Below are 144,179 nucleotides of genomic sequence, written 5' to 3' on the forward strand. Positions count from 1 at the left end.
CTCACATGCACTTTGTGCTGTGAGGAGGAGTAATTTATTACATGGATGACACACTACCCCTCCCCCACCTGTACCTAGCGCTATTGTTCGTAGCGCTATTGTAACTTATCGGAGTAGTGGAATCCCACTATGGTCGGGGATTCCGCTCCTGCACGCTTTGCTTGGACATAGACCTAGGCAGAGACATGAAGCAATCCGTTGTGGACCGGAATCATAGTGGCGCTGTCTACCTAAGGGCAGATTTACACGAACGCCATATACGTCCGTGCAACCCGCGTGTTTTCCACACGTATGGCACGGACCTACGCAAGTCTATGGGGCAGTGCAGACTGTCATTGATTTTTGCGCAGCGTGATTCCGCTGCGTAAAACTCACGACATGTTCTATATTCCGGCGTTTTTCGCGCATCACGCACCCATTGATGTCAATGGGTGCGTGAAAACAACGCATTGCCGCACGGAAGCACCTCCGTGCGAACTGGCTGTTTTGCACAACAGCTGTCAAACGGATGAATGTAAACAGAAAAGCACCACGTGCTTTTCTGTTTACAAACATCCAAATGGCGTGTCATAATGATGGCGGCTGCGCAAAAACCACGCATATGATGCTGCCTCACGGAGCAGGTAAGTGGCTTTTGCGCAGGCAAAATGCCGCGTGTTTTGCCTGCGCAAAAATGCCACGTTCGTCTGAATCAGCCCTTCTACACATTTTTAGGCAAGTTATTTCAGACATTGATAAACTCCGCTGCGGACGATAGGCAGCGGTGCAGAAATTTCAGGCCGCAGCTTGCACTGTCTGTTGCGGAGAAGTGCAATGGCACAAAGTATTTCAGCCTTTGCAATGCAAAAACCGAAATCAGTGGCAGGTCCGCAGTGTTTTCTGCAACGTCTGAATTACCTGTCAAAACTGCAAATATTGGTGCAGATTCGTTGCGTACTTTCCCCTAAATCTGCACCAACATTTGAAGCATAAAAACTCTGCCAGGTCTGAACGTGCCCTAATAATAACAGCCAGCGCTGTGGCCACCACAGTATTAGCGATGGTCAGCTACTGGATGTTACCCAGGTATGCTATTCCCAGTTTCCCTGGTGGCGGAGGGTAACAGGGTCATAGTGATGGTTAGTGTTCGTCCAGCCCTGTCTTATGCCTCATGCACACTTGCGTGTAAGATTGACGCCCGTGAGAAACGCGTATGAATCGGGTCAGTTTGTGTGCGTTCTGCATCAGTGTGCTTAGCAAGTGGCATGCGTTATTCACGCACTCAGAAAGGCCATTTTTTTGTTACAACAAATTGCAGCATAAATCACGCACCAAACACGCTTGTTTTGTGCGTGGTTTTCACGCATGCATCTATTTAATGTGAGTGTAGGTGCATGATAACGCAACAATAGAGGACATGCAGTATGTTTCACGCAGCGGACTCTCGCTGCGTGAAAACGGCCCCATTGAAATAAATGGGTCGCGTGTGCTGTGCGTGGTTTCGACGATCAGCACACGGACGAGATTCACCCTGGTATGAGTGGGGCCTTAGGCACGATTTACACAAGTGTGAATCAAGTCTGTGTGCTGTGCTTTGAAAAAACGCACAACACACGCGACCCATTTATTTCAATGGGGCCGTTGACACATGCGTGACTTTTCACGCAGCGAGAGTCCGCTGCGTGAAACATACTGCATGTCCTCTATTGGTGCGTTATCATGCACCTACACTTACGTTTGGTGCGTGATTTACACAGCAATTTGTTGGAAAAAAGAAGAAAAAAATGGGCTGGCTTTGTGAGTGCGTGAATAACACATGACAATCGAAAAGCACACTGATGCATAAGGGCAGATTTACACGAGCGTGTGCGTTTTGCGCACACAAATACGGTGGCGTTTTGCGGGCGCAAAATGCACTTGACAGCTCCGTGCCATGTTCATACCGATGCGCAGCTGCGGTTTTCGAGCAGCCCCCATCATTATGACACGCCATTTGGATGTTTGTAAACAGAAAAGCACGTGGTGCTTTTCTGTTTACATTCATTACTTTACTGCTGTTGCGCGAATCACGCTCGTCCCACGGAAGTGCTTCCGTGTGCTGCGCCTGATTTTCACGCACCTATTGACTTCAATGGGTGCGTGATGCTCGAAAAACGCAGAAATATAGAACATGTCGCGAGTTTTACGCAGCAGACTCACGCTGCGTAAAATTCACGGACTGTCTGCACTGCCCCATAGACTTGCATAGGTCCGTACGACCCGCGTGAATATCACGCGGGTTGCACGGACGTATAGCACAATCGTGTTAATCCGCCCTAATGCAAACACACGGATGGGATTGACGCAAGTTTTTCACGCGCGGAAAATACATACGCTAGTGTGGATGAAGTCTTACTAATCGACGCTGTTAGACAGTGCCCATTAATAATGAACTAATAATAAATTTTGAAATAAATGAGAAGGACATAGAAAAAATATTGTAATGAAATAACACACACAACACTGGTTAACGATTTTATTAAAAATAAAAAAGGTGTCATTGAAGTAGTCCTTGAACTTGATGTAGTACCAAGGACCCAACCTGTAAAAAACACCTAATAACTAAGAAAAAAAAAAAAGAGGGATGCTTAGATACACTGCTCATGTGTGATACTGTTAGACCATGTATCTAAGCCTACCACAAGATAGCCTTAGATACATTACCCAAGCAGACAGTGTCACACATGGGCCATGTATCTAAGAATACCACATGTTAGGCTTAGATACAGGACCCCAAGACACTAATCTTAGGGTATGTTCACACGGCAGCGTCCGTAACGGCCGAAATTACGGGGCTGTTTTCAGGAGAAAACAGCCCCGTCGTTTCAGCCGTAACGGCATGTGCAGGCGCTTGAACGCCGCGTCCATTACGGACGTAACTGGAGCTGGTTTTCCATGGAGTCCATGGAAAACGGCTCCATTTACGTCTGAAGAAGTGACAGGACACTTCTTTGGCGCGGGCGTCTATTTATGCGCCGTCTTTTGACAGCGACGCGTAAATATACGCCTCGTGTGAACAGACAAACGTCTGCCCATTGCTTTCAATGGGCAGATGTTTGCCAACACTTTCAAGCCATAATTTCGGACGTAATTCGGGGGTTAATACGCCCGAATTACGTCCGTAAATAGGCCGTGTGAACATACCCTTAGGGTATGTTTACACGCACTAATTACGGACGTAATTCGGGCCATTTTGCCCCCGAATTACGTCCCAAAATAGCGCCTCAATAGCGTTGACAAACATCTGCCCATTGAAAGCAATGGGCAGACGTTTGTCTGTTCACACGAGGCGTATATTTACGCGCCGCTGTCAAATGACGGCGTGTAAATAGACGCCCGCATCAAAGTAGTGACCTGTCACTTCTTTGGCCGTAATTGGAGCCGTTATTCATTGACTCCAATGAATAGCAGCGCTAATAACGGCCGTAATGGACGCGGCGTTCAAGTGCCTGCACATGCCGTTACGGCTGAAATTACGGGGATGTTTTCAGGCGGAAACATCCCCGTAATTTCAGCCGTTACGGACGCCCTCGTGTGAACATACCCTAACAATGTAGGCTTAGATACAGGACCCCAGAAGATCTTATCTAGTTCAGGACCGCGCTATTTTGCGCCTTCAGGACCAGACACTGTTTAGCCATTTTTAGCACGTTAGTTAAATGGCTCTAACTTTTTTATTTGTTGGGCTAACGACGTGATTTTTGCGACGTTTTTTCCGTAGACAATGCAGGTTTCATTTTTTATCGTTTTTATACACACCTTTTTGCCATTTTAGAATTTTCGTTCATAAAGTTTGAAAATAATAGTAAAAAAATAAGCTTTTTTACGTTTCAGCTATTTTTTTTATGGTAATAACATAGTTTTACCCTAAAATAGACCTTTTATTTGTGATTGCCATTGTCTACCGTAAATTTTTATATATTACATATCTATATTAGGGTAATTGGGTCAGCGCTAGCGTTACAACAATGATTGGCAGGGGGGGGGAACGTTTTTTTTTGGGGTGGGTATTTTATGTGTATTTATTATTAATTTTTTTTTGTACTTTACTATTTTTTTATTACTATGGTCTGTACCCCAAAGGTCAGAAAAGACCTTTGGGGAACTTTATATATTTTTTTTCTTTATTTTACACCATCTTTTCCACTGTAACTGGAGCTGCACAGTAGCCCCAGTTACAGGGGAAATCAGCCCTCTCATAGTGACGATTGTCACTAGCTGGGCTGTGCTGGGTCTAGTAAGACCCAGCACCAGCCTGCCACTAACAGCACCCGGCGATCATGTGACCTGTCACATGATCACCGGGAGGAATAGGCGCGGGGCCGCTGTCTCTATTCATATACACAGCGTTCATTGAACGCGGTGTAAAAAAACATCGGAGAAGACAGAAGCAGCGAAAGCTGCTTCTATCTTCTCCTCCGGGTCCCCGGCAGTCACTGACAGCCGGAGACCCGACATTCAGCTGCCCGAACGCGCGGGCAGCAAGTTAAAACCCGAGCCGTAGGAAGTCTATGGCTCGGGTTTTAAGGACCCGTACCTGACCGCTGGCCGTAAAAATACAGCCAGCGGTCGGGAACCAGTTGTTAAACAGTGTACTATTATAGGCTCTGCTCCGAGACTCGCCTGACATCAGAGCAGAGCCTATACTAGCGTAGTGCGGGTCCTACGGCGCAACGGTGTCCCGCGGGCCGTAGATAGCAGCCTCAAGGGCTGCATGCGACCCGTGTGCTGCATCGTATTGTATAATTCCCTATCAAATCCTACTATGTGTAGGCTTTGATAGGGGAAGAACTAAAAGTACAGATGCCACTGTACCTCTCTAGTCCGCAGGTGCCGTCCCTCTTCACTTTTTTCACTGTGAACACGCATAGGCGCGCTCACAGTGAAAAGATGCATAGGCTGGGCGGGCGGGCACCCGCAGACCAGTGACGTGTCGTGTCCCATCCGAGGTCTCGCTGGGGCGAGACCATGTGATCGGGATACGACACGACAGTGGAGGAGTAAGAAAACGTGACGTCAGAAGACATGTGATCGGCAGAAAAGAGCTGCCAGAACGGAGAACAGAAGCAAGATCGCACAGGTAAGTATATTATGGAATATTTAATGTGTGCATTGTGTGTTTAAATGTAAAATAAAAATATATCTCGGACAACCCCTTTAATGACCAAGCTATTTTTTACGTTTTTCAATCGTCGCATTCCAAGAGCTATAACTCTTTTATTTTTGTGTCGACATAGCAGTATAAGGTCTTGTTTTTTGCGGGACAAGTTGTATTTTATAATAGCACCATTTTGGGGGACATATTATTTATTGATTAACTTTTATTAACTTTTTTTGGGGGGGAAATAAAAAAAAATCTGAAATTTCGCCACACTTTTTTGCGTCCTAAATCTACGACGTTTATCGTGTGGTATAAATAACACAATAACTTTATTCAGCGGGTTGTTACGATTGCAACGATACCAAATTTGTATAGTTTTTGCATGTTTTACTACTTTTACACAGTAAAAACGCTTCTTTTAAAAAGTATTTGTTTTTGTGTCTCCTTATTTGAAGAGGCGTAACGTTTTTATTTTTTCGCCGATGCAGCTGTATGAGGGCTTTTTTTTTGCGGGACGACCTGTAGTTCTTATTGGTACCATTTTTGAGTAGATGTGACTTTTTGATCACTTTTTAATCACATTTTTTTAGTCAGAATTCACAGAAAACAGCAATTTTTCCATCTTTTTTTATTTAATTTTTTACGGCGTTCACCGTGCGGGTTAAATAATGTTATAGATTTATAGTCGGGGTCGTTAAGGACGCGGCAATACCAAATATGTGTAACTTTTTAACTTAATTTTGTTTTTTTAATACTAAAGCAGTTTGTAAGGGGAAAAGCTGGGTTTTTCATTTTTTTTTCACATTTTTTTTTATTAACTTTATTAAACTTTTTTTTAAACTTTTTTACTGGTCCCACTATAGGGACTATAATATGTGATTCTGCGATCGCTATTATAATACACTGCAATACTTTTGTATTGCAGTGTATTATGCCTGTCCGTTTAAAACGGACAGGCATCTGCTAGGTCATGCTAGAGGCATGACCTAGCAGGCATACACTACAGGCAGACCTGGGGGCCTTTATTAGGCCCCCGGCTGCCATAGAAGACACAGACACTCGGCGATCGTATCGCCGGGTGTCGGTGGGAGAGAGCGGGAGCTCCCTCCCTCTCTCCAAAACCACTCAGATGCGGTGCTCGCTATTGAGCACTGCATATGAGGGGTTAAACGGGTGAGATCGATACTAATATCAATCTCACCCAGCAGAGCAGGGACGCTCCCAGCCCTCAGCTGCCTCTAGCAGCTGAGAGCAGGGAGATTTGACAGCTCCCTGCTCTGTTTACTTATTCCGATGCCGCGACGTAAAAAGTCTATGGCATCGGAATAAGGCCCGTTAGTGACCGACGTAGAAACACGATGGACCGATCACTAACGGGTTAAGCACAATGATAATGTGAACCAAGCGTGCTCTCCTAGATATATAGAGTATCGGGGTGAGAGGGGTAATAACCATTTCACTGAATGGGGCCCAGAAAATTGTAATAGCGGCCCTGGCCGTAACACCTACACACAACCATCCATACTACCATCTGTATAGGATTCCTCCCCCTACATCTTCAATAGTCTCCTATGACAACAAAACAAATCAAACAACCACACTGCAACTGCGCTCTGTATTTATCATCAAAAAGTGGAAATGATAACATCACTTAGAGGGATATTCCCATCTTAAACATATATGGCATATCCACAGTGTGTAGCATAAATGCCTGATAGGTGTCAGTCCCAGCTCTGGGATCCTCAGCCATTCAGTAAGGGGGAAGCAAGTAGTTCTTTCCATAACTTCCATAGACTTTAATGGATAGCGACTCTATATTGAACTCTATGTAGTCTGTAGCGTCCATGAATAAGCAGACAGGGGTCACTGGATTCCTGTTTATCCAATAGGTGAGGTTCCTAGAAGTGATATCTGCACTTGTAAGGCATTGGTGGCACACCCTGTGATTATGTTATAAATGTTTAAGACGGGAATACACCTTAAGGCCCTGTTCACGCTGAGTATTTTGCAGGTTGAAAAATCTGCTTTAAAATTGCTTCAGGAATTTTTTCGCGAAAAACGCTTTCTCTGCCTCCCTTTGATGTCAATGGGAGGTCAGAGATGGAAACTCCCGGGGATAGGGCATGTCGCTTATTTTTCCCTCGGGCGGGTGTTTTTCGGTGCTATTTCCGATGAGGTTTCCGCGTCAAAATCAGTACCAAAATACTCAGTGTGAACTACCCCTTAATGATCAGTTAAGTGTAAGGAGACATCCCTGGCGGGAGGACCGCAGTTCTGAGGATATAAGGAGTCAGGTAAATGTCATCTTTTAATAGGAGCTTCTATTACAGGCAGATTGCCGGAAGCATTGGAAAGAAGGTAGTCTTGCTGCTGTCCTCACCTGCGCTCTTTATCTTGTCAACATAAGTTCTGTGTGTTCCCGGTTATATACCTGCTGTGCACTGATATTCCCATGTGCCTTGACCCATAGGGCAAAACTAGACCAGTGTCTCCTGACTATTGACCACAGGGGGATCTAGAAGACAAAATGTAATGTCTAGACTCCACTAAAACCCACCGCTGCATGTAGAGAATGGTGAAGGTATTGATCAGGGGCAGCGGGAACAGGGGGCTCCCTCATAGCCCTCATCTGGTGTTGGGACAATGACTTTACATTCCGCTGAGAGAAACATCCCATCTTAAGTGTAAAAATTGTCAGATAAATGCAATTCCAACATTAACAACAGAAAGTGGGGATTTTTGAGACATAAGGGAAGGAAAGAGTTTGATAAGGTAAAGCAATGGGAACTACAGGCCCGTACAATGTGATAGGTAAGTTATATGTGTTGTATAAGGGTCTGCTGTTTTGTTCAGGCAGTAAGCATTGAACCACATTTACACAGATAGTGCATATAAAACTGTTGTCCCAAGAAATAATTTGGAGCAGCGTCGGACTGGGGTTCCTTGGGTCAAGCAGAGAAGATGATTCTGAGGGCCCACCCTCCATCTATAAAGAACATGCACATGTCCTCTGGTTCTCTGGTGGGCTTTGTTTTGTCACTGTATGAGAGAGATATAGTTTCTGAAACCAAGTAGGGTCTCTAAACTCTGTGTAAGTCTGACAAGTCTGCTGAATATGGTGGAGTTGAAGGAAGTTATGTTTTTGAGGCTCTACCAAAGACTGGACTTGGTCATGTTCCGATGCTGGATTGTGGTCTATCAAATTGGCTAATGTTTTGTGAGATCATATGGTTCATAGACCATTTGGAGGACGTTTTATAGAAAGATTAATCACCATATTTAACAGTAGGCACTGGAGGTCCAGTGTCTATGGAGAAGCCTTGGATTGGGGCAACTGCTGCGCCTAATAAGCTATAATATATTTCTTAACATTTCTTTTCTGTCTTTCCCACGCCTCCCTATGAGTTTCCTATTAGATCCAGCAGAAGGTTACTTGTCTAATCTGAGCAGTCAAAGTGTTATCTATTATAAAAACTGTGGGCACCTCTAATAAAAGTCGAGGTGCCACATATGTGTCAATATTATATCATCATGAGACGAAGGAAAGATGACACATAAATGTAACTGTTCACGACCAAAAATGTATAAAAACATCTTTATTTCTTTATCAAGCTATGCAAAGACATTTAAATATAAATAGTTGCCATGAGTCCCCTCTAAATAAAGATGTACAATACTGGGAAAAATTTTAGGCAGTTGTAGAAAGATGCTGCAAAGTAAGAATGCTGTTAAAAATATAAGTGTTGGGGGGCGGAGCTTGACAGCGAGCAGAGAAGGTGGCTTGATCCGGAGCTCCCGCTGCAACCCGACTTACCCGAGCTCATAGCGTGATAAGACACAGAAAAATGGTGAGGACCGTGAAAGATAAGGGCAAAGATCCCTCAGGCACCCTGAAACCGGGGAAAAACCAAGCCGATTTGGACAAGTTTTTAAAGAAAACTTTAGAGCGCTCCCCGGAGCAAAAATCCAAGATGGCGCTGGAAGCAGCGTGCAGCCATGAGGCTGCAGAAGACTCTGATGTCGGCAGCACAGGAGATCAATCGGAGGCTGGGGGTGAGTCAACTTATGTCCCTGTGTCAAGGGGATTCATCAAGAGACAACTTTTTAAAGCACTGGGCCCCTTAGCCAAAGATCTGGCAGAAATAAAAGCAGACTTGCGACATATGGGGGACAGGGTGGACATGCTTGAGTCCACACATGCTGAGGTGGTCAAGTTTGGAGAAGCTGTACAAGAGACTTTACATATACAACATGATCACATTAACATGGCTTTATTGCATGCTGAAGATCAGGAAAACAGAAGTCGCAGAAAGAATATTAGGATTCGCGGCCTTCCAGAATCCATATCACATGAGGCCTTGCCTAAAGTTGCTCGGGAGATTTTTGTTTCTATATTGGGAGAGGAGAGCGCTGCGCCAATTCATATTGAACGTATACATAGGGCCTTGAGAGCTAAGCCACGATCACAAGATCCCCCTCGAGATGTAATCTCTGGTCTACTCAGCTATGTGGACACAGCTGCGCTTCTGAAGCAAGCAAGGTCTTCAGATGGAGTTCGTTATGAGGGAACTTCTATTCTTCTTTTCCAAGATCCATATTGAAGCTGCTGTTGGATATGCTGCGGGCTAACAACATCCCGTTTCGTTGGCTGTTTCCTTTTGGAGTGGCGATAATTAAACAGGACAAGCAAATTGTGATTAGGAAACCGGAGGATCTTCGTGCTGCTTGGGATTTACTCGGATTACAACCTATAGACATTCCCTCGTCGCTTCCTTTGGCTCAACCTCCGAGGATACCTGCTCTACGTGAGGCCGATCCCTGGACAAGGGTGACTGGACATCACTCGCCGAGAGGAAAGAAAAGCACTCCCATGACCCAGGGAAGGGATTCGACTTGAGGACTCTTGGCTGCTCCATAGTAAATATGTATCTGCATAATTCCTTGCACTAATTGATGGCTTACCTTTCAGTTTCCTTGTTCATGTATGGGATTTAGGGGATTTATAATCCTCTTTGCTTTGTTATAAGTTTACTACTGATGGTTTCATGGTCCTCACATTTGTTGCTATAATGTACTATAAGTGCAATTGAAGTGTCTTATCGGTATTACACTAGATATATAAAAAGCTACTTGGGTGGGGTTTGGGTTGTCGTGCCTCGAGGTCAATCTCATGTATTTCTTGTAAGGATATTTCTCCTTTTTGTAGGGTGATGCTGCTTGTTTCTCTAGCTGCTGGAATTGCACCCTTTCCAATAGTTCTTGTTTTATTCCTTTATGGAATACAGTTATTTAACATTCTATTATTTTTATGTTACCTTTGTAATGTCATGTGGTCTGAAAAAATATTGAAGTGGATTTTTGGGGGATATGGCGGAACTTAAGATTGTGTCGCATAATGTGAGGGGTCTGAATGTGCCACAGGAGCGTAGTCAAGTTATTAGAATGTTGAAAAAGCAGGCTGCACACGTGGTCCTTTTACAAGAACCGCATTTCAAACGTACAAAACTCCTTACTATTCCTACTAGAGATTTTAATTTATGGCTCCATTGCCCTTATCAGTCTGCAGCTCGAGGGGTTAGCATAGCTATACATAAATTTATTTAATTTTTTCGTTAACGCAAATGGAAGACTCAGAGGGTAGAAACTTGTTTATAAAAGGGAAGATTGGTAATACTGTATATACCTTCGCTAATCTGTTTGCTCCTAATGTTGGTCAGTCTTCTTGGCTTATTCGTACCCTGAACATCTTAAGGGATTTTTCTGAAGGGATTTTGGTGTTGGGAGGAGACTTGAATTTACCCCTTAACCCGATTTTTGACACCACGGGATCTCAGCACACCTCGTATAAGACACTAGCACAATTGAATAAGGTTTTGCATTCCCTGCACTTGACAGATGTCTGGAGATTGCTAAATCCGCTAGATAAGGATTATTCTTATTTTTCACCCACTCACAATACATATCACAGATTGGATTATATTTTTCTTTCGCAGAAATATACTTCATTAGTCCGCTCTGCGGATATAGGCCATATTTTACTATCAGACCATGCCCCGATTTCAGTGTCTATAAGTTTGATAGGTATTCCTAAGGCTGGGTTCACACGTGGCGGAATTTCACTTAAATTCCGCTGCGGACACTCCGCAGCGTTAATCCGCAGCGGAGCCGTTTGTCCATTGACTTCCACTTCTATTTAGAAGTGTTCGTTTAGACGATGCGTAACATTCCGCTGCGGAGCATAGGCTGCGGAGCGGAATTTGGTGTCCGCAGCATGCTCTGTCTGTTGCGGAGCAGTGGCGGACTCATGGCGGAATTTCTCCATTGACTTCAATGGAGATTCTAATTTCCGCAATGAAGTCCGCAGCTGTCATGCACATGTTATGTGTGCTGCGGATGCGTCTTGCTTTTTTAACTTGACATTTCTTCATTCTGGCTGGACCTATGTATTTCTAGGTCTACAGCCAGACTGAGGAAGTCAATGGGGCTCCCGTAATGACGGGAGCGTTGCTAGGAGACGTCAGTAAATAGTCACTGTCCAGGGTGCTGAAAGAGTTAAGCGATCGGCAGTAACTGTTTCTGCACCCGGGACAGTGACTACCGTTCCCAATATACAGCTATCTGTAAAAAAAAATGAAGTTCATACTTACCGAGAACTCCCTGCTTCTGTCTCCAGTCCGGCCTCCCAGGATGACGTTTCAGTCTAAGTGACGGCTGCAGCCAATCACAGGCCAATAACAGGCTGCAGCGGTCACATGGACTGCCGCGTCATCCAGGGAGGTCGGGCTGGATGCCGAAGGAGGGATGCGTCACCAAGACAACGGCCGGTAAGTATGAATTTCTTTGACTTTCACAAGGGAAAGTGCTGTCCCTTCTCTCTATCCTGCACTGATAGGGAGAAGGGAAGTACTTTTACCGCAGTCCGCAGCAGCTAGTCCGCATCAATTTACTGCACATTTTGTGCAGATCCGCAGCAGAATCTGCAACGCAGATTCTGTGCGGCATTGATGCGGACAGTTGCGGAGGAAATCCGCCACGTGTGGTCATGCCCTAAGGGAGATTGGTGTTGGTGACTTAATGACACTCTTATAGCGGACAAGACTAATGCTCAGATTGTTGAGAAGCATTTATCTCAATATTTCGCTCATAACGCCTCAGACTCTATTTCAAATCCGATTGTGTGGGAGGCTCATAAATCGGTGATCAGAGGTGAGCTTATTTCCCTGGGAATGTATGTAAAGAAAAAGACCAATGCTGTATTGAATTCCTTATTTTTTCAGCTTGCCCTTTTAGAGGGAGTACACAAGAAGACAGTCGCCATCTCCTCATTAGCGGAATTGACCAGTCTTAGAGATAAGGTGAAAGACATTCTTAATGTTAAATCCGCCCACCTCATTCAAATTTCAAAATATAAGCAATATGCTCATGGTGACAAGGGGAATAAAATGATGACGGCCTTAATTCGCAAACACCAAGCAAAGACTTTTATCCCGGAGATTAAACAGGGGGAGTGGTTTCAGACACTGCTCATATTGCAGAGGCTTTTCAAGCGTTTTACCATAATTTGTATAATTTACAGACCTCTTCTGGGACTGCACCATCGGTTACAAATGAGGCCTCCTTGATCTTTAGTTTTCTGGCGGCCATTGACCTTCCAAAAATAGAGGGGGTGGATCTAGATACTCTTACTTGTCCATTTACTGAAACAGAATTAGGAAAAATTTTGATGACCATTCCTTCGGGGAAAAGCCCGGGACCAGATAGCTTTACAGTGGGATATTGTAAAAAGTTTAAAGACACATTACTCCCTCACTTCACTGCACTCTGTAACTCCCTGCTCAGAGGCGATAATCTTCCAAAACAGGCCTTAGAGGCTCATATTACAATATTATCTAAAGAAGGGAAAGATCCCACATGTTGTAGTAGTTACAGACCCATTTCCCTTTTAAATGCAGACATAAAGTGGTGGGCTAAGGCCTTAGCAGCTTGACTGGCCTAAGTAGAGTCATGTGTTATTTAAACCATTTAAAGGGAATGTGTTGCCAGCAAAACATGTTTTTTTTTTTTTTAGTTAAACAATTAGTGTGTAGGTGATTAAACATTGTTCTAATTTTTTTTATTTTTTTCACGAGTCAGGAAATATTATAAATTGGATTCAATTTATAATATTTCCCAGCACTAGACACTAGATGGAGCAAAAAATCCCTCGCTCTAGTGAGCTCTAAGAAACCCCCCCTCCTTTATCCTGGTTAGTGCCGGGAGAAACGAGGGGTTTGAACGGTCTAACCTCCTACACTGTGTGTCGCCATTTTTTGAGCTAACACACAGTGTAGAAGGTTTACATACACTAGTAAAACACACTGAAACACGAACATACCTAGAAATCACTTACCTGCTCCAGCCGCCGCTCCCTCCGATCCGTCCGCTCCGTCTGCTGCCGCTGCTCCATGTGCACAAGTCCGGAAGCCGCGACCGGAAGTAGTAATCTTACTACCCGGCCGCGACTTCCGGACTACAGGAAAATGGCGCCGGACGGCGCGCATTTCAAATCGGACTGTGTGGGAGCGGCGCATGCGCCGTTCCCACACACACGGTGTACACCATAGTGGATGGAACGGGCCCTGTTCGCAGTCCCTATGGGACTGGAGCTGCCGTATTCCATGTCTGTATGTGTCGTTAATCGACACATACAGAAATGGAAAAAAAAATGGTAGCCCCCATAGGGAAGAAAAAGTGTAAAAATAGAAAAAAGTAACACACAAACACACAAATAAATATAAACGTTTTTAATAAAACCCTAACATAAAACTGATATAAAAAAAAATAATTTGGTGACACTGTTCCTTTAACTTTCATTCACCCTTTCTTGCCCACCACCAAACCAAATAACGACACATGACAACCGAGGTTGGATGTGAAATGGCCACAGCAGCCGTTTATTTATTTACATTATTTTAAATGCAACTTAATCCGAAACATGGTAACGCAAACCCCAACATATAAACATACAAATAAATGACAACCACAACTTTATAATTGGAAATATAGGCCGCGATGTTTATTAAGGGTTACCCAAGAATAAATAATTCAATCCAACATAACCATAAAATTATTGAAAATTCATTAATCAACCATCATCAAGTTATTGAACCAAGTCCCCCCAGCATTAGCTGGGAGACTAAACCCCACTAGTAAACATCGCGACAGGGAAGCCCTTTTAAAAAAGGGGAGGGCTGGGCGGGGCTTGTCTTGAATCTTTTTCAAACGGCCCGGAACACTGCCGGACACCAGAATTTAAACAGGAAATCTTCCCGCCGTTGCTGCTCGTTATCCAATCAGTAAAAAGCGCGGGCTTCACGAGCGCAAGGTGGAAAATTCCAGAACCTGCTCGTACATTCCTGTACAGCTGACCTGAACCTGACCCATGCAGGTAAATACCAACTGTAATAATAAAAGAGGGGTGGGGAGGAAGAAACCAAACCAGAAACCACCAACCTTTAAATCATAAAAATTATGTGGGGCTGTGATACCATGTGTCCCCCAAGCGATTGCTATGGGGGGCCCTGGAATTCGGATAACTCCTTTTAGGAATTCGACCAGAGAATTCCTCCTATAAGTCACATGACCCAACATGGGTCAGAATCAGAAATAACAATCAACATTATTAACACTTAACAGAGCAGGGGAAGTCCTTGAAGCCATTTAAACCGGATTTCCTTTTAGTTAGCCATCTGCAAACCACCACCAACTCTTTACCTCCAGCCGTAAACCAGCTTGGAGGCACCGCTCACCTCTGCAGATGGCTCCAACCACCAGAAGACCACTTCAAAGGGATAACACCCTATGAAGTCTTCAAATGATATACCTTTTTGGGGGACGCATACCCCCGATGCGACCCCCCCACCACTTTGTACTGACCAACCTCAAGGACTCCCCCCGCCACAGCGAAACAGGCCTTGACTACCTTAAGCCTGTGAGTCCCTCCAAACCACCACCGCCCTCTCAATTCCTTCTGCTAAGGCCAGACTCCACAGATCAATTCCAACCTCGGTCAAATGTACCCCATCACTCCGCCAATAATTTCCAACTCCAGACTCCAAATCCCTGTGTCGAACACAAATGCCTTCGTTCTTGGCAACGAAACGTGACACTGCCCGGTTCACCTTAATGCGGGCTTTATTAACCCTTTCCACTGATCTTGCCAAGCGCCAAAACTTCCTTGGAACTATGTTCGACCAAACAATCACTAAGGATGGATAAGACGCCCACAGACACAACAAATCGTGCTTTATATCCCGCACTAGCTCACGAAAAGGGCGTACTCCCAGATCGTTCCCCCCAACATGCAACACCAAAACCTCCGGGACTCTATCTAGCTGAGAGTATGTTTGAAACTCGGTCAATACCCGGCTCCATAACATACCTCGAAATCCCAGCCAATGTAAAACCGCATCATGCCGCGGGATGCGAAGCTGGCGGCCATCCGGGCGAACGTCCGCCCGCAGTACCCCCCAATGCACATAAGAATGTCCTAACAGCCAAACTAAACATGGGCGATGATCTGAAATGAAAGGACAAACAAACGCAAATAAAAGGCCATCAGAAACAATTTACAAACTCACAACAAATGAGGGCGCACGTAAGTCCTAAACCTATTAGACTCCCAGCGGCCAATGCGACGCACACCCTCGTCATCCAACCCCCAACGCCCAGCTTCTGTAGCCGCGCCGATCCTGAACGAGTGAAACGAGTAACCCCCGTACCCAACTCCAACCTCAGCCAAGCATTTTTTGAATACAGCATCAAATTGATACCTGGACAAAAACGAGCCATTCTCATGGCGGAGCAATGGCGATTCAGGCACCTCGCCACGTGGCTTAATCGCAACCCTACAAGCAACCGGACACATCGCCGACCCGGGGAGAGCAAACAACACTATCCGCTTACCCCATCCCAATTGATCAGTCTTGGAAAAATAACTAGAGTCTATCCCCGTATAGACCCACATCCGCCTGACGCAATCTCCCAGCCCTCGCCGTACTAGGAGGAACCAACTCCCCAATTCTGAGTGCTCCAAAAAACGTGAGGGAAAAAGCCAACCGAAACAACTCCCCCAGCGATGCACCCAGCGAACGAAGGAGGGTAAAAGACACGGGTCGCCTCTGATCTGCTTCAGCCCTGCCTCGCCGCAAACCTTTCAAAGCTTGCCTTGCTAGAAAATGCTTGGACACATCCTGTAAACCCCGTAATTTAAATCCAAACGCCAAACCAGCCACGAAACGATTCACCTTAGCCAGAGAAAACCCCACCTCCCAAGCATCCCCCAACCAGTACAGCAATGCCACCAACCTGTCTTGCTCCGTGCTGACATTACCCAACACTCTTACCCACTCCTCCCACTGCTGCCAACAAGCCGAATAAGCGTTCCAAGTCGCACTAGCCAACGACCGTTCAATCAACCTGTCCACGGCACCGAAACCAGATCCCAGAGATGCTCCGGGCAAGCCAAGCCGAACAGATCCGCTCCCGGTGCCAATTGACGAAAGCGATCCCACTGCGAGCGAGAAAGAGCATCAGCAATACAATTGGAAACCCCTGGTACATGCACCGCAACTACCCACACGTTTAACGACAAGCACACCAACACTAGGTGACGCAACAACAAGATGCTGATAAGTTGTTAATTGCTAACACCACCCCCATGTTATCGCAGTGGAAACGAACCTTTTTATCCCTGAGCCTGTCCCACCAAATGGTCGCCGCAACCACGATGGGAAACAGCTCGAACAGGGCCAGATTCCACGTAAGCCCACTGATCACCCAGCTGTCCGGCCAGTTCCCCGTACACCATTGACCCCCATCATACGCGCCAAAACCACCGGACCCCGCCGCGTCAGTAAACAACTCCAACTCGCTTGAGATGGAGGCAAATCGGTGATAAAATCCATGGAGATATGGGTCCAAGGTCTCTGGGGAATGGGCAAAGAACGTAGTAAGCCCACTGGTCGGGACCTGGGAGTCTTGGACCTAGCACAAACCTCACAAGCGGCGACGTAGGCCTTAACGTCTTTAGGCAACCCAGGCCACCAATAGTTTCTGGCAATGAGGTGCTTGGTATCCAGGATGCCTGGATGACCAGATAGTGCGGAGTCATGATTTTCCCTAAGTACCCTTAGCCGGAATTGCAGGGGAACAAACAGCTTGTTCTCAGGAAGGTTCCCGGGAGCTGAACATTGATCAGCAGCAATTTCAGAGACTAAATCAGAATCAATAGAGGAAATGATTATACCTGGAGGCAAAATACAAGCAGGATCTTCCTCCGAAGGAGGGCTGGCCATGAAGCTACGCGACAGTGCATCAGCCTTAATATTTTTAGACCCAGCCCTATAGGTAACCCAAAAATTTAATCTGGTAAAAAATAACGCCCATCGAGCTTGTCTCGGGTTTAGCCTCCAGGCCGATTCTAGGAAAACCAGATTCTTGTGGTCGGTAAGGACTGTTACCTGGTGCCTAGCCCCCTCCAGGAAGTGGCGCCACTCTTCAAATGCCCATTTAATGGCTAAGAGTTCGCGGTTGCCAATATCATAGTTACTCTCAGTGGGCGAAAACTTCCTGGAGAAGTAGGCACAGGGACGGAGATGGGTGAGGGACCTGGTACCCTGGGACAAGACAGCCCCCACTCCCACCTCGGATGCGTCAACCTCCACGATAAATGGCTCCATTTGGTTGGGCTGAACCAACACCGGGGCCGAGATAAAGCACTTCTTAAGGGCCTCAAAAGCCTGGACAGCCTCAGGAGGCCAGTGGAGGAGATCAGCACCCTTGCGAGTGAAGTCCGTAAGAGGCTTAGCGATGACCGAGAAGTTAGCAATAAATCTCCTGTAATAATTAGCGAACCCCAAGAAGCACTGTAACGCCTTCAGGGAGGCAGGTTGGACCCATTCCGCCACAGCCTGGACCTTGGCGGGGTCCATGCGGAATTCATGAGGAGTGAGGATTTGACCCAAAAATGGTATCTCCTGCACCCCAAACACACATTTTTCGGTCTTCGCAAACAGTTTGTTTTCCCGAAGGACCTGGAGCACCTTCCTGACATGCTCAATGTGGGAGGACCAGTCCTTGGAAAACACAAGTATGTCATCAAGGTACACAACAAGAAATACCCCCAGGTAATCTCTTAAAATCTCATTTATGAAATTCTGGAAGACCGCGGGAGCATTACACAACCCAAAGGGCATGACGAGGTATTCGAAATGACCTTCAGGCGAGTTAAACGCAGTCTTCCACTCATCCCCCTCTTTGATGCGGATAAGGTTATACGCCCCCCGTAGATCAAACTTAGAGAACCATTGGGCCCCCTGAACCTGATTAAAGAGATCAGGAATCAAAGGAAGGGGATACTGGTTCCTTATAGTGACCTTATTCAAGTTACGGTAGTCAATGCATGGCCTAAGACCACCATCCTTCTTCCCTACGAAGAAGAAGCCAGCACCTACCGGAGAAGTAGAGGGGCGAATGTAACCCTTGGCCAGGCATTCCTGGATATACTCTCTCATGGCTTCACGTTCGGGACAAGAATGATTAAATATCCTACCCTTAGGGAGCTTAGCTCCTGGTACCAAATCGATAGCGCAATCGTATTCTCTATGAGGAGGTAACACTTCGGAGGCCTCCTTAGAGAAAACATCAGCGAAGTCCTGAACAAACTCAGGAGAAATAGAATTAACAGAAAAACATGACGTCAAGCATTCATTACCCCATTTGGTAAGATCCCCAGTATTCCAGTCAAACGTGGGATTATGCAACTGCAACCAGGGAAGGCCTAAAACCAAATCGGACGATAATCCCTGCATCAACAGTACAGAGCACTGCTCCAAATGCATGGAGCCAACAAGGAGTTCAAAAACAGGGGTATGCTGTGTAAAATAACCATTAGCAAGAGGAGTGGAGTCGATACCCACTACCGGGACAGGTTTAGGCAAATCAATCAAAGACATAGCTAGAGACATAGCAAATTCCACAGACATGATATTAGCAGACGACCCTGAATCCACGAAGGCACTGCCGGTAGCAGACCTACCACCAAAAGAGACCTGAAAGGGAAGCAAGATTTTATTACGTTTTATATTTACGGGAAATACCTGTGCGCCCAAGTGACCTCCCCGATGATCACTTAGGCGCGGAAGTTTTCCGGCTGCTTATTCTTACGCCTAGGACAGGTGTTCACTTGATGCTTGTCATCCCCACAATAGAAGCAGAGACCATTCTTCCTGCGGAACTCTCTACGTTGTTGGGGGGACACGGAGGCCCCGAGTTGCATAGGTACCTCCGAGTCTTCCGTGGAAGAACGAAGCAACGGAACCTCGGGAGGCATCATGGGGGAGTCCGAGGAGAAAACACATAAACTTTCACGTTGTCGTTCCCTGAGAGGTCGGTCAAGTCGTACCGCTAAAGCCATAACCTGATCTAGGGAGTCAGAAGAGGGATAGCTAACTAGCAGGTCTTTCAGGGCGCTCGACAGACCCAAACTAAACTGGCATCTTAAGGCAGGGTCATTCCACCGAGAAGCTACGCACCACTTCCTAAAGTCAGAGCAATACTCCTCAACAGGTCTCTTACCCTGACGTAAGGTCACCAGCTGACTCTCGGCAAAGGCAGTCCTGTCAGTCTCGTCATAAATGAGTCCGAGAGCAGAAAAGAAAAGATCAACAGAGGAAAGTTCATGGGCGTCAGGAGCCAAGGAGAAGGCCCATTCTTGGGGCCCTTCCTGGAGCCGGGACATAATTATACCCACTCGCTGGCTCTCAGAACCTGAGGAGTGGGGCTTTAAACAAAAATAGAGCCTACAACTCTCCCGAAAGGAGAGAAAAGTCTTCCGGTCCCCTGAGAACTGGTCAGGCAACTTGAGGTGGGGTTCAAGAGGTGAGGTGAGGGGCACTACCATGGTAGCATCAGGATGGTTGACCCTCTGAGCCAGGGCCTGGACCTGTAGGGAGAGACCCTGCATTTGCTGAACCAGGGTCTCAAGGAGGTCCATAGTGGTGTGAGGGACCAGGGTAGAGTAGGTAGATGGGCTTGTGATTATGTAATGATAGGGATAGGGAAACAGACAAGTGAGCCCTAATCTACCCGCCACTCAGTCCCTGCCTACTTGCAACGACCCGCCCTAGGCGACGGGGTACAACTGGGCGACGGTCCCTACACTCAGTAAGTGCACGACAGGCAACCAGACAAGGAAACACAGAACAAAGGGAAACGGGGCAGTTGCCCACGGCAACACCGTGAGCAACAAGAGTAGTAAACGAGCCGAGTCAAACCAGGAGAGTACGAGGTGCCAAACGCAGAGCAGAAGAGTAGTGAACAAGTCGAGTCAAACCAGGAGTGTACGAGGTACCAAACGCAGAGCAGAAGGGTTGTCTGTAAGCCAGGGTCAATACGAAGCAGGGACAAGTAGTTCAAGAAGCTGCAGCAGGGCCAGGAAACCAGCAGAGAAGATTCACAAGCAAGGAGGAACAGGAAAAGCAGGTATAAATAGACGGAGGGTGGGAGCTAGCTCCGTCTGGCCAGGCTGTGATAGGCTCTCCCACTCCTAAGCCTGCCATCCTGAGTGGTGGAAGATGGAGTCAGTCTCACAGACATAGAAGCAGGTGCAGACCGATTACCTATGGGCGTGGATACAGAAGCTGTGCCTGGCAGATCCTTAACAGTGGACTGTTATGTGGCTGCTTCATCCAGTGATAAGAAGCAAAATCAGGGACCCATGACTGATTCTGAGCCAAAGAACACCCCCAAAAATTGTCTCATAATCCCAAATTTTGCAAGATAGTAGCAAATACTGAGCCAAGATATTTAGATATATAAAACTCATGACAAAAAATAATAATAAAATGTTAAAGGGGTTATGTGGGGACCGAAAATTATTAGCAGTATGCTCACTGCAGTATGTGAGTACACGACTAATATACATTCCGGTCCCCTGTCACGCTGATGATGATATTTTAGTAGATTTTTACAATGCTGCCGGGTGACCAGAAGTCTAGTGACACGGTCTAACTTCATGACGACACGACTCTTCGTCATGTGACAGAACCAGCTGTACGCTAGAATAATTCTGAATCTTAAGTCTGAATTCATCTTGGGGGTCTGAAGTAATGTAGGGGTTATACAGTCTAAATTAATTTTGTTGTCTTGTCTGTAGTCTAAATTAATTTGACATCTGATGTGGTATCTGAATTTTTCTTATAAGTTTGGTGTCTGGATTTATTTATGGGTCTGCTCTGGGGTCTGAATTTGTGTTGCTACAAAGGCTGAGGATATACTGTATAAGATAGTGGTCAAAGATGTCTGGGGCCAAATGGAGAAGAAACTGAAAGTGAAGGACTTCAATTAGATTCAAAAGATGTCAACTGTGATCCACTGGATTTAATAATTATTTATTCTGAGTCTGATTAGTACCGTATTCACTTTCATAGTCTGCAGTGAGATAATACTCAGCAGAACCCCTATGTTGAACTGGTATCTGACCACTATATTGTGACTGTAAGGCAGGTTCATTGGTTATATTGGTTTTTCTATAGTGGTAGCGTACAGGTTTTCCAGACAAGCAGCGAGTGTACGCCTAATCTTGAATGAGTGATCAGGTTGCTCTGTGTTCCATGTTTATTTTTTTTGTATTAACAATGTGGCTTACGTATTTAAGGGAGAAGTAGCTGTTGCCTAGATTTCAATCCTGACTCTTTCTCTGATTGGATTACATGACTTTCAGTAGCTTTTCCCTACACTTTTCTATTAATCCAGAACATGTGATATATCAGAAAGTTAAAGAGTAAAGACAGTTTTCTATAGTATTTTGTTACTTATATAATAATACACTTTGTTTAGGTTTTGATGTTTTAATTAAGATAACATGACTACAACATTTTCCACATAAGGTTGGTATACATGAAGGAATTTAAGGTGTAACCAGAAGCAGTTAAAAACATGCTATTCTTAAAGTTCTTTTTTTCAACTAGAGATGGTCTGTAACTGCAGTCTCTTCTCTTGGTGCAGTGACATATTCATTCTTTGTGATGTTATTTCATAAAGACTCCAGTGTCTGGGTTTGCACTGTGACTCAGCCAAGCCACAGGCAGTGAGATTTGTCATTCTTTGTGATGTTATTTCATAAAGACTCCAGTTTCTGGGTTGGCACTGTGACTCAGCCGAGCCACAGGCGGAAACATTTGTCATTTTTTACACAGAGTCTGGGGATCCAGATCTGTAGTCCAAAGATTTGTCCAGTCCGGTTTGGCACTGTGACACAGCCGAGACACAGGCACAGAAAAAATTCCTTTGAGGTGGACCTATGTTTGCTGGTATTCATCCAAATTCCTTGTGATGCTTTTCCGAGGAAGAGCTCAGTGGAAATTCCATATGAATGAGTCTGTGAGGTAGGTCTTGTTTTCTTCCTCAATGCAATCTTTGGAATTGCAGACACTCTAGGTCCAGTTCCCTCAATTATCGGTGTAGAATCTTTAATGTTTAAACCACTGGATTCAGTAACAGGGTAGGTCATGGCAGCTTTGCATTCATGACTTCCACTGCCAATTATTGATTTCCTGTTGCAAGAATACATGTTCTGTATGGTGTTCTTGATTCTGCATGCACTGAAACTTTTAGTGGTTGTTCGGAAACATTATAGTCATGTCTTGAGCAGCAGAGCCCTGCTGCTCATTACGGTAAAAGTCTGAGGAGCTCCAAAATGTGTTCACTTTATATTTGTCCTCGTGTGTAGATTAAGGACAGGGTTCTTTTGCTCTCAAGAACCAGTGCAGCCATGGACAAATCAATATAAAATGTCCAAGACTTCATCCTGTTAAGATAAAAAAAACATATAAGCCTGATATTGTAGGAATACATTATCAGATAATTCTCATTTTATATTATTCTACTTTATACCACTAGATGGTCAATGAGCAGTTGAAAATTGTCAACTATCAAAGTCTCCCATGGGCTTCATTTATCAAAACTTTCTAAAATAAAATCTGGCCTGATTACACATAGCAACCAATTAGAGATCAGATTTAATATCTTAAAGGCTATGGACATCTTTGCAGACTTTTGTTTATTGCTTTGTATTTTATTTACATAAAACATTTTCACAATTAGTTTGTGTTTTGCAGCTTCTATGTCTTACAATACAAAACAAGCTGCTCTATGCCGATCAGTGCTCATTCCGTCAGACGAGCGAACTTTTGAGTCAGTCTCCAGCCCATCTCTCTGCTCTCCTGAACGCTAATCTAAGCTGACATCTTATTTGATTTCAGTTTAGGTTTATTTTCTTTGATTGTAAAGATGGCAGCTTAGATCAATGTTAGGAGAGCAGAGAAAGGGGTGTGAGACTGACCCGACATTTGACGGAATAATTACTGAATGGCATCCAGCAGCTTGTATTGTAAAACATATAAGCTGCAGAAGGCAAATTGTCCCAAATGTTTTTTAATTAAAACCAATTGTAAATGTATTTTATTTAATAAAATACATACAATGCAATGAAAGTAAAATGTCTGCAAAGGTGTCTATAGCCTTTAACCCATTCACTGCTAAGAAGGTATATTAGAAGTCCTTCCAGAAAGGCACTTCAGTTGCCAAGACCATATCTGATACCCAATCTTTATCATTAAATCTGACTGCTTCTCTAGCAATATCCATTACAGGCTACGGTCATAGCGATAACAATTATCACTAAGAAGGAATGTCTATACATTTCTGATCAATAGAAAATATTTTCATCTGTCAGAAAAGTAAAAACCACTGGAGTAGAACTGGAGTTTCTTAAAACATAACTTTTATTGTTATTCCCTCTTAAAAATGAGTTGCACAATATTGACACATATATAATATACGCAGGAAGTACATTTTTTCCTCCTTGTTACAAAACCATCAATAGCGTCGTCAGACACCGTGAACAGGCGTTCACTCCAACAAGGGCAACACATGGGCCATGAATTTTCCTTGCCACTGCAGGGTTATTGAACGGCAGTCATAGCTCTAGTGGACTTAACACGGGCTGAATGGCCAATCTTCCCTGATGAATTCGGGCCATAAAGAAATGCGTCGGAAGGAAAAAATTGATCTCTAACATTGAAAAGAGGTTTCCCAGTGCTCTTGTTTTGAGGAGTCCAACCAAGTGCACCTGACAACAGAACGGGTAGGGGGGTAATTACCCGAGAGGCTCTAGAATTATTTGCAAGATGACGATTGGGATAAATAAGATATAAAAGAAAAAAATGGAGCTTACATTTTGACAACCCTGAAAGTTTACGGTATAGTCTTTTTCAATTCTACATCTCCTAAGCTTGGATGATACATTGAATTGTGCTATTGAATGTTTTATAACAAGGAGGAAAAAATTTACTTCCTACATATATTATATATGTGTCAATATGGTGCAACACATTTTTAAGAAGGAACAAAAGTAAAAGTTATGTTTTAAGAAACTCCACTTCTACTCCAGTGTTTTTGTCTTTGATAATTGTGGAGCACTCTATCGAATCATAATCTTGGTGAAGGACTATAAAATTCACTATCTTTCTACCGTCTGTCAGAAAAGACAATTTCCCCCACTAACGATTACCATAAACCATGATTTTCAGCACTAAAAAAATAAGTATTTGTTAACGCATTAGAATAGGATTAGGGATTTGTGATTAATTAACATTTTCTGACCATAGAGCCAGTGTAAATCCAAGGTTGAGCTGCACTTTAATTCTGCAGGACACATGAGTAGACGGTGGACATACACACAGACAGGGTAGATACCTTCAGACTCCATGTCTGCCCTCTTTCGGTCTTTCTCAAGAAAGAGGGCAGCTGCCAAGAACAATCCTCCTCCGATAGCGCTCACGAATACGCAGACCATGAGGGCATATTTCAGGCTGTTAAACATCAGCAGGTCGGATTCTGGCTTTCCTCTGCGGATGAGGTCAGATAGCTGAGGATAAGAAAATAACACATTGTTATGTAAGATGAATTATGGGAAATATCAGAATATGCGTAGATTTTCTCAGACAGCGGATGCTGGATATTAATGCAGAAATCCGGTGACAGCAGACTGTAGGTGGTGGTGAGTGACAGCTCCTCACTGAGGGTGCTGTATGGGCATTGTGTGTGCACTATATGGTGGCTATATCTTTACTGTCTGTTTGGTGGGGGTGTACTGTATTAGTGCTGTCTCCTTTGTGTGAAATGTATGTGCGTGGTAAGTTGTTCACAAAGGGTGTCATGCATTCTAAGACTGGCCCCGACGGTAAAGAATTTTGCTTAGATACCCTTTAGGACGATGATGTAACTAATACTTACCACTCCGATCAGAGAGGGGCTCCATGCATCACCCAGCAGGTGGGACACAATTATTTGTAGGGCCTCCGCTGTGGATCGTCTTCTGGGGGTCACCACACTCTAAAACAAGAGGACATTCTGAGTAGGCAGAAGGAAGTTACTGAACCTATCGCAACAATGGCAGCCAGACAAAGTGACGGAATATCTGCACTACAATATCTGCAGACAGCGCAGTCTGTACTTGTAGTGTCCTCCGTCTCTTGTCTGGCAGTTATTGCAGAGTCAGTGGCATTTCATAAACTAGGCCGGAAAATAGACAACAGGCGACATAAATGTCATTTTAGCTGTAATAGAGAAACATCATCGTGGTTTCTGATCACTTACCAGCAGGATGTCGTCCACAATGGCAAAATTCAGTGCCAGCAATAACGCCCCGATGGAGATGAAAATCTGAGGGGAGACAAAACATTCAGAAAAAACTAAATGGGGAATACGGGGAGGGGGCAGTACAATAAGTTACCTCTTATCCTGAACTCTGATGCACAGGGTGGGTATTAAACCTGCGTATAGACCTTACACTGTATAATAATGTATATGTGTATGAATACGTGTGTGTCTATGTGTATGTATAGCAGTATATCTGTATGTGTATGATATCCACAGGTATACACTGTATGTATGTATGTAAAGGTATACTGTATGTTTATATATGTCTGCCTAAAGATACAGTATGTGTATGTAAAGCTGTATATCTGTGTGTGTATGGTATCCACAGCTATATACAGTATGATTGTATGTATAGGGGTATGTGTATGTATATCTACAGGTATGTGTATGGATATTGTTTCTTCACCTTCTTTAATATAACTAAAAGTAAAACATCAATGACAGAAAGCTGTTCATCAGCCACTTACATAGGAGGCCACAAGGCTGAAACTTGCCAATAACAAAGCCAAGAGCAGGAAAGGGGCGCCACCCAGCATTCCGCACGCACAGACTAATGCGTCTGCCCGCGGGTTGATTTTCCTGAACCTCTTGCTTATCTCCACGCCAGCTCCAACTCCCACGATTCCGGTGATCACAGTGATCATGCCAAAAATCAGACTGCAAAAAAAGAGATTATAGAGGTCATCAAATGGATTCTCCACAATTGTATATAAATGATGATTAAAGGACCTGAGTATGACTACTGCTCCAACTATCTGCATGTATCTAAAGATTAAATCCATAAACTCTATTCTCAGGCTGACAGGGCTCTCTATGGACCTATCCCAAATATCTTGTCAGTATAGAGCAGACAGCCACGTAGCAGTCTATATACACTATGAGGGTGAGGTTTTATATCACAGAATTGTTGAAGATTTTTTTGTGCGGTTTGGCAAATAAATATCCACAAGAATTTATTCACTGTAAATACACGTTGCGGAAATGTGTACATTTTTACAGTGGATTTTACCCTTAGCAATGCAAAGGGTGAAATCTGAGGCAAATCCGAAGTAAAATCCACATTTAACACCCCATGTCTGAACCTACGATGGCTGCCAGGAGCCCTGACCACTCACCGCGTAGCCGTGCCCAAAACTCAGGTAGAGAAAGGAAGAGTATGGACATAATGGCAGATAGCCGCCCTCACAACCTCCTGGCACACACAGTAAATAAGCGTTTACCTGTCATCAAATTGACATATTGCAGTCTGACATGGATCACTTCTGTATAGGATGACCCGGGCCCGCTTGTAGAAGGACAGAGCCCAGTGGGAGAGGGAGCCGGAAACAAATGTCACAGTTGTGAATCCCAGCATGGAGAGCATAAAGCTCGGGCTACAGAGAGAGAGAGAAATGTGAGTGACACAAGAGACACGGGGTAAAGCCAGCGACAACCATCACTACACAGAAAACACTCACTTTTTCAGCAGAGCTTTCACGTCGGTCGTCCAAGAATTGTTGTTTGGGTGTTTATAGCTTTTTTGTTCTGCGGCTCCTCTGGATGGTTCCTTCATAAAGAAGATAAGAAGCAGGACGGCTATAATCCCCAGACCTGGAATGATCTGTCCAGAAGAAGGAGGAGACAATGTATATTATATATATATATAGAAGTATTACAAATATGAAGTGACTGAAACCAGATAAAGGGGCAAAAACCTAGAAATGACTAATAACAAAAAACAACACATGTCAGTGTCGATAAATGACGGTCTACAGCCTCCGGACTGATACTCATAGAGCTGGAACTTTCCCAAGTCCCTACTTATTGTTTATGGTTCCAGAAGATAATGGGAGCAATTCCAATAACAAGACAAAAAATGAAATAATAGTTTGCCTGCAGGAATCCTGCAATCCTCTCACTTACCCGCAGTGCCCAGTGCCAGTCACCACCAAGAGCGCTTGTCACTTTGGCACCCATGATGTATCCAAGGCCACTTAATAGGTAAAAATGAAGAAGATTTATAGTTAAGAAAGGGCATCATCTCTGCACAAATATAACTATAGACATAGATATAAACAGTATAAACTTCTACACTCATTATATATATTAGACACTTTTTGTATCCAGTTAATAATTGTAAAATAATGTGTTTACACAGGACACTCACCAGCCTACGGGGATAGCAGTCCAAAAGATGGACAACATGCGGCTTCGCTGGTCTGCTACAAATAGGTCGGCGATGATGGAGGGGGCAATGGTGGAGTAACTTGCCGCGCCAATCCCAACCAGTCCTCGCATGAGCAGGAACAGCCAGAAATACTGGGGAAAAGGAAAAAAAATCATAATTAATAACATCTTTAGTAAAGCTTTACCATTGGGACTTTAATATTGATGGCCTATTGTTAGGATAGACAATGGAAGAAATAGATCGAAACTGGTGCAGAGGAAAAATGAATTATTTGCCCATGGAAACCAATCAGGTTGTTGCTTTTATTTTCCTTAAGATCTCTAGAAAAGTGAGAGGTGGAATCTGATTGGTTGCCATGGGCATCTACTCCACTTTTCCTTTGCACCAGTTTTGATATATCTCCTCCAGGGAATGTATGATTGATGTGGGTCCGTGGCACTCCTATGAGCGATGTGTCCCTTTCATTGTTTACACAGGCACATCGGCTTGTAGATAAGGGCGTCTGTGCCTGGCACTGCTGCTTGTCCCATTCACTTCATTGGGTCGCTTGTTGGGGGTCCCAGAGATCAGAGCCCCACAGATTGAGCATGGAAGAAGGATAGGTTACCAATGGGAATGTACCAGAAAACCCCTTTAATAATAAACTCAGGATGTTACCTTATCAGGAATAAATGAGCTGCCAAGGATGGAGGCTGACCAGAGGGTGATCCCAATACAGAGCAGATATTTTCTATTCCAGTGATCACCCAAATATCCAAATACTGGAGCCACCAACATGAAGCTGCAGAGGAAGACTGAAAGGGAAGGGGGAGAGAAGAGGTGAAAGGAAGATACAACAGACATTTATATATGGACAAACTATTAAATCCTGCATTTTATCCACATTCCCCACTTTTTTTTCATCCCCACTCTCATTCATTAATGTAAAGCTTTACCTTTCAATTACTTTTGCAGTTTGATAAAACTTTTTGTAACTCTGTGTATATAGTAAAAACGATATACTACATCTTAATGTGATATTTTGGGTTATCACTGGAACCCATCAACAAGCAGGTAAATGCTGCTGATGGATGTTATTATGGCCTTATTATGGATTTGTCAGCCCAGTCTCAGCAGAACACCATTATCCTAGGTTTTCATGTCGCGGTCACCGCGCAAAAACACTGCAAAATTGTGCTGTTTTGCTGCGATTTACGGCAATAAAACACATTTTGACCGCGACGTGTGTACCCAGCCTTATGTAGTGCAACCGACTGTCTTATTTCTTCACTAGAACCTGATGACATCACAACCTTGTGTCAGTCAGATCATGAGATTCCAGTGAATAGATTCGTCACCTTCTCTAGAATATTGATTTAGTTCCCAAAATGGCGGATTCCAGGTGACTTACAAAACAAGATTTTATATTAATATTTACCTGCTTGCAGCAAACCAGATCCACTGTCTTTCAGATTAAATGATTTTTCTAAATATGGCAGCGCCCCTGTCAGATAAAAAGAGAGATGTCACTAGAAGCAATGCATGTATTTCCATCATATACATTTATGGCACATCCACAGGATATATGGATGTGTGACAACATCTTCTCTGGGACCCTCACCTATCAGGGGAACTGGGGGTCCTGAGTTCTGCAATTCACAAAGCCAGTGCTCCCCATAGACTGTAATGATGAGGTCCATTGAGTTTATAGGAGTTAAAGGGAATGTGTTGCCAGAAAAACATGTGTTTTTTTTTAAAAATTAAACATTTAGTGTGTGGGTGATTAAACATTGTTCAAATTTTTTTTATTTTTTTCACGAGTCAGGAAATATTATAAATTAATTCTAATTTATAATACTACCCATTTTTGGTCACTAGATGGAGCTATCCCCAAAATTGCAGCTTTGCAAAATTGGGTAAAAAGCCCTCGCTCTAGTGAGCTCTCAGCATCCCCCCCTCCTTTATCCTGGCTAGTGCCGGGATAAACGAGGGGTTTGAACGGTGTAACCTCCTACACTGTGTGTCGCCATTTTTTGAGCTAACACACAGTGTAGCAGGTTTACATACAGTAGTAAACACACACAAACACGAACATACATTGAAATCTCTTACCTGCTCCTGCCGCCGCGGCTCCCTCCGGCCCGTCCGCTCCGTTTGCTGCCGCTGGTCCAAGTGCACAAATCCGGAAGCCGCGACCGGAAGTAGTAATATTACTGTCCGGCCGCGACTTCCGGTCCACAGGAAAATGGCGCACACAGACGCCGTACACTGAAGTCAATGGGACGGGAGCCGTTCGCAGTCCCTATGGGACTGTGGCTGCCGTATTCCATGTCTGTATGTGTCGTTAATCGACACACACAGAAATGGAACAAAAAATGGCAGCCCCCATAGGGAAGAAAAAGTGTAAAAATAAGAAAAAGTAAAACACAAACACACAAATGAATATAAACGTTTTTAATAAAGCACTAACATCTTTAACATATAAAAAAATAATTTGTGATGACACTGTTCCTTTAAAGGGGTTTTCCCACTATTGACATTTATCACCTATCCACAGGAAAGGTGATAAATGTATGATCGCTGGGGGGGCCCCACCACTGGGACCCCCACCTATCTATAGAACGGGCATCCCGAACCCCGTTCCTCCTCACTGCACGATCATGATTTAGATAAACAATTATAGCGCACACTCCTGCGCACTCCTGCACTATAACCGTTTTTCTACTGAAAGTGGAGGTTCGCTATAAGTGCCTCCACAGCTACAGCACTGATAAACCCCAGAAATAAAATGAAGTACCCCACACCTACCAGTGACACTGAGCCGATCCATGTAGGATAGCAGATTTATATAGAACAGAATCCCTACAATAACGATGGATCGTGTGTAGGAGATTCCAGTACGGTCATGTACGTCCTCTGCTCTGGGGCTTTCGCTATCGTCTTCATCCATTTCACATGGAGGAGCCAAAAGGCCTTTCTCCACGTCCACGTCCTCATGGCGAGACGTCATGTTCACGGATTTTGAGACTGTAAACTCTGGAAATAAAAACAGAAAAGGGACATAATATTTAATCACTTTATATTACTATTAGGGTATATTCACATGCGGCAGATTTATTGCATAGATTTCTGTGACTGGCAATAAGTTCCATTCATCTTCATCAGCAAGCATATGGATTTCTGCAAGTCCCAGTCAGATGAATGGAAAAGTTGCACAAATTTTTGCGCTAAATCTGCCGCGTGTGAATTCCCCCTTATTATTCAAGAAATTCTAATAGATAATATGGAATCTCAGGACCACAAATATTAATAAATAATAATAATACTAATAATACAGCGTTCTATACAGATGGGAAAAACAGACAAATTGATCTCGGTATCGCTCGCCGCACTGGTTCTATGATGATTCTGATTTATGTCGTCTGATAGAAAAAAGCAGTACAAGCACTTTCAAGTATAAAATATGGCGCTCACTCAGAAATCACCACCATTTTTTAGGTCTCCTTTGGATCTATGGGCAGAACTTGTCTGGCTTATGGCATCTGATGGATGATGCTGAGATTTGTTTTACACAGATTGTACATAGAAACACCACAAGCTAAATACACGGCAGCGTACATAACCCCATAGACGAACATTAGCTGCACATTTAGTATCTTACTGCTCTGTCTTCCTGAACATTATAAAGGGGTTGTCTCATCAAAACCACTACTGTCCATATGTTCCAGGAGTGAGATCTTTAGTGATCAGGTGATCGCCGGATTACTGCCTTCAGAGAAGGGTTAACTTAATAAAACAATCCATTTAACTATGACCGTTTCATAATCCGGAATGTCTGATAATCTGGAACCTGTCGGATTTGGTTAGTGTCCAATTAAATGATCTTTACTGTGGAATTATTGTTTAGAAGATAATTCTATATATTATACAGGTGAGTCCCATTGATATATGTTCCTCCATGTATACGATGCCCACGACCATGCAGCAGAGCTCAGCGATCTGTGCCAATCAGCTGCTGTAGAATTAGATGTGCGGATGGGGAGTAAGGTGTATAATAATCTGCAGGAAAAGTCTTATCACCCTTGTTAAATGTAATAAATGGAATAAACTGGGTACTCACAAGTATTTTTCTCTCCACTAGACGGCGCTCACAATCTCTCTCTCTCTTTTCTCACTCTCTCTGCGCTCTCATCATGTGAACGGTGATAATCAAGGCCACGTCCATTCTATTCCTTTGTGACATCATCGCTTTGTGACATAGGAGTTGAGGGCACTGTGATGTAAGTGTTAATAAACAATGGGTGGCTCAGTTATATGACTACTGTACAATAATGTGATGGCCCCTCTTATATAACCTGTCTCACTATTTAGCATCCTCTATCTGTATCAGTGCTTTCTAACCTGTGGCTGTCAGGCTGCTATGTAACTACAACTCCCAGCATGTACTGACAAGTTACAGCACATTTCTCCATATATATGTATGTGCAGAGCCATGTGTCCTATCTTTATACATATAATACTATATATTGTTACACATTTGTCATTCTACAATATCTCTACTTCTAGTCCAGTTATTTATACCTATAAAGTACTAGTCCTTCTCAATTAATTAATCATTAAAAAGTTAATTTATTTCAGTAATTTAATTCAAAAAGTGAAACTCATACATTCTATAGATTCATTACACACAGAGTGATCTATTTCCAGCATTTCTTTCTTTTAATGTTGATGATTACGGTAACAGTTAATGAAAACCCAAAATTTAGTCTCTCAGAAAATTAGAATATTACATAAGCCCAATTTCAAAAATTATTTTTAATACCCGAAATGTTGGCCTACTGAAAAGTATGTACAGTATATGCCCTCAATACTTGGTCCGGCTCCTTTTGCATGAATTACTGCATCAATGCGGCGTGGCATGGAGGCGATCAGCCTGTGGCACTGCGGAGGTGTTATCAATGCGGCGTGGCATGGAGGCGATCAGCCTGTGGCACTGCTGAGGGGTTATCAATGCGGCGTGGCATGGAGGTGATCAGCCTATGGCACTGCTGAGGTGTTATCAATGCGGCGTGGCATGGGGGCGATCAGCCTGTGGCACTGCTGAGGGGTTATCAATGCGGCGTGGCATGGAGGCGATCAGCCTATGGCACTGCTGAGGTGTTATTAATGCGGCGTGGCATGGGGGCAATCAGCCTGTGGCACTGCTGAGGTGTTATCAATACGGCGTGGCATGGAGGCGATCAGCTTGTGGCACTGCTGAGGTGTTATCAATGCGGCGTGGCATGGAGGCGATCAGCCTGTGGCACTGCTGAGGTGTTATCAATGCGGCGTAGCATGGAGGCGATCAGCCTGTGGCACTGCTGAGGTGTTATCAATGCGGCGTGTCATGGAGGTCGATCAGCCTGTGGCACTGCTGAGGTGTTATGGAAGCCAAGGTTGCTTTGATATCAGCCTTCAGCTCGTCTGCATTTTTGGGTCTGGTGTCATCTTCCTCTTGACAATACCCTATAGATTCTCTATGGGGTTTAGGTCAGGCAAGTTTGCTGGCCAATCTAGCGCAGTGATACTGTGGTTATTACACCAGGTATTGGTACTTTTGGCAGTGCGGGCAGGTGCCAAGTCCTGCTGGAAAATGAAATCAGCATCTCCATAAAGCTTGTCAGCAGAGGGAAGCATGACGTGCTCGAAAATTTCCTGGTAGACGCTGCTATTAAATAAGTGAACCCTCTCCTATCATGAAGAACTGCATGTGCTGATGTGGTTATTCTTTTGTGCAGTAAACTGAATATATCAATTATATTTTTCAACAAATTTTTGTCATAAATAATAAATGTATTGACATGCTCCTTACCCAGTGTCCGATAACAATCAGTGAATGTGAGAGCGCCTACTGCATCTGTACAGAACTGCTACATGTGTATTCATAATTCCATAGTCTGTATTCATTTAACTGGGGCTGAGCTGCAATACCAGACACAGCCTGTAGACAGCAGTGGTGCGGTTTCTGTAAAAAAAATAAAAAAGCAGGCCCTTTACTCTGATCCCTGACACACCCTTTAACGGACACAGCTCTAATGGCCGCAGCTCTGTTACATATGAGCAGCAAGAAAAGAGTATCCGGCAAAGATAATTTTATTTTATTTTTAATACCAGTGGCAGAGTGCAACGCTTCGGTCTTAACAACCTTCTTCAGGCACTGAGCCGCTGTATTGTCAGCGCCACAATACAGCGGGCAGCCGCTATTACTTTACAGAGCGCTCATTTTAAACATTATCCCCAGCACGGCTCAGTGCCTGAAGAAGGCCGTTAAGATCGAAACGTTGTACTCTGCCACTGATATTAAAAATAAAATAAAAATGATTTTTATTTCAATTGGTGTGCCGGATACTCTTTTCTTACTCAGAACCGGGTTGGGCCCGTATCCGTGCAAAACCCTTTCACCTCCGTATCTGGTGCGATCTGATCTTTTACACATATGAGCAGCAGTCAATGCTTTTACAGTAGTGGGGGTTGTTTACCATGAGGTACCTGGTGGCCAGTAGTAGTCCGCATCCTGGAACCTAGTGGTCAGTTGATACATCTTATTCCTGGATTTCCCGGGAATCTCAGAAATAAGGGAAAATAGCCCAATATCTTTTGGTAAACTGGAGTCAAGATGCCACATAAATTTTTCAACATTGGCCGTCTATTTGCCAGTCTCCTATACAGCTGCGCCTTGGATGCGCTTGTGTAGTCATGGTTTTAGGTCTGTTTTCAAGGCTACAGTTCTGGAGGATCTCCTGCTCTAGGCACGCTGTGTACGGGGTAGATAATGACCACTTTTAAGGATTTTCTCCACCTTTGTAACTATTATTTTTTGTTCCAATGCATCTAAAATGAAAAATTAAGCACCTTTGAAAGTAGAGGAAGGATTAGTATCAAAAACTTGCTTTTAATATAACCCATATAAGATGGAATATCAATATAGTATTGTTTATACTGTTGTATAATTGGACATACCCATCCATATCTATTCACAGTGAGGAATACAGGGTTATAGTTCCTTGAATTTACAGCAGGGTAGGCTTGGATCATATGAGCTTGCACAATGGCATTCTGTCTGTCCCTTAAGCGCTCACTGTGGACAACACACCGGGCACTCGTTCTGAAAAGAACGACCCTGTTGTCTCTGGAACCTATCCCTAATATTGTGACCGTTTCCCTAACTGAAGCTCCAGCTCCTACGCGTTTCCAGTTACATACTGGTTCGTCAGGGAGGTATTGAGCATAGCAGTGTAGCAGATCATATGGCAGTGGCAGCTTCTAAACACACTCCTTTTATATGTCAGGTAACTCCGCCTCTTCAGGGGGCTCGGTCGTCGGACATCCAATCAGTCGCGAGCACGGATACGTCATCAGTCTCACATTGACATCGCCTCTTCACTCCCTCCCCAGTGGGCCGGATTATCGGTGCATATACAGGGATTTCTTCAGCTATATCCCTATTGGCTAAATGCTTCCTTATTTCATAGTGTGCGTACACATTAATCATTGTGCTCATTAGGGCATATTCGAAGAGCTCCATTCTTCTAGCCATACATTGCTGTAATGTCCTATATTGCCAGAATAGGACACTAGATCCATTATTAAAACATGGTTTTCAAATTATTATTGTGTTTGCGTATTCTGGGTGAACAACTCCACATAGTAAATATAGGGATGGTAAGATACATATTCCACTATGGGAGTATGATTGCACCATCAAAAATACATATATATCTCCATCCTCACACATATCCCTCTCTTGAGCCATGGTGAGCCATTATAATAATGGTTGTATTCATGGGCATGGTTTGCGTATCAGAGGATGCAGGTATAGTTCACATTTTCATTGAAGCCTTCTGGGGCCACTGATCTCATTCTATGAATCCATCGACTTTCAACCTGTAACAGGCCCCGGTCCCAGTTACCCCCTCTTAGATGAGGCTCAATATGTTGGATTCCCTGGAATTTAATAGCCCCAGGGTTACCTCCATGTACTGCCCATATGTGTCTAGCGATTGGGGTATCTTTTTTTATTAAGGATATCGTTGAAATGATCCCTTATCAGTCTTCTGAACTCCTGTTTCGTTTTACCAATGTAGTCCATTGGGCATGTACATTTCGCCATGTAAATGACTCCTTTAGATAGACAATTGATAAATTCTCCATTTGAGTATTCCCTACCAGTTGTTGTACTTATGACGGTTTTCGATACTACTATTGATTCACATGCCAGACATTTGCCACACTTGAAGGTCCTTAGAGGTCTTCTATTAAGCCAGCAGTCTTTTTGGGGTGCTGGTCTAAAATGGCCCTGCACTAGTTCGTCTCTCAAGACTTTTAGTTCTCCTGGAAGTAATCGGTGATCTTTCACCTAGTGCTTCCTTCAAGTCATTGTCCTCCATAAGGTTCCCCCAATGTTTCTTAATGCTTTCTCGGACTTGTTTATGAGCCCCATCATAGGTCCCTGATACGTATATTATTGGTTTTTGCAGATATTCTTGCTTTTGGTATGAGTAGCTCTTCTTTTGGCGTTTATTGCATTTGTAAAGGCTTCTCTGAGAATCTGGTCAGGATAAACTCTCTGGCGGAATTCGTCTCATGTCAGCTGCTTGTGCCAGGAATGTCTTAGGAGAAACTGTTCAAATACTGAGACGGAGGTATTGTCCCTTCGGTATCCCTCTTTTGAGGGCATATGGATGGGCACTCTCCCATCTCAGGAGACTGTTCGTTGCAGTAGACTTCCTAAAAACCTCAGTTTCAATTTTACCTCCTGTTCCTCTTGATCGCCTAACATCTAAAAATGCCAGACTATTGGGGTCACTCTCTGAGGTGAAACGGATACAAACTGATCAAAGTCTGTCTGAGTCCCTTTCCATAGAATGAATATGTCGTCTATAAATCTCAGCCAAAGACCTATTGACTCCTGCCTTTGAAATTAACCTTGACAGAATATCTTCTACCATTCCGGGTCTACAGCTCTTATGCAGACCTTAGGAGTCTCCATGGTTACAGACTACAAACAAACTCTGTAGTCTGATCCTGCAGCTAAACTACCATTTGTCCCCTACTTCTTGCTAACCTACCGAATGTATCCTCGGGTTAAGATTCTTGAAATTTTCATTAGAATAAAGAGAATTTATAGAGAATGGGAAACCGGTGCAGATTACGTATGGAGTCCAAGGAAGTGGAGATGTCTCCTAGTCAGTGTGAATAAGACTGTCCATGTACAGTTTTCATTAGAAGCTCTGACACTGTTGGGTCGGGCCGGATGTGATGACCAGAGATGGAAGAACCCTTTAGTACCGATATCAATAAACACAGACCAAAGTAATTTTTATATGAGAATATTTATTTTTTTAGAGATCTTACAACCGGATGTTCTCTGATTTCATTCAAGGAAATATATATATTCCTTTTATGAAGTCTCAGTTTTATACATATATATATTTTTTTATATAAAGGCATTTAATGTTATCAGTAACATAACAATCAAAATAACTTAACCCTTAACTCATTGCCAAATGTGGAAGCATTAAAACACTGAGAGAAGATGGTGTATACCAGTGGTCTGCCACCTGCGGCCCTCCAGCTATTGGGAGACTTCAACGCCAAGCATGGCCGGACAGCCGCAAGCGGTGAGGGCATTCTGGGAGTTGCAGTTTCACAACAGCTGGAGAGCTGCAGATTGCAGACCACAGTTGAAAGTAACATTTTACACGAATACGTATAGATCATAACGGAGGAAATGAATACATACAGAGGAGAAAACGCACTCAGCAGATCGTAAGATACAGCTATACATATCTTGCAATATATATATACACACACACACAGTGTTTACTTTCAGGACAAATGATTGATTGGCTTAAATCTTAACCCTCAATATAAACAATAACTGATTTACTTTGGGGACCCCGGAAAAAAACATGACTATGGTCACCAGGTCAGTGCACATAATAGATGTATTAGGACTGACTGTTCTGCATTATGAGAGATTCTGCAGCATATACAGGTTTGATAGGATCATTTGGTTTAGACATCACCTTCCCTGGGTCCTTACTTACATAATAGGCATCCATCACTTTCTATGGACGCTGGCGGGTCTGGAGCACCAGTTTCCATTGAAATAATGGACACCCATAAAAATGATTGGGTGGTCCAAACCAGACAACCTCTTTAACGGGGTTAATATATCATGGCCTAGACCCTGCACGCTGAGGTTGGGTTCATACATCTGAATCAAAATATATCACCCATGGATTCCTGTTGCTCAGGCCCGCCACATATAATTGAGGAGCCATAATTTTAATGTTGCATAGATTTCTTCTTTTAGCATATGTTCATGTTTAAACATAATTTTTAAGTTTATATCTAGAAATAATGGATATCTAAAGTTGAGAATGTTTGCAAATAATATGCTTTTATGGTACAGTTCCTGAGTTATATAATGTCTAATAATCCAGTCACATTCAGAGCTGCATTCACAATTCTGCTGGTTGCTACTTGGAATCAGACAACACTGTCAACAGACAGAGGCATTGGCTGAATGCATTATAGAATTATTATTTTTTTAACAGCAGTATATATGGTTAAAATGAGACTTCGGCAATTTATTTTTTACTAGGGTCATTTAACATGCCATTGATTCTCTTACTCTGTTCTCTTAAATGCAAGTTTCCAAGATTCTTTGTACACTAAAGGGTCCTTAACACACCAGACAATAAAACTGATACATGTCACTGGGCCGCACAGAAGTTGCCAAAATGCTCCGCCATCTCGGACATCACTTCCTGCTCTGCAGCTATTGGCTGAAACTTGTTTTCCTGCCTCCTGCATTCACTCTGCAAATAACACCGATAATAATGAGCCCTCTGCAGCTTTCAACTACTTCCTCCATCTTTCTGGTCTGAAAGCAGCTAAAAAGGAGCAGAGAGCTCTTAGTATTATATGCAGAATGCATGGGGCGGGCAGAGCAGGAAGCCTGTGTGGTGCAGCTTCAGCCAATAGCTGCAGAGTAGTAAGTGATGTATAAAAAAAAAAAAAGAAAAAAGGGGGGCATCGTTTTGACAATTTCTGCTGTACAGCCCAGTAACATGCAGCAGTAATTGTTGCTGGTGATGTTAAGGACCTATAGAGTACAGAATACCTTGAAAACTTGCTTTTAGGGGACCAGAGTGCAATAATTATCAGCCCTTCTATGTTACATCACCATAGTATGTCCATTTGACTGATTATGAAAATTTGTCTGGAGTTTTACTTCAATGCGGTTGTCCAGGCGGGGGGAGCTGGTATTTATACTGGTGAACTACCCACAAGATAGGTCATCAGTATATGATCGATGGGGGTCTGACACTCGGACCGATCAGCTGTTCCAGCTGCCGCAAGCTGTGCAGGGTCGGTTCCTGGAAGCAGATGGCTCCAACCACTGTATAGCGGCCGCGCTGATGCAGCTCTGCTCCTATTCAAGTGAACAGCCTTCTGCTTCCGGCACCGACCCCTACATAGCTTACGGCACCTGGGATAGCGGATTGGTGTGGGGTATGCGTGTAGGACCCCTAACCTTAAGGATAAGTCATCAGCATAAAAAACAGCCCTCAACCTGGACAATCCCTTTAGGTGTCTGTTCCAAAGACTACACTTTTTAGAATCGAAGTCAGTAGGATATTCTGTGTACAGGCACTGAACCAGCAGGCGGTAACTGTTAGTAATGCTCTGGCTAAGAAAGCGCCACTGCAAATGTTGAATGCGTCTTTGGATGTGAACGAAATATCATAAAAGTAAAGCAAAATATTTGCAGCATTATAGACATGAATTATAGCATGCTTTCCAAGGGCAAACCTACACTTCAAGATCAAGTCCTCATTATTATAACTTTAATACATGAAAACATTCAGAGTGCTAATGACGAAGAACAGATTTGGTTTCATGGACGTGGAAAACCTGTTTACCACAATATCTTATTGGTGCTCATAAACATCGGCAGCCATTATAAGAAGTCATTCAGACATGGCGCTTCTGTATTTCAAATAGTTTCTTGTAGACTTCACCTTTTTTCTTGGATGTTAGAGCCCAAATCATTTAAAAATCAGAACAAAGACGGGGGAAACAAAGAGAAATAATTTTACATAATAGAAGAAACAGAAAAAAAGACAATTAAAAATTAAATTAACGGATTCTGCTCATCGAATAATTGGTGCGGATCGGTCGTTGGTAACGGTAGGTCGGAGCTTGATTGTAGAAAATGGGTTTTCTCCACTGTAACAGAATAATAAAAAAAAAAGTTAGAACAAGCAAAATGTTAACCAACGCTGGATTTACTTGTAAGCTCAGTCAGCCTGTGCCTATAGGCAGGGCTGGGAGAAACAGAAAGACAACATCATATTGCCTTAGAAACAAATGTTAATGCCATACCTTAAGAATGGATGCTTCATAACCCCGTTTGGTGTTGTTTTCTGTTAAGGTGAAAAGGGAAAAAAAAAAAAGTTTAAATCGAATTATTCACTGCATATAATATGACTGAACACATTATGTAAATATAACACCACAGTAAATGGGACTGCACTAGATGTATTTGTAAAGTACCGTAACTTGCAATACTCAGAAGTGACCACATGATGTCAGCAGTGCACCATATCCGCCTTCACAACATAAGATACAGAAGAGTGCTTTATATTAGGTCTTCCTTCACAACCAATGAAATCATTGCACTTCAATGCCAATGTAATAAATGCCAAGTCAATAGAACTAAATGGGTCAGTCCTGTTAACCGCACTTTGTATTAAAATTACTTGAATTTGGCTTTTAGTTAATTCATAGTCGCAGTTATACGAGGTAGTGAACAATCTTCAGCTTCTCTTATCTAAGGTCAAAGGTGGGTTTTGGAAACTGGTGTGTAGGTCAAAGTACAAGAGAGATCAGCAGTGCCACGTGTGCGGCTTTCCTCTCGCATGAAACCACCGGCTGTGTACGGAAAAACAGGAGCAGGACAAGTAGTAGTCCTGGTATGAATATCCACCCAAAACGATGGGAAAAGAGCATTCTGAAACTTGTAGTTCTGCTACAAGCGGCAGCTATTCTGTTGTCTGAATATGACATAGTACTCAACCACAGTCCTAGCTGTGTGGACTAGTGCCCAAACTTCACAAGTCTACAGTGCGCCATATAGCACCCCCGAAATGTTGGTGAACTTGGAGCAGTGGTCTGGTGCCCAGCAGCCACATAAGCACCTACATGATCTGTCAGTCCTCGCTAGGGAAATGGCACAGCAGGCCTACATAAGAGGACAGTGGGGATATACAAATGTTTGCTGTGCTCCCGATATCCGTTTGCCATAGAGGTCAACCAGTACTTCTATATTCATGTCCACGCCAGACCCGGAGGAATAAGATGGATTAATGGTGGCAACCTAAACCCAAATGTGCCTATAGTCTTATAGTGTATGAAAAGCTTTGCAACCATTTTTTTTATTGCTATGTAGACCAGTGTGTCGCCATGGTTACAGACTACAAACAACCCCTGTGTAGTCTGATCCTGCAGACATGTGTTATTCCCTTCCATCTATCCCCTACTTCTTACTAACGGTGTGTACATACTGTTAAAAACGGATATAACCCTGAGGGCTTCCCCCAAATCCCCAATGTAAGCATTGCGTAGTGTAAATATCTGAGTGAGCTACAGATGTAACATGTGGAACATTTCTGCAGACCTATTGCGGTTATTCTCAGTATCTCTCATTTATTCCTTGAAGTATGGTTCTCCTTAAAAGTACTTCTTATACATAAAGGAATAGATCCGTGTGCAGCGTTCCTCTTCACTAGTCCTGCGTATCGGAGTGCTCCTGACATTGACAATCAAGGGCAAGCTGACCTCATACAAAACACAAGAACAATGCGGGAACCGCAGCGCTGTCTTCAATGCTTTATAGCAGATCTCACGAGCTGCGGACATCTATTTCTAGAACAAAACTACCAACAATATTAACCTGACCACGAATGAGTGGTTGATCTTATTCTTATTCTTGTTCGCCAGGGTATGTAAAGGTGATGTAAACAGATCTTACATGTACCAACATTGGTCAGGTTATGATCAACAGACTTGATTTTCTAATCCCACAAGGACCTGGATTTGGCAAGTCCTGCATTAAAACTTTTTTTTTTGACCACATAATAACTCCTCAATAATGTGGTCTGTGCATCGGAGACCCAATACAGTCCCGCACCAGGTCAAGTCACTTGATCTTTGCTTCGTTGTACATTTACGTGTTGACACAAGATAGAAGTGGAGGATCGTTCTATTCATACATTGATTGCGGGCCCCATCCGTATAATTTTTAAGATCGATTCATTCATGCAGATCAGATATTTTATGCAAGAGAATTGTGCCCTCCCCCCCCCCCCCGGGTCAGATTGCAAGGGTAAATTCGGATAATGGTTCCGGTTATAAGTAAACTGTAAAGGTACTTTCCACGGCCCGACCCGGACTGTGTAAGCGAGCCAAATGACCAAAATAATTTCATATCCTTGATGACGGCTTCTTAACCACTGCCAAGTTACCAAGAGCATAAAAAACATCAACTAACAATAATACAATCTATGCCTGTGTAAATTGATGATCTATTTAAAGATTTTATTCTTATAGATCTTAAAAGGCTATGTACACCTTTGAAATATACATTTTTATTAAAACAAAAAAAAACAGTGGAGGGAGTGTGTTTGGTGCAACGTTCTAAATATTTTTTATTAATGATTATTTTTACTTTTTGAGATACAGCTGCTTTGTATCCTGTATACAGAGCAGCTGTATCTTGCGCAGAGACCTGAATCCGTCAGGTCAGTGGCGCTGACTGGTTCAGTTAAAGCGGGTCATGCACGTCTCTGACACGCAGGATCCACCTGTTACCGCTGACACTGAACCAGTCACTGCCATGACAGATAAAAGGTTTTAGCGCACGATACAGCTGCTCCTTATACCAGGATACAAAGCAGCTGTATCTCAAAAATTTGTAATAAAAAGTATTTAGAAAGTTGCAACAAACCGTGATATATATATATTTTTTTTATAATAAAAATGTCTATTTCTAAAAGGTAAATAAAAAAACCTGCTTGGTTACTTAATGTTTGTTTAGGTGAATAAGTCACATATCTTAAGGAAGTATGCACGGCATTTTATGTGGTTTGTCTCTCATTTCTGTCTGCAGGGAAATGTGGGTGATAAATCATCAATGATGGGGTTTGGAATTATAGGGATAAACAGTAGAGGGCAGCACCCGTAGTCAGGAATCCCCTGCCTGGTACACCCACCCCCCTCCCATCTATATTAGCCAGAGTGGAGATCCACTGCAAAGAACAGCTCTCGCTCTGGACTACAAGTGCCGTAAAACACAATATTTCCTGGTGCGGCAGCCGCCGATTACAGGCTTGGAGAGAAACATTTCCGTAACGTCCATTGAACAGAATAGATAGAGCCGCACGCTTGCGTGGTCTTCTCTCCACTAGTCCCTGTCCGGAAACTGTGACCAGCGGTCACCTTGCCAGGAGAATGGAGGGGGGGGGTCTGGTGAACCTTGTTGTCTATGTAGGTGTGGATATGCCATAAACGTCTAAGTTAGTTATACCCCTTTAAATTTAACACCAGGTTCTAAGATACGCACGCGCACATGCACACGCACGTCACAAAAACAGCATCACAGTCATGTTTTCAGAGCTAGTAGCATAAAACAGAATTCTGCTTACTGGTGATCCATTACTTGCTGCAGGGGAAGGTTCTTTGGCAATAAATGGGCTAAAGGTAAATCGTTCCCGCTCGGGGGAGTTCCTAAATGAAGATTGCTCTAAGTAATCGGGTTCCGGAAGGACCATGTCTCTTTTTTCGAGTAGATTGGCCGTGCTGACGCTTCTTACTGGAACGGGGCTAGGAGTCACACTACAAGAGAACACAGTCATGTTATTATAAAGCCTAACCTCCCCCTCCCCCACACGTAACAATGGAGTCTGACACTTTCACCCTCCTATTAAGAAATGTTTGTGTTCGACACATTGCATAAAGTACGAAGCGTTGCCAATGATGCACAGCTATTAACTCACCACCGTGCCAGCTGCTGCGGATCTATTCAAACCACCACTAAACCTGGCCAGCAGCCATGCCCTCCAGCTTTGTATGTCCTAGGTGTGTGCCTCGTCTTTTACATTGTCTGGGTATTATTGAATGTCACACGAGTATCCACTTTGAATGTTTTGAGCCATGATTGTGGTCGTGTAAAACAAGGCAGCGCATATTATTGTAAAGCATAAACTGCTTGAGTTGGTTCAGTAATTTACGCAAAGCAAACCATGGACTACTTAGGGAGGCACTACAGCTGGCATATTGGAAGCCCTACCTTGGCACTGGTGTCGATGGTTTTCCGTTCTGCTCTAGCGGCCGGGTGTAGGATGAGGGAAACCACCCTTTTCTGGATGCAGTAAAGGGGGGAAAAAAACAGAATTATTCAACAAAACAGTGATATTTCTGAATGAATTATGCAAATTACAGCGCTTCTGGGTTCTGACAGAACGTTTGCAATCGCTAAAAGTTTACAAATAATATATACAGTAAAATTCAGATGAATCGGCATCCTCGGGACCATGGAGATGCTATAAAATCAAGAACCATTGGATTTATTTTATTCTTTCTCAACGGTGGGTCCACCAGGTTCCTCATTTCCCCAAATTTTATTGGGCGGTCATTGATATTAATAGGCGATATTAACAATGTTATCAGAAACGCATCTGCGTGCCACTATTAAGGTATTCCCATCTTACACATTTATGACAGCCACAGTATATATGCATTACAGGTGCAATTTCTGGGACCCGCACCTATAGGGAGAATGGCTCCCAAGACCCTCGTTTTGCCGATTATTTGCGGCCGCTGCACCTTTAGACTTCAATGGAGAGGTGGCTGTTTCTCTATTGAAGTCTTTAATAGCCCTCTGAAGCCCTTCATAATCCCGCTGCCGGGGATGCCCTGCGTACTCCAGATTTCAAGTAGCAGAGCAAGTTGAAAAGGTTTACCTACCATAGTAAGTGATGGACTATCGCTAGGACTACTTACAGATCGATGGGAATCCGATCACCATCAATTCTTAGGGCTTGTCCACATGTAACGGAATTGCTGCGGAGCAAAGTGGGTGTCCTTTAACTAATGTCATCCACACACTGCAGAAAAATTCAGTCCAGAAGTTGACTTGCAGTGTAATTTTAGAACCAGCATGTGAATTATTGCTGCGAAAAGTGGACCAATTCCCTGCGTTTTTCTGATGTACTGTGTAATTTGCTGCAGAATTCTTTTTTTTTTTTTTTTACAGGGGTGGAAATGACATCACATGAAGAATTATCACCATCACGCAGCCCTTGAAAAAAAACGCAGCAAAAATCTGCACTATTATCTGCAGTCAAAATACGCATTGAATGGTGCAGATTTTCCGCAGTGGACTGTCTGCTAGTTGATGCGTAAATGCTGCAGAAATTTTCTGCAGCAAATCTGTTACGTGTGGACAAGCCATTAGGCCCTATTCACACTACGGGGATTCCCGGCCGATCAAAAAACAGTCATCACACGGTCGCAGTAGGAACAATAAACCCCAAATAGGGCTATTTACACAACCGCTTTTTTTTGACAGCCCGGTACACCGGCACGTCAAAGTCGGGACATGCCCTATTTTGAGCCGTTCTCCCGGCTCCCATAGAAGTCTATGGGGCCGAGTAAAACACGGCTGCTACTTGGATGTGATCCGAGTGACGGCCGTGCATTCTGCCGATCGCTCTCTTGTCCTCACAGCGCGAAGTGCATGTGAGGAGATTTTTTTGCTCCCTGCAGGACCAGAATCCTAAGCACTGGCCACGGCGTTGCAGACGCTGTGGCCGGTGATTCCGCTCCCTTAGAAGTCCCTGACTGCACGGACAGTGACGTCAGGGACTTCTCCTGAAGCGGAATCCCCGGTCACAGCTGTCCCCGACACCAGCCCGTCGGCCGGTGATTCAGCTCCAGGAGAAGTCACTGTCCATATAGGGACAGTGAAGTCTGGGACTTCTCCTGGAGTGGAATCACCAGCCGACGTGCCGCTGTGGCCGGGGATTCTGCTTCAGGAGTAGGGGACTGCTCCAGGAGAAGTCCATGATGTCACTGGACTTCTCCTGGAGGGGTACCCTTCAGCAGCGCTATCTACAGGAAGGGGGGTGCCAACTACGGGGGGCGGGCATCTACAGGGTGCTATGTACAAGGGGGCTGTGTGGCACTACCTAGAGGGGGGATCTGTGGCAATACCTACAGGGGTTGTGTGACACTACCTACAGCGGGGATATGTGGCAATACCTACAGAGGGCAGTGTGTGGCATTATCTACAGGGGGCTGTGGAAGTATCTACAGGGGGAAGTGTGTGGCATTATCTACAGGGGGAAGTGTGTGGCATTATCTACAGGGGGAAGTGTGTGGCATTATCTACAGGGGGAAGTGTGTGGCATTATCCACAGGGGGAAGTGTGTGGCATTATCCACAGGGGGAAGTGTGTGGCATTATCCACAGGGGGAAGTGTGTGGCATTATCCACAGGGGGAAGTGTGTGGCATTATCTACAGGGGGAAATGTGTGGCATTATCCACAGGGGGAAGTGTGTGGCATTATCCACAGGGGGAAGTGTGTGGCATTATCCACAGGGGGAAGTGTGTGGCATTATCCACAGGGGGAAGTGTGTGGCATTATCCACAGGGGGAAGTGTGTGGCATTATCCACAGGGGGAAGTGTGTGGCATTATCCACAGGGGGAAGTGTGTGGCATTATCCACAGGGGGAAGTGTGTGGCATTATCTACAGGGGGAAATGTGTGGCATTATCTACAGGGGGAAGTGTGTGGCATTATCTACAGGGGGAAGTGTGTGGCATTATCTACAGAGGGAAGTGTGTGGCATTATCTACAGAGGGAAGTGTGTGGCATTATCCACAGGGGGAAGTGTGTGGCATTATCCACAGGGGGAAGTGTGTGGCATTATCCAGAGGGGGAAGTGTGTGGCATTATCTACAGGGGGAAGTGTGTGGCATTATCTACAGGGGGAAGTGTGTGGCATTATCTACAGGGGGAAGTGTGTGGCATTATCCACAGGGGGAAGTGTGTGGCATTATCTACAGAGGGAAGTGTGTGGCATTATCCACAGGGGGAAGTGTGTGGCATTATCTACAGGGGGAAGTGTGTGGCATTATCTACAGGGGGAAGTGTGTGGCATTATCCAGAGGGGGAAGTGTGTGGCATTATCTACAGGGGGAAGTGTGTGGCATTATCTACAGAAGGAAGTGTGTGGCATTATCTACAGAGGGAAGTGTGTGGCATTATCCACAGGGGGAAGTGTGTGGCATTATCCACAGGGGGAAGTGTGTGGCATTATCTACAGGGGGAAGTGTGTGGCATTATCCAGAGGGGGAAGTGTGTGGCATTATCTACAGGGGAAAGTGTGTGGCATTATCTACAGAGGAAAGTGTGTGGCATTATCTACAGAGGGAAGTGTGTGGCATTATCTACAGAGGGAAGTGTGTGGCATTATCTACAGGCGCTGTGTGGCAAAAAAAAATTGACAAATTAAATTAATCCGTTTTTAAAATCGACAGGGAAAAAACGGATGCAAAACGAGTCAAAAATCAGCTGTTAAAAACATAAACACGGCCTGGTTCGGAAATGTGATGCAAAACGACAGAGAAAAACAGACCAAAATGGCAGTTTTTATCAGCTGGCACTCGGACCCGGTCGTGTGAAAAAGAGCCTTAGGCCCTGTTCACACTAAGTTTTTTTGATGCGGAAACCGTGTCGGAAAATGCGCCAAAAAACGCCTACAATTGATTTCAATGGGAGGCGGGAAAAAGAAGCGACATGCCCTATCTTTGGGCATTTACGTCTCTGACCTCCCATTGACATCAATGGGAGGCAGAGAAAGTGTTTTTCGCTGCTTTTTATGCCCGCGGCATAAAACTGCCTCGCGGGAAAAAGACGCGACATGCCCTATCTTTGGGCGTTTCCGCCTCTGACCTCCCATTGACTTCAATGGGAGGCAGAGAAAGCGTATTTCACTGTGTTTTATGCCCGCGGCGCTCAATGGCCGCGGGCGAAAAACTCAGCGAAAATCGGCGTGCAGGGAGAGGAAAATCTGCCTCAAACTTCCAAACGGAATTTTGAGGCAGATATTCCTCCTGCAAAATACTCCGTGTGAACATAGCCTTAGAGTGAAGGGGCTCCTCCTCCAGTTTTTCCCCTGCACAGTCACTCGTACCCAGCTGTGCAGGAGAAAACCTGACAGGACTTGGTTCCTCGGATCGGCAGCGGAGAAGAAGTCAGACCCCACTGATCTTTATATTATGGCATATCCTAGAGATTACCAGATGGGAATACCCCCTTTAAAATGCAACTATTATGGCATGGGACAATTTTGTTCCATGCCGGAGCTTCAGGGTTTCCGTATAATCAGGTGCCGGACTAATGAACTTTTACTGTATAAACCACTTACAGCTTGGTAACGTCATGCTCCCCATACAGCCAGCCATCCTTCTCCTCCGGTATAAGAAGACTGATGGTATCTCCCTGCTGAAAGCTGAGCAGAGTCTTGCTATTTCCTGTGTGGGGGAAAATGGTTCTGACTTTTGGCTTCTTCATGAGATTCAATCCTGTTGCAACGGACATGGATCGTGGCAGGATGCCCTCGTCTGCACCCTCTGCTGCCAAGAAAAAAATGGAGATAGTGACATGTCCTTTTCATACACCAAACCTGTACAATACAGATTCACTAAAAAGGATCAATAATTCCTTAGAAGGAACTACAATTTTGAGCAAATAAAGGTTATTAATTGTACAATGAAAAGAATACTTTTGCCAATATATTTTCTGTATCCATTCCTCAAAGTTTTCAAGATCTCTGCTTGCGGTCATTCAATAGGAACCTTCCTTGTTTACTTGCCCTGGTCATGTGATGATCACACAGGTTCACGGCTTGTTTCAAGAACCACATCTGATAACTGTACTGTAACGAGCCATGAAACTCTGTGTCCATCACATGACCGGGGCAGATCTGTATGCTCTAGAAATAAACAATGAATGTTGGCATTTAATGACTGCAAACGATCATGAGGAACTGATACACAAAGTATATTGGAAAATTGTAGAACTTCTCACAATACAAAGAATAAGCTTTATATGCTAAAATCGGAACACCCTTTTTACAACTTAATTTAGACTTTTATTTGGTTATACAGAATCCACGGTTTGACATGAAGCTCTGTCAGTGCCATGGATGGCGGATCAGATTAGATATGATGGGATACACTGGCTGCTGACGCATTTCTCAGCAGACACGACTTGTAGGAATCCAGGAAAGCTGCTTGACAACATTCAGTCCTATCATGAGATGAGAGCCGGCGTTCACTTCCTTCTTCGTAGGAATACGATTTTCTAGTTCCTGATCATTTCCTGGGCTACCCTGTTCTTCCATGTCATTTGTCCAAGCCAAAGCCGAAAAACTGCATGACCCAGCATGTTCTTCACGTCTGACACCCAAACAGCCGAGCAGAACCCTAGGCGATATTGGTTGGCGTACTCAGCGTTTGTGACATTCGCTCACCTTGTGACGATTTCAGTCTGTCGTAAGTCACCCTTGTAGAAGCTGCTGGGTTGTTAAACATATCAACCAGGGGACTCGTCTGTGCTCGACTGGGTGGCGCCGGCGGCATCCTCAGCGTGTTCCTAGAAATGGTGTCATATTCTCCAGCCATCTGAAACACAATGGAAGAAAAATAAAAAATAAACGGGAGGAAAACTGAACACCATTCCCAAAACACTAAAAGCAGAGATCAGTCTGTGATGAAGGTCAATAACCCTGTAGCAACACAGATGACGGGAACCCGACACATGGGGTGTATCATGAATTCTGTCTGATCATCCCGTCTAAACCTAGTTCTATTTTACCATAGGCAGATAATGGTGGCAGTAACCATACATATTTCTGAAACCCGCATAATTACCATATCCCAGACAAGTAGTGATTTCAGCACCGCTAAGCAGAACATGACTCGGTACCAGGCAGAGAGGAGAATATCTAGTACACAATAATAGCGCATGCACCAGGGTGAGAAGTCATCGTGTGATTCTCGGGGGTCATACCAGTGCTTTCTTGTCCATGAGTGGAGAAGGTTCGGGGGTGCCAGATATAGGAGTGGATCCAGGAGTCTTTAGTTCTTTGATATTGTTAATGACGGTTTCCGGCACGTGTGAGACATCGCTGCACGTTTCCTGCCACTTGGGGATTCTGGACGTTAGTAAGTCAGTAGACTAAAGAAAAAAAAACAGACAAATAGACTATGGTTACAAAGTCTAAAAAGAGGTTTAATATTTATGGCAGGCAATATAAATAGATGGGGAACGTAGCTCAAACTTGAGAACGACTAATCACGGGAGCTAAAACAATGGCCAATACGAGGACCAACAAACCCGATGACATGTGGAGGTCGACAACGGTTTGTGGATCTTACGTGTGATTGACTTATCCCTTGCGTTGATTCCGCATCCAATGTGCGGGTTCCCTTTTTGGATAGTTTATGGCATACAATCTGTCAGATAACACGATCACTTTGACATCATCAACGAAACGTCTCTTGTCGAGCCCTGACCTTAGTGTGTGCTCACATTCTCCTTCACCGGATACAACAATGTACACCCAAAACATATCTAGCAATAATCAACACAAAATAGTGCCCGGGGACTTTCCATAACACAGCGATCAGTTACGGCTCGGATGACAGCGGATTCTGCTGCGCCCCCAGTCAACAAACTGTGCGGACCCTGTTGGCTAAAGCTTAGCAATGGGAGTAGTAACACATTAAAAAGTAGATTTTAGTAAAGACATGGACCACATAATTAAAAATACACATAGTGTAGATGCATTATGATTTTTCTTGCCATTTGTAGGATATACAGATCATCTTACTATCAAGTGAATGAATACGTGATTTGTATAATGTATGCAGCTCCCATGCAGCGGGATATCATGTCACCAGTAAGGTGGAGGAACTTGTGCACCTCGGCCCAATAGCTGCAAGCTACGCCTCTGCTTACAGTACCACAAACACATGCATTTGCCTTGGACAATCTCACCTGTATGTGGAAGTTATTCAGGTAATTTGAAAAATTACAATGCTTGTCGACCAGGAAGCAGAAACGCCTCTTCTCCTCCAGTAACGCTTCCCGGCAGCCTTCAGCTATAAACTTCTGGATGTCATTCTGATGGGAAGTGATTGTCTCCAAATACTATGAGATTAGAAAAGAAGAAGAATTTAAAAATGTATTCAATGGCAAGGATAGCATAAGAATTAAACCTAAGCACTGGTCAGGGGTCTCAGTCTTCAAAATACAAGAAACCTGATGGATGCCATTATAAGTCGATGAGATCCATCCGGATTCATTGGGATCCATTCTAAAACAGATCTATCATGGCTCTGTTAGGCCCAATTCACATAGCGTTTTTGCCCTACATTTCATGTTAGTCGGAAAAGCTCCAAAAGTACATGATAAACTTGTTCAAAAGGGCTCCTTTATCCCGACGGAGACCAAAAGAGTGTCCTTTTGGTCTGCGTCGGACTGATTTACCTTTTTTTTTTGAAGGATGCAATAGCATAGCAGACTATGCTATTCCATCCTGAGGGATCCCACAAAAAAAGGCGTAAACCGAACAGTATAGGTTTTAAGCATGAAAGCCTATGGGTGACGAATGCCACTGTAAGGGTTCCATCACAGGTATACATTAAACGTATACCTTGGAGAGCTCCAGACATCAATGTCCATATATGGACAGTGATGTCAGGGGCTTCTCCAGAACTGGATTCCCTGACCAGAGCAATGCCGATGCTCCGGCCAGGGACTCCGGCTTTGCAAAGCTTCTGACTTTAGGAGTTTTCCCAGGGCCAGTCCTCGGACGACGTATCCCACTGTATGCAATACAGCGGTATAAGTTTTGGCCTTTCGTCAGAGCTATATGTCGGGTGTCTTCCTGACGTAGATCTCCGACGGAAGGCCAAAATGTGATGTGAATGGGGTGAATGAAAGCATCACACTAGTGTAAAACAGAGCCTTTGTGCCCTGTAATTTGCGGTGACAGTATGGTTTCTACATGACAGCAATTTATAGCTGTTATTCTCCATGACACAAATGGCCAAGAAATGTGTCAGCTTAGTGGTAAAAATCCATAAGAGGTATATTTAATGTATCCCCCAAATACTTATTATTCTCAGTTTGACAGAAAGCCAAATGCATGGAATGATTATTGTTCAGTTCCCAAGCAAATTGAAGCCTAGTTTTTTATTTTCCTGGATAAGAAGCCCTGATACGCAGTATGCTCCTGACCTTGTCTGATCAACCGTCTACACGAGGAACAATGCAGAAAACTGCCAAGGACATAGACCATGAAAAATAGACTTCCGTAAACAACCTTTTCTAAGCATTCTGTATGAGGCTTTGACTACAAGCAGGACAAGATGTGTCAAGAGAAAAATAGTCCTTCATGAGAAAGTGTGAACGGCGTCCTCCTTAAATCAGGACATCTATACATTGCAATAAATAAATCTGAGCCAATAGGTGAAGTTAAACCAACTTAAATGGTTCACCTAAGCACGATTCGGAGCACTCGCAGTATCCGCTATATGCGAATAACGTTTCCAGTCCGTCAGCGAACCCTCTTGGCCAGTCAGGTGTGACACCCTCAAACTTGTTCTAAGAACTTCTTGCTTCATACAAATCTGAGCATTTGAGGAACTAATCGATATATATGTCATCTGATGCCTTTAATTCAGGTATTTAAAAGGGTTCTCATGACAAGCCCCGTTCCTATGCCTTATTATGGCTAGCGCAATTCATAGCGGGCAGTCCCCCCACTTGGGACCCCTCTCTCTGGCAGACCCAGTGCATTTGAATGGCATGCATGTAATGCTACTTTTCCTCTGCAGTGACTTATAGGCCGCTTCCTCCGTTGATCAGCAAGGGACCCTCTTTGTAGCCACTCTCTTCTCTGGTGACTAGAAAAGGTACTAAAATACTGACCGCTCCTCTAATTGGGCATTTGAAAATGGGCTGCCTCAACCAGACGAGCCCTTTAGATACCAACCTCCGTTTCCCTCATGTCATATTTTGAAGCATTTCTAGTCCCTTGACTTTTCCTTCTGAGTTTCTTTAGTTCTGCCTGAGATTTCTCCAGAGAGTCCACTTTATGTTTGTGTTCGGTCTGGTATCGCTTCAGAGTAGCCTGACAGAAAAAGAAATAACCTCCATATCATTTTTATAGATAAGCTTGAGTAAAGGTAACAAAGAAATTCCATCAAAAACTGCTCGGCAACATTGAACGCGTTCCAATAGTTATTGCATGACAAGATATCGAGAGGAAAGACACGGGGTGAAAAAAGTTGCCTGAAAGTCAAATCACTGTTGCTATTGAAAGGGGTTGCTATTAAAAATGTCTTAAGTGGCTCAAAAGGTTAAATTATGTTTAATATAGTTAAAACTTTAAGTTTGGACACGAAGGCCCTGTTCACACGGCAGAATTTTTGTGAACGAACTCTCTGCAAAATTCTGCCTCCTATTCATTTCTATGGGAGTCGGACGCTTCTTTTTCCCCACTAGCTGATTTTTTCATCTAGCGGGAAAAAAAGAAGTGTCCTGCCCGATCTTCTGGCGAATCCCACCCGAACCTCCCATTGAAATCAATGGGTGGAGAAAGAAGTCCACTGGCGATTTTGCAGTGGAACCTGCTAAGCAAAATCCGCTGTGTGAACGTACCATTAGTCACCAGGACCAAGTTCTGCCCACAGGGGCGACATGTTGTCAATGGTAAGGTCACTGCTCCAGCCAGTTATTGACCGTCATGGTCACTTGGTGTTAGATTACCACATTTTGAGCCACTACAAAGTGATTATTAGGGGTTGGAAAGTTCAGACAAAAGTCTGTGTGTAGCCATAGAGAGCATCTCCATCCAGAGTACACCTATATGGATGGAGTCAGTGTTTATGTATAATAACTATATTAGGGAGGCCTTTGAATAAAGTTTTTCTTGGGCCTGAAAAAAGATTCTTTGCGCTGTAACTTCGTCTAAATCTATGTTCATATGAGGGATTAGGAGGTAGAAAATCCTTAACAGATTTCAAGGGAAATCCGTGAGAAAAATCCACATTATGCGCTGATTTTTTACACAGATTTTGTTGCGGATCCACACGCGCATTCAATGGGGCTAATCCACATGGAATCCGCGTCAATAAGGTTTGTGGGCGGATTTTGGTGTGAACAACCAATTAATTAGGTTGGTCATTTGCCCTATCTTGTGTGCGAAGAAAGAAAGTGACCGCTGCTGACAACAGACCAGAGGATATTACCCAAATTCTGCATTATGGTTTCTATACTGAGGTGATAGAACACAGATGGTGGAAGAACTTTCTTTACTGTCTCATGACATAGTGCAAGAGACACAATATAGAAATGTATCAGGGTCTGGTGATATATTCACCTTAAGGTTTATTCCCATTACAGAAAGCGATGTCAGATCACGAGGATATGCAATCACATTCTGATCGGTGAGGATCGACCCCCACCGATCCAGAGATTAAAAAGGGATGAAGTGCTGCTTTAACTAAAGTAGTGCGGTTGCACCTATAATCTCAGGTTTAGTGGGGATCCTAGAGGTCGGATCCACACCAATCAGAAAGTGATGGCATAGCCTAAGGATATGCTATCACTTTCTTTACAGGACTTAAGACACTTTAATGATTACTCTGGGGGATCAAAACTAAAGCAAGGGAAAAGTGGAGCCGTTGCCCATTGCAACAAATCAAGACATGAACTTCATTTTCCTAAAATGATAGCTGGAATTTGATTGGTTGATATGGGCAACTACGCAATTTCTTTCCGCACACGTCTCCCTAGTGTACCTACCTGACAGAATTATCTTATAGTGACTGTATTGTTTCAAATTCAATAGCTTCCAAAACCAATAACGAAATAAAGAATGACGCCAGTCACCATCTCTTATGTATAAGCGCTTTTAAGCTGTGCCATTCCCAGGCACAGAAAGTCCCAGATATAGGGCCAGCGCCAAACTGGTGTATTAAATCTTTTTCTTTCGCAGATATAGAATAGATCTTGATCTCCACATTCTGAAGACTAAAAAGGCTGAACACAGATGTACTTACAGACGTACTTACATTCATATATTTTACATCTTGCTCCGTCTTCCTTTCTAACTCGGCAATTATTTCGCTATGGAACTTTCGGAACTGTAAGATAAATTTTTAGCGTTATTCCTCTGACTACAGTTGTATATACCACAAGTATTAAAATGCAGATGTATGCAAAATCATAGCGCAAATAGGACCATACAAATACTACCAATAAATGTGGGGTCACTTGTGGTAACCCGCTTGTATATTAGGGACTTGCGTATATAGTAATATATTTTATAATTGCTTCCATTAGGAATGGGACTGATAAAGTAATAGAGCAGAGTAATGAGATTTCCAAGCATTCCCTCACCAGGCTACAGCTCAGAATAGACAATTCTGCCTCCATCGATTATTAGATGGCGCCCGCTCAGAAAGATAGTGATTCTGATAGTACGGGAAATTACTGACATATTAGGGACTTTTTGTATATGCAACTTTGTAATATATAAACATAAGTTCACCTGCGGTTTAGGGAGTGTTTTTAATCAGTTTGATGTTGTGGTGCTGCAGTTTTAAGAACCTAAATAAACACAATGGCGGATTGCCGGGTTCTCTCTCTATCGGTACGTCTGTTAATTAACCAGAACGGCTCCAAAAAGTGTCTCCCCCTCTGGAGTACTCAACGTGTCCGTGCATTATAAAGACAGCTGATTGATTTCAATGGGCACCTTGTAATGCTTTATTTTTCCTGTGGTGGCACTGCAGAGGAACTCAACACTTCCTGCCTGCTGATTGCTGGAATACTCCTGTGATCAGCTTATTTTTGGTGGAATTGCAGACTGCCTAATGTTAGTAATAGCTTTGGACATTACACACATACTTTTCTGGAATCCTTATTGTCAATATACCATCATTCTTGGGCATCTACTTCAAAATATCTGGCAATCACTGGATTTTCAAAACAGAGTCTGTAGACCATTGAGCCTACAACTTATTAATCCGCAACCGAGAATCTGCGGACATCCACAGAGTGCAGAGAACTACTTCAGCCTATGTCGGACTCATTAAGTAACGGTGTTACAACGGTATGGAAGCCGGCCGGCAATCACGTAAGTCTTAGGGTATGTGCACACACACTAATTACGTCCGTAATTGACGGATGTATTTCGGCCGCAAGTACCGGACCGAACACAGTGCAGGGAGCCGGGCTCCTAGCATCATAGTTATGTACGACGCTAGGAGTCCCTGCCTCGCTGCAGGACAACTGTCCCGTACTGTAACCATGTTTTCAGTACGAGACAGTTGTCCTGCAGTGAGGCAGGGACTCCTAGCATCGTACATAAGTATGATGCTAGGAGCCCGGCTCCCTGCACTGTGTTCGGTCCGGTACTTGCGGCCGAAATACGTCCATCAATTACGGACGTAATTAGTGTGTGTGCACATACCCTTACGATTAAGGTTTGTAAGAAGAGGATACGTACATTTTCTTCTAGGTTTTCATTCAGCTTTTTGTGTACACTGGAGATTTCCAGAAGGACCTGGCCTGTGAATAAAAAGCACATGACTTGTGTTATTCATAGATAAATCAATAGATATTAATGTTCCTTAATAGTTTTCGCTTATCTGAAACTGTAATAAACCAAACAAATTGCACACGTTGTTCTTTAGATTTTCCGCATGTGTGTTTGGGAATTTCCATGCAGGTCATACTGCAAGGGTTACCAGCATGCTGCCTAATACATTATAACTTATTACCAGACCAGTAATGTAACGTGCCGTGGAGTCATTTAGACAGGGTTCTATATACATAGCCTTTAATCACAGGGTTATATTCTATGTCCACCGTTGCAAACTATTCTTTATTATTGTTCCAATGCATCCCGAATAAAAAATAAAGCAATGTTGCAAATAGTCTTGGTTGAAAATATCCTACCGTTTTGTGTATACAGCTCCTATGCAGACCTATGTGTATCCCCCCCTCCCCCCGAATTATTGCAAATTCATCATTTTACTTTGTTAATTGGAGATATGTGCTGGAACATTACAGTTTAATTTGCATGCACTATATTCTTGATTTTCTCATTGTCCATTCATCAATTCTAAAACATTCCCATCAGCATACATTTTTACAAAAATCTGGCACCCCCAAATAGAAGGCTGTAGCTAAAGGGCAGTGTGTCCCTACACGGCAACCAGTCTGCCTCAAATGACGGAGACAGAACTGGAAACTGACTGCAGGAAAGAGGAACAGCTGCTTGGTTGCCATCAAGTCATTCACCATCTTAGCCCGTTTTAGTAATTACATTTTCTCCATAGGTAGAGAGAACCCCTTTTAACGTGCACAGATCACTCACTATACGACAGCTCACTTTAGGACCATTAATGTACATATTCAAACACGGCTTTTAGTGTGCGCAGGGCTGGCATCAGCACCAGGCAAACCTAGGCAGGTGCCCGGGCCAACTGGGCTAGGGGTGGACCCATGATGATCTGGATAAACACGCATGAGATGAACCCTATTTGTGATCATAGTTTGCTTCTGTATATTTACTTCGATTGGTACTAATATTATCCTCTATGTAAAGATGTGTCCTTTGCTTGAATTTGGTTTAGGACTCCAATTTCTCATGAACCCAATTCAATATCGCGACATGTTAGCAAAACCCTGGACAGGCTGAAATTCACATCAGAGCCACCTGTTGCCCACACAGACACATATAGCCTAGGCATCTTGTGACACAGTATCTCTAAATCATGTTTTTTTATTTTGTTTTAAAAGCTAATGATATCTCACCACACTTCAGGATATGTTGAGATAAGAGAAAAGATAAAGAAGGACACAGAGTTAGCAGAGCTAGAAGCAGCGTCGCACATTAGTGTGTACAGACGACACAACCTTGAAGTTCGCGCATAGGCCAGATACACAGACGAATATCTTACATTCCACTTCAAGAATGAGATGTGACATAAACCTCATCCTCCATGGAGTTTATTTTTATTTGCTCTTTTACCTCATCTGTATAAAAGGGAAAGGCGAGACCTCGACGTACTAAACAGCCAAGAAGTGAAGCTGCTCATACTGGCTTTTCGGCTTCTCGGATTGTTTAACCTATTATGTACTTTTCCATTACCATTGAATGCAGGATAAATATTCAAGAACCTGCTGGCACGTGGACAATTCTTAACCTCTCGTCACATCAGGTTTCAATATAACCATTGCAAATCTTCTAAAAAAAAATAAAATCCAACAAGTAGAACAAATGTAAGAACCGAGCAGTAATGCAACTACAAGTCTAAGCAAGCCCTGCATCTGTCCTACTTTCCTCCATGACACACAAGCGAGCTTAAGATGTCTAGTTAAAGTGTAACTAAACTTTCAAAAAACTTCTGACATGTCAGAAGTTTTGATTGGTGGGGGTCCAAGCACTGAGACCCCCACCGATCGCTAAAACGAAGCATCAGAAGCGCTCGGGTGGGCGTTGAGCCCCTTAGTTTCTGATCGGCTTTTCTCGGAAAGCCCAGCAATTTGTGTACGGGCTCAATAGAAAGTCTATGAGCCAGTACACCGCTGCTCAGCTTTTTGAGAAAAAACGATCAGAAACTAAGCAGCTCAACGCTCACCCGAGCGCTTCTGATGCTTCGTTTTAGCGATCGGTGGGGGTCTCAGTGCTCGGACCCCCCAATCAAAACTTTGGACATGTCATTATGACATGTCACGAGTTTTGAAAGTTTAGTTACCCTTTAAGAAAACCCATTTCAAATACGCTATTAGGGCATCCTGAGTTAATAGAGGGGAGTCCATCACTTGGGCATCTATCATCAAAAGCTGAAAGCAGCTGCGAAAAGAGTCTCTCGTTCTGGAGGACCAGCACGTTCATGCATTACATGGACAGCCCATTGATTTAAACGGGCACAATGTAATGCTTCATTTGCCCTCTGGTGGCGCTGCAGGGGAATTAAACACTTGCCGCCAGATTACAGCGGATTGCTGGGGGTTTCAGTAGCTAAACATCCTGTGATCAACTTATTTTTGAGGGACTCTTGTAACAAAAAGGAAACGTCTAAATCGGAGAACCCCTTCGAACCAGAACCAACATTATACAGCCCCCCTCCCATGTTGCAAAACCAAAGGAGGGGGAGCAGCATTTCTGCATTGTGATCAAGAGTGGAAACTTGTGCCAACAAGGAAAGGTAAATGTTGAATTGTAACATTGTGAGTGTGGAAAGTTCTGATTGGCAGCTTCTCAACTATGCACGGAGCATTCCTGAAACAAGAAATAACATGGCATCCACAAGTGACGATGGTTACCGAGCAGAGGAAGACGAAATACAAAGGAACTGATTCATTATAAAGGATCAATGGCGTCCATGGACCCCAGCAGTAAAAAAAAAAACAGACCAAGTATCAACGAGGCTCATATACCCCCTCCCACAGTTCTTGATAGAATATATTTCATATAAGGCTTCGTTCACATCTGCGTTGGGGTCCCATTCTGACCAGAGGCTTCCGTTTCCATCATCGACGCTATTGCTCCCGGCAAAACGATGGGTCCGGTGCACAACAGACACAAATGGAAACCATGGGCACCGGATCCGTTACCATTGAAATCAATAGTGATGGAAACGGAAACCTCTGGTTTCCGTCGGTGTCAGTTTGAGTCTGCTCAGGGTCCCGTTTTGACGGAGACCTACGACGGAACGTCAGAACGGGACCCCAACGCAAATGTGAACGAAGCCTAAAATATATAATCCGATTTTATGTCAATAAATCGTAATCATTGTATAAATAAAAAATATGCAACTTCCTAATTAATGGTGTATCAATTCATCATTTTCAAGATCCCTGCTTTCAGTAAGTGAATGGAAACATTCCTGTTTACATCCAGCGCTGTAAACCTGACCTGATCGTGCCAAACAGAGATTGGCTGCCAAGGTCAGGCGATGGGTCATCACGATGGATGAAACGTCATCACATTTTTAACAGAAAGCAACGGGGGACAGAGCAGCCTGGCAAAGTGAAAACTATGGAAAATTGCTAAGGCTCACAATAGCGTTACGGCTTATGCTCCCAACGGTGCCATGGGAGCTATGCAGGGTCCGTTTTGGAACAGATCCGAATCATGACGGACGCCACCGACTTATAATGGGACCTGTAAAATTTCAATAGGTGTTTCTTATTTTTTACACCCAAAATACCGTGACCCCTGAAGAAAAGCTAAAAACTTGAACAGACCGGAAAAGGAGTATAGTATTATTTTAAAAGTTAAAGTTCATACAGTCTAACTTTTCAAACGAAAAAAAACAAACCCTTGAATCCAAATTACTTGCCCACCGGTTATTTAGTGGTTATAATTTTCACACTAAGAGTCTCTTATGGACCCAGAATTTATTTTTTTCCCCAGAAATGTATATTCTATGGTAATTAAATTTCATTCATCCTAAATTGTGATATCTTGCTGCGGAGTATTCTCATAATGGGAAATGAGACGCCCAGACTGTCTGGACCACCAAGAGAAATCAACAAATATCGACTGAACCAACCATTGTTCATGCCCAAGAAGCAGCCCAAATTCCTTCAAAAAGTGGCGCAGACTTTAGTAACACGGATGCTGCATGGTATGAGATGTATATACATCACCCGGGGAGAACAATGGGGCAGCACATAATCAGATTAAAAAGTCAGAAAAGGAATTAAAATCTTTCATCAGATTAACATTTTAAGCAGAGTGTAAAAATGTTCCACTGCCCAATAGTGGCCTACTTATATACGTGACTATTAACCATGTGAGAACGCACTAAATCTCCGTAAAGAGGAATTCTACGCTCAGTTTATTTACACACAAAGACGCATTCATTATCCACATTACATACAGCTTTAGGCGCGACTATAAAAACAAATTGCAAATAAGGCACCGCTACGTAATTGCTTTATGGTCCCGATATTTTGGATAAGGATGCAGTCTGCTAAAGGGTTAAAGAGCTTTATGGTTCCAGAAAGCAACTTATTTATTGTATAATGAAGGGTTATAATATAATGCATGGAGTTCTTAAAGATTTCAAGATCTCTGCTTGCTGTCTTTCAATAGAAGCCATGGTCATGTGATGGACACAGGTGCACGGCTGTAACTCTAATGTGCACTCGTGTGATCATCACATTCACAAAGTAATCAATTAAAGTTCCTATTAGGGCAGGGCAATTAATCGAATAAAAAACCAAAAACAACGAAATTCAGCACAATTAACCAACGTCCTCTTGCGCATTTCGGTTATTTTTTCCCCCCAGGTTTAAACTATATCTGCATCGTCACATAAAGTTGAATCCAATGGTAGAACAGGGGGCTGTAAGGTCCCTGATCTACCATTCACTAAGTATCGATGGCCGCGAGGCAGTGACGTCATCCCGCCTGTCTCCGCCGAGACGCACAGACCGGAGGAGCAGAGGGATCTCCTCCACCCGTCACTGGAACGGGGTTACGAGAGTATGTACATTATTTTTATTAGGCACTATTGGGTCTGTGTGTGGGCAGCTATAGGGGCATTTTACAGCGTGGGGGCAACTATGGGGCATTATACTGTGTGGAGGGTAGCTATAGGGGCATTATATTGTGTAGTGGGCAGTTATGGGGCAATATACTGTCATGGGGCAGTGTCAGGGGGTATATTATATACAGTAGTATACAGTAGGCTTAGGGGGTAAATATAAATTCAATGGCGTAGCATGCAAATAGGGGGCGGGGCATGAAAAGGAGTGTAGCATAAATAATTAATCGTAATCAAGGTTACATGTTCAATTAATCCAGATTTTGATTTAGGTCATAAATCGATCAGCCCTAGTTCCTATTAAATGACAGCAAGCAGAGATCTTAAAAGGTATTTATTGGAAAATTAAAAAACTAGACAACTATGAAAAAGGGGGTCGAAGGTCCCCTGTCTAGTTACTGTAAGTAACAACTACTCTGAGCCAACAATAGTAAAACTATTTTGGGTAATAATTCAGAAAATCCCGACAATCAAAACGGAGGAGGAACAAAAAGATATAATAAAAAAAATATATAAATGATATGTGATCCAAATAATTTAATGGTGTGTAGGTCAGAATTATACATATACCACTCCATATACACATACTGGAAAGCGGTATAACTTTTCATTGTGCTATAAATTTTATTAGCGGATGTCGGAGTACCCCTTTAGCTCAACCGAGCAACAATGTGCAAAAATGTCTAATATTATTTCTTTGCAGTTTGTGGGCAGCGATGGGGTTTGCCTCCCTATCCGTGTACTCACCACATTCATGCCACATTAAACAGATATAAGAAATATAATCCTGTTATTTAAATGCAGCCAAATAAATCCATGTATTAAAAATAAATAAAAACAATATGTAAAAATTGAAAATAAGTAAAAATCAGCCATTCGATAAGCTCTATAGATTTTCCATAAGATCTTAAAACAAACCCTTAAAAGTCTTTACTACTGCGATTCGATCATTAGTTTTTGTCAGGTCCTTTAAATATCAAAGGAGGTAAATACCTCAGAAAGGGAACGGCTAATCACAAAATAAAAACTAATCCCACTTCTGCTTCAGAGTCACCGACTTCAGCTTATTCTTTGTCATCCGTGCATTGTCATTGTTGCCATCAAATCCTGTGACCTTTTGTGAAGACTGAACACTGTTTATGCTGCAACACTCGGCAAATATTGACTCCGGGCCTACACAGTGTCACATCGGCAGTGCGGAGAGCTGGGCACCATCTGTCCGCCAGTGCTTACCAGCGGATGTGAACGTATAGTATAGGAGATGCAGAATACAGGGTCGTCCGTACGGTACAGGGAGCACGTGCAGGCAGAAATAATATAAGAGCTCGGCTTCTACGGAACAATATATATCCAGAGCTGACCGGCTCTTCTTAACTGATAGGTGTATGGGCCTATACATTAAACATGGGAAACAATAGTCTCATGCACAATTCTAACCAGATAATTACATGGACATGTTATGTAGAGTCTTCTATGTACATTTCGAAAAATCAACAAGCCATGTAAAATGAATGACTGCAAGAAAAAAAAGAAAACCGCATAGGATAAATCAAACCTCCGCCTGTTCACATCGGAGATCAGCAAAAGTTAAATCATCAATAATGGGGAAGTTTACTATAGTTCCTCCTGTCACCTTTTATTCCTGGACATTAATTGAATAGAGCAAAAGCAACAGTGACATCTAAAGGCCATAAGAGGTACTACACCAATTCAAACAAAAATAGATTATTATTACATATGTGCGCATAACTTTTCAAAACGCACAAGCTTATAGAAGAGAAACTACTCATGATCTACAATGATCCATAGCCCGTGCCTGTGTCCAATTCTTTATTGACATATAATTACTCCACTAACAAGAGACGACAAACAGGCATTTCAGAAGCGACATGATAAAAGGTCGGATTGTTTCAACCATTATCCATTCTGATTTAGCTCGCAGTTGCCTAACAGTATTGTTATTGGGTAACTATGGACACAACACACACACCCTGTGTGAACTTTATAGCCACCCACCTATGTAATCACTTCTTTACAGCGCTCCTGCTGTGCCTGCACTTCAGACTTCCGAGAAACAAAAATGTCTATAGAAATAAAAGCAGCAGTAGCGAAGCAAGTGCAACCACCGAACAACAATCCCTCAGCACAGGGGCAATAGAATAAATTAACGCTCAACAACCCAAGTGAATTGACAATGATATTTGAGAGTGGAAGTTTAAGGGGTTGCCGGATTACAAAAAAGCGTTTGCCTCTTTTCCAGAAACAGCGCCACCCCAGGCCATTGGATGTATTTGGCATAGCAGCTTAGCCTTATTCACGTAAATGGGGCTGAGCTGCAATTCCAGACTCGTTCCATGAACAAGTCTGGCGCTATTTTTGGTAACTTTTTGCCAATTCTTGAAAACCCTATTAATCAATTAGAAAAAAAAAAGGTTAAACCTCCTGATCGAGGAGCAAAATGGTTAAACGCTGGGACTAATTATGGAGAGTGGAGATTTTTTGTCAATGTACGAGATGTAGAGGAAGTGGGTGGTTGTCTAGAAGTTCCGGACTGACAGTAGTGATTGATATAGGTGAAACCATGAAACAAATTGTTAGTCGCCGACAAGGAAACATGATCCTAAGATTATACAAAAATAATGCAAGTGTATATTATACCTCCCACTGTATCGTCCTTAGTACTGGTTACTATTGTTACTATATACATCGATGGACTGAATGGCAAGACTTGATGACATGGTTCGAATACTAAACAACCTGGAACTTTAGGTGGCTTTAGAACATTTCTTGACGCATTTGCTACTTGTCTGTTGGGTTTTGCCCGGCTTTGACCTACAGTAGATCACTGTTCATACATAATCATATCAACCCTTGACTAGATCCCATCCACCATCACTAGCGAAAAAGAGCATTGGTGACTCCCTATTAAGGCATGTTTATCTGAGGTTCTGTATACATCCCGATTGTAAGCTACGTTCTGCGTATCTGCCAGGAAAGCATAGCCAGGACGTATCCATAGAGCTCATTCACCCGGTGTATGCCAGAAGAGTTATCTTTCAGCGTACGCCAGGACAGTATGTCTCGGCATCCCTTTTTTTTTTTATGATTAAAATTGCGTAGTCGACTAAGCTATCCGATACAAAAAAAAAAGAAACCTATATACCGCACTGTATTACTATACAGTGGCATATGTCGCAGCCTTAGGCTTCGTTCACATCTGCGTCAGGGCTCTGTTTATGGGTTCCGTCTGAGATTCCTGCCACGGGTACCCATTAACGGAGCCCTGACTGAAACAAACGGAAGCCATAGGTTTCAGTTTGTATCACTGCTTTCTATGGTGACGGATCCGATGCAAATGGTTTCCGTTTGTGTAAGTATTCCGTCGTTTTGACGGAGTGAACAGCGCAGTCGACCACGGTATTGATTCCGTCAAAAGAACGGAACCCTTGCACAAACAACTGAGACAAACGGAAACCATTTGCACCGGATCCGTCACCATTGAAATAAATGATGATGCAAACGGAAACCTATGGTTTCCGTTTGTTTCAGTCCGGGTTCCGTTTATGGGTTCCCCTGACGAAAAGCTCTGGCCGAACCCGTGAACGGAGTCGTGAACGAAGCCTAAGTTATACATCAGGAAATCTTCCCGTCGGAAGGAACAAACAAGTTGTGAACGGAGCCTATAATAAAGGCTAAACCCCCGAATACAGCAAAGTGCTCACTGAAATGAATGCATGCGTCATGATTTCAAGGTCACTCCACATGGGTATTATAAATTTCAGTCCCCCCCCCCACATAGAACAGGGCCCAGAAAATGTAAGAAAGGGATGTCCAAACCCAACAACCACATTAATAAATACCTCCAAATGCGAGGTAATAGCCAAACACTAAATATACGTCCTGTTAGCGGGATTCCCCTTCCGTTAGCTATAGTGTAAAGTCACTGGCAAGAGCGACTATCGTTTTGGAGGACTCGAAGGGTCCATTGATTACATGGATACCCATTTATTTGAATGAGCACCAAGTAATGCTATATTTACCCTGCAGCAGTAAAGGAAATGCGCGCCAATTACGATCTTCCATGGTGATAACTGCTGATCGCGGAGAGCTGCCAGTGATCAACTGATTGTCAGTGGGTCTGCAATTAGAAAATGGATGGTCTTGTCTAAGACACATTTGGGAATGATGTAATTGCATAAACAGCAGTAGATGAGCATCCCATAATATATTATTACCTATATTGACATATTATATAGCAAGGCACCTTATTGTGGAACACTATGGACAAGAGTAGCGTTGTTTGTGGGGGAAAAAAAGCAGATCCTTTTTATTCCAATCCTGGACAAAACCTAAGAATCCCACCCACCAGAATCCTTTGCTTCATGACCATCAGTTTTATTAAAGGGGTTTTCCCTTGAGACATTTTGGACATATCCACAGGATATGTCATAAATGTCAGATAGACCCGAACCTATCCCTAGAACGGGGCCCCCTAAACCCCGCTCTACTGCTGTGTTGTGGCTGAAGCGTGCAATTCCCGACCATGAATTACGGAAACAGCGTATATTTATTTTATTACAGGAACCAACAAGGAGGAGTGCATGTATTTATATAGAGGATGGAGCTGTTCGAGACACCACTTCTCATGAGGGTTGTGACCCGAAGGACGGAGCCAGAATCCCTGAGATTGACGATACCACATTTAAGTAATAATATCTTGAGAGGTGGCTCATCTTCAGGAAAAAAACGGAATTATTTTTTGTCTAGAGATTAACTGGCACGAGACCATCGGCACACCTTGGTAGACTATGGTCTTCAAATAGACCTTGGCTGCTACCACTAAGACATGCAGTACTTTCCTCAGTAATGTAATCAAACAGAAGGTCAAGTCACTGCTTCCCAAGAGGTCAATAACCTCACTTTTTGGTCCTCTGAACCTACAAATATTTTTTTTTTTTTTAAAAACTGGCTAAACACGGCTTCATTTTTACCACTTTTAAAAATAGAGGTAATTTCAGATGAACAAACCATTAATGTTGTCCCAATTCTTGTCAATTGAACTGCAGTGGACTCGAGACAACAGGGACATGAATTTGGGTCTCTTTGGCCACAAGTTCGCTTTAAAGAGGACCGGTCACTAGGTTATATAAGCTAAACTGGTTAACTGACCTGAATAGCAATGTCTCGCTGATTCCACTGCTGTTTTTCTATTTTTCATGGACCCCTCCGTTCCAGAGATATGACCCACTGTTGTGTTGGCTCCCTATATGATGTAGTTAGCCAACAGGATGGAGCTAGCCTTGTTGGCTCTGATGCTGACCAATCAGCGTGAGGCAGCTTGAGGGCAGTTCCCGCCCTGTTAGCTAACTAGAGCAAATTTGCAAAGAGGGAGCCAACACAACAGTGGGCCATATCTCTGAAATGGGGAAGGGGGTCCAGGAAAAATAGCGCTGGAATCAGTGAGACAGCGCTATTCCGGTCAGTAAACCAGTTCAACTGATATGATCTAGCGACAGGTCCTCTTTAAAGTCATGCTTCATTTGGAGCTGGATTTATGGTCATTATGGCCCCACGTTCAGCTCTGTTTTAACAAGTAGGTGTTGAGTAAATGCGACCTGAACGTTTTTTTCATGCAAGTTATGTCAGAGTAAAATGCCCATACGGCAGATAAGAAAGACGCTGATGTGGATATTATCATCAACCACTGGTGACATTTACGCTGTAATTATTAACGGATGATAACATATGGCTGAACAAGGGGAGTTCAAAATACTAAACTATTCCATTACCTTTACAGGGCTCCGCAGGAAAGGTGCAGTTCCACCTTGTCATTTCATCAGGATTGGGCAACAGTAATCATGTCTAGGCCTCATTCACACTGCCATGTTACAGATTCCTGTTGTACGAATCCAAAATACCAGACCCATAGACTGGTATGGGTCCATACTTTACCTCCAATTTTATAAGGTGAAAGGAGGTGGTTATTTTTCTCATGGATTATTATGGAATCCGTGAGTAAACACGCGCGGCATGCTCCATCATATGCCGCATTACGCAGTGCTTCTAGGGAAAAATATGGAGTCTTACGGAAGCACTATACGGCGGCACTTAGGAGTCCCGGCTTGTCGGTTTTCCAGGACCCTTAGGCACGCTATGTTCCGCTATATAGGTTCCGTGCACACGGTTTTGCGGTGTCCAACCTCCAACCCCAATGCAGATATTCTAGCGGCTGTGTTTCTTATAACCGAATAGACCAACACTGATGCAACAGTGAACGTTAATGGAAAGATGGTGGACAGACATTATAGTCCAATCTCCATCTGATATCTGTTGGATCACAATATGTGACTCGTTTGGAGCTATTTTACTGAAACAAGTCAGGCCAATGAGTAAGTGTGACTTATGGGGGACGGCTAAAATAAAAAACTGTAACGCAAGTATTGAAATATGGACCTCCTGGAAAAGCTCTTTAAGCCAGTCTTCCATACTGACAAGCCTTGAGATCCAATTACAAAAATCAATTAAAGCTGCGCTCAAGCTCAAAGAATAAAAGCTAAAAAGACTACTAGTAAAAATTGGTGTAGATACAACTTGTCCTCACATTTAGGCCTCATGCACATGGCCGTACCCGTAATCACGGCGCGTGATTACGGAAACGGCCGGCCGCGGGCTGCATTTTCGCGCCGTGCTCCTATACAAAGTATGGGAGCACGGCCCGTAAAAAACGAAAAGTAGGACATGCTCCATAATTCCCGGCACGGACACCTTATTAGGATGGTATGCAACCAAGTAGGCTGTAACGCAGGAGATTTAATACCCTTTTATAACAATTCCACCTGCTTTTAAGAGAGGTCAAGTAAAAAATCTGCACCCATGGAATGGACAACTGAAGGAGCAAAGCTGTGGCTTCTTCAGGCCCTATAATAGCACGGACCGATCCGGCAAAGCAGAATGTGAATACAAAACAAATTTGACCTTGAACTGACAGGTACAGGATTGTCAAACACTGCAGACTATTACATGTATAGAAAGAGAACAGATACTAATACAGTTTATATATACACGCTATAGACGGTGCACAAAACATTAGGTGTATTCCGATGCGGTCAGAGCTAAAGTACAAACATGGCTTAAGATTTATTGTGGATGACACTTGGAAGAAGATGAAAAGTTCCATCTTAAATTTATCAGTTGGGTCACAGTTTGTACCAAAGTTCTAATATAGGACAATATGTGATAAGTCACTACTATTCTGTACCGCAAGCAGAATATCACTAATAGAGGACCGATCACCTCTCGACAGGTCTGGTTTAGTAAATACTTGTATTCCCCATAAAAAATAAATGGACATCTGGGTGTTACCATTCCCCTTGTCAATGAGCGTGTCCCTACACAGTCAGGAGAGCCGACAGGTCCTCTTTAAAGGGACTCCCCATCTAATTTGTGGCGAAACCTAAATAAGAATGGGGAAACAGGAATGGCTACATTTCCCGGTGAGTAAAGTTGTCAGACAGCCGTCCACTATTATCAATATATTTGCACTATTTTTTGGTACATTTTACGCCAAAATAATGTATCTGCTGTGCGACATATTTATTAACCATTTGTGTGACGAATGTCCGTTTGTAAAGGTGGAGTGAAAAGTGTGCGTGACCTACTGCTTGGTCAGGATTTAAACACATTTATGAAATGTGATTTAAAAAAATAAAATAAAATAAAAAATAAAAAAATAAAAATCGCAAAAGAAAAAACAAAAAATCAGTTGCATCATCTACTTCACATAGACCCTGGCGTAGAAAAAGTGCAGAAATTTTAGCCAGTGTGAACATTAATTACATCACAACACGTCAATAAATTAGCCTAATTTTAAAGGGTTTCTCCGGGCATTTTATATCGATGGCCTAACATTCGGACGGGTCATCAATATCAGATCAGATTCCGGCTCCTGATTCACGGCACCACCGCTGATCAGCTGATTAATGGAGCTGCAGTGTTTGTCCCCGCAGCCTTTTCCCAGTTTACAGGAACATCCGTATGGCCTGTGCCAGGGACTGCAGTTCTGGTCCCATTCAATAGAATGAGACTGAGCTACAATCCCAGGCACAACTGCTACGGATGTGTATGGCACCGTGCCTAGCAAAAACCGAAGAGGCCGTGGCGACAAATGCTTCAATCCCTTTAGTCATCTGATCGGTGGGGTTGCCGTGAGTCGGACCCCCACCAGTTTGATATTGATGACCTATCCTAAGGATAAGCCATCAATAGAAAATGCCCGCAGAACCCCTTTAACAGAGCAGTAACAAGGTTTGCATTTTTTTTTTCCGTACCCTCTGAATTGCTTCTACTGTAAGCAGAAGTGAACTGAACAACCAGCAGGTAAAATAAAACAAAACCCCACAAAAAAATAATAAAAAAAAGCCAATGATAATAAATAAAAAAGGTAATACACAATAATTTTGTAACTACAAGTGCAATGATATTCTATAAATAAAGGCTATGTTCACACCTGCGTCTGTGTGTTCCGTTGTTCTGCTCCGTCAGAGGAGAACAACGACGAAGAACAACAACAAGTTCGAGAAGAACAACGAACAACTGACGGAGCAGAACAACGGAATAAAGAGAAGCGACGGTTCTGTTGCACAACGGACGCTGCCGGCGGCTGACGAAACCCATTGACCCATTGTCGGGGTGTCCGTGATTTTATGGGAGACGATAGCACAGCATGCTGCACTACCGTCTCTGATAATCTCGGCCGGATCTGCGACGGAGCCTCCAACGCAGATGTGAACGAGGCCTTAGCATTGTTGGTAGTTTTGTGTGAGAAGTGCTACATAGAATTTACACTTGTCTGTTTTGTTTCTTTTTTATCGGAGACTCGGCCCACCAAATGGCTTCCTCCCCTTTTCGGAGATGACGGACGCATTCAAAATAACCCAAAGCATCTGCAATATTAGCATCAGGTGATTGTGTTCAGCATTACGGGTGTGATTTACAAACTTGGCAGGCCACAAGTCACATACCTTGGCTCGTCTCACTAGAGATACCGGTTCTGTACCTGAGAACTCATCTTCCTCTCAATTTAAGAATTTAATATCTGCTGTAGAAAGGTAAAGCTGATCACCGAATGCCATGACGACTTCTCACGCTTCACTACCGAGGGATCAATCCAAAGGCTAAGCCGCTGATTCATCTACTTGTAGCCATGAAAACCAGGGTCACTCCAACAATCACTTGCTCAGTCGAGCATGAAGAAAACCTCTTGTTCTTAAATGATGGATTGTGCTAGGAGAAGCCATTTTACCACGCAAGTAAATCTACCTCGGATGCAGCAGTTCTATCTATGAGCCCCACCTAAATCAAGAAACGGTGCGCTGGTCGTGCTCTGGTGTCCTCTTTAGCGCAGATTCTTAGGACAAGCCTTACATAAAACCCTATCTATATCCCAATCAGAAAATACAGAAAAACTTTGCAAAGCTCAGTCTAAATCAAAAATTTCAGCAGGATCGGAGGAGGATAATGTGTATGGGGGCCAACCGAAATCCCCTGATGGCAGATACCAGGGAAGAGAGTTGGGCATGCTGAATTGCAGCAAGCCTGATCCTTATTCCTACAGAAGATAAGCGGCAGCGAGTTGAATTGAGCGGAGGTCAAGCATGCGCGCTGCCACGTCATTCAAAGTCTAGGGGCATCAGAGTACAGCACTCGGCTCTGTCAGTCCAATAGACATTGAATTGAGCGGTGGGCACATGCTTGACCGCTGCTTTATTCAAGCTCCTCCGCACTGCAGAGGGTGCAGCGAGGAGGAACGGGGGCTCAGCACCCATGTTCTTGCAATCGGTCGTGGTCCCCAGCGATCAGATAATTTTCACCAAACTACAGAATAGGGCTGGGCAATTATGACCTAAATCAAAATCACGATTAATTGAACATGTAACCTCGATTACTAAAAGATTATGTAGACCACACCCTTTTTGCATGCCACGCCCCTATTTGCATGCTACGCTATTGAATTCATATTTATGCCCTGAGCCTGCTGTATACTACTATAATATACCCCTCACCCTGCCCCTACACAGTATAATGGCCCATAGCTGCCCCTACACATTATAATGCCCCTATAACTGCCTCCACACAGTATAATGCCCCCTATAGCTGCCCTCCACACAGTATAATGCCCCATAACTGCCCTTCACACAGTATAATGTCCCCACAGCTGCCTCTACATAGTATAATGCCCCCATAACGGACTTCCACGCAGTATAATGCCCCAATATCTGCAACCACAACAGTATAAAGTCCCCCATAGCTGCCCCCACGCTGCATAATGCCCCCACAGCTGCCCCCAATAGTGCCTGATAAAAATAACATACATACCCACCTAACCCCGTTCCAATAACGAGTGGAGGAAATTCCTCTGCTCCTCTGGTCTGTGAAGCTCGGCGCAGACCGGAGCGATGACGTCACTGCCTCACGTCCAGCGATACATAGTGAATGGTGGAGCAGGGACCTTACAGTCCCGTGCTCTGCCATTGAATTCAACTGTATCTGCGTCTTGAAGATGAAAATAATTGATAAAACCGAAATTCGTAAGATGACGTCGATTAATTGCACTGAATTTCGAGTAATTGCCCATCTATAGGGGGCAACACTTTTTACCCGGAACTTAAAACAAGTGAAAACAATCAATTATGAGGGCTGCTTATCCCCCAGTGACTTTAGGCAGTTGCATAGCACCCGCTTAACTGAGACATGGACAACAATTATTATTTTTTTTTTCTTAAACAGTACAATATCATAGGTGGCTTAGTGGTTAGTACTGTTGCCTTGCAGCACTGGGGTCTATACGTTCTCCCCATGTTTGAGTGGGTTTCCTTCCGTACTCCAATTATATACTGTATTAATAGGTCTGTGTGAAGGAGGATCTGATGCAAGTGGTGACAATCTCTGTACTAAATGTTGGCGCTATATAAGCAGCGGGTGATAAAAAATATAGGGGGAAATCAAGAGAATCGTCGTGGCACTTTAAGGGGGTTTTCCAGGCAAATACAAGTGTTTGGATCCTTTAATTTGTAAATTAGTGTTACTTACATATAGATTGACGCTCCGGCGGTCAGACGCGCCAGTACACCAGTCACGTGACTAAATGCCAGTTTTTTTTTTTGTGAGGACACTAAAATGGGCGGGCCATGAAGGCACAGCCACCTCCCATAGTGACGCCTAAACCTCTGCCTCGTTGCCCTACATTTTAAAAGAGCTAAAACTTTTATTTGCCCGGAAACCCCTTTAACCTCTGGGACCCAAGGGACAATTTGTATAGGTGGCATTTCGTGGAATCGGAGCGCGCGCCCTGTTGATGAATCTGATGGTTGAACTAATCGGAAGCCTCTCCCACTTCTCCCAGATACATTTGCATGTATCAGAAAAAGTGTCGCATAGGCTTCATAAAATGGCGAAAAGTCACAGATAAATCTGCCTTACCATTTTTTGAAACTGGAGGGGGATGGGACGACTAACCAGGTAGAAGTCATGTCCAGGTCACGAGTGCTGTATTTACGACTTTGCCAAAGTGACTCTTAGTCATATCACATTCATTCGCCCTCTTTTCAAAACGGAAAATCACAAAAGCGGATTATGAAATCCTGCTAAGTCTATGGAATAAGCCTGCAGAGCGGAGACCGGACTGCGATATAGGTTTACACAAAGGCTTCATAAAAGGTAGAAAGCACTAATCCCTCTATTTAATTCCATTGACTTGTAGCTTCTGTAGAAGAACAGCCATTATTGTGGACGTCCATAATGCTCGGAATAGCTGAGGTCACGGTATTCATCAAGGAATTCACATGGGCTCATGTTTTGCGGTCTTAGTTTGCAAACCAGTCAACGTCCAGTTTCGGTAACCCACCAACAACCTATCACCTATACACTGCCCCCCTCCCATCACTAGCATGGAGGGACCAAGTCCACCATGTTTTATCTCCAGCACGTCTGTGGTGCGGAGGAGTGCTATAGACATAACCCATGGGGGGGGGGGGGGGTTACCGTCTGTATACCGGAGTATACAGTCTGTGCTACATATAATGGTATGGACCACAGAATGATTTTACTAATATTGTCACCAATTGTGTCATAAAACACTATCAGATCTCATACTCTTCTTGTCTCCTTTGCAGCCCATTGTCTGGTGGTAACCTCCCTATAGGTGAATTATTTCCCATTAATAGACGTACATTCTTCTGGGCATTTTCTTCCGTAGCCTCACCACAGATTTGAAAGGCTCTAAAACTCAATTATCTAAAGCCGTGTTCCCCAACCATTGGCATGGGAGCCCCTTTTGGCTTCCTGCTTGTTGGCAGCTATAGATACTATTGTGCCTTAGGGGAACCAGGGATGTTATAGAATTACTAAAACTTGGCATCAGGGTCAAATCACCATAGAATAAGAGTCATATCATTTGGTCATACACTTGATCTACTGCTTAGATTTCAGTGCGGCTCAACACCATCTGTCACAGCCGGAAGTGACACACAAGCAAGAACAGGTTAGGGACCTCGGATCTAAAGCTATAAATGTTTGCTTAAAAGCTGATGGCGGTGATCAGCTGATTTCTTTGGGTCGAGATTCTCTAACCGCCCCCCCCCCCCTCCGGCTATCAGCTCTAATCTCCACTGAAAGACGCTTCTGGACAGACATTGCAGATTCAGATGACTGGCGGTCCTCCGGTGTGGGTGCTACAAGCTATGACGTCCAAATGACCTAAAAGGCCATAATGTAAAAAATAATACGTGAACACAGTGGTATATGTTATTTGAGGTGGCCTATAGTAGGAAAGCGCAGAAGAAAAAAAATATAAAAAAAAGGGGTATTTTTGGCACATACCACCCCGACCGAGGCCAAAAAGACACTCTGTTGGGTTAATGGGGTCTGTAGCTTCCTGGAGTATTCTTGGCACCTATGCCGCATGTGTTCCCTAAACGTGATGTAAACACAGCCTAAAAAGCGTGTGGCTGTTGAAACCGTGCCCCTTTCCAAAAGCCTTTTCTGTATGTATAACCTTGGATTGTATTTTTTCGCATCTGATAAACGTCCTGCTCCAGCAAACAGAGATCCAGTCTCCTAATGTTTACACTATTTTGTTTGTTCTCCGCCACACCTTTAGCTGGAACACTGCTAAGTGTAGAAAACCAGCGACATACACGTCCTGCGAGATCAGACGTACTTCTATCAATTCTACCGGGGATAAAAGGGGATGTCTCATCTCCACGACTCTTTTCCAAATGCCCTATTCGTGTAAGAGCCCCCCCCCCCCCCTCTATGAGCAGCAGCTCGAACGGATCCGACCATTTAAACAGACAAATGTAATACTACAAATTATAGTATTACAACTGAGTGATCAGCCAGCGGCAACTTCCCCTGGAAAAATCAGCGGTTATCAGGGGTCTCATATCTCAATGAGGGTTTAGCAAACCTACAAGTGGGACCCGGCATGTGCAGGGTTAACATTTATTCTCCAAGTGCTGATTTACACGACCCCCCTCATCCACTCTATAAACACACGGAGCGTCGTTTTTAAGGACGAGTGTCATGTAAATAAGGGATGTGCCCCTCCTGCTCCGCAGGCTTTAGGGTATGTGCACACACACTAATTACGTCCGTAATTGACGGACGTATTTCGGCCGCAAGTACCGGACCGAACACAGTGCAGGGAGCCGGGCTCCTAGCATCATACTTATGTACGATGCTAGGAGTCCCTGCCTCTCCGTGGAACTGCTGTCCCGTACTGAAAACATGATTACAGTACGGGACAGTTGTCTTGCAGAGAGGCAGGGACTCCTAGCATCGTATATAACTATGATGCTAGGAGCCCGGCTCCCTGCACTGTGTTCGGTCCGGGACTTGCGGCCGAAATACGTCCATCAATTACGGACGTAATTAGTGTGTGTGCACATACCCTTACGCACACAACCGCGCAGTATTTAGTCAGTAAATATTGCACGGACTGCCTCCGCATTTGCGGACCGTGCTCACAGTAATAAGTATAGGAGCACAATCGGTAAATGCAAAAAATAGGACATGCAAAGGTGTCCGTGGCCGATACAAATGACTGTGTCAGTATTTTATCCGCAATTACGGATCCGTAATTGAAGATAAAAACTACAGTCGCGTGCACGAGGCCTTACGTGATATTCCAGGGCATTACAGTGCTACATGTGTATGAGTAAGGGCAGGCGCACACGTCTTACCGAGCTCCTTGGAGACTGGAGAGACTCTGGTAATTTCTCCCATTTTGGCTACTCCGTCGTAATAAGCTTTTCCTGCTTGTGCCATTGCTGGAAGAAAAAAAAAAAAAAAAGACCACGTTATTAAAAAAACGGGAAGCGAAATGCCAATTCATTACAATCTTCCAATATAATCCTATCTCGAGAGCACAAACTACTTCTAGTAATTAACCAGGACTAGACGGATTCATAGCCCAGAACTGCGGCAATATTTCAGTCAATATCCGGCACTCGGCCTATTCTCACAACGGCTGATCAGGATCTTCAAGAAATGTAGGATTACTTATCTGCATTATACAGAAATGAACCCGTACATAGAACCAATAGGAACACGATCATGCTGTAAGAATACGATTATCCAAACACCCATGTAGCAGAGCTGAATTAATGATATAACTCATTGGGGGATGCATTGTTGGTGCAATGTAATGTCAATGTAGTAGGTTTATACAATAAAGTACAGTAACTATAAATATTTTGCTTTAATCATCTTGTGCGGTTTAGATTTATAGTATGTACTCCATTCCCTGCCAAAGCTGCAATCAGAACGGAGCTGATTTTCTGTTGGCTCTTTGGCCACAAGACCTTCCAGGCGAATGTCTGAACGGAGCGTGCTGTGTTTCGCTGCATTGTGGAAGCGATTAGGTTTACGGATATCAACACAACGTATATAAGAAAGCGTCACAATTTTTTAGTATAGAATGATTACGCTTTATTTATGTGAGAAACATCAACCTGTGGAACTGAACATTGACCGTTACGCCATACAACTATCAAGAGGGCAGTGGTCTGACCCACACAGCATGGTGGCACCGAACACACTGGTTTGCGGAGGCTGAAGTTGCAGTGCAAGGGTCTTCGGGTATTCCCATCTTAAAAGCATATGACTAGAATATGCCATAACATTATAAATCAGTGGGAATCCGACCTCCGAGACCCCCCGCTGTTCCCAGGAACAAAGGGCCTAGTGATAGGTCATCTGTTAATTGTGGGGGGGGGGGGGGGGGGGACTCAAATACAATTCAACCTTAGAAAATTTGCAAAACGTTGCTCATCATATGTAGGTTTAACGTGTAAATCGGTGCTTGGGGCGAAGCTGCAATGAATCGACAAGATTGGCGCGGTTTCTGGAACAAAAAGCAAATCCCTTTTTTCTTAACCAGACCGGCCCTTTAAATCTCAGCTATTTCTAAATGTATATAATATTGTGACTTCACGACACCTCCACAATCTAATTTCTTTTTTGGCTGGCGAGGATTGCGGAGGTCAGCAGTCATGTAAATGATAAGTTACAGCACCCTGCACGTGAAGCATGAAGGAGAAGTGAGGAACGACGGCAGATTAACCAAGCTGACCATACTGCGAGCCAGAAAATCGTGAATCTAGCCCTCAGGACCTGCAAGACTCTTTTACACAGGCCATTTTCATACGAGCGACTCCTTCATGGGGTGAAAAAAGCTGAATTAAAAAAAAAAAAAAAAAAAAAAAGAAGCGATGTACCTTTTTAAAAAAAAAAAAAAATGTGTATCCGTGTTTTATTCAACTTTCTAAGTACTTATTAAAAAATATTTGTAGTTTTTGAGATACAGCTGCTTTTTTATCCTGTATAAAGAGCAGCTGTATTGTGTGCGGATACCTGAATCCGTCATGTCAGCGGCACTGACGGTTTCAGTGACAAGCGGCTCCTCAGTGTCTCTGGCATCCACCTGTTATCGATCACATCCGAGTTCTGAACTTCGATGTGATCGTTAACAACTCGATCCTGAGTGTCAGAGACAGGCAGGACCTGCCGACACTGACGGATACAGGTCTCAGCACAAGATACAGCTGCTCTGTATACAGGACAAAAAAGCAGCTGTATCGCAAAAAGTAAAGATATTTTTTAATAAAAAGTATTTAGAAAGGTAAACAAAACACACGGATACAAGGTGTACATAGTCTAGCCTGTTAAATAAATCCCCATAGGCTTGTATTGGATAGTACAACGTGTAAGGCTGGGTTCACACGACCACATTAACGTCCGTAATGGACGGACGTATTTCGGCCGGAAGTCCCGGACCGAACACAGTGCAGGGAGCCGGGCTCCTAGCATCATAGTTATGTACGATGCTAGGAGTCCCTGCCTCTCCGTGGAACTACTGTCCCGTACTGAAATCATGATTACAGTACGGGACAGTTGTCCTGCAGAGAGGCAGGGACTCCTAGCGTCGTACATAACTATGATGCTAGGAGCCCGGCTCCCTGCACTGAGTTCGGTCCGGGACTTCCGGCCGAAATACGTCCGTCCATTACGGACGTTAATATGGTCGTGTGAACCCAGCCTAACAGTCAATACAGGCCTAGCCAAAAGTTTTACCATCAAGTCAGTCTCCAATAGAAGTAAATGTAAGTGGCCTACTGGAGACTACTAGTAGTGAATGGCCATTACGGATGTAGCGTGTGAGCTACGCCGTTCCTGTAATTCATGGTCGGAAATCACACTCTTCAGCCACAACACAGAGAGGTAGAACAGGGTTTAGGGGCCCCAAACTAGAGATGGGTGCGGGCCCCACATCTGACATTTATTACATATCCTGTGGATATGTCAAATGTCTCTGATGAGAAACCCCTTTTAAAGGGAACATTCCAGGAAAAACAGATACACTGTTATACCAAGTGCAGGGACATAGGGGGCGGGGCATGACAAGGAATTCTCTTTTAATCCCACCCCCTCAGACTCTGCACTAAGCAGCGTATCAGTTTTGCCTGCAGAGTTCCTCTAACTACATAGGAAATTCTTGGTCACCCAGACTAATAGTGCTTGACCGACCAAGAAGTAGAATTGCACCCACCAAACTATCTCCCAACATGCCGATCAGAGTGTGGCAGAACAGCTGCCACCATACATCCTTCTACTCTGCGAGAAAAGTGGGCAGTTATCCGGGCGCTGACTGGCACTTTTTGATTCGGGATGTTTATTGGACACAATTGCTAACTTTAGGACTTCCCACACATATCCAAAAACTTTCAGACCAATGGATGAGCATGGGATAAATCTGTGGCAGTAATGTATGTTTTGTCCTCGTATTCATATGTATACTGGATGCATAATATAAGAATTTATTATTCGCACACCTGTATGCTTATTTTTGGGATGATAGCCAGAACCTCGGGTTGAAAAAATAAATGACCGCTGTCTGGGTGCACTGAGCGATACAAGATTTACATATAACCAAGCATGGCATAGCGAGAAGTGCACAATATGTAAACTTATGGCACAAATAGGAACATGTCTTAAAGGAACACTCCTGGAAAAACAGACACACTGTTATACCTAGTGCAGGGCATGAGGGGGCGGAGCATGACTAATCTTCGCTGTTAAATACTTTGCATGGTCACTCAGGCTCCTCTCTCGGCATCACACCGTATCGGTTATGCCAGGAGTGTTCCTTTAAGCGGTCCATAGAATTATACTAGCAATCTATAGGGACTTACAGTATGTTGGGGAGATTGGATGGGTTCAGTTTTCCAAACTGATCCCCCTAAAGGGGAAACCGGGTGCCAAAAGAGACGGACAGCTACTCCTCTACCCCCTGCTTTTTCTGACATTTGTTTTAGTAAAGACTTGTATTTTTCACAAAATAACGCTGGCTCAAAAAAATCTGCATTGTGATGTTCCTCTGTTATCCCTCCTGGAAATGTATAAATAAATTGACAAGTGAGTGATAACATTCTCATCAATGGGGTATGTCTGCACACACTATGGTACCGTCCAATAAGTGCTGATAGTGTCCGACTGCGTAGTGACACGCCCCATTGACGGTGGGAATGGTGACTCCCAGTTGTCAATTTATTCACACATTTCCAGAAAGAATAACAGGAACGGCACGACACATGAAAAGTAATTGTTATTTCACATTGTATTGTATTAATAATGACTGAATAACTGACAATGTCAGGAGAGCGGACAGGTCCTCTAACATTCTTGTTTGGCGTTTCCTCATATCTCAAACTAGGACTATAGACACAATATAAAATATACCAACTGCACGGTACTTCTGAAAGCTATACACAAACAGAAAGAGCAAAAAACAAGGGGGCATCCTCTATGTCTAGAGGAAAAAAAGAAGGTTTCACCATCATTATAGACAGGGATTCTTTACTGTAAGAGCAGTGAGACTATGGAACTCTCTGCCACAGGATGTGGGGATGGCTGATTTATTGAACCAGTTCAAGGAGGGCATGGATGCCTTTTTTGAAAAATATAATATTACAAGTTACGGGTACTATAGTCTGGGGAGGGGTCATGATCCAGAGATCTGTTTTGATTGCTAGGTTTGGAGCCTGAATGGATTTTATTCCCCTAATAAGTCAACTGGCATCAACCTCATCTTGGGGGGTGGGGGGGTTTGCTTCACTCTGGATCATCACAGTAGGATTATTATAAGTTGGACTTGATGGACCGGTGTCTTTTTTTTTTATAGATATATATATATATATATATATATATATAGATATATATATATATATATATATATATCCTGTTACTCCAAAGTGCATAACTCTTCACAAAGCGAGAGGAGAGCAGCCTATATATATTAGGATCTGTATAACGTTCTACTAGAGAGTCCTGGCTAGACGCTGCGTACACTTAATCTATGTACAGTGCACGGCTTCGGTATCTGATACAGCACATCACATTTCATGCAGCTACCCATCTGAGAGCACAGGACGCCATCAATTATGTAGGGCGACTTCGTTTTGCTCTTCATGTTTTTCCCATAGCTTTTTGGTCTAAAGCTCGAATCCAGGGGGTTCCTATTTTTCTCTACCCGGTGCCAGTAACTCCAGTATTATCAATGAGATAGAAGAACAGGTCATGTCTTCTGAAGCTGGCGGTAGAAATAGGATAGTTGTTGTCCTATAGAGGTCTTCACGGACACCCTTTTTTGTCTCGACCACAGGGACATGCTATTTCTATGGAGGGAGATAAGTGGCTGCCAGACACCTCCGATGCTGCTTATCTCAGGGAAGATAATAGGATCGGACGAGTTGAAATTCAACCTTCTGCAAGCACGTCTCCCTAATCAGAATGTTTTTATCAAGCTAGTGTCAGACTTATTATATAAAGAGACTCCGCTCCCCCTCTACATGATGGTCGCAGTATTCTTCCGTGTGCCTACAGACATTACATGTATCATTGGAGTATGCAACATTCCCAAGTAACGTTATACATGCACAACTATCACAGGAGGACATATATAAAAGGGGCTGTCCAGAATTTCGGATAAAAAAAAAAGGCTGCTTCTCTTACAGAAACAGCGCCACTCTTGTCCAGGTTTTGTGTCCGGTATTGCAGCTCATTCGCATGCAAATGAATAGGTAAGAGGTGCAATACCAGACATAGCCCATGTACAGATGTGGCGCGGTTTGTGGAAGAGAATCAAACCCTTTAAGTAGTTTGGATAATAACTAATCAGACCGGACATTGATGGTTATTAATACACCATCATCCAGCTATTAATGGTTGACGTCATATATAAGACTTCTAACTCATCTACATATTGGGTCATTTGGATAATTATTGAATCCTGAATTATTTTGTTCCTTCTTCCCCATTCTCTTAATTTCTTTTGAGCGTGCAACTAAGTGAAGAGTCATAACCAGTTCAACTCTAATCTTTCCTTGAAATCAGCGGTGCCATAGCTGCCACTTATCCCGCATTCACCACAGAAATAATGTGCCAGTCAGGCTGACCTATCTTTATGGTAAAGTCGGGAGATAAATGTTGGCCTAACAATAATTTTTAACCAATAATAGGGATCGGTAAGTGGACTACTGCGGTGCTGGGACTGAAATCTGTCCCATCTGCTGAAAAACATAAATGGGAACTGCTTGAAATATTTCCGCCAACAGAGTGACATGTGTTTTAGTAAATGGTTGAACTTCCCATGAAATAATTCTGGAGCATCTTTTCTTAGAACTCTACGTTGTGCCGTTCCTCTGTTATTCCTCCTAAAAAATTATAAATAAATTGGCAACTGGGAGTTACCAGTTGGGGGCGTGTCACTACACAGTCTGAAAAAGTCCAATCACTGCTGACCGAGTGAGATTGTCTAGAGACACGCCCATTTGACAAGGGAAATGGTAACGCCCAGTGTTAATTTATAAATTTCTAGGAGGAATAACAGAGGAACGGCACAATACAGAGTTCTAAGAAAATATGTTCCCAAATTTGTATTTCATGGGGAATACAGATATTTAATAGAATTGCTGAAGATGCGATTTGTTGTGTGTAAATTCACATTAGATGAATACATATCTATATATCAAAGGGAGTTACTCCTGAAATGACATTACATAGTGTTATGTTACGTGCCCAGCAGAGATGGGGTTAACTCATAGGTCATAAACAAAATTATGAAAATCGGATGTTCCAGATACACAATGCCATATTGCAATACTTGACAGATATGCAAAGCAAGGCGGTGGCATCTTAGTCACAGCTCGGTCGGTATTTACTCCAGTAATGACAAACAGGGACCATAACACAGAGGAAAATGCTTAAAGGGACTTTTCAGGATATTACATTGATGGCCTATACTTCATTTTGCAGATCGGTCAGGGGCCATCAATGTAACATCCCGGAAAACCCCTTTAATTTGCAATTTGAACAAGCAGGTAATGCTGGAGGTGACTAGTGTCCGTGTATACATCACGCTCTGTTCTCATTGGGGTTATCGTTTCCGTTTTTAAAAGATCCATGACGAATCTGTACTATAATCTCATTCACTGATCTAGTCGTCAGGGCAGCGAAAGCGTTACAAACAAGAACCTGTGACGTTAGTGTGAACAGAGTGTTAAACATACTTGGTGCTCTTTAAGGGGTATTCCAATGGCCGCCCGGTGGACAGGTGATAAATCTTATATTGGTAGGGGTACCAGCTCATTAGAATGTTTGTATAACTCCCATACAATTGTAGGGCACGCCAGCACGCAGGGTTGACTGTCGCTCCAAATAAACTCCTCCTCACAAGCGGCTGGACCCCCATCAATTTAACATTTATCCCCTATCCAGTGGATAGATGATTGGTTTTCTACGGAGATACCGCTTTAAAAAATATATATATATTAAACCCAAAAAATTCTTCTCTCAGGCTTCTAACGTGTTTCCTGATTTGGGACCATGGTGCAGGTTAGCAAAGCCCAAAATGCAGACCTCTCCCAGCCTTGGAGGCTTTCAGTGAACGTTAAGGGTATGTTCACACAACCTATTTTCGGCCGTAGAACGCCTCCAAACATCTGCCCATTGATTTCAAATGGGAAAAATGGCGTTGTGTTCCGACGGGCCGTTTTTTTATGCGGCCGTTTTTCAAAACGGTGGCGAAAAAGAAGTGCAGGTCACTTCTTGGGACGTTTTTAGAGACGTTTTTCATAGACTCTATAGAAAACAGATAAAAATGGCCGTAAAAAAACGCGAGTACTTTTGAGACCAGAGACAGGTACCTATGTCTATAGGAATCATGACCAAACAGCGGTAAAGGGTGAATATGACCGTGCTCTAGTTACAATACCTCATTAGTCATTATATACATTTAATATAGGGGGTTGGAGATTTCCCAGGCCGAAGCAGCAAGTCATTGCAATTTACCCAGTGATGCATTCAGCTTGTTGGATAATTGAACAGGATTTACCCCGCCAGCAAAGTACGTGAGCCGCCATAAATCAGCATCTACAATCTGACTGGAAAACACAGATCGCAATAAATGACGACTTACCAGACACTGCTTTTTCATAGTTTTTCCCCAAATTAACAAGGTTTCTAAGCCCGGGGTTGAACTGGTCCATGACATTCTGAAAGATTAAAGGGGAAATGTAAATGAGTTGGACTGAAAATGAAGCAAACCAACAAACCCAATAATGCACATCGCTTGTCTTCCATTGTAAACTTGAAGGGGTTGTCGGTGATGAAAGAAAAACAATAAAAATGGGGCAGAGCTGCAATGCCAGGAAAAGCCCAAGGACAGTAGTGGCGCTGTTCCTAGGAAATACCCAACTCCTTCAAAATATCACTCTCAAACTCGATTGCAGGGACGCTGGGGCAAAAGTCTTAATGTGTAAACCCAGCCCAGAATAACAGGTAGATATTGATCAAATGGCTTTTGTGGAAACTAAAAGTTTGCCAGATTTATTTTTTAATGCTAGAATCTGCGTACCATAGAGGCGGACTATAGCGCTGCTATAGGGCCCAGTCCAGGTTGGCTGCATCCCATTTGATATTGGGTGTGAGAACCTAAGCAGGACTCCCTTGTCCAGAGGAACCGCGCTGATAGCAGATCAGCAGGCTGGTGAATTGTCCCAAAAGCCATGTGAAATACATCACTAGACCCTTCTCTTTTGGGTGGCAATACCAGGTGCCATAACAAGAAGCCCATTTTAAAACTTTGGTATGGGCCCTCTCTCTATGTATGCCGACAGTTTAAAAAAAATTTTGGGATCCATAAACAGTTTGATGTTGATGGTGCCTGGTAGGTGTTCGGCTTCCATCAAGATTTTTCCTGTCTGATTATTTTGTTTCTTTAGAGACGGGCAGTCGCTTATTCCTCTTTTGGAACTGGGCTGACAGCTGTCGACAGTTATGTAATTTTACTTGCATTTCATAGAGCCCCATACCATAAAAGCTTCATAAACCAAGTAATAACATACGGAGAAAGCTTATGGATGCTATTCAAATTAATGAAGTCTCCTTAGGACGACTGCAGAGAGCAAAAGCTTCAGGAAAGGACACCATAAAGTATACTTAAAAAATCTCAATAGGATGTGCTTAGTTGTTAGGACACCACGTGTTGGCTCATACCTTTACACACAACACGTCGACGTGACCTTGTCAAAAATACATACATACATACTTCAATGTGTGTTTCAGCTTTCTGTGGAGCCTTACTGGCATTGAGATTCTTGTGCATCACACAAAGATGAAATGATCACCAATGAGATCATCCACAAGAGACAGAGCATACGTTTAACACTCATGGTGGGAATGCAAACACGTGGTTAATAACAAAATTGAGAAAAATAATTGCCTGGCATGGATGAAGGAATGCAATTTCATACTTCCTCATTATTGTCTCATGAGCTTCTTGAAACTCTCGAGGTACACGACTTTACATTATTTGTGGTCTGTAGTCTGTCGGCGTTGTAGCGAAATGCATAAGCACAGGTTAATCTCAAACATGACAAGATACCTGGTGCTTGCTTACGGTGGACAATGTCCCGTCCCTTCCGCCGCCAATCTCCTGTAGCGGCGTTGGGAGTACAGATGTAGCCGTCTTTATCTTGACTTTTAACGCATTAAATACACAGTGGCAAGATCCCTTATCTTGATTTTTCCAATAGCTTTTGTTGTGTGCTGTCACGCTGCAGCAAGTTATCAGAGTGCAGATAAAGATGGATACAACAGTAGGAGCACAGTGAGAGAAAGGCAGAGAGACACACAGATATGCTGCTGCAGCTTCTTAGTAAGTGTTCTAACTCACCTCTACACAGCTCATTGCTGCTGTATAATCTCCTCAATTCTGCCGCATTACATATACATAAATAATAGGGGAGCAGGATTCTGTGTGCAGTGTATAGGAGACATGATAGCATTTAGGCTCCGCCCACTAGCTCAGAGAGAACGGAGAATTAGTAATAAAGCCTACAGAGGGAAAAAATGCTAAAAACTGCAGAATACAAGCCATAAGACGGCCAGAAATTGTGTTATTCCTCATGTACGCACACATATGACAGCTGGTACCAAAAAGTCACATGAAAGGTTGGTACGCTTCTAGGCCATCTGGGACTCCTTCCTTACCTGAACTATAGGTGCCTGACTATAATCTTCTACATCTGAAAGCTATGTCTTCATTTGCTCTGACCCACCAAACACACCTAAATTCCAATGGGACCACGATGCTTGCTTGACAAGTCTAACAGCTTAATAGATGGATTATCTTTTGTTGGCATTTTGTTTGTCAACAGACTAAGCTTGATGAGGTTGAGCCTGTAGCATAAGGAAACTTATGATTGTCCCAGGGCCAGAGGTTACCAGGGCCACAATCAAAATAAACAGAGTCAACCAAAATGAGTGAACAAAGCTATTGAATAAGAATGTATTTTTAAGTGTTTTTTTCTTCTTTTCACCAATATTACCCCTCAGAGAAGGGAATTCTACAGTTCTTAGTGAATTCTGCTTTTACTGCAAAGAACCCTCTGGTATAGTGATGATAAAAAGGCAATTTTAATCTTTATATTATCATTTGAGATATGATGCTAAGGTGTTCTCTGTTACCTTTATCTGGTTCAACTTCGCTTAATCCGGATTCAAGCCACCTGTAGACTGCTTGCCCTGACCCTGTACCTAGTTACCCATGTTCTTTACGACTCTGCTCCTTTTTCAAGCCTATGTCAAATCAGTTAACAGCCCAGTGGGTCCATCATCTGTTGGCCAACGCTACATCCAATGAGTTATACTGGTGCATTTACATAGACTTTACATGAATAGTACTCATGTAAATTGCCTTTTTATCATCAATATACCAGAGGGTTCTTTGCAGTAAAAGCAGAATTCACTAACTGTAGAATTCCCTTCTCTGAGAGGTAATATTGGTGAAAAGAAAAAAAAAAAAAACACCTTAAAAATACAATCCTATTCGATAGCTTTGTTCACTCATTTTGGTTGAGTCTGTTTATTTTGATTGATGTGGCCCTGGCAAACTCTGGCCTTGGGACAATCATAAATTTCCTTATGCTACAGGCTCAACCTCATCAAGCGTAGTCTGTTTACAAACAAAATGCCAAGAAAAGATAATCCATCTATCAAGCTATTAGACAGGTTAGACTTGTCAAGAAAGCATTGTGGTCCCATTGGAATTTAGGTGTTTGTTGGGTCAGGGCAAATGAAGACATAGCTTTCAGATGCAGAAGTTTATGGTCAGGCACCTGCTCTTAACATAGTGATGTATCATCAAATCCCAACAAGAAGTTGCTGGGCATTGTAATGTGTATGAGGAGCTTAACAGGATAGTCAAAAATTACTGGGTTGACAGAGGGGGTTACCCGATATGAGATTTTACTCTATTAGCCAGAATTAAAGAGCAGCTACAAAGAGCGTCTCTTTCTCTCTGGAGGACCCGTCACGTCTGTGCCCTTTAATTTGAATGGAATCTGTGTAATGCTTCTATTACCCTGTGGTGGTGCTGTGGAGAACTTTAACACCTGCTGTAGGGTTCACGAACAGATAACTGCTGATTGCTGGGATCCCAGCCAATCCTGAACCCGCTAATTATCGGGAGAACTTTCGAAAAAAAAAGTGATCAACCAAGGCAAACAACTTGAGATATCCAGGGTTGACTACTCCACTTAACTGGACATGGAAAGACCAAAATTATTTTCTTAAGGAACGGTTATCTTACTCCACACTGTACATATCTGTGTTTCACCCATGTGGTAGTATGTCACGAATGCCATCCATGCCACCGTGTAACTTTACATAAGTGTGTGCTGGGACTTAATGTATAAACCTACAATCAGTGCAACATTCTTGTACTTTACACTTTATCTGCTAGTCTAATAATGTTTCTAACCGCCTTAGTAATGCTTTACCTATATAAGATGTTCATCTCTCAAACTGGACCAACCTCAGTCCAAACTCCATGTACACTTAACATATGAAGAATTTATTTCACCAAGAGGCTTGTTCACACTAGTACACACCTATCGTTTATAATAGAAGTAATGACGCCGAGACAGAAACCAAGAGACTCCTTTGGCTTATAATAGGGTCCGCCGTGTTCTGTCTTTGGTTTCCATTGTTTTGACATCAAGAACTTGCTGTCAAAAAGTGACGGAAACCCTGTAGAAACCCCCGATGGAGGCTTGAAATGCAGATGTGAACAGAGCCTAAGGTTAATAACGAAAACCACAACGCATAGCCATTGCATGACGAATATCAGTGCCGGCCAATAAGCTCCATTGACCTTGGGTTCTTGCATGCAGCCCTATTTTTCTCATCAAATTTGACAAAATCTGCGATGGAGGCTCCGAATGGAGTGGTCAATGCAGATGTGAACACAGCCTTAGGGTATGTTCACACGGCGGGGGTCCGTAACGGCTGAAATTACGGGGATGTTTCAGCCTGAAAACATCCCCGTAATTTCAGCCGTACCGGCATGTGCAGGCGCTTGAACGCCGCGTCAATTACGGCCGTAATTAGCGCTGCTATTCATTGGAGTCAATGAATAGCGGCTCCAATTACGGCCAAAGAAGTGACAGGTCACTTCTTCTACGCGGGCGTCTATTTACGCGCCGTCATTTGACAGCGGCGCGTAAATATACGCCTCGTGTGAACAGACAAACGTCTGCCCATTGCTTTCAATGGGCAGATGTTTGTCAGCGCTATTGAGGCGCTATTTTCGGGCGTAATTCGGGGCAAAAACGCCCGATTTACGTCCGTAAATAGGCCGTGTGAACATACCCTCACAAGGCAGTGCCCGTCTCACAAACAGGCACGAAACTAAGAAGTTTCCTGGCTTATGCAACTGCGTAAAAAACAACAATAAAGGTGGTTGTAAAATAGGAATGTATGTATATTATATAAGGTGACATAACCTGGTTTTTACAGTCAATTCTTTAAAACCTTAGGGCTCACCTGACCATATATATATATATATCTATCTCTCTCACCACTTTGGGTACACAATGTTTTCCAGCCGGGCACATACTTTGTGTCTTACATGACCACGTAACGTGGCCCAAAGTTCTCACCTGAATACCTAAAATAATGTTTAACTTGATTGAAATCTATTTTAAAGACGAAATATAGGACATGTAAAGGGAGCAAAGGGGAAGCCATAAAGATTACTTATAGATTTCCTCCTTCATCCTTATCATACTTGGCATTTTTACAACATCAAGATACAATCCTCGCATACTTCACAAGAGTTTATTGCACTAACTTAATAAAACTCACAGCTATTTAAAAAAATCTATAAAAATAAACCATAGTTACTTTATGTCCACGAATTGCCTTCCGCTTCTTCCTTGTATCTAAAAGGAAGCCACTATTATCTTTACTTTTCTACTGATCCACAATCCCCAAATGTATATATATAAAGATAAAAAAAAAAGAAATAAGGGATTTTTGGCCCTTTCCGCTGCACATGACACTTCTAGATGCAGCAGCTCCGTTAGGTCACATGACACCTCCTTGCTTAAGGAACAATGGTCCAACTTTACACAGATGAGAATCTCACAAACAGCAGACCAAATTTTAAATAGGACCCATCACCTCTCTGGTCTGTTTTAGTAAATTTTCTCCACGAAATAACAATTCTAAAGCATTTGTTGTGCCATTCCTCTTTTGTTCCTCCTAAAAATGAATAATTTGACAACTGGGTGTTACCATTAGGGGGTGCGTCCCTATACAGACTGACAATATCCAATCAGTGTTGACAGGGTGAGACTGCAGCGACACACCCCTTTGACCAGTTGATTGGTAAAACCCATTTGCCAATTTACTCATACATTTCTAGGAGGAATTACAGATGAATGGCCCAATGCAGAGTTCTTAGAAAATATGTTCCAGAATTATTTCACTGGGAATTCCAGTATTTGGTCAAATAAACCTGTCAGGAGAGGTGACGTCCTCTTTAAAACAGGTGCATTATGGGCATTATAGGTGGGTAATATTAAATGTGACTCTGGTATCTTAGGGTGTCACACAAAACCCAGTTCTACAAGGGTGGCCGCACTATGTGGTATCTATTCACCATACCAATGTAGAACCATTCCCATTAAGACGAGTTTTGATTAAAGGGTAACTAAATATTCAAAATGTTATTTTTTTTTTAATCGGTGGGGGTCCAAGCACCGAGACCCCCCACAGATTGCTAAACCGAAGTGGCAGAAGCCCTGTGCTGCTTTGTTTGTTTTCGGCTTTCCTTGGAAAGCTGAGCAGTGGTGTGTGGACCCTCAGACATTCTATTGAGCCTGTACACCGCTCCGAGGACAGCCAATAAGAAACAAAATGGCACAGAACTCAACCGAGAGCTTCTGCGGCTTAACTTTAGCGATTAGTTGGGTTTCAGTGCTCGGACCAGGTATAAACCCTAACAAATAGGCTGTACCACCCCCAGACGAAGGCATTAGCGCCGAAACGCGCGTTGGGGAGGATCCCGGCTGTACTTACCGTATTTATTCATAATGGGTATGTGTGACTTTCTATCCCTCTGATGCAAATCCACTTTGTTTCACTTCCATCTTGTACTTGCTTGTTTCACTTGAATGTATAGTGATGTATGGAATGCTGAGGTCAGTGGACCATGACTATTTTATCAGCATTGTAATTTGGCTTATGTTGTGATCTCTGCTTATAGGTTTATGCAGTTTACATTAAATTGCATATAAACTTTTATATATTTTGCTCACCTGTTTAAGCAGTCTACAGTACCTCATTACTATATACATATATTTGTAAGCATCCAGTGGAATCTTTTCCATCTAGGGAGTTCATATATTTCATGCACCGTTTTCTATGCAGTTCAATATATATTCAGCATTCATTGTTTCTTCTATTGGTCTAGGCTGTACTTTTGTATTGCGGTTGAAGTCCGGTTTTAACCGCATCCGAAAACCCAATGCAATTTTAACAAAATTGACAGTGGTCTTTGATGCGATTGCGATGTTTACCACAACCGCATTGAAAACCGTAATAAATCACGATGAAAAACTTGTGTTTGTTTTTTTTATTCAGTTTTATCGCACCTCAACATGTGAACACAGCCTAATTATTGGCAGGGAGCCCGGACCGCAAAAAGATAGGACATGTCATTTTACGGGCCGCATTTGCGGTCTGGGCTCAATGAAATCAATGCGTGCACGGTACATGATTTGAGGGCGGCCCGCGGATGACACTCCGCAGCCGTCTGTGCCGAAATCACGGGCCGTGCACACGGCTACGGTCGTGTGCATGAGGTCTAAAAGTGGGAGGTATAATTATGACACCCATTTCTAACTATTGTACTACTTGCTACCAGCCTTTGCCAACGTAGGAAGAACTTTGAGGGGAGGGGGAGGGGGGGTTCTAGGAAATAAATCTCCCAAAAACTTAGATTTCCGTTTTTGAGAGGATATTGCCTGAACTTAGTAGGAGCCAAAATCAGTGAGAAATGTTGACTTTTTTTTAATGGCCAAACCGCATAAACTTTTATAGACGTCTATAAGCACAACCTGAAAAAATTAGGCACCAGTTGGAAATTCCCGATCCTGGGAATCGTTCAGACCTGGATTAAACGTAACATGGCATTAAAGGCCAACCCGGCTACCTGCTTAAACTCCACTTTTTAATATCATTTTAAAGTTACCTGAAGATATTTTTTTTCTAGCGGCCATACTTAAAGGCCTGACACAATAGGTTCTTTTACTCCAGCACATGATGGTTATGTAGTCATGACGGAGCTGGAGGTCACCGGGCCGTACATATGCTGCATCATTGAAAAGGAAGGTCGCAACGGGTGAGTAAAGTCAACTGCACTTTTCAACCCGCAATCTGTCCCAACAGCAACACAACCTGGAGTCTGTTCAGCGAGTCACAGAGCTCAGCATAGCTCCGATATTTCCATATAAAACAGATGTTTCTCACGGAAGGAAAAATAAACATTGCCGGACAGGTGTTGCACAGTATTACACAGGGGGCACTGTTCTCAAACTGCACACACTTACGGGAAACACAAGAAAAAGCAGGCGCAGTTTTTCCGTTTTTGCCTGAACTCTGCTCAACCTACCAGCTCTCAAATCTTAATGTGGTCCCAAGATGCGGAGATTTTGGGGCATCTACTGGGCTTAGAAGTACCCCTCATCGGTTTGTTAGATTATCTCAATTATTTTAGAATGGAATTCTCTAGGAAGATTGGACGAATGATATTGGGACATTACATACCATAATACGTGAACTTGGCAGAGGAAACCAAAAATAAATAAATTATAAAAGCTCGAAATTTTGCAGTGAGACTTTCCTATAAATAAAACTTCACATTCTCGGAATGCAAATCAGTTCGAGACGCGTCATCGTGAATGCAACATATATGCAAAATAGTAAAATTGGAGCCTAAACTTCCACTGGATAGGAGGAGATCAGAGGTAGAACGAGACGACTTCTTATTGTGTAAAAAAAAATTTCAGAAACCGGCGGAACTAACATATAGAGGTAATAAGACCCATTAACACTGCATACCGTGCCCGGTTCTGACTTCTGGAAGTCTGGGGAGAATCGGTATTATACATCTATAGGACTGGCGTCTTTTTTCTACATAAATTCTTCTCATCACTTTAGAACTTATTATATGCCGCAGTTCTCAGACTATAATCAGTGGCTTAGGAGCTTCATCTGGTATCAGCAGTGACTGTGCGCCAACAACGTGTGGTGGCTGTGATGAATCATACATATAGAGGAAAGAGGATGGCACCAAAATTACTGGCATATATGTCTATTATGGCATTGCTTGGTATCACTGATGCTTTACACCAGGGTCAGCATTGTACCAATGGCACTTGGCAGCAGGGTCATCACAGTGCACCTGGCACCATGTATCACATATAATACCAGGGTTCTAACTCTACGACGGTCATTTGGCAGCAGGTTAATTACTAGTAATTTGCATGATCATATCCAGGCACTTTATCGCAAGTCAAGGATCACTGCCACTTGGCATTATTATGTAATATGATACAATATCATTATGTGAAACTGATACCATAGTCAGAATTATGTCACTGGCAGCAGAGTCCAGTGGCGGCGGCTTTACACCACTTCATCCGACGCTTGGCATAATGCTTGGTGATATAAGGTTGGCATGCAGCTGCTCAACCCCCATGCCATGAAGTCCCCGAGAACCGTTTTTGTGCAGATGTTAATGCCAGAGGAGGTCTGTACGCTGCAGTTATCGAGTCAGCAGAGCGTTGGCGACTTTTTTGCACTATGCGCCTCAGCACTTGCTGACTCCGCTCTGTAACTTTACGTGGTCTTCGTGGCTTGTTTGTGGTTCCTAAACACTTCCACGTTAAAATAATATCACGCACGGCTGATCGTGGAATATCTAGGAGGGTCGAAATTTCATGAACGGACTTGTTACAACGGTGGAGTCTATTACAGGACAGCGCTGGAATTCAGTGATCTCTATAGAACGACCCATTCTTTCACAAATGTCTGTGAAGGTGACTGCATGGCGAGGTGCTGGATTTTATACATCTGTGGCAATGGGACTGAATGGCACATTTGAATTTAATACTTTTCTCCATATAGTGTATGTCTGATAGGTATTGGTCCCTGAACTGGGACCTGCATCTATCTCGAGAACGGGGGTCTCTTGACTCAGTTCCCGGCTGGTAAGGTGGCCGCTGTTAGCAACTTCCAGGGGGAGTCTTCGCACAGAGTTGGCGGTGATTATGGAAATAATAGAGTTCGCTGTGCTACGCGGTTTCCATATCTCCCATAGAAGGGAATGGAAGTTTTGGGAACAGCAAATAATAACGAACTACGCTTTCCAAGTTCCGGAAATAGTGTAGCTCGCTGTGCTATGTAACTCCTATTCACTTCAATGAAAGTTACGGAAACAGCGAGCTCGGCCACCTCCAAATTCGTCGCCCGCTATAAAGATACCTTAAAAAAAGCAGCACAGAATTTTGGACCCATTTAGATAAAAAAAGGATGTTCAATGGTGGACATTTACTTTAAAGGGTAACTAAACTTTAAAAAAATGTTTGACATGTCATAGTGACATGTCAGAAGTTTTGATCAGTGGGGGTCTGAGCACTGAAACCCCGATTGATCGCTAAAAGGAAGTGGCAGAAGCTCTCAGGTGAGCGCTGTGCCACTTAATAACTGATCTGCTTCCCTTGGAGTGGTGTCAAGAGTCCATACACCGTTTACCCGTCTTTCCGAGAAAAAAAAAAACGATCAGAAACTAAAAACGGCACAGCGCTCACTTGAGAGCTTCTGCAGCTTCGTTTTAGCAATCGGTGGTGGTCTTAGTGCTCCTTCCACCACCGATCAAAACTTCTGACATGTCACTATTATACGTCAATTTTTTTTAACAAGTTTAGTTACCCTTTAAAGTAAATAAGAACAAACAAAACTTTAAATATAAGATTAAAACTTTTTCTTGCCTGGGTCAGTATTTTTCCAATTGCCGTTTTTCTGTTTTGGCCCCAGGTGGACGCCTTGAGGTTCAGTTTAGGAAGTCTAATAACACAAACGCTACTTTTAGTCATAACATGTCGTTAACGCGTCGCGAGTCCAATTTCAGAAAATGCTGAGTAAAAAAATGTCCATTTTACTTTTTGTTCTACAAAAAAACTCGCATCAACATTTCTGTTTCAAGTGAAAGACCATTTTAAAAATTGCGAAAGATTTCTTTCAGGTAGAACAACTTGTTTTTAGTCTCAAGAACGCTGCCAGATTTCCAAGATGACCTCAGAAGGATCAACAGAAATCTGCAAATTTATTTTACAGAATCTGGTTTCAAGACATTTGGCATTGACCCTCGAGGGAGAGGAAGGGGCTGTTCTGGAATGAATCAGAGGGACAAGTCTGTAAATTTCCAGTCTGGCAAATATTAGAAAGTCATAAGTTTGGTTTGATTTAATAGACCCTAAAATTCTGCTATTATTCAGCTGACAACAGTCTAGGATACTATTTAAGAGGCTCTGAATCCCTACAAATTTTGGGGGATCAGACCATTTTCATTCCCAAGGTCCCTGCTACACGGCCACTTCAAATAATCCTGCTGTTGGAACAGTGATCAGCTACGATCTGTGGGGTAGCCCTGCAGCAAGTCTTCAATTTCTCTGCAGCGCCATCACAGGAAAAATGAAGGATTACACGATGTCCATAGAAATCAATGAGCGGTCTTTGTAATGCATTTACATGATGGGTCCTCCAGACCTAAAGACTGAACGGGAGAATTCCCAACTAGGGACAAAACTTTTAGGGTGAATTCACATGCGGCAGATTTGTTGCAGAAATTTCTGTAATTGTTCAATACATCTAAATAGAGCTTGCAGATATATCCGCATTCACATGTATGGGACGGACTTTAAATTGCTGAAATTTCTGCAACAAATCTGCCATGTGTGAATAGACGGGCGTTGCGCATCTCGGACGTGAAAAACTTACATTTTTCACGTCTGAGGTGCATCCGTACTCTGCGCTGCGGGACGCGATATCACGCATCCCCCATAGACTAGAATCTATGGAGGGATGCGTGAATAAATAGGACATGTCCTGTTTTCCCACTAGCCCTTCACGCGGTCCATTGAAACAACGGCCGTGTGACTGGCCACGTTTAACACGTTCGTGTGAATAAGGCCGTAATGAACATACAATGTTGTTTCTTACGCCTCATGCACAAGGCCGTGCCCGTAATCACGGTCCGCGATTAGGGGCACGGCCGGCCGCATTTTCGGCCTGTGCTCCCATACAAAGTATGGGAGCACAGTCAGTAAAAAGAAAAAGAAAGCACATGTCCTATCTTTTGCGAGGCTTTCTTCAACCCGGACACCTTCCCGCAGATATACGGGAAGGTGTCCGTGGTCGATAGAAGTGAATGGGCCCATAATTGCGGACCGTAATTACGGTCTGCAATTAAGGACAAATTCTACGATCGTGTGCATGGGGCCTTAGAGGACAATTATAAGGCAGTGTTCACACGGCTGATTTACACTGCTTATTTTTGAACGTTCTACCCGACAAAAAACGTGCGGACGCTGCTTACAAACAGTGTCCCATTGATGTTCTTACGGGCCGGAATACAAAAAAAAAAAAGTTGCCGGTCACTACTTGACACAGTTTCTGTACACGGGTAGCCGTAGAGGATAAACGGTGTGCAGATCCCCGGCAGATGAAACTGCAGGGTCAGCCTCAAATTCTTGGCCACATCCACATCAGATTTGGTTTCCGTTAGCCTGCGCTATTGTTTCCGTGAAAAGAAAAACTGAAATCTAGCAGAACGAAGGCAAACAAGCAAAAAAATACTATTGAAATCAATGGTGATGGAAACGGAAGCGATGATTTATGTTCATCTGCTCCTCCGACTGAACAAATGAACGGAAATCCTAGACGGAAGCCAGCGCTGATGTGAACGCGCCCTTAGACCTAAAAATGTATTTCAATGTTATGATATTTAGATAATAAATTACAAGTGCGCCCATTGGTTAAAAGCAAACACTAAAACATTTATCCCGTTATCGGATACCCCGGGATCTCTAGTAGTAGCTTCAGCCCATTTTACCACAGTAAATGTATTACTAATTATTATCCATGAGCCATTTATGAAGGAGTCGGACAGTAGAAAAATAGAGTCGTCGGATTCAGAGTTTGGCTTCCCAACTCCACAGCCCAGACAGAAAAAGCAGAAATCAATTTTAAACCAGTCCTGTTGTGCACCTCCCCCTATACAGTCTGAACAAACACCAACGAAATCTGGTCAGAGCCCTTTGCAGTAGTGGCAGGGCGCAGAGTTATTACTAAAGGGTGTGGAGGAACTCTATGGTACAGAACGAAAGCACCAAATACCAAAATGCTATTTTCTTAAAAGAAATAAAAATATTTGCCTTGTTGCTGGGCAACCAAGCAGGCATCCCGAGAGTGACAACACAGGATCTCTGAACTCCTGCAGAAATGCGGTGATGTCATACGTGAAGAAAGGAAGGGTGGGCAGCACTACCAGAATTTCTGGTTTCGGCTGCAAAGTAGAGGAAGATGCTGAGCACCATCAGAGGGCATCCCATTTTTTAATTCAAACATCGTGTCCCTGGCCTTATGACCTGAGGGCGCCATTACAAAGCTGACAGGGTTCCTATAAAGAATTAAGGGCACTGAGACTTGTCTGCCGAGCTTCTCTCGATCTCCTTCACACCGCCATGTTTGTAACACTAAGCGTATGTTCACACGCTGAGTCAAAAACGTCTGAAAATACGGAGCGTATTTTTTTAATAGAGTCAATGAAAAACAGCTCCAAAAACATCCCAAGAAGTGTCCTGCACTTCTTTTTCGCGGCCGTTTTTTTATGCGGCCGTTTTTCAAAATGTTGGAACAGAACGCAGTTTTTCCCATTGAAATCAATGGGCAGATTTTTGGAGGCGTTCTGCTTCCCATTTTTCGGCAGTTTTTCGGGCGTTTACGGCCAGAAAAAAGGCCGAAAATAGGCCGTGTGAACATACCCTTAATCTAAGTTGAGAGCTCCTTTATAAGGTAACTAAACTTTCAGAAAACGTCTCACGTGTCATAGTGATATGTCAGAAGTTTTGATCGGTGGGGGTCCACGGACTGAGACCCCCACCAATCGCTAAAACGAAGCGGCAGAAGTGCTCGGGTGAGTGTGAGCCGCTTTTTTTCTAAAAGTATTTTCTCGGAAAGCCGATGTAATGGTGTAACGGACTCAATAGAAAGTCTATGAGCCGTACATCAACTGCTTGGCTTTCCGAAAAAAGCCGTGCAGAAACGAAGCGCCTCGGCGCTTACCCGAGCGCTTCTGCCGCTTTGGTTTAGCGATCAGTGGGGGTCTCAGTGCTCAGACCCCCACCAATCAAAACTTCTGACATGTCAGAAGTTTTCTGAAAGTTTAGTTACCCTTTACGTTTACACAAACAACATAAAGTATATAGAAACAATCAGTCACAAGACACTGTGATTTGTCGGTCTTACTACACAAATGGATCTACAATGAGATCATAAAGAAAGAAGAAAGGCGAGGAGCCTCTCGCAGAGTAAATGGGATGTGAGCAGAAAGAGAAGGTGTGTCGCAGGTCGGACAGTGAAAGGCAATTATTTCAATGTTGTGTCACCACAAATGACACCTGTTCCTCAGTGACGGCTGAACATACAGGAAAAGAGGGAGAGAGACGGCCTTGATTATTTAGATAATGACATTTGCAGTCAAAAGAAGTCGGGCCTATAACCGACGAGTTCTCCTTCCTGCAGGAGACACGCCTATGCTCAACAAGCGGGAAACAGGTATCCAAACCATTCCTGTATTTCACAGTCACTTCTCATCTAAAGTGCTTAACCCTATGAGGGCTCAAAGAGGATCTGGCCAGAAATCTCAAAGTCTAAATTTAGTAATATCCTCCAACGGCCCCCGTCACACGCTGCAGATTTTATCGCAGAAATTTCTGCCGTGTATGGATTTCTGCAACAAAATCTGCAGCGTGTGCCGGGGGCCTTAGGGTATGTTCACACACAATATAAAAAACGTCTCAAAATAAGGAGCTATTTTCAAGCGAAAACAGCTCCTGATTGTCAGACTTTTTTTTTAAATCAAAGTCGCGTTTTTCACGGCCGTTTTTGGAGCTGTTTTTCTATAGGGTCTATGAAAAACGGCTCCAAAAACGGCTGAAGAAGTGGCATGCACTTTTCCACGGCCGTTTTTTTATGCAGCCGTTTTTCAAAACGGCCGCGTAAAAAAAATGCCCCGTCGGAACAGAACGCAGTTTTTACCATTGAAATCAATGGGCAGATGTTTGGAGGCGTTCTGCTTCCGATTTTTCAGTCGTTTTTTGGGTCGTTTACGGCCCGAAAAACGGATGAAAACACTGCGTGTGAACATACACTCAGGGTATGTTTTCAGGTGTATTTTGGAGCGTAAACGGCTCGAAATACGTCTGAAAAAACAGTAGCTGAATGCCAACAAACAACTGCCTACTGACTTCAATGGGAAAACCGGCGTTATGTTCAGACAGGCCGTTTTTTTACGCCACAGTTTTAAAAAACGGCGCATAAAAAAAAACTCCCCGTAAAAAGAAAAAGCATGTCACTTCTTGAGCCGTTTTTGGAGCGGTTTTTCATTGTATCAATGGAAAAACAGCTCCAAAAACTTCTAGAAAAAACGGCTAAAAATCAGAGGCCGTTTTCCCTTGAAAACCGCTCCATAATTTTCAACCGTTTTTGACTCTGCGTGTGAACATACCCCAAGGGCTTCATGCACATACGTACGGATCCTAGTGTCAGTAATGCCTTCGAGTGGCCTCCGCAACCGTTCCGTATGTCCATATATTACAGCCGTGTTGTTTTTGTGTGTCATCCGTATTCTGCGCACGGCGAAAAAAATTTAAGGAGGAAATTGTCTTATCGTCCCCTAAAAACACCCACAGGAAGGTCACGAGGGGGATTTCCCAGCCGTTTCCTAGAAAAGTATCCGCAAAATGTGCACAGCACACGTACGGCTTTTGTGTGCTGTACGTTATTGTTATGGCCCATAGACCTGAATGGGCGGCACGGGTCTGCAAAAACGGACAGGGTTAGGATATGTTCTATAATTTACGGAACGGAACAAGAGATTGTCAGAAAACACTGGTGTGTGCATGGAGCCATAGGAATGAATGGGTCAGTGTGCTTTTCACATAACACGGTCACGTGCTTGGGGTCCAAAGCATATGGCACTGCTGTGTGCATGGACCCTATAAAGGTGGCACGGAGTTCCTACAATTCCATATTATAGTACAGTACGGGCCCCATTGGTCCCACCCAGCGAGGCGTCCGCCACATGCAGGCAAAGAATGGAGAAGAAGTGGCGCGCTTGCTTGGCAGTTTCCGTAATTCGCATAGAACATAATGGAGAGATCCGCGCGGCCGCCTCTGAGTGGGACAGGGGTCGGGGGACTTTGTACACACGTAGTCCAACAGAGAAGATTCAGCTCTGTAATAAGGAGCCGTAGAAGACATGTCGAAGATGAGAATAAGGCCTTAATCACACGTAATACAAAAAGTAATACATATAGGAAGACCGAAGGGGAAACATTGTCTGCCTGCAAATCCTACAGGATAGATTGGCCGGACTGGACTATCACACCCATATAAAGCCAGGCTGGCCAATCAATCTGCAGAAAGCGCTTGTAAACAAACAAGGCCTCCTTGCTTTTTGACACAATCTACATTAGCGATGGCGGCCATAGACATAAACCTTTAGCCATCATCATTTGCGTCTGAACTACATAGATGTAAAGATATCTTTCCGATTCAATATTTTCATTGCTCTAAAATTTGCATCCGACTATTGCTAGGCAGTCTAAATTTTTATAATAAGGACCACTGAACAAAAAAACTATTAAAACGAAAGTACCAAAAACCACAAATGTGAAAAATGTCAATACCTTCTTCCTGTGTGGAGGAACGGATAATAGTTATAGGCTTTGAAGCCCACAATTCCAGTGTCCCTATGACAACACCTCCTATCCTCTGTTCTGGCAGGTCAGTGCCTTTCATTAACATTACTGGCCTCAGATTCAGTACTTGACGGCTTGAACACCAGCGGTTCAGATGTTGACACTGGTGTGAATGGCGACTTGGTAGCCCACAATGTCCCTATGACAATAATAAACTGCCAGTGCAAAGAACAGGAATTGTTGTCATGGGCACACTAAAGTAGAGGAACATTAAATATGCAGTAGAGGATACAGTCCCTCCTGGAGATATGGGACCCATGGATAACCTGCACGTCCTATTCTCGAGAGGCCTCATCCTTTTTCACACCCGAGAGACCCATCCTCCCACTACCATGTCCTGAGCCACCTGGCTGTACATAGACCACCTAGATCGGGCATATTTTACCCATGGGGCCACTACTGGGAAACCCGTAGGACTTTTCTTTATATACTTCCCTTATGTTTGGATCCATTCCTGGCTGCTTCACCAAAAACTCCAGTGTAAGGCCCCACAAGTAGCCGATTTGTTGCGGATTTTCAGGTGGAAAATCGGCAGCGGTAGACTGTTGAAGGCAAGCGGAAGAGACTTTAAAAATAATCTCATCACCATACTGCTGTAGATTTTTCGCACGGAAATCAGAGCAAGCTGCGGATTGGAGCACGCTTATTCTGCTCACTGCGGATTTCAGCCTCCTCAACGTAGAAGGGATGAAAACCGCAGAAAAGACGTTAAGCGTGGGGCTACCCTAAGGCTGGATTTACACACAGCATTTTCCGTGGCTTTTTCATTGGAATTTTTCACCGTTTTTTTTAAGTCAAGAAAGCTGCGGCCAGATGCGACTTTAAAGAGGCTCTGTCACCAGATTTTGCAACCCCTATCTGCTATTGCAGCAGATCGGCGCTGCAATGTAGATTACAGTAACGTTTTTATTTTTTAAAAACGAGCATTTTTGGCCAAGTTATGACCATTTTCGTATTTATGCAAATGAGGCTTGCAAAAGTACAACTGGGCGTGTTGAAAAGTAAAAGTCCAACTGGGCGTGTATTATGTGCGTACATCGGGGCGTGTTTACTACTTTTACTAGCTGGGCGTTGTGTATAGAAGTATCATCCACTTCTCTTCAGAACGCCCAGCTTCTGGCAGTGCAGCACTGTGACGTCACTCACAGGTCCTGCATCGTGTCGGCACCAGAGGCTACAGTTGATTCTGCAGCAGCATCAGCATTTGCAGGTAAGTCGATGTAGCTACTTACCTGCAAACGCCGATGCTGCTGCAGAATCAACTGTAGCCTCTGGTGCCGGTGTCCTCGCTCGTCTGACACGATGCAGGACCTGTGAGTGACGTCACAGTGCTGCACTGCCAGAAGCTGGGCGTTCTGAAGAGAAGTGGATGATAGTTCTCATCAGAACGCCCAGCTAGTAAAAGTAGTAAACACACCCCGATGTACGCACATAATACACGCCCACTTGGACTTTTACTTTTAAACACGCCCAGTTGTACTTTTGCAAGCCTCATTTGCATAAATACGAAAATGGTCATAACTTGGCCAAAAATGCTCGTTTTTTAAAAATAAAAACGTTACTGTAATCTACATTGCAGCGCCGATCTGCTGCAACAGCAGATAGGGGTTGCAAAATCTGGTGACAGAGCCTCTTTAATGTCTATAGTGAATGTCTCTTGAATCAGGTCTTTCTGGGTCACAAGACAAATATTGACCCGGTTGCCACAAAGAAAAGCCACATTAGTCCAAATTTTTCCATATTTAGTAAGAAAGTAAAAACAGCTCTGCCTCAAGTCCGCAAACACAAATGTTATTTATTTTTTCTGTCTGGTGTCGATTGAATTCCAAAAATTTAACACCGTCAGTGCTTGGTAGCTCCCCTAAGGAAATCCCTCAACGTTTTAGTTCTGTTAGGGTATGTTCACTCGATTAACAAAATACGTCTGAAAATACGGAGCTGTTTTCAAAGAAAAACAGCTCCTGATTTTCAGACGTTTTTTGAGCAACTCGCGTTTTTCCGGCCGTTTTTGGAGCGGTTTTCAATAGAATCTATGAGAAAACGGCTCCAAAAAAAGTGTCCTGCACTTCTTTTGACGAGCCGTCATTTTGACAGCGACGCGAAAAATGACAGCTCGTCTGCACAGAACATCGTAAGACCCATTGCAAGCAATGGGCAGATGTTTGCTGATGTATTGGAGCCGTCTTTTCAGGCGTAATTCGAGGCGTAAAACGCTCTGAAAAGAGGTCGTGTGAACATACCCTTACAGTCGTCCTCTTATGTCAAGTTGTAGGTTTTTATATACCTCTGTATGCTCTGAAGTTGTGAGGCAGAGGTCCGAGTCCTGGGTCCCCTTTGATCCCGAGAACAAGTGATGATGGGTCATCGTTCTCAGTGGTGAGTTGGCCGAGTGTTCACAGTTGGGCCTTATTCACACACAGTGCAGTTTAGTTTTTTTATGCATTTTTTTAAAAGCCACAACCAGGAGTGGATCAAAAATGGTGGAGAAATTTATAAGACAGATTCTACTTCTCTTTTTTTTTTTAATCCACTACTGGTTGGTTGTGGCGTCCATAACTGCACCAAAAAACTGCACTGTGTAAATATACCCATACTCTCTATGGCAATGAATGGGAAAAATGGAAACTGCTTAAAATACTGGGATGGCCGTTCCGCTCGTTCTGAGGAGGGTCCCAGCGGTCGAATCAGAATTTTATGGCACATCTATAAACGTTATTATATTTGGTTTGATATTGTATAAAGCTTCAGCTCTCAATTCAGAGGTTTTTCTGTTACAATTCTTCCTGAGAAAGTTGGGCAACAACCAATACGTCCACCACTACTGCTACCCCTGCCTTCTAAGGCCTAGTTCACACAGATTTTTTTGTGTGCTGTTTTTGATGCGGAAACAGCGTCAGAAATAACGCCAAAGAAACTGACTAAATCGCCTCCCATTGATTTCAATGGGAGGCGGAGGTGTTTATTCAATTGACATCTATTGTAGGAAGAGAAAATGGTTTTTGCTCCGAAAAACGCAGAAGACCACGGCAAAGAAAGTGGTCCTGAAGGAATTTCTGCCTGCAAAAAACTCTGTGTGAACCTACCCTAAGAGACCTGAATGGCAAATCGGTTTCGTTTTATTACACGGATACATCTCTAACTAGAACAATGTGTTGCTCAGGACTCTGGTAAAGCCGGACGGCAACTCCTGTGGAAGCTGCAATGGCAGACGTAACGCCCTTCATCCAGCTTTGACAGAATAAAACAAACCTAAGAAACAGCCAAATAAATGTTTTAAATTTGACTCGATAGAAAGCCTCCAAGTCCGTACACCGCTCACCCGAGCGCTTGTGCCGCTTCTTTTCAGCGATCGGTGGGGTCTCAGTGCTCAGACCGGCACCGATCAAAACGTCTGACACGTTACAGGTCACTATGAACTGACCGCTCACTATGGATGGTAAAGTGAGGAGAATTATACAGGAAATATTCTACTCTTTTTAATTAACTTCTGGTTGTGGCTTCAAAAACTGCAGCAAAGCTGCACTGTGTGACTATGCCCTTACTCACAATGGAAATGAATGGGGAAAAAATGAATAAAGCTGAACAGACGTCCCTTGATTTAGGTGGCCATATACCTTAGAAGTATGTCAGCCGAATGACAACTATTCATCCCGATCCTCCCCCCAATACACATGCATGTTCGGTCGAGAATTGGGAAGGTTGAAATCAAACTGCCTGAACCTTCCCCCGACATCTGCCGTCTGGAGAGAGTCAGGATATCCCCATTCTGCTGGTCGAGCCGATATAGGAAGGTTCAGTTGACTCATCTATGTGTACGGGCCCCTTTATAACTTGTTTTCTAGAATTAAGTTTAGGATTCCTTCATGGCAGATAGCGGATCAGTAGAGGGTGCAATACAAGCAATATCAGAAGGTGTCCTCCAAACTGGACAATCCCTTTAAGTTCAAGGTGCCCAACGATCTTTAGTTTCATCTGACATTGGGATCCGGTTTGTCCATAAACTTGGCCGTATTTCCAATACGCTCTAAATACACGGTACAATCTATTCGGAGCATCGCATGCAATTACTATAATCCCTGCATATTTTCCCGGCTTTATAGGTTATAGGGTAAGTAAAACTTATTTGAAAACTTGTTTACCATCGAACTGAAAAATATGCACTAAAATCATAGAGTAAACGTCAAAGTCATTTGTTACCAGATGAACTCCTTAAATGAAATGTTTTTTCACCCAATTGGACCCCCACTTACTGGGAGAATCCAGGTCTTCTGACCCCCTATTCAGAAAGCCTATGAGGCTGCATAGCCTGTGAGTGACTCTCGCCAGTCCATGGAGTTACGGAAACACCTGAGAAGTCGCACCTCAAAGATGCCCTAAAATTTAGGCTGGGTTCACACAGTTTTTTGCAGGCAGAAAATCTGCCTCAAAATTTTGTTTGGAATTTTGAGGGAGATTTTGCTCTGACTGCACACCGATTTTTGCCATTGAGCGCCGCGGGCAAAATACACAGCGAAATATGCTTTCTCTGCCTCCCATTGATGTGAACGGGAGGTCAGAGGCGTAAACGCCCAAAAGATAGGGCATGTCCCTTTTACCCGCGAGCCAGTTTTTCCGCTCGCGGGAAAAAAACTCCTCCGCCTCCCATTGAAATCAATGGGAGGCATTTTCGACCGTTTTTTGGCGCGTTTTCCGACGTGGTTTCCGCGTCAAAAAGCTCTGTGTGAACTGAACCTAAAGGGGTTGTCCAGACGGATGTAAGTAACGTGGATCATTTGAAGCACTTTACTGCTACAGTAATGCGCTGCAGATTTTCCAACAGCAAATCCGGACAGAAAATATGCAGCAATTCCGCTATGTGTGAACGTAGCCTTATTATTAATAAGCACCAGCTAAGATTAGTGACATCAGAGTTCCATGTTTCACTGCTGTTCACAGTCCATTTAAGATAAACGGCCATATAATTTAAGGAAGAACTCCATCTACCCCCACCTTTTGCAAATGTAATGTAGTGATGTGTATTGACCAGGTTGATGCATTTCACGGGCTGCCGCTCTGTTCCAGGCCGCCATGGGGGTCCCATGATCTTCATTCTGACTCCCTGTATCCTATAAAGTCGGCTGCAGGGACCAGAAATCAGTGTCTCAATGCAAGTCTATGGCCCAGTTCACACAGAGTTTTTTTAACGCTGATTTTGACATGGAAACAGCAGCAAAAAACATCCGAAACCGCCTCCCATTGACCTCAATGGGAGGCGGAGGTGTTTTTTTGCTGTGGTTTTTAACCGCTTGTGGTAAAAAAAGCGTCATGCTCTTTCTTGCCGCTTTTCCGCCTCTTTTCGTTGCTTCTTTTGCCCGCGGCGCACAATGGCCGGGTGCGAAAAACGCGGCAAGAATTTAAAGCCAGGTGAAAATCTGCCTCAAAATTCTCAGTATGAACAGGGCCTATGAGACCTCACAGATTTGCATTTAGAGACTGACATCCGGTTTCTACAGTAGACGCTGTAGGATTTGGGTTTTCAGAGCACAGATCCCGTTACCCCTCGGAGGCCCAGAAACAAAGCGGTGTCTCGTGAAACAGAGCAACCGGTAAGTCACTACACATGTCCAAATTACATTTGCAGACGGGGGAAATGAAAAAATATATATATAAAAATCCGGTGTGCTTCTTTAAGGGGGTTTTGCCACCTATTACATTTATTAAGAATCCGAGGAATAGGTGATGAGTGATCGTTGCGGGACTCACTGCTGCAATCCCAGCAGATAACGAGAAGGGAGGTCCCTCGATCCTTCTCACCCGCATGTCTATGGTGCGAAGAAAAGGAATTTTAATTGAGCGGCGGTCGAGCCTGCGCGCTGATCTATTCAAATTCGATGGGACTGATGGAAAAAGGCAAGTACAGGACTCAGGACCCCTGTTCTAGTTTCATCGGTGGTGGGGCACCCAACGAGGATACATTCCTGCGGATAGGTCATGAATGTAATTAGTAGGAAGACCGCCACTTAAAGAGGTACTTTTATGATATATTGACTGGATAGGACATGAAGGACCCTTATGATCTCAAGAACCGGGGAACCTGTTCCTGGTAGAGTGCGGTGAAGTCACAGTCACTCTATAAACACGTATACAGACACAGCATCGCAGGCCAATGTCCACACGCGTTTTCCTTGGATTTTTGTTCACATCTCATCCACGTTGCTGCTACTGTAATAAACTGAGGAATTTCTGCACGAAAAATCCAGTCGTAAATTCCATGGTGTTGGCGCTACGTGTGGACGTTCCCTTAAAGTCCACGTGAGATACCTTAAATGTGTCAAATATTATCGTTGTCAGCAGCACATCTCCCTATATAAACAGGGAGACGCGCTGCCGACATGACAGAAACGTATTGGGACGAGCGATCGGCGTAATGAGCACTTATCCCCATACTAGCTCCTTATGAAAGGAGCAAAAGAGCGTTGATTGACAAGCTGTCTCGTTGATCGGCGCTCGTTGCATCGGCCAAACTTGGCCGATGTAAAAGTACCTGAACGTCCTTTAATTTGGTATTGGAGGGTGGAGAGGTGCCGGATTATCAAATATTCCAGATTATTGGGCAGTCATAGAAAAATTATGGTTATGGTAACAGAAGAGAACCTCGAGGACGGCAGCAGGCAATACAATGCTGATGTAATGCCGGAGCAATCACCTTCCTTTTTTTTGTTAATCAGGTGACACGAATATTTGGCGAACTCTATCTCTGATCATTTTCCTGCTTCTCCTCTCGTAAAATTCCAGATTATTTTGCGGTTTGTTGCCAGGCACAGGCCTACTAGATGCTGGATTAAATGGATAGTCTCATCAGAAAAACCTGTCTATATGTTTTATTAGGGCACATGGATGACATAAGGGAGGGCGTCCCTACTCGGGATACCCCTTTACTACCACAGTGGAGAGCGGGTGCCTTGAGCTTTGCGTTGGAGGACTATTTGCACCATGGATACATACAAAGGATGTGCCAGCAGCTTTCCCTGGCAATAACAGCTGATCTCCGAGGCCGGGTTCTCACGTGTCGTAAACACTGCGGAATTTCCGCAGCGGAATTGTGTGCGGAAATTCTGCAACATTTAGGGTATGTTCACACGAGGTCATTACGTCCGTAATTGACGGACGCATTTCGGCCACAAGTTCCGGACCGAACACAGTGCAGGGAGCCGGGCTCCTAGCATCATACTTATGTACAATGCTAGGAGTCCCTGCCTCGCTGCGGGACAACTGTCCCGTACTGTAATCATGTTTTCAGTACGAGACAGTTGTCCGGCAGCGAGGCAGGGACTCCTAGCATCGTACATAAGTATGATGCTGGGAGTCCGGCTCCCTGCACTGTGTTCGGTCCGGAACTTGCGGTCGAAATGCGTCCGTCAATTACGGACGTAATGACCTCGTGTGAACATACCCTTACAGTAGCAGCAAAGTGGATGAGATTTTGAAAATCCCATGCCCCCGCTGCGGAAAACAAACGCAGTGAGAAAAATGTATAAATTGACGTGTGGTGCGGAATTTATATCCGCAGCATTTCAATATATGCTGCGTTTTTATTGATTTTCAGTTGCGGGTTTTCCCCATTGAGTTCAATGAGGATGCAAAACCTGCAACAGAAAGCCAAGTGTTGCGACTTTTGTGGAGTATTCGCAATGATTACGGCGCAAAAATCGCAACTACGGAAAACAAAAAAAATCATACTTACCAAGAACGCCCTCCTCCTTCCTGTAGTCTGGCCTCCTGGGATGACGTTTCATCCCATGTGACTGCTGCAGACAATCACAGGCTGCAGCGTCACATGGCCGGCAGCGTTATCGCAGGAGACCGGAATACGCGCAGAGAAGACCGAGGGGGTAAGTATGAACGGCTTTCCTCCGCAGCGGAAATTCCATTTGAAAAGCAGCATGTGGTGCGATTTTTCAGACGGAATGTACTGCAGGTTCCAGGTCGGATATGCTGCATGATTTTCACGCAGCATATGAGCCCCGTGGGAACCCGGCCTGAGGGTTCCGGCGGCTGGACTCTCTGCAATCAGTTTAGGGCAGGGTGAGGTCCGCGTCAGGTCAGCGGAACTGACGGGTTCAGTGTCAGTGGGTCCTGCGTGTCTCTGAGACGAAGGATTGAGCTGTTAACGATCACATCTAATTTCAGAGACACGCGGGACTCACTAAACCTGTCAGTACCACGGACCTGACGGATTCAGCTCTTGGCGAACGATACAGCTGCTCTGTATACAGAGTACAAAGCAGCTGTATCTCAAAAAGTTAAAATAAAATTTTTAATAAAAATGTATTTAGGAAGTTGCACCATTATACACAAAAACACACACAACACAATGTCAAAGGTGCATAGCCTGTAATACTGGTAGAATACTACTGTAGTGTGCTTACATTTCTGTACCCGCATTCTCCACCATTTTCCAATGCTCAATGTTGCCACCTATTGATCGTCCAAATAATGCCCACAAAGAACCATTATACACCCACGTAGTGACCTACATATAATATCACCCAATACTGGAGAACTACAAGCACCAGCACTACATATACCAGCACACCCTTACTAGAAAGGGCAACACTAACCAGCATGGGACTACAAGCCCCAGCAAGAACGGAACAACTGGCACCATTATGTTCTGAATATATAGAACTACATGTCCAAAAAGGCTATGTTAGAGCTCCGTTCACACGTGTCAGACAATTCGATTTCTGCCGTAGATTTGCAGCTTGACACGTCGTGGAGCGTGCTACTTATTCTCGCCGGTAAAGTGGCGGAACAAAAAAATATGCACAGAATTTTTTGGCTCTGCATGGAAAACGGGATTACAAAACCCCCATTAATATGCATCGAATCCAGATTGTCCTCTGATTTGACGCAAAATCAGCGCCAAAACCGGTGTCAAGTCCTGAACGTGTGAACAGAGCCTTGGAATATAGGACTACCAGTACGTCCTCAAGAGACAGAACAACATCTCATCATGCTAGGCAAGAATCTAGAAAGACAAGTCCCAAAAACCACAAGAATCAGGTCAGGGATAGACAAAACAAACCGTCCCAGCAGAATGTAGGACTACAAGTACCAGCAGATCCAAAACACAGCAAGGACACACAGAAACGGGAACTACAAGTCCCAGAACGTCCTGACAACAGTTACATCTCCCATTAAACTTTGCCTGGGTTGGGAACTGAAGCCCTAGCAACAGAGAACTATAAGTCCCAGCAAGTCCGGAGCAGACAGCTAGCTCATAGTCACGGCTGTCCGTAGTCGGATGTATACGGCTGCTGCCCGCCTCACCTTGTAGGTGTTCTCGGTGATCTTGGCCACGGCCTCCGGGTCCCGGGACATGGCTCCGGTTGTGTCAGTGACCCGCTATCAGTACACCTGGCCCCGCCGCTCCTCACATACTCCGGGCGGCCGCTCGGTCTCTCTCCTCCCGGTCGCCGGACTACTGTCACTACTGGAACTTGTGGCACCGGCGGAGGCTGCGGGGAGAGCAGGAAGGTGGGGCCGGTGAGGTCAGCGGGAGCCGGGGAGGGACGCACCTGCGTGGAGGGAAGGGAGGAGCAGGTGACGGGAGGAGGGAGAGAGGTGAATCAGCTGCAGGCAGACAGGGTGCGACTCCCGTGCGACTTTCGTGCCACTAGAGTTGAACAACTTTCTTTTTCGCCTACAGAAGTTGACAGCAATGTTGTGACGCTTGTACAGCACTCATCGATCTGTGTATTGGGCCTTATACATTGAATTCCATGTATTATAATGTGTGAACTGTCATTTTCCATGTGGTCATTTATACGCTTTGTCGCTTGCACTTTCCTTCCTATAGGAACAATTACATTATCACTCACAGCTTCAAGATGCTCAAATATATAATAAGACAAAACGTGGACAAAGCTGCAAGTTTTTGTGGGAGTGGCGGACAATCGAATGTGTACGGGGGGCTATCTGACTATGGAGCGTGTATGGGGCTATCTGACTATGGAACGTGTATGGGGCTATCTGACTATGGAGCGTGTATGGGGCGATCTGACTATGGAGCGTGTTTGGGGCTATCTGACTATGGAACGTGTATGGGGCTATCTGACTATGGAACGTGTATGGGGCTATCTGACTATGGAACGTGTATGGGGCTATCTGACTATGGAACGTGTATGGGGCTATCTGACTATGGAACGTGTATGGGGCTATCTGACTATGGAACGTGTATGGGGCTATCTGACTATGGAGCGTGTATGGGGCTATCTGACTATGGAGCGTGTATGGGGCTATCTGACTATGGAACGTGTATGGGGCTATCTGACTATGGAGCGTGTATGGGGCTATCTGACTATGGAGCGTGTTTGGGGCTATCTGACTATGGAGCGTGTATGGGGCTATCTGACTATGGAGCGTGTATGGGGCTATCTGACTATGGAGCGTGTATGGGGCTATCTGACTATGGAACGTGTATGGGGCTATCTGACTATGGAGCGTGTATGGGGCTATCTGACTATGGAACGTGTATGGGGCTATCTGACTATGGAACGTGTATGGGGCTATCTGACTATGGAACGTGTATGGGGCTATCTGACTATGGAACGTGTATGGGGCTATCTGACTATGGAGCGTGTATGGGGCTATCTGACTATGGAGCGTGTATGGGGCTATCTGACTATGGAGCGTGTATGGGGCTATCTGACTATGGAGCGTGTATGGGGCTATCTGACTATGGAGCGTGTTTGGGGCTATCTGACTATGGAGCGTGTATGGGGCTATCTGACTATGGAACGTGTATGGGGCTATCTGACTATGGAGCGTGTATGGGGCTATCTGACTATGGAACGTGTATGGGGCTATCTGACTATGGAACGTGTATGGGGCTATCTGACTATGGAACGTGTATGGGGCTATCTGACTATGGAACGTGTATGGGGCTATCTGACTATGGAGCGTGTATGGGGCTATCTGACTATGGAGCGTGTATGGGGCTATCTGACTATGGAGCGTGTATGGGGCTATCTGACTATGGAGCGTGTATGGGGCTATCTGACTATGGAGCGTGTATGGGGCTATCTGACTATGGAGCGTGTTTGGGGCTATCTGACTATGGAGCGTGTATGGGGCTATCTGACTATGGAACGTGTATGGGGCTATCTGACTATGGAGCGTGTATGGGGCTATCTGACTATAGAACGTGTATGGGGCTATCTGACTATGGAGCGTGTATGGGGCTATCTGACTATGGAACGTGTATGGGGCTATCTGACTATGGAACGTGTATGGGGCTATCTGACTATGGAGCGTGTATGGGGCTATCTGACTATGGAGCATGTATGGGGCTATCTGACTATGGAGCGTGTATGGGGCTATCTGACTATGGAACGTGTATGGGGCTATCTGACTATGGAGCGTGTATGGGGCTATCTGACTATGGAGCGTGTATGGGGCTATCTGACTATGGAGCGTGTATGGGGCTATCTGACTATGGAACTTGTATGGGGCTATCAGACTATGGAACGTGTACGGGGCTATCTGACTATGGAACGTGTACGGGGGCTATCTGACTATGAAGCGTGTATGGGGCTATCTGACTATGGAACGTGTATGGGGCTATCTGACTATGGAACTTGTATGGGGCTATCTGACTATGGAGCGTGTATGGGGCTATCTGACTATGGAGCGTGTATGGGGCTATCTGACTATGGAACGTGTATGGGGCTATCTGACTATGGAACGTGTATGGGGCTATCTGACTATGGAGCGTGTATGGGGCTATCTGACTATGGAGCGTGTATGGGGCTATCTGACTATGGAGCGTGTATGGGGCTATCTGACTATGGAACGTGTATGGGGCTATCTGACTATGGAGCGTGTATGGGGCTATCTGACTATGGAACGTGTATGGGGCTATCTGACTATGGAACGTGTATGGGGCTATCTGACTATGGAACGTGTATGGGGCTATCTGACTATGGAACGTGTATGGGGCCATCTGACTATGGAACGTGTATGGGGGCCATCTGACTATGGAACGTGTATGGGGCCATCTGACTATGGAACGTGTATGGGGCTATCTGACTATGGAGCGTGTATGGGGCTATCGGACTATGGAACGTGTATGGGGCTATCTGACTATGAAGCGTGTATGGGGCTATCTGACTATGGAATGTGTATGGGGCTATCTGACTATGGAGCGTGCATGGGGCTATCTGACTATGGAGCGTGCATGGGGCTATCTGACTATGGAACGTGTATGGGGCGATCTGACTATGGAGCGTGTATGGGGCTATCTGACTATGGAACGTGTACGGGGGCTATCTGACTATGGAACGTGTACGGGGGCTATCTGACTATGGAGCGTGTATGGGGCTATCTGACTATGGAATGTGTACAGGGGCTATCTGACTATGGAACGTGTATGGGGCTATCTGACTATGGAGCGTGTATGGGGCTATCTGACTGGAATGTGTACAGGGGCTATCTGACTATGGAGCGTGTATGGGGCTATCTGACTATGGAACGTGTATGGGGCTATCTGACTATGGAGCGTGTATGGGGCTATCTGACTATGGAGCGTGTATGGGGCTATCTGACTATGGAACGTGTATGGGGCTATCTGACTATGGAACGTGTATGGGGCTATCTGACTATGGAACTTGTATGGGGCTATCTGACTATGGAGCGTGTATGGGGCTATCTGACTATGGAACGTGTATGGGGCTATCTGACTATGGAGCGTGTATGGGGCTATCTGACTATGGAGCGTGTATGGGGCTATCTGACTATGGAGCGTGTATGGGGCTATCTGACTATGGAACGTGTATGGGGCTATCTGACTATGGAGCGTGTATGGGGCTATCTGACTATGGAACGTGTATGGGGCTATCTGACTATGGAACGTGTATGGGGCTATCTGACTATGGAACGTGTATGGGGCTATCTGACTATGGAACGTGTATGGGGCTATCTGACTATGGAACGTGTATGGGGCTATCTGACTATGGAGCGTGTATGGGGCTATCTGACTATGGAGCGTGTATGGGGCTATCTGACTATGGAGCGTGTATGGGGCTATCTGACTATGGAGCGTGTATGGGGCTATCTGACTATGGAGCGTGTATGGGGCTATCTGACTATGGAGCGTGTTTGGGGCTATCTGACTATGGAGCGTGTATGGGGCTATCTGACTATGGAACGTGTATGGGGCTATCTGACTATGGAGCGTGTATGGGGCTATCTGACTATGGAACGTGTATGGGGCTATCTGACTATGGAGCGTGTATGGGGCTATCTGACTATGGAACGTGTATGGGGCTATCTGACTATGGAACGTGTATGGGGCTATCTGACTATGGAACGTGTATGGGGCTATCTGACTATGGAACGTGTTTGGGGCTATCTGACTATGGAGCGTGTATGGGGCTATCTGACTATGGAACGTGTATGGGGCTATCTGACTATGGAGCGTGTATGGGGCTATCTGACTATGGAGCGTGTATGGGGCTATCTGACTATGGAGCGTGTATGGGGCTATCTGACTATGGAGCGTGTATGGGGCTATCTGACTATGGAACGTGTATGGGGCTATCTGACTATGGAGCGTGTATGGGGCTATCTGACTATGGAGCGTGTATGGGGCTATCTGACTATGGAGCGTGTATGGGGCTATCTGACTATGGAGCGTGTATGGGGCTATCTGACTATGGAGCGTGTATGGGGCTATCTGACTATGGAGCGTGTATGGGGCTATCTGACTATGGAGCGTGTATGGGGCTATCTGACTATGGAGCGTGTATGGGGCTATCTGACTATGGAGCGTGTATGGGGCTATCTGACTATGGAACGTGTATGGGGCTATCTGACTATGGAACGTGTATGGGGCTATCTGACTATGGAACGTGTATGGGGCTATCTGACTATGGAACGCGTATGGGGCTATCTGACTATGGAATGCGTACAGGGGCTATCTGACTATGGAGCTTGTATGGGGCTATCTGACTATGGAGCTTGTATGGGGCTATCTGACTATGGAGCGTGTATGGGGCTATCTGACTATGGAGCGTGTATGGGGCTATCTGACTATGGAGCGTGTATGGGGCTATCTGACTATGGAGCGTGTATGGGGCTATCTGACTATGGAGCGTGTATGGGGCTATCTGACTATGGAGCGTGTATGGGGCTATCTGACTATGGAGCTTGTATGGGGCTATCTGACTATGGAGCTTGTATGGGGCTATCTGACTATGGAGCGTGTATGGGGCTATCTGACTATGGAGCGTGTATGGGGCTATCTGACTATGGAACGTGTATGGGGCTATCTGACTATGGAGCGTGTATGGGGCTATCTGACTATGGAGCGTGTATGGGGCTATCTGACTAAGGAGCGTGTATGGGGCTATCTGACTATGGAACGTGTATGGGGCTATCGGACTATGGAACGTGTATGGGGCTATCTGACTATGGAACGTGTATGGGGCTATCTGACTATGGAACGTGTATGGGGCTATCTGACTATGAAGCGTGTATGGGGCTATCTGACTATGGAGCGTGTATGGGGCTATCTGACTATGGAGCGTGTATGGGGCTATCTGACTATGGAACTTGTATGGGGCTATCAGACTATGGAACGTGTACGGGGGCTATCTGACTATGGAACGTGTACGGGGGCTATCTGACTATGAAGCGTGTATGGGGCTATCTGACTATGGAACGTGTATGGGGCTATCTGACTATGGAACTTGTATGGGGCTATCTGACTATGGAGCGTGTATGGGGCTATCTGACTATGGAGCGTGTATGGGGCTATCTGACTATGGAACGTGTATGGGGCTATCTGACTATGGAGCGTGTATGGGGCTATCTGACTATGGAGCGTGTATGGGGCTATCTGACTATGGAGCGTGTATGGGGCTATCTGACTATGGAACGTGTATGGGGCTATCTGACTATGGAGCGTGTATGGGGCTATCTGACTATGGAACGTGTATGGGGCTATCTGACTATGGAACGTGTATGGGGCTATCTGACTATGGAACGTGTATGGGGCTATCTGACTATGGAACGTGTATGGGGCCATCTGACTATGGAACGTGTATGGGGGCCATCTGACTATGGAACGTGTATGGGGCCATCTGACTATGGAACGTGTATGGGGCTATCTGACTATGGAGCGTGTATGGGGCTATCGGACTATGGAACGTGTATGGGGCTATCTGACTATGAAGCGTGTATGGGGCTATCTGACTATGGAATGTGTACAGGGGCTATCTGACTATGGAGCGTGTATGGGGCTATCTGACTATGGAATGTGTATGGGGCTATCTGACTATGGAGCGTGCATGGGGCTATCTGACTATGGAGCGTGCATGGGGCTATCTGACTATGGAACGTGTATGGGGCTATCTGACTATGGAGCGTGTATGGGGCTATCTGACTATGGAACGTGTATGGGGCTATCTGACTATGGAGCGTGTATGGGGCTATCTGACTATGGAACGTGTATGGGGCTATCTGACTATGGAACGTGTATGGGGCTATCTGACTATGGAACGTGTATGGGGCTATCTGACTATGGAACGTGTATGGGGCTATCTGACTATGGAACGTGTATGGGGCTATCTGACTATGGAACGTGTATGGGGCTATCTGACTATGGAACGTGTATGGGGCCATCTGACTATGGAACGTGTATGGGGCCATCGGACTATGGAACGTGTATGGGGCTATCTGACTATGAAGCGTGTATGGGGCTATCTGACTATGGAATGTGTACAGGGGCTATCTGACTATGGAGCGTGTATGGGGCTATCTGACTATGGAATGTGTATGGGGCTATCTGACTATGGAGCGTGCATGGGGCTATCTGACTATGGAACGTGTACGGGGGCTATCTGACTATGGAACGTGTACGGGGGCTATCTGACTATGGAACGTGTACGGGGGCTATCTGACTATGAAGCGTGTATGGGGCTATCTGACTATGGAACGTGTATGGGGCTATCTGACTATGGAACTTGTATGGGGCTATCTGACTATGGAGCGTGTATGGGGCTATCTGACTATGGAACGTGTATGGGGCTATCTGACTATGGAGCGTGTATGGGGCTATCTGACTATGGAGCGTGTATGGGGCTATCTGACTATGGAGCGTGTATGGGGCTATCTGACTATGGAACGTGTATGGGGCTATCTGACTATGGAGCGTGTATGGGGCTATCTGACTATGGAACGTGTATGGGGCTATCTGACTATGGAACGTGTATGGGGCTATCTGACTATGGAACGTGTATGGGGCTATCTGACTATGGAACGTGTATGGGGCCATCTGACTATGGAACGTGTATGGGGGCCATCTGACTATGGAACGTGTATGGGGCCATCTGACTATGGAACGTGTATGGGGCTATCTGACTATGGAGCGTGTATGGGGCTATCGGACTATGGAACGTGTATGGGGCTATCTGACTATGAAGCGTGTATGGGGCTATCTGACTATGGAATGTGTACAGGGGCTATCTGACTATGGAGCGTGTATGGGGCTATCTGACTATGGAACGTGTATGGGGCTATCTGACTATGGAACGTGTATGGGGCTATCTGACTATGGAACGTGTATGGGGCTATCTGACTATGGAACGTGTTTGGGGCTATCTGACTATGGAGCGTGTATGGGGCTATCTGACTATGGAACGTGTATGGGGCTATCTGACTATGGAGCGTGTATGGGGCTATCTGACTATGGAGCGTGTATGGGGCTATCTGACTATGGAGCGTGTATGGGGCTATCTGACTATGGAGCGTGTATGGGGCTATCTGACTATGGAACGTGTATGGGGCTATCTGACTATGGAGCGTGTATGGGGCTATCTGACTATGGAGCGTGTATGGGGCTATCTGACTATGGAGCGTGTATGGGGCTATCTGACTATGGAGCGTGTATGGGGCTATCTGACTATGGAGCGTGTATGGGGCTATCTGACTATGGAGCGTGTATGGGGCTATCTGACTATGGAGCGTGTATGGGGCTATCTGACTATGGAACGTGTATGGGGCTATCTGACTATGGAACGTGTATGGGGCTATCTGACTATGGAACGCGTATGGGGCTATCTGACTATGGAATGCGTACAGGGGCTATCTGACTATGGAGCTTGTATGGGGCTATCTGACTATGGAGCTTGTATGGGGCTATCTGACTATGGAGCGTGTATGGGGCTATCTGACTATGGAGCGTGTATGGGGCTATCTGACTATGGAGCGTGTATGGGGCTATCTGACTATGGAGCGTGTATGGGGCTATCTGACTATGGAGCGTGTATGGGGCTATCTGACTATGGAGCGTGTATGGGGCTATCTGACTATGGAGCTTGTATGGGGCTATCTGACTATGGAGCTTGTATGGGGCTATCTGACTATGGAGCGTGTATGGGGCTATCTGACTATGGAGCGTGTATGGGGCTATCTGACTATGGAACGTGTATGGGGCTATCTGACTATGGAGCGTGTATGGGGCTATCTGACTATGGAGCGTGTATGGGGCTATCTGACTATGGAGCGTGTATGGGGCTATCTGACTAAGGAGCGTGTATGGGGCTATCTGACTATGGAACGTGTATGGGGCTATCGGACTATGGAACGTGTATGGGGCTATCTGACTATGGAACGTGTATGGGGCTATCTGACTATGGAACGTGTATGGGGCTATCTGACTATGAAGCGTGTATGGGGCTATCTGACTATGGAGCGTGTATGGGGCTATCTGACTATGGAGCGTGTATGGGGCTATCTGACTATGGAACTTGTATGGGGCTATCAGACTATGGAACGTGTACGGGGGCTATCTGACTATGGAACGTGTACGGGGGCTATCTGACTATGAAGCGTGTATGGGGCTATCTGACTATGGAACGTGTATGGGGCTATCTGACTATGGAACTTGTATGGGGCTATCTGACTATGGAGCGTGTATGGGGCTATCTGACTATGGAGCGTGTATGGGGCTATCTGACTATGGAACGTGTATGGGGCCATCTGACTATGGAACGTGTATGGGGGCCATCTGACTATGGAACGTGTATGGGGCCATCTGACTATGGAACGTGTATGGGGCCATCTGACTATGGAGCGTGTATGGGGCTATCGGACTATGGAACGTGTATGGGGCTATCTGACTATGAAGCGTGTATGGGGCTATCTGACTATGGAACGTGTATGGGGCTATCTGACTATGGAGCGTGTATGGGGCTATCTGACTATGGAATGTGTATGGGGCTATCTGACTATGGAGCGTGCATGGGGCTATCTGACTATGGAGCGTGCATGGGGCTATCTGACTATGGAACGTGTATGGGGCTATCTGACTATGGAGCGTGTATGGGGCTATCTGACTATGGAACGTGTATGGGGCTATCTGACTATGGAGCGTGTATGGGGCTATCTGACTATGGAACGTGTATGGGGCTATCTGACTATGGAACGTGTATGGGGCTATCTGACTATGGAACGTGTATGGGGCTATCTGACTATGGAACGTGTATGGGGCTATCTGACTATGGAACGTGTATGGGGCTATCTGACTATGGAACGTGTATGGGGCTATCTGACTATGGAACGTGTATGGGGCCATCTGACTATGGAACGTGTATGGGGCCATCTGACTATGGAACGTGTATGGGGCTATCTGACTATGGAGCGTGTATGGGGCTATCGGACTATGGAACGTGTATGGGGCTATCTGACTATGAAGCGTGTATGGGGCTATCTGACTATGGAATGTGTACAGGGGCTATCTGACTATGGAGCGTGTATGGGGCTATCTGACTATGGAATGTGTATGGGGCTATCTGACTATGGAGCGTGCATGGGGCTATCTGACTATGGAACGTGTACGGGGGCTATCTGACTATGGAACGTGTACGGGGGCTATCTGACTATGGAACGTGTACGGGGGCTATCTGACTATGAAGCGTGTATGGGGCTATCTGACTATGGAACGTGTATGGGGCTATCTGACTATGGAACTTGTATGGGGCTATCTGACTATGGAGCGTGTATGGGGCTATCTGACTATGGAACGTGTATGGGGCTATCTGACTATGGAGCGTGTATGGGGCTATCTGACTATGGAGCGTGTATGGGGCTATCTGACTATGGAGCGTGTATGGGGCTATCTGACTATGGAACGTGTATGGGGCTATCTGACTATGGAGCGTGTATGGGGCTATCTGACTATGGAACGTGTATGGGGCTATCTGACTATGGAACGTGTATGGGGCTATCTGACTATGGAACGTGTATGGGGCTATCTGACTATGGAACGTGTATGGGGCCATCTGACTATGGAACGTGTATGGGGGCCATCTGACTATGGAACGTGTATGGGGCCATCTGACTATGGAACGTGTATGGGGCTATCTGACTATGGAGCGTGTATGGGGCTATCGGACTATGGAACGTGTATGGGGCTATCTGACTATGAAGCGTGTATGGGGCTATCTGACTATGGAATGTGTACAGGGGCTATCTGACTATGGAGCGTGTATGGGGCTATCTGACTATGGAATGTGTATGGGGCTATCTGACTATGGAGCGTGCATGGGGCTATCTGACTATGGGGCGTGCATGGGGCTATCTGACTATGGAACGTGTACGGGGGCTATCTGACTATGGAACGTGTATGGGGCCATCTGACTATGGAGCGTGCATGGGGCTATCTGACTATGGAACGTGTATGGGGCGATCTGGCTATGGAGCGTGTATGGGGCTATCTGACTATGGAACGTGTATGGGGCTATCTGACTATGGAACGTGTACGGGGGCTATCTGACTATGGAACGTGTATGGGGCTATCTGACTATGGAGCGTGTATGGGGCTATCTGACTATGGAATGTGTACAGGGGCTATCTGACTATGGAGCGTGTATGGGGCTATCTGACTATGGAACGTGTATGGGGCTATCTGACTATGGAATGTGTACAGGGGCTATCTGACTATGGAGCGTGTATGGGGCTATCTGACTATGGAACGTGTACGGGGGCTATCTGACTATGGAATGTGTATGGGGCTATCTGACTATGGAGCGTGTATGGGGCTATCTGACTATGGAGCGTGTATGGGGCTATCTGACTATGGAATGTGTATGGGGCTATCTGACTATGGAGCGTGTATGGGGCTATCTGACTATGGAACGTGTATGGGGCGATCTGACTATGGAGCGTGTACGGGGCTATCTGACTATGGAATGTGTATGGGGCTATCTGACTATCGAATGTGTATAGGGGCTAAAAAAAAAATATTTTTTTTGCATCCCTATAACCTTGGCTAATTTTTTAAATAACTCGGAAAACCCCTTTAAGCCGGCTATAGACATAAAGTAACTGTCTGCCGAGTCGTTCTTGACGGAACCAATAGCGCATTCGACTGCGCTATTGATTCCGTTCAAAACAACGTTACCCTGTCACAACGGTGACATACAGAAACCATTAGCTAGGTTTCCATCACCATTGAGATCAATGGTGATGCAAACGGAAGCTAAGGTTTCTGTTAGCCTTTCCGTTTAGGGGTTCACCTGATGGAAACCTCCGATGGAACCCCTCAACGGAAGGGCAATGCTGATGTGAACAGGGCCCTACTGTGCTCTGCTGTGTACATGAGTCCTTGGGGTGGATTCACACGCGACAGATTTTATTGCATTATGAAAATCCGTTCCATTAAATGGGGTTGTTTCTGCAGCAGGTGCATGGATTTCAGATGAACAAAACTAATTTTCAGTCTCAGAAATTTCTGCAACAAATCTGCCGCATGTGACTGCACCATTATATGTATTTTTTTTATAAACGTATACATCTGTATTGCCCATGTGTGGTATAAACTAAGTCAAAAGCCTCATGCATGGAACCAAATGGTGTGACACGGAGTCCCTACAGTTCCATACTATGGCATATGGCACCTTATGATGGAGGTGTTCTCCCCTACAAGCAATACTACTGCGAGAAAAAAACCTCCTAATACGGCATCTGATGGAACATGGCGCGTTTGTTTCTATTAGATTCCATATGGACCCGAAAGGAAAACACTGTATGTCTCCCTATGAAATGAGAAGCATGGGGAGGCACATAGCTCCCATAGACTATGTGAAGACAGAGTAGCTCTTACAGACTTCTATGTGTGCCGTATTATGTCTTTGTACAAATCACCACTTGTATGGAGTTGTAATACGGCTGTGTGCATGAGGTCTTACATAAATGTAGAATCGCACAATTCAGGTAGTGTGACCAGTGCTTATAATAGTTTTGAGGTAGTCATCATGTTGCCCGGACCTTATGTTTTTTTTTCCCACTTCGGCACTTTGATTTGTTTGCCTTACCTCTCCTCTAGATAGTCAGTCCTTGTTCTAGGCTAATTCTGTAACCAGGAAAATGTTTCACACTTTTTGCTTGTATGTTTCCTTATAGGAACAAGACATCTATTAAGATCTGATTGCAGATTGCGACATGTCCTCAGGAGAACCAGGCAGTGCCCACGTAGCTCATCTGCAGGTCCTGTATTACTTACTGCTACACGGCCAAAGAATAAGGTACAAATGTCCGACCATGCCCGCTACCAGTCTGAAGATCTGCCAATACCTACATGAAGTGGATTTCATTGCATGGTGAACTCTTGGTTTTTTTTCAGCAATCTTCTAGTTCTCGTAGTATGCTGTCCATCAATACACAGATCAAGGGTGGCAATCTGCATAGAGCTAGGACATTTGTTAAATTGGCTAAGGAATTTAATTGGTTAATTGAATTCTCTCTCTCTCTCTCTCTTTCTTTCTTTTTCTCTCTTCTTTTTCTTTCTCTCTTTCTTTTTCTCTCTCTTCTTTTTCTTTCTCTCTTTCCTTTTCTTTCTTTCTTTCTTTTTCTTTCTCTCTTTCTTTTTCTTTCTCTCTTTCTTTTTCTTTCTCTCCCTCTTTCTTTTTCTTTCCCTCTCTCTAGGCATGAGTAGGGAGAGCCCCGTTCTCGATATAGGTGCGGGTACCAGAGCTGGGACCCGCATCTCTCAGACATTGATGGCATATCCTTAGACATTAATGTCTAAGTTGGGAAAACCCCTTTAAATGCAATGCTGTGAAATGTGAAGTTACGCTTTGTCATCTCCGTTTAGGTGGTAATCCTATGTAAAGATTTGGCACCAGGGCACACGAAACTCATGTTGAGCCCCGGCTTTCCAGAATGCAAATCATCTGAGCGAGCAGAGCTGCAGAAATGTGACTGTAGATTTAGATTAAATTTGGCTATAATACAGGCTGTAACTAGCGAAAGTACAAGAGGAGTAAAGAAATGTATTTTTAACCCCTTCCATCCGCAGCCATTTTTCGTTTTTTTCTTTTTCGCTTTTTTTCTTTCCACTTTCCAAAAGCCATAATTTTTTTTATTTTTCTGTCGATATAGCCGTTTTCTGAGGGACGAGTTATATTTTTTCATGGGACAATTTACTATACCACATAATGTATTGGGAAACTGGAAAAAAATAATTTGTGGGGTGAAATGGGAAAAAAAAGTGATTGCTCCATAGTTTTTGGGGTTACCTTAATTTTTTTTTTTTTACATTGCTTTAGGGGGAAAATGGAAAAAGGTGTTTTTTTTACGTTTTATATATATATATATATATATATATATATATATATATATATATATATATATATAGATATAAACTTTATTTGACTGTACCTTACTTTTTCATTAGTCCCCCCCAGGGCACTTGAACCAGAAAATATGGATCGCTTGCACGATATACTGTGATACTGATATATTGCAGAATATCGTGATTTTTTATTATATTGGAGGCACAAAGATGGTAGACCTGGGGGCCATCATTAGGCACCCAAGATGCCATAACAACCATCGACGGCCCGTGTTCGCATCACGGGAGGAACGTTGGGGGGGGGGGAGGGACCCGCTGTTTCTAATGTCTTAGATGCCGCGGATGCTATTGACCGTGACAGCTAGAGAAGATTAAACAAGCGGGGCCCCACTTGTTGCACTGAAGTGTCAGCTGTTTCATGCAGCCGATACACTCAACTTATGGAGCAGGCTCCGCTTGTGACCCTGCTCCATACTTCCCTCCCCGGCCTCCGCCGTATATATACAGCGGATGACAGGAAGGGGTTTCGGTGGCAATTTGTCAATAGAGGCTGAGGAGCAACTGTGTGCATTTTAAATGCCTTTCTAAGAAATGTGAAGTTACGCTTTATCATCTCCGTTTAGGTGGTAATCCTGTGTAAAGATTTGGCCCCAGGGCACACGATCCTCATGTTAAACCTCGGCTTCCCAGAATGCAAATCATCTGAGCGAGCAGAGCTGCAGAATTGTGACTGTAGATGTAGATTAGATAGGGAGATAATACAGGCTGTAACTTGGGGAAGTACAAGATGAGTAAAGAAATTTATTTTTAAACTTTTTATTGTGTCAAGCAGTAAACTATAAAATGATGTTCAAAGGTGATCATATGCGGGCAGGTTGGACACCCCATCCAATGTAGTATTTTTACATGCCAGAGGGTTAGCGTCAGTTTTATGTGGGCCCTTGGGGGACAGAGTCACGGTGGGCCCCCTGTCTACCACGCTCAGTTGGACTAGGGTAGTGCATGTTCCCCAAGATTATCACGGGCCACATAAACCTAATGGGACCTCGAATTTATTCAAGTTTGCTGGCGCTAATTCCCACCTTGTCAGGAGAAGTAATAAAAACCTTTTAATACATTTGAAAGTGGGGCCGGATTTTCTGTATTTAGCCCACAAGGGCCTAGTATGACATTTAAAATTGCTGTATAAACCATGCATCTAGGACATTGATCCTGTAACAGATAAATAGTGTTTCTAGAGTTGTAGGTTTTTCCTATGGATCTTCACATGTGCACATCCCTAACCTTATCCTAGTTCTGCAAAATCTCACTACGGTTTACTACACTACTAGAGTCCGTAGATCAGTCTAACTATTGGTCCATGGAGTCTCCGTGATTCCGTATTACAGACTAGTAGGCACTGCATGTGGTGGAGTGCTGCTAAGGGACAATACCTCTGTAATACGTTATGTGATCGAATATGCCTCAAATTAATTTTTCCAGATTAATTAATTAAAAAAATAAATAAATACTGTGGGCCTCTTATTTAGAGGCTGCCAGAGGAACGTATTTCAATGGGCTCAATATTATGGATCTATAGTAAGGCTGTGCGCATGATGCTCTTAATGATCTTGGCATTAAAGGGGTTGTCCACTACCGGACAACTGATGACCTATCCACCGGATAGAGAAAATAAATATCAGCAGCACAACCAGCAACCAGACCATATGGACCACATAGAAATCCCAACTTCAGGGGGGTGCTCTCAGAAGATAGCCCCAGTCCAGGGGAAATAGCAGATCCACATAAAGAGAAGGAAACCATGGTACTCCAGTGGAAAAATGTCCAACTTATCTAACATCGAAACTTCACACAAAAGGACGGCTCTATTTTGGAGTACAGGGAACTTTGTTCTCTCCGTCAAAAGCTCAAAGATCTTCTTAACTTTTTAAGGCGGCTAAGGCTCTCCAAACCGACCGTAGTCAGACCTATCTTCATGGGGACATAGGTTTCAAATTGATGACTCGATTGATCCGACAAACACAGTCTCGGACATTCATAGAAGCCATTAAAAATGCTCAAGGAATTAGGGTCATATCTACCCCCCTCATAGCTAAAGCCTTTCAGGCTTTCTACTCATCCCTGTATAACTTAGATGGCTCTTCAGAGGGATCTCTATTTCACCACAAGACAGGAGAGGGAATTCTTATCCTCCATTTTCACACCTAAATTGTCTGGTCTAGATCATTCCCAGCTTTTGTCATCATTCACTGTAGAGGAAGTGGAAAAGACATTAGACTCAATTCCGTCTGGTAAAAGTCCGGGACCAGATGGCCTACCAATTTCCTATAAAGAATGTAGACATCTCTTAATTCCAAAATTCACAGAGGTCTGTAATTCCCTGCTTTTGGGATCCCCCTTCCCAACCAATCTTTGGAAGCATTTATCACAATACTCCCTAAGGAGGGTAAGGATCTTGAACAGTGCGGGAGTTATGGACATATGGACATATCTCGCTCTTAAACTGTGATTTAAAATGATGGGCTAAACTTTTGGCACACCGTATCCCACCGCTTTTGCCCCAACTCGTGGGAGATGAACAGGTGGATTTTGTAAAGGGCAGAGAGGGTAGACATAATATCAGTAGAATCTTACATTCTATATACCATGTAAAACAGCAAAAACGTTTGATGGTCTTACTAGGGACTGATGCCGAGAAGGCCTTTGACAGGGTCTGTTGGGAGTACGTGAAGGCCACCTTGCTTAAATTAAATTTCCCTCTTCCATTTATTGAGGCTTTTTTCTCCCTTTATAGATCACCCTCAGCCAGACTTCAAATTAATGGTACCTTGTCGGAGCCTTTTGCCATATTTAACGGGTCCCTTGTCACCTTCCTTGTTTGTCCTTATGATGGAAACTCTTTTTTCTAAGTTCAGACAAACTGAAGACATACGGGGACTGGAATTGGGTATTCATACACATAAATTGACGGCTTTCGCAGACGATTTGTTACTGATTGTCACGAACCCTGGTGAGGCATTTCCTTTGATATTAGATATATTTAGTCAGTTTGGGCTGATCTCTAATTTTAAAATTAATTATGAAAAGTCGGAAGCCCTAGGCATTGCCCTCTCCATGGATCAACTCTCGAGACTTAAAACCATCGCTCTTTTTAAATGGCCCTCTACTGCTATCAAATATTTAGGGGTTATGATCCCGGCTAATACCACAAAATTTTACTCCCTGAATTTTGCCCCCCTTTTTCCGAAAATGAAGAAATTCCTCTCTCAACTTAAACTTCCCTGTTTATCTTGGAAATAATTTGTTGGCTACTTATGTGCTCCCTCAGATCCTTTATACTTTGCAGAGTCTACCCATCGATCTCCCATCCAGTTTCTTTTATAACTTTAAAAGTCTTTTTTTATCCGATTCTTATGGAATGGGAAATAGCCCAGGATAGCATACAGATTTCTTATCCTTAAAAAAGGGAAGGGTGGCATGGCATTGCCAGTTTTGAGAACTTATTATGAAGCTATCCAACTATTCCTTTTTACGTAATTAGCTAATCCTTCATTTAAAACAATCTACTTAGATATTGAGCGCGAGGTCCTCCTTTGTTGTGGGTTAAACTTCCTCTTCCTCCAAAGGGGATACTGGTCAGTGATTTAACTAGGGGTATGCTAAAAACATGTCAGAAATCACCGGCTTTGACCTTGGCCATGGAGCAAATCTCTTCTTTGGCTCCCCTTGATGTACTTCCCATCTATACTGATGGGACTACAGCTATTAACTCCTCGTTATCGCCTTTACTCAATGTTTTGAAAATTAATGATGTTGCTAAATGTTCAGCCGCCCCAGATTTGAATTCTCTTTTGGCGCTGCTGTCAGGTACTAGCTTGTCTGCTTCCTCAGTGACTTTCCTCCATACACATGATATCAATTCAACATGGATCCGAGGTGTCTCTTGTTTTGTCTTGTATCCATGGTTTTTCTTGCTGTGTGAAATACCAGGAAAATTCTTATAAACTAGTCACGCGATGGTTTATCTTCATAAGTTGCACCTTACACCCACGTTGGAGAGGTGGCCATGCCGCAGGATCGCTCTCACATATTTGGTGGTCCTATTCTAGTATTGTAAACTTCTAGACTCCGGTTGAAAGGGCCATTAAGGATGTTACGGGTAAAGAAATATGACTTGATCCCAAACTGATACTGTTGGGGTTACCTACATCTGTTGGGGTTACCTACATCTGATTTTACTCCGTCAAAAAGGGATTTGAAAACATTTATGATAGCCACAGCGAAAATGTAGATTCCATTGAGGTGGAGAGATACTGACCCTCCATCTATTGAGCAATGGTGGGCCAAGATGCATCAAATCCATAGGTTGGAGGAACTAGTGGGATGGAATACTTTCACAAGAGATTCTTTCCTTCGTACTTGGCAACCTTGGAAAGACTTTCTATCACGATGATGGAGATTGGGGGTTTTATATATTTTCATTTCTTTTCTTTTCTAGAGTTTGATGATGAGCTTTACCATTGTGAGAAATTATTATTTATGTATTCTTTTCGTGACCATTTTGAATATTGGTTTCAAATATGTACCCGAATATACTTTGGAGACTGATAACCTTCCTATTATTTCCTTCTGTTTCTGAGAGATTACAAAGGACTGTAGTTATGTTGTTGTATGTCAGTATTTTGTGTGTTTTTTATGTGTTTGTGTTTTTATGTTTTATGTGAGTTCCTTGGTATATGTAGGTCCTAATATTCAGATTTTTCTTGGACTTTCCATTGTACTGGCAGTTTGATATGAATGTCTAATATATTGCTTGTATGGGTCCTAGTCTATGTATATTTCATTGCCTGTGCTTTTTTCCAAAATGTTATTTTTTGAGATTGACTATAACTATGTCCGATGTAACTTGCATTGTCATTGCCTGTTGACTGTTTTCAAAATTAATAAACAAAATTTACAAAAAAAAAAAGGGGTAGTCTGATGACACTACTTCTTTTTATATGCCCTGTTAGGCTAAGTTCACACAGGGAGGATACACCGCGTATCTGCCCCGGTGGGCGCAGGGAATTCCAGGCGAAAAACGCACCAAATTGTGGTGCAGCATTCCCGCCGCGGAAAACTGCAGCATTTAGCCGGCTTGCTGGCAGGCTGGCCTCCAGGGATGACGTTTCATCCCGAGAGAACGCTCCAGCTTGTGATTGGCTGTAGTGGCGGTCACATGGGATTAAACGTCATCCCAGGAAGCCGGCCCTCTGACGTCAACCAGGCCTACCTCCTGGGATAACGTTTAATCCCATGTGACCACTATTACAGCCTGTGATTGGCTGCAGGGGTCACATGGGAAGAAACGTCATCCCAGCAGGCCTGCCTGCATAACGTCAGAGGTAAGTATAAGGTTGTTTTTTTTTTTAAGTTGCGATTTTAGCAGCGTAATTGCTGCAATTCCGCCGCAAAAGTTGCAACACTTGACTGTTGCGGGTTTTAGAGTCCTGTTGAATTCAATGGGGAAAACCCGCAAAAAACTACCAGCGATTCCGCAACCACAATTGACCTGCTGCGGCTTAAAAACCTGCACCGCAGGTCAATTTGTGTGCGCAATCTCCGCATATCAAGTACGCATATCAATTACGCAGCATGTGGATGAGATTTCTTGAAATCTCATGCACTCCTCTGCTACTGTATTATGCTGCGGATTTTCCACAGTGAAATACGTTGCGGAAAATCTTCAGTATTTAAGCCACGTGTGGACTAGCCCCCTCCGACAGCGTATTCGATGCAATCGCGGGGTGTCGATTGTTGTCATGGCAGCCTGAGGGCATAATGAAGGCCCCCTGTTATGCCATCTTTAAACAGTATATACTACAATACATTAGTATTTCAGTATATTGTGCAAGAGATCCAATGATCCCTTGGTCAAGACCCCTACAGGGACTTATATTAAAAGTAAAACACAGTTAAATAAACATTTTCCCATTTTAACCCTAAAGTGATTTAAAAATAAAATAAAAATTAACATAAATGGTATTGCTGTGTCTGTAAAAGTCTGAACTATTGTAATATAACGTTATTTAACCCGCATGGTGAATGCTGGAAAAAAACTATTAAAAAGGCCAGAATTGCTGCTTTTTGGTCACCTTCACTCCAGAAAAAAATGGAATAAAAAGATTAAAAAGTTGCATGTAAAGTAGTACCAATAAAAACTCGCACTACAAAAAAGAAGTCCTCACACCACTCAATCGACGGAAAATTCAATAAGTTATGGCTCTCAGAATATGGCAACAAAAAACTATTTATTTTAATTTTTTTTATTTTTAAAAAGTTTTTTCTTTGTAAAAGGGGTAAAACATAAAAAGACTATATCAATTTGCTACCGCTGTCATTGTATCAACCCGTAGAATAAAGTTAACATGTCGTTTATACTGCACGGTGAACGCCAAAAAACAAAGCCCAAAAAACAATGTCAGAATCGCTGTTTTCTGCCCATTTCACGGCACCAACCCAATACATTATATGGTATATTAAATGGTGCCATTGAAAACTACAACTTGTTCCGCAAGATACAAGCCCATATGGCTTTGTCGACAAAAATTCAAGAAGTTATGACTTTTGGAATGGGGGGAGGAAAAAAATGAAAAAGCGTAAATGGGCTGCGTTTTCGAAGTCTCAATGTTATTCTTTATGTAATTAAAAGTTATAAAGTATTCCAATATACTTTCTGTATTAAATCCTCACGGTTTTTAATATCACTGTTTGTTGTTAGTCAGTAGGAAACTTCATTGTTTACTTCCAGTGGATATATTGCTGTCCATGGTCATGGGATGGACACACAGGTGCACAGCTCGTTACAGTTACAGTACGTGTATCAGAGCTGCGTCTTCTAAGATCCCAGCACCTGTGTGTCCATCACACGACCATGGTTTTATTGTGCAAACATAGTAAAACAAGAAAAACGTATACATATGTGGTATAGACTAAACGTAACGTATTATTTACTCCGCATAGTGAACGGCGTAAATTTAAAACGCATAAAACAATGCTGGAATAGCTGTTTATTTTAATTCCCTTCCTCCAAAATGTAATAAAAGTTAATCAATATACTGTATGCACCCAAAAATGGTGGCGTTGAAAAATACAACTCGCAAAAACAAGCCCTCATAGGCTATGTCGATGGAAAAGTTAAAAACGATGGACTCTTGAAATGCGAAGATGATGAAACGAAAGAAAGAAAGCTTGGTCATTAAGGCCACAATAGGCCTGGTTGTTAAGGGGTTAAAAAAAGGGGAGTTCCCAAACACCTGTGGCGCTACTTGTAGATTTTTGTCATGCTCTACTGTGAGCGGTATGTCAGAGATATCCAGCGACGGAAATATGTTAGCAATGCTAGGGGGGTTTTAGTACTTTCCTTCCTTTATGACATTTTTGGGAGATGACCAGTATTTGACAATAAACCTGCATGCTCAAATCATCTGAGCGTACTTCCAAGCAATGGAGGATAAACCGGTACCAGACACCTCTGTCAGCGCTTATCTACCAAGAAGCAATGTTCAAAGCCAACATCTACCATCACATACTTGTCACGATTTTTGCTGGACTTTCAGCGAACCGGAGCGCTAAAAGAGTGGCATGTGTGCTGATTTGCATTAAAATTGAAATTTCTGTGCCGTTTTGGAGGCGTTCCCACAGTACAGGGATAGGGCTTATAGAGGACCTGAAACCAGTTTAGCAAAGTCCAATTTCTTACCTCATGGCATAGGTGCTGTCACGGCATTTACTTATTATGCTAATTAGGCCATACTAGCCGAAGGGGCGGTAATGCTGAGGTTCCACTGGGGGCGGTGTCTAAGTTGGCTGTATGACGCTGTCCTATCACCGTCATACGGCTTCTCCCCTTCACAGCGTGATCTTGCAATAAAAGCTGAGATCTTGCTGTGCAGGGAAGAGGAGAAGCTTTATGACACTGATTGGAAAGTGTCATACAGCCAACACAGACACCGGCCACAGAGAGAGAGAGAGTAGCGCTACCGCCCCTTTGGCTAGTAGAGCCTTATTAGCATAATAAGAATATGGCTCATAACTCGGAAAGTAAAAAACAAAATGGGATACAAATTACACTGACATCATCAACTTGACAGCGCCTATGACATGAGGTTAGAAATTGGGCTTTCCTGAACTGGTGACAGGTCCTCTTTAAACTGTCCTGCAATTTGGGTTTCAAATGTTGTATCGAAAAGGGGTTAACCAGGATTTTAGAATTGATGGCCTATCCTTATTGAAAATGTGAAAATCTCAGTAAAACTAATAGGATTGATCAGATCTATGTCCATCTCTTATACATGTTTTTATTTAAAAAAAACCTCCAGTGGAAACACAACTTTCCATGTCTGCATTCCCCACCTGACTGTATACTACACTCTACACTTCTTTTATGTAATCTGTACTTACTTTATGAACTGCTGCCTTGTCTGTGCTTTAAAAAAGCCTCTCTCTTGATTCTTAAATTTCCCCAGCTTTCTCTTCCTCTCTGCTTTGCTATCAATCCCATGACCAGCTAAAGACCGTACCATTTCTGCATGCTGGGGGACACTGTGATTATCACTCTCTCTATATTCTCCTAAATAATCTGAGAAACCATAAGTATACAGACAGGGAGGATTCACTATATTCTTCTACATTATACCTGTGTGACAGGCAACTGTCTAAGGGCTTATTCAGACGAACGTTGAATACGTCCGTGGGACTGCTGTTAAAACAATGTCCGTCACACGGACGCATGTATTTCAATGGGGCCGTTCACACGTATGTAGGGTCCGTTGGGTGGTAGAACATGTCCCATTTTCTTCAGTTTTCACGGATCCCTCCTTAGACTTTAGTCTATGGGGATCCGTGAAAACAGGACCTGCACGGGGAAAACACACATGTTTTTCACATCCGAATTTCCCCACGTTCGTCTGAATTAGCCCTTAGTATCAGTGGTAGATGATGATCCCCCTGTACAAAACTAGTGAGGTACAGGAACTGTTGAAGCCTGTGATGGGTGACACATAGATCTCCATAGACTCCAGTAGAGTAAGTAGTCACCGAGCCGGATTCACATGGCTGATAAGCAATCATCCCAGTCTGATATATAGAGATAAATAACAGGTGAGAGACTGACACATGGAATACCATAATGGAGCACGTGGGAAAGTTTAGCTTTGGCCAGAGTGTCCCTTTAATAGTAATATAAACTTCTACACGGTCCTGATCTGTCGCAGTATGTATATAATTATAGAAAAAGTCTAACCAGGAGAAATAGTCCTTCCAGCGTCCCCTGGTCTGCCGCCTGGCCTAGAGGGAATACTAGCAGATAAGACATTGAGGGAGATTTACCAAAACCGGTGCAAAAAAAAACAAACCAGTGGAGAGATTGCCCTTGACTAGTGTATAGTCTTTCATTGTACGCTTAGTATATTTCGACATCACTAGCCACCGCGTTATCTATATAGAAATGAATCATAGTCATAAATAGGGCACCAGTAAGGAATTACTAGGAACGTCAATAACTGCACAGGTTCATAGATGGAGGCTGGAGTATAGAAACTGGCAGATCCACAGGACAAGGGTTGCTTGTTCTTTAAGGAGTGTGACGTCTGTACAAGGGTGGGGGAAGAAGTCTGAGAATCCTGTAGTTATGTACAGCAATACTCGCGTCACTACATACCTTTATGAAATCACAGGGGTGTCATTAGACGGTCTGAGATTCACTGATAAACTATACAGATAATGGGGCTGATAGTCCTGAGGGCTTATCTCAGATACTATAAAATCTGATGTACTAACCTGAAACCAGTTAGGGCTTGTAAAAATATACAAAAAATAACTTCAAAGGGTAACTAAACGTTCAACAAACATAGTGACATGTCAGAAGTTTGGATTGGTGAGGTCCGAGCACTGAGACCCCCACCAATCGCTAGAACGAAGCGGCAGAAGTGCTCGTGTGAGCGCTCAGCCGCTTCGCTTCTGTTCGGGTTTTTCCGGAAAGCCGATGTATCGGAGTACCGGCTCGTAGACTTTCTATTGAGGCCGTACTCCGTTACATTGATTTCCTGGATAAAGCGAAACCGAATCGTAGCAGCTGAGCGCTCACAAGATCACTTCTGCTGCTTCATTTTTGCAATTGGTGAGGGTCTCAGCGCCCGGACCCCCACAAATCCAAACTTCTGACATGTCACTATGACATGTCAGAAGTTCGTTGAACATTTAGTTACCCTTTAATTTTCTGAAACCAGAGAACCCCTTTAACCCCTCAAGAACGTGGTATATTTTGGTATCCTTTCCTCACTGTATTCCGGAATCTGTAACTTTTTTATTTTTTCACTGACATCGCTGTGTGAGGTCTTATTTTTTGTTTCGGGGGTGTACTGTTTTTGTATAATTTTTCAATACATAACATTTAGCGTTTAATTTATGTAACATTTTTTTAAGGGGAAAATGCTAAAAATGCATTTTCGCCATTGTTTTTTTTTTTCATAGTTTTCCAAACACTTTAAATGTTTATTTCAATGTATTGTACGGGGTGTAACTATTACAGGGATATATGACATATGTATTCTTTTATGTTTTGCAACTTTAATTCAATTTTTTTTATTTTTATAATGCTTCGGAATACTTATGTATTTTATGGGCCTAACCAAGGCCCCTTGGGCTGTCCTGTGTGTTCCCCTGTTAGGGTATACCTGGGGTACGCCCTAATTACTTGCTTGCTGTGCCAATATGGAAGCATGACCTCATATCATGACATAGTTAAAGGATGTCATTTGTGATGTGGTCTGACTAACGTGCCAGGATTTTTTCTCTTATCAGAATCATTATCCTTATAAAGTGCCACTACAAGGAAATAAAATTCCCCTCCGTTATCCTGTGAATCTATACAGCAGCCTGTACTTTGTCGCAATAGAGAATATGATTTTCCTGCTCTATTATAGAAGTGATCCCTCTCAAAACGGAGCAATTCCAATGATAGAAATATATTCGGGAATTGCTGTATATGCAGTTCCATCATATACCAGAGGTAATCCGAGCAGTCTGTTCTATTACTGGCAACTCATACTATGATGTGCGCTCGCAGGGTTCTCATCAATACATTCAATACTATTTATAGGTAGGGAACACCCAGATACGGAGCTGCCTGAGAACAAACAAAGAAATGAATGAATAACTGCCGTGTGAATAACAACTTTAGTTTTACCTCTGGAACTCCACCTCTATGTGATCTTAAGAAACGTTTCCGACAAGGAAACTCAGTATCTAATGGATCGACTTCATGTGCTGTAATAAGTATCATACACAGGATCAATATCAAGAACTAATAAAAATTCTCCTGCCCTTATGTTACACTGAACTTCGTCCATATTGTTGTGATAAGGAAGCCCTTTCGTTTATTTATTCAATAACAGAACAATAAAAAATGAATGCGGATATAATTAAAGGGATTCTTTGCTTTGGACTATATCGGTTTGTTAAAAGGGTCCCCCAACGATTTGCTGATCTCAGGGCCTCCTGCTTCTGGGACCTTCAGCGATCCGCAGTAATCTTTGGGGGAACTAGGTGTTCAATTCCCCTGCAGCGCTACCACAGGGGAGATGAAGCATTACACAGTTTCTTTCTTCTCATTGAAGTCAAAGGGCTACCTGTGTAAGGCATGATGGTTCTGGGTCCTCCAGAGACGCTTTTTGAATCCCCTCTCTAATCTGGTTAATAGATAATTGTCCTAAACAGGGCACCTTGTCTATTAAATCAATATACCCTAATAGGGTACTTGAGAGTGGGTTTTGTATACCGGACAACTCGTTTGAGCATCTCCCCTAAATGTAAAAAGTCAATCACCAGTTAATAAAGGAAAGACTATGACTTCTATACCAGCTAGATCTGTGTCAAATTCTGCAAGTGTTGTACAATTTGAGTAGTGCAAATTTTTAATTTCTTAAAGGGGTTCTCTAGATTAGAAAAACCTATTTTCATATACCCTATTAGGGGATTCTGAGTTAATAGAGGGGGTCCTCTGTTCAGGATCCTTATCTCCTGGTCAGAGTAGAGAGCTGCTAAAAAGAGCATCTTTGGACATTGTACATTTACCTCCAGGTTTTCCCACAGATTACAGCTGATCTCTGCGGGTCCAAGCAAAGGGACACTTTGTGATCAGTTTATTGTCATGGGACCCTTCTAAAAAGTAGGGGTTGTATGAAAGTGGACAACTCCTTTAAATAGCACCTTAATTAGCTCCCCTGATATTTCTGTTTTAGTGAATAACTGCCTTCTCCATAAAATCATAATTCTGCAGCATCTTGTCTTAGAGCTCTGTATTGTGCCGTTCCTCTGGTATTCCGCCTAGAAATTAATAAATTGGGGCTGTGGTATGTCCTGGACTCCCGGTGTCAACTGTATCTGCATCAGCTCCCTGCTTCAGCATTAGTACAGAGGACTCTCTGGGCACAGCGCTACTTTAAGCGCTGAACCCAGGGAAACCCTTGACATCACTGTCCACTGTCCATGCCGACGCTACGGCCAGGGATTCCGCTCCTAGAGGGAATCCCTGACGTCACTGTCCATATATGGACAGTGACGTCAGTGGCTCCTCCTGGAGCAGATTCCCCTGCCAGAGCATTGCCTACGCTATGGCCGGGGATTCCGCACCTAGAGGGAATCCCTGACGTCAATCTTCATATATGGACAGTGACGTCAGTGGCTCCTCCTCTAGCGGATTTCCCGGCCGACGATATGTCCGGGGATTCCGCTGCTGGAGAGGATCCCTGACGTCACTCTACATATATGGACAGTGACGTCCGTGGCTTTTCCTGGAGCGGAATCCCCAGCCACGGTATTGCTGACGCTCTGGCTGGGGATTCCGCCCCTAGAGGGAGTCCCAATGGCTACAGGTTGGGTATGGCTATCTACAGAGGAGGGTGGCACTATTTACATAGGCACTGTGACACTATCTACAGGGGACACTGTGGCGCCATCTACATGGTCACTGCGTGTGGCACTATCACATTGGCACTATGTAGGCACAGGCACTTTATATGTGGACACTGGCACTAGGGGCAGCTGAGGGGGCATTATACTGTATGGGGGCTGATATGGGGTATTATACTGTATGGGGACAACTAATGGGGTATTATACTGTATGGGGGCATCTATGGGGCATTATACTGTATGGGGGAAGCTACAGGGGCATTATACTGTATGGGGCAGCTGTCGGGGCATTATAGTATATGGTTGCAGCTAAGGGGGCATTATAGTGTATGGTGGTAGCTAAGGGGCATTATATTGTATGGTGGTAGCTATGGGGGCATTATAGTGTATGGTGGTAGCTATGAGGCATTAGACTGTATAAGAGCAGCTATGGGGGCATTATACTGTATGGGGGCAGCTATGGGGGCATTATACTGTATGGGTCAACTATGGGGGCATGATGCTGTATGGGGCAGCTATGTGGTATTATACTGTATGTGGGCAGCTGTGGGGGCATTATACTGTATGGGGCAGCTATGGGGCATTATACTGTATAAGAGCATGGGGCATTATACTGTATGGGGGCAGCTATGGGGGCTTTATACTGTATGGGTCAGCTATGGGGGCATTATGCTGTATGCGGGCAGCTATGGGACATTATACTGTATGGGGCAGCTATGGGGCATTATACTGTATGGGGCAACTATGAGGCATTATACTGTATGGGGGCACCTGTGTGGGGATTATACTGTATGGATGCATCTATGGGGGCTTTATAATGTATGGGGGCATTATACTGTGTGGGAGGCACTATGGGAGCATGATACTGTGTGGGCTGAAGTGGGTGTGTATGGGCGGGGATTGGGCAGGATTAGAGGCGTAGCTTAAAAGAGAAAACATTTGCTACGTGCGCCGCAGCGGTTGTCCCTCTTTGTGATACTTGAAAGTTGGGAGGTATGTAATTCTGCCTGTCACACAGAGGAACAAACCAGCCATCTTGCCAGCCTGCTCCATTGTATATCGTTGTAACTACGTGCTGTACCTCCCATAACAGGAAGACGGTATGTAGTATTTGTGGCCGAGTGCACCTTCAGCAACGGATAACAAGCTGTACATATTGCTAAAGTGAAAGTTGACACGCTAACTTCCTGCTTTATTTCATCATCTTCCGTGGCATCCCTGCGGGGGCTTCATTGTCGTGCCTCACCCGCACCCACCTTACACAGATATAAGTACCTGAGCAGACATTTCTGCGTCTATTCCATACATCTGAATGAGCGTTGTATAAATTCATGCACATGCTCCATAAACAACACCATTTACATGTATGGAAGAGATTTTCAGTTGCCAAAATTTCTGCAAGAAAGCGGCTGCATGTGAACATAGCCTTAAATGGCAATTTGGGCAAATATACTGTAGGCTTGCCATATAGGGGGCCCACTGTGATTGTTACCCAAGGGCCACTGTACACCTGGAGCCAGCCCTGTGTGGCTATCACTTTTTTTTTATTTAGTTAGAGCCCAATAGTGAAATAAAAGGGATCTTTTTGGTTGCTATGGAAAACAATGACATTTATTGTTTTCACATGTTTTTATGAGAAGCAGCTTCTTGTTTAGCCATGTACATGAGGCCTTAGAGTAAGTTGTACACCTCTCACTCCCAAAACATTTGTAAACATGACCACTAGATGGCACTACATACAGTCATTTTGAGAACAACAGATTTTAATTGTAAAGAAATATGCAATGCAATACAAGGCCTCCCTAAAGAAGTCCCCCATGTCTGCCATCTTTGTACTCCTATTAAGCCGTGCCAGAGGCAGCTTGAGCACGTCAGAATCACGATATACTACAATACATTAGTATTGCAGTATATCGTGCAAGCGATCTAATGATCGCTGTATCAAGTCCCCTAGTGGGACTAATAAAAAACATTAAATATAGTCTATATGTGTATATATTTGAAAATGCTAAAGTTAAAAAAAAAAATTTCCCCCAAGAATTAACATAACTGGTATTCCTGCGTCCGTGAAAGTCTGAACTATTACAATATAACATTAGATAACCCGCACCGTGAACGCTGTAAAAAAAAAACAAAAAAAACGCCAGAATCATAGTTTTTTTTGGTCACCTCATTTCCCCCAAAAAAATGTAATAAAAAGTGATCAAAAAGTTTCATGTACCCCAAAACCGTACCAACAAAAACTACAGCACGCCCCACAAAAATAAGCCCTCATACTGCTCAATTGACCAAAAAATTAAAACGCTATGGCTCTCAGAATATGACGACACAAATTTTTTTTATTTGCAACAATAATTTTTATGCTTGTAAAAGTAGTAAAATATATTTAAAAAAAAAATATATATAAATTTGGTATTGCCGTAATAACAGAATAAAGTTAACATGTCCTTTTTACCGTTTTGACTGTCATCCATGTTCCCACAATGCACTGCTCTGTGGTAAGAGGGATCCAGCAGATTTTTCAATTTGGTGTTTTGTCTGAGTGGAAAATAAAACATCATATGATTAAAAATCAGTACATGATAAGTAAAGCAAAGTATTTATAAAAATATACAAAATTTCCTGTAGCTTTGAAATGTGAAAATTTGTTGTTTTACTTTTAAATTAAAGCAACACTCCAATCAAAGTGATACACTATGTCCGGTGCAGGGCCCAAGGGGGCGGTGCATGACACAGGGATTCAAAGAGAGAAAGCCGGTGTCATGCACCGCCCCCTTAACCTTCCTCCCCGGCCCTGCATGCCCCAATTGTTCCTCACCAGAGCAAGGGTACCACTCTGATGATGATGGGGGCAAAGGGGGAACTCGCTAAACTATTAATGAAAAGGATTTGGGTTCAGGACTTGGATTAGGAAGGAGCAAGAATTATTCTGAGCAAGGACAAGTGGCAGGGAACATGTCACGGACATATTTGGTCATTTTGTTGATGTTATATGTAGAGTCTGCGTTCTTTTCAAACATTTTTGGGCCTCTTTATTTTACATATATTATACATTGGCATTTGTTTCATATGTTTTCTTTACAGTATCAGTAAAAGTTACTAGAGCTGCGGTGCAATGAGCGCAAATATCCACATTAATTACTGTAACATCAGTTATATTATTTTCCACTAGATGGCAGTATCTGAACATTAAAGTTACATTATGTCATGAACAGCTATTTGCTCCTGTCATATGGAGATATGGATGTGGACGAGCACTCGTTACTCCGATCGCTCTTCCCCATACATTATCATCATGTTAGCAGCGCGGCCTCCTGTTTACACAGGGAGATGTGCTGCCGACAACGATAATATTTTACGTTTTTAATGCGATCGGATCAGCAGATGATCGAGCGTTTGCTCGTTCATCTGCTGATCGCTGCCCTTTTTACACGGGGCAATTATCGGCAATGAGCGTTATATGAACGCTCGTCTGCACGATAATCGTCTTGTGTTTTAAAACCCCCTTTAGAGGTCATCTGTATCAGCAGAGTCTCCGGCATGTTTCATGACCGCTGACATGAGGGTACAATTAGTATTAATAAAATGTTTGTATTAACAAGGAGTGTTAAATCTCTGTAATCCTTGTAATCTACGTATATAATTTATTACAGATAAAACAGACAGACCCCAGTCCTCAATGTAACAGATCTATTTCTGCTCCACTGTCAGAAATCCCAATGTTATTGTTGTGGAGGCATGTAAATGGCACTGTAAGGGCGGCATTGAGGCTGGCATTGATATGGGGGAACTGTGGATTTTTATTGATATTAGGACACTGACTGGGGCTGGTGAAGGTGGATACTATATGTTTATGCAGAAAAAATTGACCAGCCCCTAAACCCCTGAAGACGCTAGGTCTGTAGCGAAACATGTCGGGGGAGGGGGGGGGGGGCATCATTAATTCTTTTTAGTTCAATGCTACTTTAGCCGGCAATTACAATGGAACATTTCAGAATTTATTCGCTGACACCTAGCAGTAATTACTTGAATCGGGTTTTACCTAATCTCAATTATATATAGGACTGTCAGTGCACTTCTCTTACTTGCAGCACGCATTGTCATTTTAAAATTCATGATGTATGTCCTTTTTTGTTAAGTAATAAACTTATCTCATTCATTTAAACGAACTTAATTAATCTTTAAGTAGTTGGGGGAAAAAAACGGGCTTCTATAGTTTTTTTCCTCCCCACTTTCCAAAATACATTGTTCCGTCAATACAGCGGTTTAAGGGCAAAAAGAATCTTTGTGGGGCGGAATAGGGAAAAACAGCGATTCCTCCATTGTTTTTTGGATTTTGATTTTACGGCGTTCATCTTGCATAAAAAAACAACATGTTAATTTGATTCTGTTGGTCAATATGATTACGGCGATACCAAATTCATATAATTTTTTAAATATTTTACAACTATTACAAAAATAACTAGTTGATCAAAAAAATTTGCTGTGTCGCCATATTCTGACAGCCTGCCGTGGGGGGCTGATGGAGAGGCCACCCTCACTATCTATTAACCACAGCATCTAGGAGTTAAACTATTGTGATCCTAGCTAACTCGGATTCTGCCTGTTGCTTTAGGGCATGAACAAACACAAGCGTGTACAGGGCGGATACGCAGCGTCAAGCTGCGCAGCGTATCCTCACTGAACACCGCAGGGAAAGTCGCCCGAAATCCCGCACCACACTGGTGCGTTATTTCAGGCGTACATTCCGCTGAGTAAATTATCGTAGATAGTTCCCCCCTCCCTCCTCTGACGTCCACTCCGGCTTCCCTGGATGACGCTGCAGGCCCATCTGATGCTGCAGCCTGTGATTGGCTGAAGCGGTCACATGACCTGCTACGTCATCCAGGGAGGCCGACCTGGAGAAGAAGCAGGGAACTCTGGGTAAGTATAACTTTTTTTTTCTTACTTGCAATTTTTGTGGCGGAATCGATGTGATTCCTCCACAAATATCGCAAAACACATTGCTTTGTTGCGGGTTTAAACATCCCATTTAATTCAATGGATAAACTCGCAGCAGAAGAGCTGCGTATCTGCAGACTTAACTGACATGATGCGGTTGAAGTAACCGCACAGCAGGTCAATTTATGTGCAGTTTTTCGGTGGAAATTTACTGCAGTGTGGGGACGAGATTTGTTGGAATCTCACCCACACTGCTGGTACTGTATAACGATGCGGATTTTCCGCAATTAATGTGTGTACCTACTTTAAAAGTGTCGTCTGTACCATACAGCCGACACCCGCCTTGTATGGAGCGGGCTTGCCGGCTATGACCTAACCCTACGTCAAATGTTGGCAAAGGGTTAAAACCACCTCTGTTTAAATGGCGGTTAGACGTAATACATAGTATAATTCCCCATCATTTCTGTTTGGAGGGGTTTACCGATGGCATTCGCTAGGATGTCATCACTTTCTGATTAGTGTTGGGTCTGGCTGTCGGCACCCCCCCCCCATTCCCCAAAATGTAATTGGCTGCAGTGCTAGTTAAGTGCTGCGGCCCCTTCACGGTTTTTCCTATCCATAGCGATGTTCCCTGCTACCTGCTGTGCCGATTTGATCGAATCGAATTTAATTCGGTCTGAATAGATTTGTTGCAAATCGAAAGTGGCCAGATTGCCCTGAAAATTTGTGTCTGACTCTCTGATGTCTTCTAGGACTTTACCCAACCCCTTTAAACTCTTTAATGCTAAGCCAGCATTAGTCATGTCAAAGTGACAGCAACATATATGGGTAGAGGCAAAGCATTTTGAGAAGGCTGCAAGGCATTATGGGAAAGTCCTCCTGAGGTCATGTGGTTCTTTTTCTAATCTAAAATTTTGCCACGATTTGTGCGCCACGAACCCCAAAAGTTTTGCAATTTGCAAGTTTTTGAAAATTCTGACCTAATTAGATTCGCGTAGAACAGATTCACTCATCTCTAGTAATGGCATATCCTAGTGATATGCCATAACATTAGAAGTTTGGAATAACTTTTGAAGGCTGAGTGCACACACACTGAAATCAATAGATTTATTATGAATATTAGAGTCTACAGCAGATGTGATGACAGTGTTAATTATAAGACCAGAGGTGTAGCTATAGGGGGTGCAAATGTAGTAGTCACACCCAGGCCCTGGTACCTGAGGGGGCCAAAATGTCCCCGTCCCAAATATGAATACACCAGTATTACAAATAGCACATGATAGATGAGGGGCCCCGTTACAGATGTTGCATTGGGGCTCAGGAGCTTGAAGTTACGCCTCTGTACAAGACTATAGCGCACACTCACTGAGAACTTATGTATAGGACACTGGCTGTAACCAGAAGAAAACTAGCCAACATGTCAACTCGTAATTTAGGGGGTATTTGGTTAAAGAGGTTGTTTGGATTAGAAAATCCATTTTCAAATACCCTATTAGGTCATTCTGAGTTATTGGGAGGACTCGCTCATTCATAACCTCCATTAATTCACCAAAGCTGAGAACAGCTACAAAAGAATATCTCTCTCTGGAGGACCCAGCACGTCAGTGCGTTATACAGACAACCTATCAATTTCAATGGGCACAATGTAATTCTTCATTTCCCCTGTGGTGGCGCTGCAAAGGAATTGAACACTTGCTTCCAGGTTTTCCCAAATATTACTGCTGATCGCTGGTGGTCCTCAGCTCATTATTAGGAAATACTTGTGGAAAAAAAGTATTTTCCAAAGTGGGCAATCTCTTAAGTGAGCCCTGTTACCGCCTTTGTGGGCGGTCAGATTGTAAAAGAAATGAAACACCTCTTTTATGGTGATTGCCACTTTGAGATTGCTCCCACAGATTACTTTGGGGGCATCATAATGACTCAGCTCTTGCCAGGTCTGGATAACTTGTTTCCTTTTCTCCTTACCTACAACTTGTCCAAATTCATGAACATTTGGTTTATCATTCCTTTCGTCTTCTTGTGCTGTTTCTTAATTTCCGATATATAACAGGTCCAGCATTAATTTGCCTCTTTAAACGCTATGTAAACATTTAAAAGGCAATTTGTTTTTTAATTTTTTTAAATAAAAAGGTCAGTCAGGGTGGTTAGTGCGACTTTCTAAATATTTTTTTATTTTTTATTTACAGTTGCTCTGTATTCTGTATTCTCTATACAGACCAGCTGTATCTTTCGCTAAATCCTGCTTCCGTCAGGTCCGCGGGACTGACGGGTTCAGTGCAGGGGCGTAGCTAGGGGGGGGCAGGCGGGGCATTTGCCCCGGGCGCAACCCGGAGGATAGGGAAGGGGGGCGCCGAAGAGCAGCTGATCGCTGCTGACAGGCGCCCCGTATGTGGGACACCTGCAGCAGCTTAGGAACAGCCAGGACATTACGGCGTTCTGACTGGGGTCTGTGACGGCCAGGGAGTGGACCAGTCCAGTCACCTGACCTCACGACAGTGACATGAGGTCAGATGACTCAGGTCAGGGGACAGGTCCACTCCCGTGCTGCAGCCTCCCTGCATCTGCCTGTGCTCTGTGCTCTGCCGAGAAGCAGAGAGGAAGCTCCGCCCACACACAGCCCGTCCTGACCTGTCAGCAAGGAGATATGGTGAGTGTCTCTGCATGTGTGTGTCTCTGCATGTGTGTGTGTCTCTGCATGTGTGTGTCTCTGCATGTGTTTGTCTCTGCATGTGTTTGTCTCTGCATGTGTTTGTCTCTGCCATCTACTACATTATCTGTACTCAGAGAGTTATCACTGTGTTATATGTGGTGTTACATAGGACTGCAGGTAACATCTACTACATTATCTGTAATCAGAGAGTTATTACTGTGTTATCTGTTGTGTTACATAGGACTGCAGGTATCATCTACTACATTATCTGCACTTAGAGAGTTATCACTGTGTTATCTGTGGTGTTACATAGGACTGCAGGTATAATCTACTACATTATCTGTACTCAGAGAGTTATCACTGTGTTATATGTGGTGTTACATAGGACTGCAGGTAACATCTACTACATTATCTGTAATCAGAGAGTTATTACTGTGTTATCTGTTGTGTTACATAGGACTGCAGGTAACATCTACTACATTATCTGTACTCAGAGAGTTATCACTGTGTTATATGTGGTGTTACATAGGACTGCAGGTAACATCTACTACATTATCTGTACTCAGAGCGTTATCACTGTGTTATCTGTGGTGTTACATAGGACTGCAGGTAACATCTACTACATTATCTGTACTGTGTGCTAAATTACAATCTCAGCTCTGCTACACAGTACAGATAATGTAGTAGATGTTACATGCAGTCCTATGTAACACCACAG

General features: G+C 43.8%; 2 protein-coding genes across 3 annotated transcripts; both read right to left on the reverse strand.

Moving 5' to 3' along the window:
- Positions 1 to 25,795: 25,795 nt before the first annotated feature.
- LOC142656657 (protein spinster homolog 1-like) lies at positions 25,796 to 31,038 on the reverse strand. Its single transcript, XM_075831581.1, has 9 exons — positions 30,837 to 31,038; positions 29,467 to 29,532; positions 28,707 to 28,843; positions 28,029 to 28,180; positions 27,785 to 27,854; positions 27,340 to 27,482; positions 27,103 to 27,255; positions 26,350 to 26,539; positions 25,796 to 25,885 (listed from the first exon to the last, which is right to left on the reverse strand). Exons 1-9 carry the CDS (start codon positions 31,036 to 31,038, stop codon positions 25,796 to 25,798), a joined length of 1,203 nt encoding a protein of 400 aa, XP_075687696.1.
- A 6,342-nt stretch (positions 31,039 to 37,380) lies between these two features.
- BAIAP2L1 (BAR/IMD domain containing adaptor protein 2 like 1) lies at positions 37,381 to 109,850 on the reverse strand. 2 transcript variants are annotated; one of them, XM_075830263.1, is made up of 14 exons: positions 109,614 to 109,850; positions 83,825 to 83,900; positions 76,032 to 76,118; positions 56,733 to 56,794; positions 55,294 to 55,365; positions 53,211 to 53,348; positions 51,209 to 51,361; positions 50,219 to 50,386; positions 49,680 to 49,830; positions 48,573 to 48,780; positions 44,428 to 44,499; positions 43,784 to 43,973; positions 40,464 to 40,504; positions 37,381 to 40,307 (listed from the first exon to the last, which is right to left on the reverse strand). In XM_075830263.1, exons 1-14 carry the CDS (start codon positions 109,662 to 109,664, stop codon positions 40,232 to 40,234), a joined length of 1,545 nt encoding a protein of 514 aa, XP_075686378.1. In that variant the 5' UTR covers positions 109,665 to 109,850; the 3' UTR covers positions 37,381 to 40,231. The 2 variants fall into 2 exon arrangements, with proteins under 2 accessions (XP_075686378.1, XP_075686379.1); XM_075830264.1 differs by having other exon boundaries at positions 48,573 to 48,777; positions 109,614 to 109,849.
- Positions 109,851 to 144,179: the final 34,329 nt, after the last annotated feature.

This window comes from Rhinoderma darwinii, chromosome 6 (genome assembly GCF_050947455.1).
Source record: "Rhinoderma darwinii isolate aRhiDar2 chromosome 6, aRhiDar2.hap1, whole genome shotgun sequence".
Lineage (NCBI taxonomy): Eukaryota > Metazoa > Chordata > Amphibia > Anura > Rhinodermatidae > Rhinoderma > Rhinoderma darwinii.

Bases quoted from the DNA above. Each gene is read 5' to 3' on its own strand.
- LOC142656657 (XM_075831581.1), bottom strand. From the start codon at position 31,038: ATGACGTCTCGCCATGAGGACGTGGACGTGGAGAAAGGCCTTTTGGCT. The intron at 27,483-27,784 runs GTAAGTGAGAGG...TCTTCTGGACAG, and splicing joins ACTGGCACTGGGCACTGCGG to ATCATTCCAGGTCTGGGGAT. The intron at 26,540-27,102 runs GTAAACGCTTAT...CTTTTTTTGCAG, and splicing joins ATATGTCAATTTGATGACAG to TCTGATTTTTGGCATGATCA.
- BAIAP2L1 (XM_075830263.1), bottom strand. From the start codon at position 109,664: ATGTCCCGGGACCCGGAGGCCGTGGCCAAGATCACCGAGAACACCTAC. The intron at 51,362-53,210 runs GTTGGTATCTAA...CTAATCTCATAG, and splicing joins ATGACATGAGGGAAACGGAG to TATTTGGAGACAATCACTTC. The intron at 49,831-50,218 runs GTATGACCCCCG...ATTGTGTTTCAG, and splicing joins TCATGGACAAGAAAGCACTG to ATGGCTGGAGAATATGACAC.